The following is a 144,179-nucleotide window of genomic DNA, read 5'->3' as shown; positions in this document are numbered from 1 at the left end:
AGGTAAATGCGATATTAGCAGACAAGCTAAAGGGTCAATTTTGTTTAGGTAAATGCGATATTAGCAGACAAGCTAAAGGGTCAATTTTGTTTAGGTAAATGCGATATTAGCAGACAAGCTAAAGGGTCAATTTTGTTTAGGTAAATGCGATATTAGCAGACAAGCTAAAGGGTCAATTTTGTTTAGGTAAACGCGATATTAGCAGACAAGCTAAAGGGTCAATTTTGTTTAGGTAAATGCGATATTAGCAGACAAGCTAAAGGGTCAATTTTGTTTAGATAAATGCTATATTAGCAGACAAGCTAAAGGGTCAATTTTGTTTAGATAAATGCGATATTAGCAGACAAGCTAAAGGGTCAATTTTGTTTAGGTAAACGCGATATTAGCAGACAAGCTAAAGGGTCAATTTTGTTTCGGTAAATGCGATATTAGCAGACAAGCTAAAGGGTCAATTTGGTTTAGGTAAATGCCATATTAGCAGACAAGCTAAAAGGTGAATTTTGTTTAGGTAAATGCGATATTAGCAGAAAAGCTAAAGGGTCAATTTTGTTTAGGTAAATGCGATATTAGCAGACAAGCTAAAGGGTCAATTTTGTTTAGGTAAATGCGATATTAGCAGACAAGCTAAAGGGTCAATTTTGTTTAGATAAATGCGATATTAGCAGACAAGCTAAAGGGTCAATTTTGTTTAGGTAAACGCGATATTAGCAGACAAGCTAAAGGGTCAATTTTGTTTCGGTAAATGCGATATTAGCAGACAAGCTAAAGGGTCAATTTGGTTTAGGTAAATGCGATATTAGCAGACAAGCTAAAAGGTGAATTTTGTTTAGGTAAATGCGATATTAGCAGACAAGCTAAAGGGTCAATTTTGTTTAGGTAAATGCGATATTAGCAGACAAGCTAAAGGGTAATTTGGTTTAGGTAAATGCGATATTAGCAGACAAGCTAAAGGGTCAGCTTTGTTTTGTTAATCTTATATTCGCTCCCATTCTCAACAATAGGCGGTTTCTTTTCGCTTGTGCCGGGATTTCATTTTTACCCCGATTCTGTGGTGGCGAATAGTTTGAGGCGGAGTAAAAAAGTTTTTCCAAAATGGCTGCCTGTGGTCTTTTTAGCAGATACAATTCTGGCCAGAATATGACCAAATCCGATTAATCCTTTACACCTCCTTTTCAGAAGGAGTAAAAAGGTTAGCCCTAATACTCCGGAACAAGCGAATAGTTTATGGGCCGGAGTAATTAACATCCCCGGAAGAGGCGAATAAAATGCTCTAGAGTAAAAAGAGTACATTTTAGTCCGAGAACAAGTGAAAAGAAACCACCTATTGCGGGTCGTTTTTGTGAGTGCAGCCGACACAATACGGATTTCAATAGTTTCCCGAATTCGTCCTAGAAGGCGCTCAAATCAGGTTCGTCTCCTCCCCCGCTGGCCGGAGATCTTCAACGAGCTTTAGGTTTACCTCAGAGATTTCATCCGCAGACTGGCTACAGTTGAAATTATCCGCTTACGTTTCTCAGCCACCTCTATATACCAGAGGTCCCGCCATTCCGCCTAAAAAATGAGACTCTGACGCGGAAGATCCTCGGCAGGGGGAGCTCTAATCCGCCAAATGGGCTTTGTTTCGCTACCGCCAGAGGGGAAACTGAAATCATTCCTAACCTAAACTCATAGTGCGTACCTAAGAGTTGAAGAGTTATTTTGTTACGGAGGCCAGTCTTTTGTTATTAATTGGGATGGTGAGGTTCATTTCGTGGGGAATGTAATTTGTTTAAAAGCATTTCTTTGTTTGGGTTATGATATATACTCGTTACGTTTGTAAGAACTATATTCTAAACAGTAAATATAAAACGCATTTACGTAACTGAGTAAATTTAAAAAAAATTAACAATATTTGACTAGCAGACGACACTTTGTTAACGAAAAATAATAAGGCTTTTTGGTGCGTCAGTAGTGACGTCACTTCTATCAATCAGATTTTGTGACGAAGCGATTACCCACTTCCTGCACTTCATCGGTTGCTGTAGTGTGCTATCAATAGTTGGTTACCATGGTAACTTCGGAGCCACTTTTTCGGAGTTCCGGTATGAAGTGGGTAAACGCTATTCGCCACCAAAAGTTTCAATAGATTTCGCGATCGTTGCGTAAAAAATAGTGAATGTGTGGGAAACGAAACGGCGGCTGAATTAAAAGAGGCGTTAAATTTTAATGGTTTTTAACGCTGTAAGTTTATTTTTTAAAAAAGACTGGGTGATAAAAAATAAAGATTTCGTTGTGTTTTTCTCATTTCTAAAACAAACGATTACAAAACCATTCCGCATTATGAAAATGCAGGTATTTATCTTTACACTGCTAGAGTGTATAGGTGAATGATTATATTTTATTTAGGCTTAGGTGAAATAAAAAACACTTACACTTATATTTACTATATTGGTATTTATGACGATTAATACTAAATACTTTAACAACAACTAATTTAATTTTCATAGGGAAATAAATACGTTCTTATTTACACCAACAAAAAACTTTCAATCGCAAATTTGAAAATTTGGAAATTGTTATTTTCAACGAAATGTTTTAAATATTTAGTAAAATAAAATAATTTTTACAAATCTCGCCAAAACATTTCTGGATCTTTTTTAATATTATTAGTTTCTTCTTTCTCTGAGTATTAAAAATAGAAAAACATATTAACTATCTTAACTCCTACAAATAGCTCTTATCAAAAAGTCTTGAAATAGTTCTTATCAAAAACTCTTGCAATAATTCTTATTAAAGAGTCTTGCAATAATTATCATCAAAACGTCTGGCCATAATTCTTATCAATAAATCTTGCAATAATTCTTATCAATAAGTCTTGCAATAATTCTTATCAATAAATCTTGCAATAATTCTTATCAATAAATCTTGCAATAATTCTTATCAATAAATCTTGCAATAATTCTTATCAATAAATCTTGCAATAATTCTTATCAATAAATCTTGCAATAATTCTTATCAATAAATCTTGCAATAATTCTTATCAATAAATCTTGCAATAATTCTTATCAATAAATCTTGCAATAATTCTTATCAATAAATCTTGCAATAATTCTTATCAATAAATCTTGCAATAATTCTTATCAATAAATCTTGCAATAATTCTTATCAATAAATCTTGCAATAATTCTTATCAATAAATCTTGCAATAATTCTTATCAATAAATCTTGCAATAATTCTTATCAATAAATCTTGCAATAATTCTTATCAATAAATCTTGCAATAATTCTTATCAATAAATCTTGCAATAATTCTTATCAATAAATCTTGCAATAATTCTTATCAATAAATCTTGCAATAATTCTTATCAATAAATCTTGCAATAATTCTTATCAATAAATCTTGCAATAATTCTTATCAATAAATCTTGCAATAATTCTTATCAATAAATCTTGCAATAATTCTTATCAATAAATCTTGCAATAATTCTTATCAATAAATCTTGCAATAATTCTTATCAATAAATCTTGCAATAATTCTTATCAATAAATCTTGCAATAATTCTTATCAATAAATCTTGCAATAATTCTTATCAATAAATCTTGCAATAATTCTTATCAATAAATCTTGCAATAATTCTTATCAATTAATCTTGCAATAATTCTTATCAATTAATCTTGCAATAATTCTTATCAATAAATCTTGCAATAATTCTTATCAATAAATCTTGCAATAATTCTTATCAATAAATCTTGCAATAATTCTTATCAATAAATCTTGCAATAATTCTTATCAATAAATCTTGCAATAACTCTTATCAATAAATCTTGCAATAATTCTTATCAATAAATCTTGCAATAATTCTTATCAATAAATCTTGCAATAATTCTTATCAATAAATCTTGCAATAATTCTTATCAATAAATCTTGCAATAATTCTTATCAATAAATCTTGCAATAATTCTTATCAATAAATCTTGCAATAATTATTATCGTCAAATCTTGCAATAATTATTAACAAAAGGCTTCCGATAATTCTTATCAATAAATCTTGCAATAGTGCTTATCAATAAATATTGCAATAACTCTTATCAAAACGTTTTACAATAATTCTGATCATCTTGACGTAACCAAGGTTAACAAGGCTTACGATTTGAAAGATAAAATTCTTATCATTAAAGTTTTTTCTGTTAGAAAATAGAATATTCTACGTAAAGTATAGAAATTAAGCCGGTCCAATATTTCAGTTTAATTTAACGCCAGTAATTGTGTTTCATTATATGACAGCAATCGAACCTTAATCCAGGTTAATTGGCAGACATTTCGCATTAACAAACAAAATGTCCAGAAATGAGGTTTCATCTGACCTGGTGTAATCTTTCGAAAAGGTCCCCCTATGGAGGAGAAAATGTCGAAATAAGCGAGTGGCGGGGCTTTCCTGGAAGTGATTATTTTGAATATCGGGAAATCGTTTTTACGTTAAGCGATAATTCGTGTTTGGATTTGGTCGAGTCTCCCACCACACTCAAAGAAAATTTGACCCCTGAGAAGAATGAACATCATCAGTAATCGATGTTATAATAAAGTGCAATACTCTGTCAATTGGAATTTCGACTACCTCCGACGACGTTGTCCATGTCAACGTTTGATCACTTAGGTTTGTTACGGAACAGACAGCATTTTAAACGTTTGACGCGCCTATGTTTTAATAGTAGCACCTTTCTAACGAGCCTACAGGTGAATTGTAACAGCGTTTCGGAGCAGAATCGCAGGTACGCGTGAATTGTAGCAGGGTTTTAACGCAACGACACGTGAATTGTAGCAGGGATTTGACGAAACTACACGTGAATTGTAGCAGGGTTTTAACGCAACTATACGTGAATTGTAGCAGGGTTTTAACGCAACGACACGTGAATTGTAGCAGGGATTTGACGAAACTACACGTGAATTGTAGCAGGGTTTTAACGCAACTATACGTAAATTGTAGCAGGGTTTTAACGCAACTATACGTGAATTGTAGCAGGGTTTTAACGCAACGACACGTGAATTGTAGCAGGGATTTGACGAAACTACACGTGAATTGTAGCAGGGTTTTAACGCAACTATACGTGAATTGTAGCAGGGTTTTAACGCAACTACACGTGAACTGTAGCAGGGTTTTAACGCAACTGCACGTGAATTGTAGCAGCGTTTCGAAGTAGAATCGCAGGTACACGTGAATTGTAGCAGCGTTTCGAAGTAGAATCGCAGGTACACGTGAATTGTAGCAGGGTTTTAGCGCAACTGCACGTGAATTGTAGCAGCATTTCGAAGCAGAATCCCAGGTACACGTGAATTGTAGCAGGGTTTTAACGCAACTACACGTGAATTGTAGCAGGGTTTTAACGCAACTACACGTGAACTGTAGCAGGGTTTTAACGCAACTGCACGTGAATTGTGGCAGCGTTTCGAAGTAGAATCGCAGGTACACGTGAATTGTAGCAGGTTTTTAACGCAACTGCACATGAATTGTAGCAGCGTTGCGAAGCAGAATCGCAGGTACACGTGAATTGTAACGGGCTTTTATCGCATCTAAACCACAATGGTAGTTGCGTTTCAACGCAGAATCGCGAATTGTAGAAGAATTTTAAATTATTCCATTTGTGATTTTTAACAGCACTTTAACGAACCTATGACGCGTGAACTAGTGAAAGTGAAATTCAGTCGAGACAGACTATTAAATTGATGTTAAACCCCTAATTGTAAACCGTGATCGTTAATATTTTGGTCAGAAACGTCGGTCTTTGGGAACTTGTTATTCTTAATTCTTGGGACACTATCAATCGATTTTTAACGTTTACCGGCATTCGGGGGGAGGAGGGAAGGGGAGGGTGAATCGGGCACTGTCCGGGAAGAAACATTTATTCGATCGATTGCCGCCAATTCATCAGCGAGAAAAGCCAGGATGAGGACACAAAGAGATGCCGCCGCCCATTCAGTCGCTACTAGCCCCGTGCCCCAGTAGCCGACACCTCAGTCACCCCCTTTTTTGCTCTATGCACCTCAAAAACCACTTTCACAGGGGCACCCCTACCACCCGTTCAGCGCCTTTATATCGACACCCTTGGCCACCACCTTCTACGAGCTCTCTGTTCAGAAGCGCTAAAGATAGGTTTCTGGTTTCGCCAAGTACAAGTTCTGAAGGTCTGATTACTGGCATAAGTCAATAATTAACGTAAAGCCTTGAGAATCTGACTAGTTTTAGCATAAGTGTATAATATTGTTACATAAGTGTGACACTACCTATTCTTCACGTGCAGAAGTTTTACTGAGCTATTTGCAAGACCGACTGCATTCCGGGCTTCGTCACAGTTTTTCGTCCGGTCGCTCCCGCATACCACGTAGCCTTTGACAGCGCCTCGCTAGGGGCAGATTTTCCTCTTGTGAGGAAGTCACTCCGTAACTAGCTCTCACTAAAATATTCCCCAAAGTGACAAACTTATGGAAGAATATTATAGACTTTTGGTATTAGATATCAGGCTTGGTAATAAAATACACACAATTTTTGTTTGAAGAATGAATCATCGTTTTAAAATGTTTTTAAATTAAACTATTAATACGTTAAATGTTTTCTAAAAAGTTATTCAAATCCATTGAATCAATAAAAATATTGATATAAACACTTAATTAAATCTTATGTAAAAATTCTTACCAACATTAAATTAAATATTTTGGCTTATATCATGTATTAAACATTACATCTGTTAGTTAAAAAACGTGTTTGGGAAAGTGTAGACCTAGCTTCTTTGTGTACAGTCTTTACTCCCACAAGTTCAGAAACCTTAAGAATAATTATAGCCAAGGCTTAAGTTAGATTTTGGTCTAATTTCTGTAAACAAATTGCCAGGAACGAATATTTATGCTAAATGAAAGCTAACAAAATTTTTTAAACGCCCATTGGTCGGCTAATTACGTGTAGGCAATTTATTGGATACGACAATTGGTTACAAAGTAATAGTTTTTTGCAATTTTTAATATCATCTGTTTCAGGTCCAAAATAGCGATTTAACCATTTATTTTTAACTATTGATTTTTTATTATAATAAGATTCAGAAATATTTAGTTCTAATCGGTTTTTACAGGGTTTAAAAAGTTTATAAGATTCAAGAGAAATTACGCGCGCTTCAGCGGCCAACCCAATCGCCTTATTTTCATGAACAAGGATTTTCCCGCTAGGTGAATTTTGTCGCTCCAACCTCACAAATTTTTTAGATTGGCTCCAATGCAAAACGGGTGGTATTAACGCGTCTTATACGCTTAATTTAAAATATCACATATATATCGGCAACTTTTGCAATTAAATGGTAATAACACATGTTAGTTTATTAATATTTACAAGTTTTGTCCAAGATAATTGCGTAAAAATTACCCTAATACAATTTCAAAATGAACAAGTTTGAATTCCCCGCCTTTGGTCCGTTTTAAAAAAACTATCCGAAACAAAATATTCCGCTAGGGGCGCTCAACTCATACAGATATCTTAGGCTCGTATGTTAACATAGAAACTTCAACGAATGGGTTGGTCGCTATAGCGCGAACAGCGCGTGATCAAACTTGGCCGTGCTTTAACTTATCGTACATTTCATTCTCCACCAATTCCGCTATTTATCTGTCCGTTGCTACGCAACGAGTTTTGAAATTTTTAATGTTTAGCTTAACTTCTGGATTCTCTGCGCGGTACTGATGAGCTCCAAATAGAGTACGAGCGATTGACGCGCAGCGCCTCTAGGGGCGAGCTCGCGAGTAACTTGGTTAAAAATAAACAATTCCCGTTGACGCTAATGTAAATGTAGCGATGATTTAAAGTAAATGAACAAGCTGTTTTTAGAAAAAATACTGGATTAACTTTTTCGATAATAAATGAATTTAAAAGAAATCCAAAAAAGCCTTTTCGATATATTTTATCGTTTTATTTTTTAAATAGTCGGGCTCAAAGTTCACGCATATGCCTAGATATATATCTAGGGAGAGAGGGGAGATTCCTGGTGAATTTTAAATACTTCTATCTTGTACAATCTAGAGTAATATTTTATAGAAATTATATGACAATTAAAATTAAATTACTTACATTAATTGTTATATCGTAGACTTTTTTAGTCACCGACGTCTCCCGTATGCATTGCCCTTGATTCAACTACTAAGCTGTCTTCGTTAACTGTTTCCCTAACATTAAGTATACGATTGTCTACCAAAAGAGCTTGACCTTTTCCATACGTAGATTCTCTAAAATATTTTAAAAGTCCATTTAACGACCAAAATCGCACGTATTTCGTTATTTGTTTCGTATTACAATTAGCGTTGCCATCATTTAACGTTAGTATTCGGGTTTTTGCGTTTCAAAATACGCGGTAAATTAAACAGAGGCTTAAGACTGTGCACCGCCTTAAAATGTTTTGTCTACATACATTGGGAACGAACCAATGGATGAAAAGTTATGAAACTAGCTTTTAAATAAACCTTGAAACTTATTTCAAGTCATATTTATAATTCACTGATACAAAATTCGTCAAAAGTATTAATATCGTTTCGAATAGTTGATTTTATAAAATAAAAAGTAGTCTTGCCCAACTTGTTAAAATGTTGCTTTTACGTCACAAGACACAGCTTTATTAGTATATTTTGCGCACGAGCGATTTGCACACGCGCTAAAAAACCTATATTCCTCGCGGCTGTAGCGCGTGCTAGTAGGCTTGTGAAAGTAAGAGACTGTGACGTAAGAGCAACATTTAAACAATAAGGCCACGTTAGTTTATAAAAAGAACTATTACAACCTACTTTCTAAAATCTCATTTTGCTTTCTAATACGCGGGTTGACAACGCAAACTATACCTAGACAGCAGCTGTTTGATTTTCTAAATTAAATTCTACGCGTTAAAAATATTATTTTTGAATGTTATAAAGCGATAAACGATTTTTCAAGACGATATTATATTACATTTAAGTTCATATAAACGGGAAAAATTGTCAGTGGAATATTTCTTTTATCATTTGGTAGGTTAATTACCGTTTAATTATCGTCTACTTTACATTAATTACAATAGGGGTGGGGAAAAACTTTTAACCAAGTTACGCATGATCTCGCCACGACAGGCGCTGCGTGTCCTTTTCTTTTGAAACCGACAAAGCCTATAGGGCTAAAACGGTCTCCTTCTGCGTTGAGTTTGCAAGTTCTCACCCCGCTGATTTAAGGGGTTTTCCCTCGAGCTCTTCGATTTCCCCTTCCATAAAAACTTGTTGAGGTTAACGGTATTAGAAAGTGTAGGGAGCTGTTGGCTTGCAGGGCTTGCCACCACCCTCCTACGCATTGTAACCCGGCCACCTGAATTAAAGTCTTTAAAAATCGCTCGATGACTTAGGCCTAAGGTGGTGCCTAGCTGATTATTATTTTTTTTATTATTACCGCTGGAAATTCTAGCTATCAATTTTAATTTCTTATTGACTCGAAGATCTATCTAAAGTTTTATCACATACTTTAAATTTTTTAGGGTTTAGATTTTTTTTCCCATTTTTATAACGGACTTTTCTACTTTTTCGCGTCATTTAACTGCACTATAATACATATGTGGTTTTTAGTAAATGTATGCCGAATTTTTTAGTCGTACGTCAGCGATATGTTCTTTTAAAAGTCGCTTGATGATTTAGGCCTATGGTGGTGCCTTGGGTATTAGCCTAGCTGATTATTATTTTCTTTTGAACGTTTTTCTAATATTAAATTTTTTTAAATAAAACTATTTGAAAATGTGCAACTAGTGCACACTTTTAGCGTTGAAGTAAACGGATAATTTCCGTCCAGTGTGATTCGGTGTAAAATTGCCTTTCTATACTTTCTACTTATTTTCTAGATCATCTACTCCATACACTACCGTTTCCACTAGTCCTTTCTGTTAGCCCCTGGAAGTAGGCTGCAACAAGCGCAAAATCAAGCAGCAGGGACTTTAAATACTGTTTAAGTTCACTTTTTTACGCTGGTTACCTCGATTTGTTTACAAAGTCCTTTTTTACCTATCACACGAACCCAAACCTAAATGTTCGCGTTTCCAGGGGCGTAGGAACCGGGAGGGGCAGGGGGGGGGGCAATGACCCTTCCTGGAATTTTTCTGGGAGGGGCAACTAATGTTATTGCCCCCTCCAACCTTTGGTCAGTTGAAATCTTCAAAAGACTCAAATTATCATTTTAAAAGCATATACAGTTTATAGAACCTCAACTGTGTTTAAATTTCAGTCTTTTCCCGCCAATTTACATAGTAGTAACAAGTACGCATGCATTCGGAGAAGCTACACTCCATTAAAAATTAAAAACCATTCTCCAGACCCCTTTTCGTTTATCTTTGCCCCCTCCAATTTCTAGAATGTTCCTACGCCCCTGCGCGTTTCCCTGCTGTTTGGTTTGGTGCTTGTTGCAGTCTACTTCCGGGGGCTAGTAGGCCACACTTTAAAGCTCTCTGGCGCTCTTTTAACTCACCCCTACAACTCGTAAATATTTTTGAGTAACTTTTTGAAACACCCTGTATACTGCTCTATTCTCTACAGTCTATCCCGGTCATTTTGTATTCTCTACCGGAGAAAGGTTAGCTGCTAAGTTTTCATACTGCGGGTTTTACTGGGTAAAAGGCCCAGAAATAAAATGAAGGAGAAACTCTTAAAGCTCACGCCCAAATCGAGAGATGGGATTAAATAAATGAGTTTTTAGGAGAAAGCCAATTTTTTTCCCCTTTTATTATAGCCCAATCGCTCTCAATACGGTCCGGGTACTAGTCAAACGCCAGCGCTTTTATTAGGCGCTATACTTGTGAAGTTGCGATAGACTTTAAGCTAAACTGTACAGTTTGTACAGTCTCCAGTTGCAACTTTTTAACTTGAATTTATTTTTCTTGGCGACTTCTGCAAAGGTTTATTTGGCGGATTTATTATAGGGGTTAGGAAAACGTACTGGGTTTTTTCGGTGCATTTAATAAGCCTAACGAATTGTACCATTCTAGGCACTTAGGCTTAAAGCCAGTGTCGGCTTGACTCCAAGTATCTCTGTTTTCAACAGATGTCACTATCGTCGTAATCAAAACAAGGTAGTTAAGTTACATTTTGACCCAAAAGGCGGGCACTTATTGGTACCCCTCGCGTTGATTGGATCGTTTGTAAATTGGCCAATAACATACATTAAAAAAAAATTAACATTTTTTTCACATGTGATATATACTTTAGGTTTAAGTCCACTAAATAGAGTATAAGTTGTTTAAATATAATACCCTACAATGGCTCTCTGACGACGTTATCATTTGGCTATTTTAAATTTTAGCTTCCTTTGCCATAAAAAGATGGCACCACGCTCACCAGAGAAGTCGCTATTTTTCGAAGGATCAGATAGATTCACGGCCATCTCTAATAACAGGGCAATGATAGAGTTGCTTTAAGAAATACGTTCCAAAAGGCTTTTGTACTCTATGATTACTCTAGCCGTATTTTGCGTTCTTATCCTCTTAATGAGCCGTATATTTTAAAAGAATTGATATGCATTTTGTAATTAGATCTTTATTAAATTAAACTTTAACAAGATGAAAGCTGCCCATGTCGGTTAACAGTCGGTTAGAGGTTTGAAAGTCGGCTAACAGTCGTGTCGGTTTTCCCGACTTTACCCGAGAAAAGCGACTCTATGTAAAATACATTAAACATTTGGGCCAATTTAATTATCGTATTCGTTTCATAAATTGTAAAAACTGTGGTCAGTTCCGATAAGTTGTATTTGCCGACTACATTTACTGATTATTATTCATTTTTTTAAGTTGGTAATACCGACCTTAGTTTTTAACATTTATAAAATTTTGAATACATTTTACTAATCTTTACAAATTAATAAATTTGTTCGTTTTAAAGTGTGATGCCATGCCAAAACTAAATTAAGTATGACATCCCGACTCTTTGAAGGATATCTATCAGACTGATGAGCCGACAACAAAACGGCCTGTTGATAAATACTGTGCGCGCATTACACGAATTTGAATTTGAATTTGAATTTTGAACATAGAACAATTCAATAAGAAACAGTTGGGCGTATGTATTTAATGAGGATTGAATTAAAATTTATCGCGTACAAACCTACTACCGACCGCCCCATAATTGCAAAATTCTATTTCTTCAAAAGAGTTCAAGTGTTTAGTCGAAAAATCTTTGGTTTTACAATAAGTTCTCTACTCAAGTAGATCATATTCATATTGTTAAATTAGTTTGGAGGAGCTATTGTTAACAAAGATTTCGACTTCTGTTCTTTGATAGTTCGAGAATAAAATTTATTAGGAATTCAGAATACGTTGATTATTATAAAAAACGGAATTTTTAAATGTAAGCGGTGTCTCGATATAGATCAGGCCCCCATTTACATATTTAGTTGTTTAAAGAGAGACCTTTTTAGCCTTAAGGCTGTCGCACACTATAGAAAAAAATCTTTAAATTGGTACTGGCACCAAAACTTTTGGGGGGGGGGGGGGGGAAATGTTTTCGTTAACGGCGTTGCGTCGGGGAATTTTGCTGTCGATACCGGTGAATTTTTTCGTACAGTCGCACACTATGAGGAAGCACTGTTACAAAATACGCGAGACCGGGAGTGCGCGCGCATCCGTTTGTTTTGGTTTCTAGTATTACAATTTTTATCTTTTCGTATTGTAAATATTACGTTTTAATTTGATTTTCTAGACGTATAACTGTTATATAATTTAGTGAAACATTCTTATTTGATAAAGCTGCGTAGTTAGAATTTACTAAACTAAGAAAAAATACTGAATTATTTGCTATGGAAATACGAATATTACGTCGAATCGGTCACATCCCTACCGTTTTCTAATAAAATGGACATTATATCATTTTCTGCCATGTTTTTACTGACTGAACCAATAAACCCTTTCGAAAGAAAGAAATATCCCAACACACTGGTGTTTCAAAAGTTGCGCAATATTTTCTCGCTCCCAATTGGTTGAAGAGATAAGGAATGCCGTGACGTCAGAGCGGTTCTCCGAGAGGAGCGACAAAAAGTTGAGGCTAGTTGAACTCGGTACGGGCATGGGCCAAATAATGATAAATCCAGGACATGACTCTATGCGAAAAACCCGTCCAACAGCGCTAACACCCGATCACTATTGCCCCCTATTGGGAAAAACGCGCGATCGCGGACCTACGTCATTTTGGGAGCAAATTTTTTAGGGACAGTTTTCAAAAATAATACACGTGGTCGTCGTAGTAAATATCCTGGAATATTTATTCACAGTTATCATATATAGTGTGGTTATTAAAGGAAGTACTTATTTTTATACGTACTAAGTTCATAATTAGTATAATATATATAATTATTTAATATTAAACATATACTTTCCTAGAATCGTTAAAATTTATCAAAAAATGAGGGGCCAAATATGGCAGGATTTTCGAATTACAACCGCCACTTATTTCCGAATTCCGACTCAGTCATCACTAGATGGCGTTCGGAAAACCGGAAACTTGCTTGATTTTGCCCCCAATTTTTTTTATTTTTTCCTCCTTTTCCCCCCTACTAAAATGGCCGCCTGTGTCTTTTAGTGGACGGCCGATTTAGTACGCGTGAAGGTACCAGAGTCATGTCCTGGATTTATCATTATTTGGCCCATGGTACGGGTGACGGATTTGGTCCGAGCGCGTGATCGCCGGTATCAGCCTCATATTTTACTCGCATAGTGTGCGGTATACATCGCCGATAGCAGCGCCGGTTTTGGTACCAGCAACTGTTGCCGGTACGGGAAACTACATAGTGTGCGACAGCCTTTAGAACGTATCGACTATAAAATAAAATCTGCTTCCCAACTTTGATTTGCTTCGGGGGGTATTGGTTGGCTTATAGGCCAGCTATTAGTCGGGCAAAATGCAATTACATTGTTGGCCAGCTGTACGACTACATAGAGCATGACCAACTGCTTTTGGGGTAGGACATTCCGACTGAAAATCGCTGTAGTCGGGCCGACTATTTTGTACATGGTGAATTTAAAGTAATCATAATGTCTGAATTTTTGAAATGTGTTCTTTGGAACACTTGGCATATTTAAAGCCATCTGTATTTTGAGATGGTAATGAATTTCCCCTACTCTTTGAAAAAAAAAAGCGACTTTAGTGGAGAGCGTGGTACAAGGAAGTTAAATTAAAAATAGCCAAATGATAACGTCATCAGAGTCATTGTAGTATTATATTTAGACAGCTTATACTCTATTTAGTGGACTTAACCTAAATTATATATCCCGTGTAAAAAGATTGCTTATAATTGCTGTAATTGATGTTATTGACCAATTTACAATCAACGCGAGGGGTACCTATAATTATCGCTTTTTGGGTCAAAATGTTGCTTAACTATCTTATTTTGATGTCGAAGATGCGACGTCGCATCTGTTGAAAAAAGAGCTACTTTACGTCGAGCCGACACTTGCTTTAAGTGGATGCATAGATCGTTTTATGAGATAAATTGATCTTTAGAAATTATTATAAGTGACCAGCTCAAACGTAACATTCCATGAGACCAAAAGTAAATGAATATGAGTGTTATCCAAATTTTTAAGTATGTTAACATTAATTAACGAGAAAAGTCCATTTGCGAAAATGAAAGTGCACAGCTAAATCCACCACCCGAAATGAAATCCTGCACAAGAATTTGTAACAGGCAAATCATAAATGTTGCCCAGTTTCCAGCCCAAGTTTAAAATTATGCTTTACATAAGTGTGTCTGTATCTTAAATTTAAGTGAACTTTAGAGAACTGCATGGAAATTAATTTTTTACCATTTACCATAGTAACCGTGGAAATACAGCGGGAATCAGATTGATCTCTTATTTTAGGTATGCAAATGGATGTAAATTATAGTTTTGAGTTCGGGAATGGATGTAAAATATAGTTTTGAGTTCGGGAATGGATGTAAAATATAGTTTTGAGTTCGGGAATGGATGTAAAATATAGTTTTGAGTTCGGGAATGGATGTAAAATATAGTTTTGAGTTCGGGAATGGATGTAAAATATAGTTTTGAGTTCGGGAATGGATGGAAATGATAGTTTTGAGGTCGGGAATGGATGGAAATGATAGTTTTTAGTTCGGGAATGGATGGAAATGATAGTTTTGAGTTCGGGAATGGATGGAAATTATAGTTTTGAGTTCGGGAATAGAGGGAAATGGTATTTTTGTGTACGGGAATGGATGTAAATGATAGTTTTAAGTTCGGGAATGGATAGAAATGATAGTTTTGAAATCGGGAATGGATGGAAATGGTACTGTTGTGTTCGGGAATGGATGGGAATTGTACCGTTTCCGCTTCAAACGCATATCTATCGTGGACTTTAGACTAAGTCATTAAGCCTAATAACTAGTTCGTCGTCATAGGAACGTGATAATATATTTTAAGTTGGGCATTTTTCGCGTACTTCTTTTTGGGTTTGACGTCAATTCTACTTTCACTCCGCAATCGCTTACTGACACGTTTATGGATTATAATTATAAAAACTACCGTAGTCAAGCTCTTTGTGGGTGCAAACGCGTAAAATTATTTATCTTCGTTACGGTTTTCCCAGTTTTCTTCCTGTTCTCGAGGGTCCTAATTGACGTATGCATTACCGCTAAAATCGGTGTTGATACGGAAACTTTTTTCCCAAAAAACTGTCCCAAATTTCGTCAAGAAACGGGGTTAATGGGAAAATCTTTGAAATATACTTTCACGTCCATTTCTGGCGAATGGCTCTAAAAAAAGGTTTTATTTTATTTTATAACTTTGATGAATAGTTTTACGCCGAAAAGATTTGGGAATAGTCCTAGGCTCAATTTTGACCATCCATAAACAAAAGTTCTCTCTGACCAAGAGTTAACGACTAGACGGCAAGCGCCATCTACATGTCGCCGAAATATTGGATAGGCTCAAAAGCTATTTGCCAGCGGAGAGACGGTCGTAACTTCCAAAGCGACGTCGAAGCTTGCTCAGTTTTTCCGGAACAAATTTTTAGGATTACCGTAAACAACACCGTCATCGGGACGAACCGTTCTGAGTTTTACTTTCACACGTTGGTTGCCTAGAGTTGTAAATAATGTGTTACCCATAATCAAATCAGTGTAGCATTGGAAAATCGACTAGACACTTATCGTTATTTTAGATTAGGAAAAATACCCCTTTACGTTTAGTTGTAGCATGGGTAAATTGCCTAAACATTTATAATTGTTTAAGCGTTGGAAAAGTACCACTTTACATTTAGGTGTGGCATGGGTAAATTACTTAGACGTTTATAATTGTTTTAGCGTTGGAAAAGTACCCCTTTACATTTAGGTGTGGCATGGGTAAATTACCTAGACGTTTACAATTGATTTAGCGTTGGAAAAGTACCCCTTTTCGTTTAGTTGTAGCATCGGGAAATTGCGAGTTTATTTGAAGTAGCAAAGAAAAATACCCATTTACTTATCATTATAACAATATCTAATTACCCATAGACTGAACTTTATAGGCTTGTAGAATTGGTAAAAAGTAGGTTTACTTATCTGAAATTATACTTGGAAATTACCCATACACTTTTATTTTACCCATAAACGTAGCAAATTGGGTATTGGTAATTCGCACATTGACTTGTCATTGTAAACTATTTCTACGATTATTATTCAGATATTACACATCGTTATCATTCTTTACCAAATCATATTAAAGTAGTAATTACTACATTACTCATAGTTATCATCGTAGTGTTACTAGACGAACAAGAATCGGCTATTCTACCCATAATAGTCATGGAACGACCCATAACGACATTTACTACTGTCGAGATTCTAGTAGCTTTGAGTAGTTTGCAAAGAAGGCGCTAGGGTAAACCTGGTCTGCTTTCCCCCGGTCGGCATCACTCTTATCTTGTTGCTGTATGTTTGGGATACATTTTACAGCCACTAGTCACGCTATAGGAATTCCCTCGAATTGAGCTTCTCTCCTCTGGCATCCATATTTCGCGCAGGCCGGCGCGCGTGGCGCTGTTTTCAAAACTCAAATCTAATTTCAAAAACTATGTTTGTTGCTTCGAAGTTTTGACATATAGCCTCCATTTAATGCTTTCCTTACCGCGGTTTCTCCTTCAAATCAACCATCGAAGACACTCTGTTTTATTAAAAGCATCGCTTCGGAAAATATCGAGTTGACCAAGTTTTTCATCTCATTTTGATTTTGGTATTAGGTTACAAATTTTGTTCTGAAATTTCGAGTCAGTTTGTAAAATTTAAGATGCTCTCAAAAACTAATGCGTAAACTGCTTTGTACAAAAAAATATTTCAATTTATTTCGAGCATAGTTATTCAACTTTTAATCGATACATTTTTCCCAAAATTTTCCTCTTGAAATTTCCGAAATTAATTTGTAAAGTTTTAACGTCAATTTGGTTTTTCTTAATTATTTTCACTGTTTTTTGGTCGAATTATTGTAAACCAAATTAATTCTATTCATATTCACCAAATTAATCCTATTCATTTTCACCATATTATTTCCGTTAATTTTTCGCTAAATTCACTTTGTTGATTTTTCACCAAATTCACTCTGTTGATTTTTCATTGGATTCACCATATGTATTTATATTTAACCATATTTATCAATTCCATTCAAAAGGTTTTCACAAAATTTCTTAATTTCATTTCCATTCAAAAGATTTTCACAAAATTTCTTAATTTCATTTCCATTAAAAAGATTTTCACAAAATTTCTTAATTTCATTTCCATTCAAAAGATTTTCACAAAATTTCTTAATTTCATTTCCATTCAAAAGATTTTCACAAAATTTCTTAATTTCATTTCCATTCAAAAGATTTTCTCAAAATTTCTTAATTTCATTTCCATTCAAAAGATTTTCACAAAATTTCTTAATTTCATTTGCATTCAAAAGATTTTCACAAAACTTCTTAATTTCATTTCCATTCAAAAGATTTTCACAAAATTTCTTAATTTCATTTCCATTCAAAAGATTTTCACAAAATTTCTTAATTTCATTTGCATTCAAAAGATTTTCACAAAATTTCTTAATTACATTTCCATTCAAAAGATTTTCACCAAATTTCTTAATTACATTTCCATTCAAAAGATTTTCACAAAATTTTTTATTTACATTTCCATTCAAAAGATTTTCACAAAATTTTTTATTTACATTTCCATTCAAAAGATTTTCACAAAATTTCTTAATTACATTTCCATTCAAAAGATTTTCACCAAATTTCTTAATTTCATTTCCATTCAAAAGATTTTCACCAAACTTCTTAATTTCATTTCCATTCAAAAGATTTTCACCAAACTTCTTAATTTCATTTCCATTCAAAAGATTTTCACCAAACTTCTTAATTTCATCTCCATTCAAAAGATTTTCACCAAACTTCTAAATTTCATCTCCATTCAAAAGATTTTCACCAAACTTCATAATTTCATTTCCATTCAAAAGATTTTCACCAAACTTCATAATTTCATTTCCATTCAAAAGATTTTCACCAAACTTCTTAATTTCATCTCCATTCAAAAGATTTTCACCAAACTTCTAAATTTCATCTCCATTCAAAAGATTTTCACCAAACTTCATAATTTCATCTCCATTCAAAAGATTTTCACAAAATTTCTTAATTTCATTTCCATTCAAAAGATTTTCACAAAATTTCTTAATTTCATTTCCATTCAAAAGATTTTCACAAAATTTCTTAATTTCATTTCCATTCAAAAGATTTTCACAAAATTTCTTAATTTCATTTGCATTCAAAAGATTTTCACAAAACTTCTTAATTTCATTTCCATTCAAAAGATTTTCACAAAATTTCTTAATTTCATTTCCATTCAAAAGATTTTCACAAAATTTCTTAATTTCATTTGCATTCAAAAGATTTTTCACAAAATTTCTTAATTACATTTCCATTCAAAAGATTTTCACAAAAATTTTTATTTACATTTCCATTCAAAAGATTTTCACAAAATTTCTTAATTACATTTCCATTCAAAAGATTTTCACCAAATTTCTTAATTACATTTCCATTCAAAAGATTTTCACAAAATTTTTTATTTACATTTCCATTCAAAAGATTTTCACAAAATTTCTTAATTACATTTCCATTCAAAAGATTTTCACCAAATTTCTTAATTTCATTTCCATTCAAAAGATTTTCACCAAACTTCTTAATTTCATTTCCATTCAAAAGATTTTCACCAAACTTCTTAATTTCATTTCCATTCAAAAGATTTTCACCAAACTTCTTAATTTCATTTCCATTCAAAAGATTTTCACCAAACTTCTTAATTTCATCTCCATTCAAAAGATTTTCACCAAACTTCTAAATTTCATCTCCATTCAAAAGATTTTCACCAAATCTCTATTTTCACTTAAAAGATTTTCACCAAATCTCTATTTTCACTTAAAAGATTTTCACCAAATTTGTTCATTTTATTTCAATGCAATTGATTTTCACGAAATTTATCAATTTTATTTCCATTCTATAGATTTTCACCAAATTTATAAATTTAATTTCCATTCTATAGATTTTCACCAAATTTATAAATTTTATTTCCATTCTATGGATTTTTTGAAAAATTTATAAATTTTAATTCCATTCTATAGATTTTCACCAAATTTATAAATTTCATTTCCATTCAAAAGATTTTCACAAAATTTCTTAATTTCATTTGCATTCAAAAGATTTTCACAAAACTTCTTAATTTCATTTCCATTCAAAAGATTTTCACCAAATTTCTTAATTTCATTTCCATTCAAAAGATTTTCACAAAATTTCTTAATTTCATTTGCATTCAAAAGATTTTCACAAAATTTCTTAATTACATTTCCATTCAAAAGATTTTCACAAAATTTTTTATTTACATTTCCATTCAAAAGATTTTCACAAAATTTCTTAATTACATTTCCATTCAAAAGATTTTCACCAAATTTCTTAATTACATTTCCATTCAAAAGATTTTCACAAAATTTTTTATTTACATTTCCATTCAAAAGATTTTCACAAAATTTCTTAATTACATTTCCATTCAAAAGATTTTCACAAAATTTCTTAATTTCATTTCCATTCAAAAGATTTTCACCAAACTTCTTAATTTCATTTCCATTCAAAAGATTTTCACCAAACTTCTTAATTTCATTTCCATTCAAAAGATTTTCACCAAACTTCTTAATTTCATCTCCATTCAAAAGATTTTCACCAAACTTCTAAATTTCATCTCCATTCAAAAGATTTTCACCAAACTTCATAATTTCATCTCCATTCAAAAGATTTTCACAAAATTTCTTAATTTCCTTTCCATTCAAAAGATTTTCACAAAATTTCTTAATTTCATTTCCATTCAAAAGATTTTCACAAAATTTCTTAATTTCATTTCCATTCAAAAGATTTTCACAAAATTTCTTAATTTCATTTGCATTCAAAAGATTTTCACAAAATTTCTTAATTTCATTTGCATTCAAAAGATTTTCACAAAATTTCTTAATTTCATTTGCATTCAAAAGATTTTCACAAAATTTCTTAATTACATTTCCATTCAAAAGATTTTCACAAAATTTCTTAATTTCATTTGCATTCAAAAGATTTTCACAAAACTTCTTAATTTCATTTCCATTCAAAAGATTTTCACCAAACTTCTTAATTTCATTTCCATTCAAAAGATTTTCACCAAACTTCTTAATTTCATTTCCATTCAAAAGATTTTCACCAAACTTCTTAATTTCATTTCCATTCAAAAGATTTTCACCAAACTTCTTAATTTCATCTCCATTCAAAAGATTTTCACCAAACTTCTAAATTTCATCTCCATTCAAAAGATTTTCACCAAATCTCTATTTTCACTTAAAAGATTTTCACCAAATCTCTATTTTCACTTAAAAGATTTTCACCAAATTTGTTCATTTTATTTCAATGCAATTGATTTTCACGAAATTTATCAATTTTATTTCCATTCTATAGATTTTCACCAAATTTATAAATTTAATTTCCATTCTATAGATTTTCACCAAATTTATAAATTTTATTTCCATTCTATGGATTTTTTGAAAAATTTATAAATTTTATTTCCATTCTATGGATTTTTTGAAAAATTTATAAATTTTAATTCCATTCTATAGATTTTCACCAAATTTATAAATTTCATTTCCATTCTATGGATTTTCGAAAAATTTATAAATTTTATTTCCATTCTATAGATTTTCACCAAATTTATAAATTTCATTTCCATTCTATGGATTTTCACCAGATTTATAAATTTTATTTCCATTCTATAGATTTTTATGCAAATTTATTTGTTTCATTTTCATTCTCTAGATTTATAAATTTATTTTATTTATCTTCTGAAATATTTGTATTAATGTAAGGTCGTCACGAAATATTCGTTTGTCTTACCGAATTTAAACCATTTTACTTTCTGATTTTCAATAGTCATTTATTGATTTGCATCACAATCGCTTTTCCCTTAGCTAACATATTTTCCTCCACATAGATTAAAAGTATCTAATTTATTCATTTATAAATATCCAATTTATTAATTTATAAATATCTAATTTATTAATTTATAATTATCTAATTTATTAATTTATAAATATCCAATTTATTAATTTATAAATATCTAATTTATTCATTTATAAAACTCTAATTTGTCCATTTATAAATATCTAGTTTATTCATTTATAAATATCTAATTTATTTATTTTAAACTCTAATTGGTCCATTTATAAAACTCTAATTGGTCCATTTATAAAACTCTAATTGGTTCATTTATAAATATCTAATTTATTGATTTATAAATATCTAATTTCTTCATTTATAAATATCTAATTTCTTCATTTATGAATATCTAATTTCTTCATTTATAAATATCTAATTTCTTCATTTATAAATATCTAATTTCTTCATTTATGAATATCTAATTTCTTCATTTATAAATATCTAATTAATTAATTTATAAATATCTAATTTATTCATTTATTAATATCTAATTTCTTCATTTATAAATATCCAATTTCTGCATTTATAAAAATGTAATTTATTAATTGGTGAAGTGGGCCGAATCGAAACATGGCGGGCGTCCGAATGCGGGGAAAAGAGGCGTTGACGGCCAGATTTGCGGGTAAATCGTATGCAAAGAAACCGAGAACCGCGGGGAGGTACCGGCCGAACCAGCCGACATCTCTCCTCTGTCCCGGCGGGGGCGTTCGGACGGAAGGGGACGGAACTATCAATCCGCGATGACGTCACCTATCGTTATCGGTAATCGATTTTACTAAGAAAACTAACATTTGTCTCCAACACGTACTTGCCACAAACGGAAATTTCGTCATCAGCCAGATAACACGAGAAGAGTTGCATGTCGTTTCTACATCGTAAAATGAACTCCCAAATACTGACCTTGGTTGATTAAATAATACTATATATATATATAGCTTCAGTTTTAGAAAACAATTTAGTATATGTTACTGGAGCAACAACAACAAAAACGAATGTTATATATTTAACAGTTTCCGTTAAAAAAACATATTGTAATGTTAAATTCACAAAGAGAGATCTAATTATACTTTATATAAAATACGTCATAGTCGAAGAATATAGAAATTAAACTTCGATATTATTATTTATTAATAAATCATATTCTTTCCAAAATTCCAATTAAATAGTTTTAGTAAGTTACTACTTCAGAAAACGTTTTTGTAAAATCAGCGGGAAAAATTAGCAATAAAGTGAGATGAATAATTTTCAACCAGAAAATATTATATACTCCTGATAATAATAGGTAATATTTAGCGCGACATTTTATCTATTCAGGGCAGCTGAGAGCAGGCCCGCGCCCCAGAAAAACAGTTATTGCGGGCCCCAAGAGAACCATTACTACCGCATAGGACCTGTAGACGACGAAATTCCTAATTTTTTCCACTAACGCAATTTCATAGTGCCAACAAACATGACCTACCTTCAGAATTAAGAATATAAGGTTCCTAGTACAAACTCTAAACCTGATTTAAAATTTATCGATCTTAAAGACATACGTTTTAAGTTATGATTTAACATCGGGAACTCGTCCCAACTCTTCAGATTAGCAATGCTACTTATATTACTTACACTGCCAGTGTAATAGACGGATTAATCTGTTATAATAACAATGCGTAGGTTAAAAATAAAATATTATAATATCGTGACTAGAATAGTTTTACAAAATTTATCAAAAAATTTAATCAGCATAAATAAACGCGTCTGTTTCGGCACAATTTCACAAAAGAGAATAGTGCGCCCTTCTTATATACCCAGTAATATAGCAACATGTCCGATTTGAACGTTCCAAAGAGAAACCCTAGCGGCAGGCGAACGAAATGCGAGAGGAGCTCTCTAACTTTCCAGCTCGTAAAGTTAACGCGGGACGGAGGCGCGACCTGCCGGCCGAAATCGGCAACTAGAGAGGCAGCGTTTGGCTCGTCTCAATCGGACTTTTCTATCGCATCGCGAGAGCGTGTGTCGTACCTCGGGATTTCTACCCTCTCGATAAACCTTCAATTTGGTGGTGTTGTTTTCCTCGGGCCCGTGCGTTTCCCCCGTTTTCGTATGGGCGCGGCTGGCCCTACGGGGGCTACCGCATGTGCCCGTGCCTTATTTGGCCCCGTGGCTGTGCGGCGTCATCACCGCTGGGCTATGGCCCCATCATTAGCTCGGCTCCGTCCCAATCTTCGCGACAACTTCGGAGTTCGCCGTTAAGTGCTTATCAACGTACTATGTCCACACGTCGTGTTTCTGGGTAAGGTTCGAGACCGGTTTTCTAGTATTGCTTGGTCTCGTTTACTCGTTTATGTCCTGTTGCTAGAATAATAGGCTGAATGGAATGTCTGTAGAAAGCGTACGTTGCTAGCGGCACACGCTGTAGTTTATCTCAATAGTGGCGAGATTAATCGTCGTCGCGAGTCCGCTGGTGCAAAGCCGCTTCATAATTGATTCATTGTCACGCGATTTATAACATTGGCAGCGGCGCTTCCACTTTGAGGGATTTTATCCCTTTTTAGGGATTTTCCGACCTAAAAGGGATTTTATTTTGGAAGAGAGGGAAAAAGGGAAAAGTAAGGGATTTTTTTCGAAAATGAAGGGTTTTGGGAACTTTCCTAATTTTCGCTAGAAATATTTTGGTCAAGTACTTTAAATACCGCGCGTCTACCTTTATTCGAATCCACGAATGAAATTATCTCGGATTCGGAAGTGTGTCATAGATTTTGAAATATTTTTAAGAATTTTTTTTTCTTTATATAAGGCCTAAAAATTATAAATCTTATTGTTTTAGTTCAAGAATTGTGAAAGGAATAAAAAGGGATTTATTAGAACCGACAGAGGGAGAAATGAGAGTGTCCAAGTGGAAGCACTGATGAGTATTTATATAGTTGGCGAGATGCGCCTTGGATTTGCAGTTCACTTTTAGTCTGTTATGAAGAGATTAGCTTCTACATTAAAACGCGAATGAAGAGCATAGCCCTTTGGCGCGCAGTCTGCAAGACGTAGGCGTTCAACTTCTTCATACACCTTTTTGTTTGCATGGAGATCGGTAAAGTTTCAACACTTAACGATAAGTTCATTTAAGGTCCCCGTAAGTCAGACTCCAATTTACCATAAAATTAATGTTTATAAAAATGTTGATTGCCGCGATACTAGCTAGATTTAACTGGAAGCTTTGCAGTGTTCTGTGTGAGATTAAAACGAACTAAAGTTATTAGTAACAAAAGAATACTACAACAAAATCTGATCCTTACCGCCAAAGTAAAATTATGTTACAAGAAAAATATCAAAATCTTAGCTGTTCGAAGTAATTGTTAAGCCTTGTCCTTCTTCCTAAAAACTGGCCGGTTATGTTTTATACGACTAAGCTTGATTTCAAATATATAATAGCGTATAAAAGTTAGTCTATTAGTAAGCTAAATATTTTTCATACAAAATTTTTGCCACAAACTTCACCGGTTTTGGTATTAATTGGACTAAATCTCTCCTCCACTTTCAAAATCGTGGTACCAAATGAGCCCGCCAGGAGGAGTAGAATATCCTTGCCATTTTTGTATAGGGCGTCTGCAATCCAACTAAATTGCTTTTGATTCGGAACTTACGGGCCTGGTGATTTTTCATGATTGCATTGACACTTGAAAAAGCAATTTTCTCCTGTTCATCTAACGTTTTAAACAATTTCATTTTACTTTCAATATTTGATTAGTTATTACAAAATAAAGTCAACAATAGTTGATTCTGAAATATAATATCGACAAATACATGTACAAAAGAGTTAATTTTATGGGCGCGCGCTCTTGATATATTAGTAGATTGTGGCTCGCGCGATTGTGCACGCGCGTTGAAAATGAAAAATAATGCGCGTGCTCAAATACTTTAACCATACAACAGAAAGTAACCAAATCATGTGACCACCGATCTTTTTCGGAATCACCTATTGGAACTAAACTATGACAATAGACGTGTCAAGTGCGCTCTAGAAAACGCGTAGGAGTGTAGACGTAGCTTTATTACGCGCAGACTGTTTAAATTTCCATTCTTCCTCAGAATAAATAAATACGTGTATGTTAGCGCAAGTAGCTAGTAATGTTAAAATATAATATGAAACCACAACTACAGCCTTTGTTTTCACAAGTCTGATCGTAAAATGCTTATTTAGCTAATGTCCATTGGTAGTATTTTAATATAATATAACAGGGTTGCCACGTTACCTGGAAAACGTGGAATTCCTGGAAAAGTCGGGGAATTTGAATATGGGTAAAAAACTCAGGGAATTTTACAAATTAGTCTAAGAGTCAGGGAAATGTCAGGGAATTTAATTTCGGTTGCAAATAGGTAACTATTACTAAAATATAGGTTAAACAAAAACAAAATCTTGGCACAATATAAGTCAGGAAAAATCTCAGGAGATGATCAGGGAAAACTGTGGCAACCCTGTGTAATATAATATAAAATATTTTATGGAATTTGCATACTTCAATATGGACTTATACAATTGATGGTGAATCTATCTTTATTCCACTTCATGAATTTGTTAAAAACTTTAAATTTAAAGAGATTTTCAAATTGCTCAATCGTTTTTTGTCGTGACAGAATTTATACAGAGAAGAGATATTAAATCCATACGTTCGAACGCGATAGGAACACGCGTAAAGATAGTTCGTTGATTTATGCATCACAAATAAAATTAGATAAATGAAGCAGGACCCTAATAAAATATTTGCATTTCTTATTTGGAACCTTTACATCGAGGCCTCGTTAATAGACAGGTTAAGCTAACGAAGGAAAACGTGTACGGGAAAACTTGTAGGAGTATGGACGTAGCTTTATCGTCTACACTCCTACACGTTTTCGATGGGTGGCTTAACCTGTCTATTGTTTTGTGGGGAAAATATATCAATTAAGATTTTTAGTTGATGGATATCTCACTAGGTGCCGCTAGTTGGTTTGAATTTTGCGTTTCATCAGGTTTTATCATCAAGGCAAGTTTTATTTTACCTCCGTGGGGTGGCGGAGTGGTTAGCACTTTCGCCTCGCAGCGAAAGGAGCCAGGTTCGATCCCAGCTTGAGGCAAAGGGTGAAAACTCGGAACAACTTCTGCGTTGAGTTTGCAAGTTATCTCCCCCACTGGTTAAAGGGGACTACCCCATAGCTCTTCGGTCTCCCCTTTCATAAAAACTTGTTGAGGTTAACGTTAATAGTTATTGTAGGGAGCTGTTGGCTTGAAGGGCTTGCCACCACCCTCCTACGCATTGTAGCCCGGGCACCTGAAGTAATGGCTTTAAAAGTCTCTTGATGACTTAGGCCTAAGGTGGTTTCCTTGGGTATTAGCCTATCTGATTTTTATTATTATTTAACCTTGATTGTCGTACTTCTGGTGATTATGTCACTTCTGTTTGAGTTTTAAATTGGCGCTTCCTGCTCGAGACAGCTTTTAATCGATGGCTTCTTGAAACGGGGGGGGGAGGCAGGGGGATGGGAGGACAAGGACTCCTTAGAGTTACTAAATATAGCCCTAATACCTTCTGTCTTCGGCAAACCCGCATTTTTAATACCCCGAATTTTTAATGAGCTACTAAAATTGTAGGCGCTGCTCTTAATTAAGTCGCGTATTAGCCGCGTGTTTCTTTTCAATTATGAAATTTGGCCATAATTTGAATTTACACCTTTAAGTAACTTGACCCTCCCCGTAGATGGCGATAGTAGTCGCCCTACCCCGTAAATTAACTTCCCCCTGAACATCGGCGCTAGGCGTGCGGAACACTTCTACAGGCGCCAGTTGGCCAAATTTAGACCGAAGTATCGTAAACCAAGTGTTGTACTACACCTGACAATGTAAAATATACTTTATAAATATATTTTTTCTGATGAAATAGTTTTAAAAATAATGATAATAACAAACTATATTTTCGTTTATCAAAGCTGCAATTGTTAAGGAAGGATTAATTTATTTAATTTAAAATATGACAATATTTCACATTTTCTAATTGCAAATATTAAAATTTCAAATAGGAAATGTGTAACTTAATTTTGTAGTTTCATTTAGTTGATTTTCACATGGATTTTAGGATTTTATTTCGTACTTTTTCGTTAGGTTTCCTTGGTTTACATCCACAAGTATTGCGTTATTTTTTTTGAGGAATTCCTACTTTTTACTCCTTATGCTTTAGTTATTTTGTAAAACTTGGATTTCCCAATTTTTTTCATCACACACAAGGATTTCATAATTTTTTCATCAGATTTTCTTGGATTTCAAGCACAAGGATTTCGTCATTCTTTCACCAGATTTCCTTGGTTCTCCTTCACAAGGATTTCCCATTATTTTTATAAGATTTTCTTGGATTTCATCCACAAGGATTTCGTCATTTTTTCATCAGATTTTCTTGGTTTTCATCCACAAGGATTTCGTCATTATTTCACCAGATTTTCTTGGTTTTCATCCACAAGGATTTCGTGATTCTTTCACCAGATTTTCTTGGATTTCATCCACAAGGATTTCGTCATTCTTTCACCAGATTTTCTTGGTTTTCATCCACAAGGATTTCGTCATTCTTTCACCAGATTTTCTTGGTTTTCATCCAAAAGGATTTCGTGATTCTTTCACCAGATTTTCTTGGATTTCATCCACAAGGATTTCGTCATTCTTTCACCAGATTTTCTTGGTTTTCATCCACAAGGATTTCGTGATTCTTTCATCAGATTTCTTTGGTTCTCATTCACAAGGATTTCCCATTTTTTTCATCAGATTTCCTTGGTTCTCCTTCACAAGGATTTCCCATTATTTTTATAAGATTTTCTTGGATTTCAAGCACAAGGATTTCGTCATTCTTTCACCAGATTTCCTTGGTTCTCCTTCACAAGGATTTCCCATTATTTTTATAAGATTTTCTTGGATTTCAAGCACAAGGATTTCGTCATTCTTTCACCAGATTTCCTTGGTTCTCCTTCACAAGGATTTCCCATTATTTTTATAAGATTTTCTTGGATTTCATCCACAAGGATTTCGTCATTTTTTCATCAGATTTTCTTGGTTTTCATCCACAAGGATTTCGTGATTCTTTCATCAGATTTCTTTGGTTCTCATTCACAAGGATTTCCCATTTTTTTCATCAGATTTCCTTGGTTCTCATTCACAAGAATTTCCCGATTTTTCCCTAAGATTTTCTTGGTTTTCATCCACAAGGATTTCGTGATTCTTTCATCTGACTTCCATGGTTCTCATTCACAAGGATTTCCCATTTTTTCCATAAGATCTTGTTGCTTTTATTCCACAAGGATTTCTTCATTTAATCATCAGATTTTAATGATTTTCATCCACAAGGATTTCCTAATTTTTTTCATCAGATTTCCTTGGTTCTCATTCACAAGGATTTCCCAATTTTTCCACAAGATTTTCTTAATTTTCATCCACAAGGATTTCCCAATTTTTCCACAAGATTTTCTTAATTTTCATCCACAAGGATTTCCTTATTCTTCCATCAGATTTTCTCGATTTCATTCACAAGGATGTCGTTATTTTTTCATCTGAATTTCTTGGCTCACAAGGACTTAATGATTTTTCCATAAGATTTTCTTGGTTTTCTTCCGCAAGAATTTCGCCGGTTTTTTTTCACGAGAAGTATTAGCCTTAGGAAAGAGATATTTAAATGTATTCTAGACTTCAATGTTAATTCTTAGTAAATAAAACATCGTCGAATATAACTGTCCCAACTTGTTTTTACTTTTTTTGTGGGTTTGAACGCTCCGAAATGATTTCTTCGCTTATAAAAATGTTCTTTTGGAGGAAACACTCTGAAAAGGGATAAAGCGAAATGGTTTGCGGCTTTCGAATCTAATGAGTCCTGAATGTAGGACGAATTCTCTCCAAAAAAATCCCACGCTTTAGCAGAGAGGAATATATCTTTCATATAAAATGAGTATAAAAAAGCAACAGCTCGCCATGGGCAAAAAGAACTCCATACGGAAAAGAAGTAACTCCAAAGTGTTTCATTTAGTCCAAGTGGACCAAAAGTAGATTTGTTATTTTGTCTGATAACATATAGATCGTTTTAACCATATAAAAATCAAATTAACCATTTTGTTTTATCATCTGTAGATAATATTTAGATGAATCATAGTAAATTGTATAAAACTACAGAAATTAAACCGTTTTCTATAACTGAATTTTGTATCCGGTTTTTACCCGAGATATTACAGCAGAAGGTAACCACTAACTGAAAGTTACATTTTGGGGAATAATTTATGATTTGAATTAATAAGGTACTGAATTCTGAAGTGTAGAATGTAATTTTAATTCACAATTTCCGCGTTATAGCCTTTTTTTCAGATCAAATTTATGGGGCAAAGTATGGTAATCTTTGAACATATTTTAACGAATAAACTTTTGACGTGGGATAATGTAGAAAATATCCTTATATTTTCTTTACAAATATATGGTTACAATAGAAAGGTCCAGATTAAAATGTATCCAAAGCCGTTTCTAATAGGCGTTTTTTACCGGCTAAATACACCGCATTATGGCTTAAAATTTACCACCGACTAATATAAAATGTAAAAATTAAACTGTTGAGAGATATTACTTATATATATAAACATAAGTCACATAATATCAATAAGTATGAAACTTTCTATTAATTGAACGCTAATTTTGTTGCTGAACCTTTTTTCGACCATCATAATTTAATTCAGCTCTACCCGCAACGGAATTAAGTGAAATTATATATGTATATATTTTGCCCTGAGCATATTGGGACACTAGAGGGTCTGTGCTGGGCTACGCCTTGATTGTGCAATAACTCTGAAACGTTTTGCTGGTTGCCATACTAATTTTTTTATGTTACTTATGATATAAACAATATTAATGGTTTTAGACAACTACATTATTATTAAATAATTTTTATGTTATTATTTTTCTACTACGCAAATTTACCTTTTTAGGCGAAATTTATATAATTATAATTTATTCCACTCATAAGTTAGTTAGTCGTGAGTGACTAAATTTCAAACACAGTTTGATTTCGTGAAAATATCAGTTGCCACATTTCCCCTCTTCGTTGAGGCAGTGGGCAATTTTCCCAAATCTAGGGTAGCCAAGTTCCGCCGCTCCTACTGAAGAGGGTGGGATCTCGAGTTTATCTTTTTGAAGGGCCGAATGGTCATTTTGGAGAGAGCGCTCCGCCCAGCGTCCAAACCTCTCCTGGGAACAGCTTGGTCAGATAAATTCCTGCCACCTAGAGCCATTTCATATTTACGCGGATGTAGTGGATTAGGCAAATACACGGTGCGCTCAAATTGACGTTACTTCCACTTGCCATTCACGTTTCTTAAACCGGAAATGAGAACGAAATTAATGCTCTCAAATTATTGTTTTGGCCAGATTTGTAAAAATGCTTTTTGGGTGGTTTAAAACAACAGTTTTACTCGATTCGAATAGTTCATGAGGAATATTATAATATATATTATAATAAATATTTAATATATTATATTCTTTACACGCATTTTTTTACTATATTGTAAACTAATATAATTTCATAATAACCTTTTGAACTAATATAATTTCATAATAACCTTTTGAACTAATATAATTTCATAATAACCTTTTGAACTAATATAATTTAATAATACACTTTTTAACTAATATAATTTACTTTTTAACTATTAGGCCTATAATTTAATACTCTTTTTAATTAATATAATTTAATAATAACGTTTTGAACTAATATAATTTAATAATACACTTTTTAACTAATATAAATTACTTTTTAACTATTAGGATTATAATTTAATACACTTTTTAACTAATATAATTTAATAATACACTTTTTACCTCTCCGAGGGAACAAAGTCCCCTAGGAGGGGTTATACAACGACCGTGTCTGTCTGTGGGTCTGTGGGTGGGTCTGTGGGTCTGTGGGTCTGTCAGGCCTGCGAACGCGTTCGCATTTTCGGTGCAAAGTGTAATCACTGCGTACGCAGTTTCTCAAAGGGTTGGCAAAACCACCGTGTGACGGTGAGCGTTAACGGATGCATTTGCGGTTTGGTTTGGATGGTGTTTTTTCGCTCACCGTCGTGACGGTTTGGTGTATTACGTTTTTGTAATGTTTATGCGTAGGTTGTGATTGTTGAGTTTGTTGTGTTTTGATGGTTGTGCATGTTGAGTCTGTTGCGTTTATATGGGCGTTTTCTCTCCAACTTCTTCTTAATGACTTTGGGACGGACCGAGTGCTGAGTGTAATGCTACCTCTCAACGTCCAATGGCAGGGTTTCCACCAGTTGTACACGGTATTCGTCTTAGTATCAATTTGCGATCGCATCGGGTGGGATTTGAACACTAGACCTCCTGATTGACAGGCGGACGTTCTACCACAGAACCACCGACACTTGTTACGCCGTATTGAAAATTAGACCTTCAACTTTATCGGAAGCGTATTTAATAGAGTACGAAATTTTGGTTTAATTGAAATAGAATTGAAATTGAAATTATTGCATCGAAGAAATTCTAATTTAGCGTTTCTCTATTGATTAAAAACAAATGCGCCACCCAGGTCGAGCGCTCTACCACAGAACCACCGATAGCTGCTTAGATTCACTGAAATTAAGACAGGCATCGTAAGCATAATAGGTAATAAAGTCTTTTTTTATTAATGAATTTATGAAGGCCTAATCTGGTTTTTTTTAAAGGTTAAATCTTGTTTTAGCGCAGTCAGCCGAGATTAGAGGGTTAAAGGGTAGACCCTGTGGGTGGTCCACTTTGTTAGTTTTTTTGTTATTTATTTACGGGTGTTCTTAACGACCTATATATAGTTGTGTTAATTCAAAGGAGATAATTTAACGTTAATTGCTTTAAGAGCTGGCGGTTAGTCAAGTGGCTCTCTGTGCTTTGTTGATGGTAAGGTTTTTGCTTCTAGTAAATATATTTGGTGTGGATATTTGGATATCTACGATTTCTAACGCAGTCAATGATTTCTTGGGTGTGCGAGTCATTATATGATATTGGAAATTGGACGGCATTGGTCTTTTTCATGCGGTATGTGTCACAACGTCAACTGGAAGTTGAAATAAAATGAGCGTTAAAGATGCGGCAAGTATTTCGTAAGCGAGAAAAATACAAATACCATCTGTAGATGTTTCTTTCATTAAAATTTGCTTAGTATTATATTTAACTGATAAACATGTACTGTAAAAAGGGTTAAATTCAATTGTGCATTGTTTTAGTGAATCTAACTCGCTGTTGTAACTACTTAATTTATAATATTCTGAATAAATTAACTCGATTGTTTCGTCTCAATTATTTAAATTAAAATTAAAATTTTACACCGGGCAGGGTTTGAACCGAGAATACGTTTTTCGTAAATAACTCTGAATTGCGGAGATATCTTTGGGGGTCGTATCGAGAAATTAATACCACTAGGGACCATACTTCCGAGGAGAGGTATATTTGGCTTGCCAACTTGTTAATTTATGTAATCTAATAATACACTTTTTAATTTATGTAATCTAATAATACACTTTTTAATTTATGTAATCTAATAATACACTTTTTAATATATGTAATCTAATAATGCACTTTTTAATTTATGTAATCTAATAATACACTTTTTAACTAATATAATTTAATAAACTTTTAAACTAATGTCATTTAAAAATAAGCTTTTTAACTAATAAAATTTAATTTAATAATACACATTTTAACTAATATAATTTAATTTAATAATACACTTTTTAACTAATATGATTCAATAATACACTTTAACTAATATATTTTAATAAACTTTTAAACTAATACAATTTAATAGCATTTTAGAAAAATAATTTTAGAAATGGTGTAAAAAATGGGTTTCATTTGTTAGAATTTAATGGCATAATCTTTTAATATGTCAGTTTTAAATTTTAACTATTTTTAATTATCTTAGTTAACAATTAAGTCTTAGTTATTATGGCTACTACTTTTTTATTTGTTGGCAGTTGCTTGTGTTTCAAAAACTCTTTACGTTAAAGTCTTGGGTTAGATAAGGTTAGAGCAAGTTTGGTTGGGTTTGGTTGAGTTTCGTGAGGTTAAGTTTAGTTAAATTTGGTTACGTTAAGTTTTAGGATAGTTCATTTGGAGTTGAATTGAGTTTCAACATAAAAACAGTAAATATAACACTTCCTATTGTTTTAATACTAATTTTCTGACCGAACCTTTTTGCGACACTGACACTCTCGCCCAGCTCTTACTTGGACTTGCAACTGAACTTGATTCCGCAATAATCCCGAAAATAACTTCGGCGATAATGCTTGCTTATCGTCATTCTTAATACCCAAGGCACCACCTTAGGCCCAAGTCATCGAGCGACTTTTAAAGTCTTTTTAATTCAGGTGGCCGGGTTAGAATGCGTAGGAGGGTGGTGGCAAGCCCTGCAAGCCACGCGAGCCAACAGCTCCCTACACTAACTATTACCGTTAACCTCAACAAATTTTTATGGAAGGGGAAACTGAAGAGCTCGGGAGGAAACCCCTTAAGCCAGTGGGGAGAGAACTTGCAAACTCAACGCACACCTATTTTTATCACTTCAAAACTATTAATGCTATAGCTGAGCGGCCATCTTGATTGCAATCTACCTCTTCTTTCCTGTTAGAAAAGCGTCTAGTTGGCGAGACTGGAAAAAAGGTTTTCGATAATTCTCGAGCGATCTTAACGCACCCTTCATCAGTATTCTTAGAATCTTCTTAGCCGCTGGGCAGCGTATAGATAGCCAGTACAAGTTATAAAATTCGTAGAGCTTAGCAATTATTATTTAGAACTAGTACCGCAAGGGATTAAAATCTCATAACTTTTCCTGGAAACGGGGTCGATCGGAAATCCCTTTAGATACGCTTGAAGCTGTAATCGGTGCTGACAAATGTTTCGATTCCATTATAAATTATTTAAATGAGTGCATTTTCGTCGTACATGGAAAACGATGAATCGTTGCATTATTTAGTTGTTATAATTTATTCATTTTTGATTCCAAAGGGTGTAGAGTTTCCACTTTGAAGTTTAGCGCGTTTGTTGCTTGGTTTGAAAGGGTCTATGTGTTTTGCTAAGAGCTGATTCCTTCAAAATAAGATTTTAAATTTTCAATAGTTTGCATTGGGCGCTATTGGTTTATTATTATATTTCATACCACTTTCAGCAAGAAAGTTGCTTTATTGCAATCATTAGCATTAATATCCCATTGTTGCTTTTAAAGACATGGGAAGTAGATTATTTTCGAACTGTAGCTCTAGCCTTTATTATCGAACTAAAGTTGTAGCCTTTATTATCAAACTGTAGCTGTAGCCTTTATTATCGAGCTGAAGTTGTAGTCTTTATTATCGTTTTGAAGTTGTAGTTTTATTATCGAGCTGTAACTGTAGCCTTTATTATCGAACTAGAGTTGTAGCCTGTATTATCGAGCTGAAGTTGTATTCTTTATCATCGAGCTGAAGCTGTAGCCTTTATTATCGTTTTGAAGTTGTAGTTTTATTATCGAGCTGTAGCTGTAGCCTTTATTATCGAACTAGAGTTGTAGTCTGTATTATCGAGCTGAAGTTGTATTCTTTATCATCGAGCTGAAGTTGTAGCCTTTATTATCGTTTTGAAGTTGTAGTTTTATTATCGAGCTGAAGTTGTAGTTTTATTTTCAAACTGTAGCTGTAGTAGACAATTATTCAGTATTTATTTACCATGGTTTTTAAATGGTTTAAAACCATAACAATATTATATTATATTCAAGGCATTTTAATACCGTAGCAAAGCAATTTTTCAACCGTAGACTTTCTTGTACCATTACATCTTTAAATTTGAATTTTAAACAATTATAACAGTAGATGCATACGGCAGTAGACTTTGTTTTAGAACTATTTTTACGTGGACAATATTTTAGAGCAATAGACTTCAATTTCTAATCATAATGGAACCGAAAACATTGGAATCATAAAAATAGATTTCATTTTTAAATGTTTTATTTTTCTCCATCCGTAGACTTGTTTCCGAACGACCTTTGAGCTTTGATCCGTTTTCTTTGGAAACTCTGCTAAAAGCAATGAGTAATTTTTTAAATATTTCTAGCATGTATACATCACAAAAATATGAAAACAACAATTTTTCCATTGATATTGAGCTCTCCGGCAGTAGAGGTCCCTTTAAGCCTTGGCGTCATTTTCATTGGTAGCCGATTAATCCTCTTAAATTCTCGCGTGTGTTGGTGGCAATTCTCCAAAGCGTGAGGTCTCGCTTTTAATATTGTATATGTCGCGTGTCTCTGGGTTCGTTCTCCAAATACAAATTAGACAGGCGCTAATTGAAACGCAATTTTCGGCAAATTCACACGTGTAGTTACTTTACGTTATTCACGCGGTCAAAACAAAAAGCTGGAACAGACGACGGCTTATTTTAAAACTACAAAATAACGCGTTAGCTGCTTTTTTCTTAAGCCTTGGCTTTCTGACTTTGGGAATTTAGGTTTGCTATGAATTTAATCGTAATAAGTTAGTTATTTATTTATGCCGTTAAAGGGGTGTTCTGACTATACAACTTTTAAATAGCATCAAGTTTGTCCAACTAATTTATAACGAAATACACATTGTGAACGCAAATGTTAGTACAATTTTTGAAAAAACGAATACTCAATGTTTTTAAAGAGGTGTTAAGCTAAGCTAATAAGCTAATACTCCAAAATGTATCCGTAGTTCTGTGGTAGAACGCTCACCAGTCGTGCAGAAGGGTTCGGGTTCGAATACTAACGCAAATTGAAAAAAATTATACTACACCCAATGACAAAAAGAGGGCCCTTTTGGAAATAGTTTATAGCTAATTCCAAGAAACTGCGAACGCAGTGATTACACTTTCCCCCGAGAAACTGCAAACGTAGTGATTACATTTTGCCCCGAAAATGCGTACGCGTTCGCAGCCCAGACAGACAGACAGACACGGTGATTGTAAAACCCCTTCTAGGGGACATAATCCCCTCGGAGAGGTAAAAATGTAGCATAATCTAGTTTTAAAAAAATCCCCATGTTCCGCTGGCGTAAAAGTCCAAAGTTACTTGCTTCAGTGTCACTTACAAGGAGACATCCCGAAGTGTAACCCACCAATTTGGTTCAAACTCGGGGGATTGGTAGACCTTCATGTAACTTGAAAAATGCTAAAGGGAATTTATTCAATGGGCAACCGTTTTGCCATGGCAACAAAAAATGTTTTTGACAACAACAAATGGAAATTTTCCCATTGAAAATAACATGGCATTCTGACCGATTCCTAGGACCCCCCTGTGAAAATTTTTAACAAATTTCAAAATTTCGAAAAAGCCAAAAATAGAAAAAATAGATAAACATTTACAAAAATAACATCAAAACTGATCAACTTTTGATCAATGTGAGGTCAAAATCCCATGTTATTTTCAACGGGAAAATTTAACGGCAAAACGGTTGCCCATTGAATAAATTCCCTTTAGGATTTTTCAAGTTACATGAAGGTCTACCAATCCCCCGAGTTTGATCCAAATCGGTGGGTTACACTTCGGGATGTCTAATTGTTAGTTTTCCTAACACCACCTTTGAAGCGACAGTTGCCCAAGCTTCTGGTAAAGCTGGTTAGCTTCTGAGAACAGCTTGTTTGGTCAAGATACGTTTAATTTTTATTTTCTTAGCGGTTTAATTGTCCTTAAGCCTAGGTTTAAAAGTAAACCAGATGGTGTAGGAGGTTTATCGTTCGACGTTACGCGGAAGACGCGCGCCTGTTCGTCTGACCTTAAACAACAATCGGCTCTGACTTAATTCGCTCTGTTAAAATGCGCTATCAAATCGAGGCGGGCCTTGGTCTCATTCCTGATGCGGATCATGTGCGTGATTCGTACGCGTTTCCCATTGTTTATCGTTCCATCGTGCGATATCCGAGTCATTAAGAGCACTGGGTTAAAGAGCTCAGTTGTACCTTTCCAACGCCTACAAGCTGGACATGACCTGGTCACGCGTATCAGCTGTCACGAAAGCCCATTCGAATTCGGTACAAGGTTGTGAGAACAAGTTAACCACACGATTTTTAGATGTCAAGGAAACAATGACAATTTGCCTTTATTTGTTTAATTATGTTAATTAATTATTTCATTATTTCGCGAGAAAGTAGCTTACTCTTCGAGCATGACGGAAAATTGTAAGTAACGCTAAAATTCGTCTCAACATAGGTTGACTTGCTTTCAAGACTGACTACATGAGCGCACGAACCACAAAATCTTTAAAAGGACTGACAACTAAGCGGAATGCGTGTTTTACAGAATTTGCCAGTGCAAATGAACTAGAATCTTAGTTTTGCCCTTTATTCGCGAGAGATAAAGCAGTGGAGCCCCTAGATCCTTTGTCCATGGTAAATTAGTGACGTTAATTAATGTTAATCCCATATTTACTAGGAAAAGCACCCTGATTAGACGCTAATCCAGCCCGAGCGCGACCGCCACCGTGGTTGGTTTCTGGTTATTCCTAGTAGGGTTTATACTCGCGTCACTTTTGCGTCGAGTTTTCCGGAGTTCGTGAATTCGCGGGACGCAAAAAAGTGACAACGCTTTTTATCGTCACGGGGTTTTTAAGCAGTGAAAACGAAGCCTTTTCGCGTCGACTTTGATGAATGGTGCGGGGCCGTAACCCCAACTTATCAGGAGAAAAGCGAAGGCCCATTCCTAAACGAGTTGTCTATTGGCATCCATTCTTGGAGAATGTCCGTCGGGAAGCGGTTGGGTGCCTTTGGACGCCGCTCTACTCGTACCCTGAGGGGAACTTGTGACCGACCAAACCCCTGATCGATGCCTTTTTATTTCAATGACTAACTGGACAATTGCTGCGGCTCTGGTCAAAAAAAACCTCACTCTTCTCTAAATGTATGGGCGCTGTTACTCGGACTGATAATTTTTTCCATACTAAAATGGATGTGTAAGATTTAAATTTGGTTTTAAGTTACTTTTTTTAACACTAGGGGCGCCTCTTTTTGGGTATAATATCAATTCTACGTGACTTAACAAATAGCTATTAGAAATTATTTCGACTAATCAGTATAGACTTTTGCTAATTCTGACTTAAATAGGTTCGTTAAAGCTCCAGCTTATCACAAGATAGTTTAACTTTAAAATTGCGTAGGAAAGTAGAAGGTTTTCATCTTAGACTTTTCTTTATTTTATAATAGCGGTTGAAATAGCGATATCGGTAAATATATCGGTTTTCCGTTATCGTCTTAATCGGTTTATAGATTCAGCTCGAATTCTGCCCACTCTGGTTTATATTTCATTATCTTCAAACATTCAATTTCAATTACAGAAAAGCCCTTAATACTGCCATGTATACGAACCATTTCATAGTAGAAAAAATTGACCACACCAATTTCTAGTGTAACGGCAAATCAAACTATTGGCGAAAAGTACTCTCCCAAAATAACTAAAAACGTTGATTTGCAATTAGCCTTTTCAGTTTACATAGAGCCACGTAGTGGCAAATGCAAGAAGCTCATAAACTGCTGGATTTTCGTCTGCTAAGCTGACGTTTTATTGAAAAATCGTCTGCTTAGCAGATGAAAATCCTGCAGTTCATGAGCTACTTGAATTTGGCACTACGTGGCTCTATGTAAACTGAAAAGGCTAATTATAACCCAATTAAGTCTAACTTATAACGGTACCCACCTTATACTGCCTATCTGTTTGTTTTCCGATTATGGTAGTATAAGAAGTTCTATAGAAGTAATACTATAAAACCTAGACTTAATATTTAAGGTAAATGTTCATGATTTATAATTATTAAATATTATTAAATTATTAAATATCATTTAATAAATTGAATAATTTTGGCTACAATACCATTGAAATATCTATAAAATTGAACTATTCCCCAGCCTTGTCTCGAACAGAAGCATTTCGTTTCTGTTTGCACCGTCTTCCTCGTTAACTACCGAAGGTTGAAAGGGTCATTGTAAGGGTCCATTCCTTAATAGAGCTGAAAAAGGGACGCTTTCAGTCGTTTTGAGTTTGGGTAATGACGTTGCTCCGAGGCGCAAGAGCTCCTTAGAAAGAACTAGGTTCGGATTGAGCGCATTTGGACGCCAATCAGCCTCGGGACCTCAACGACCTCTCCGAAACAAGAGACCCCGATCGGTAACGCTCCAACAAGCATTTTTCGCCGTCGTATAGAAACGCGTTTCATGGAGGGCTTGGACGGGAGCGATGGAGCGTAACGTAAGGCGCTCTCACTGTTCCAGAATGCCACCGAGGCTAATTAAATTGAAAGCTTCCACAATGAGCCGAGACCCTTTTCACTAAGAAGCTCTCCGTTCGAGAAACTCGACAACAAGTGTCGTTTAAGACGCGAAATATCAATTAAAGCGACCGTTAAAGCTTCTATCGCTCCTTTGGTAATGAAACCAGGCCAGTTTCCTCGACGCGAGAGTCTCTTAGACGCGTAAATAGCCAAGTAGGCAGCAACGAGTTTACTTTGATTAAGCCAACGCGACGTTTGGGTTTTGAACTTCAATGAAGCTTCACTACTGAAATACTTTTGCCCTCAAAGGAATTTTAAAGCGAAACTAGGCTTGGGAAATAAGAAGCAGTTTATTAACTATTTGAATCAGTTTACTTACTTTACTAAACTGGTAGAGTTTCAGTCTTTGTGTCCAAATAGAGGTTAAAAACGTAAAAATACGTGTAGAAAATACTCAAGAATATCAGATAATTTCGAGCATGGAGAGGCAGTAGAACAATTTCAACGTTCACCGCGATGCCAATGGGTTATATTATGTGGACGTGATGGCGTGAAAACCAACCAAGAGTTGGTGGGTCCCCCTTTTGGAAACGTGATCATCAGCCCAATTCTCCGGCTAACTTCACGGTGGAGCGTTTAACCTATTCCATTACGTGATAGAATATCAGGCCATTTCTAGTCATTTCTTACGCCTAACACGTGTAGACCTAGAAGTCATTATACTCGAAATCACGGTTACCTTCGACCACTATCAAAGGCGGGGGAGGTTCGGCCACCGCCGGAAATGTAGTTCACTATGTGCAATATTATTAGATTAGAGTTAGGTGAAATTTATTGTCGGCCACTAATACGAATTTTGTAAAAAAATAGTATTTTCTCAGAAATATTTTCCCATTTAAAATTGAATTTAAAGTAACCCAACCACCGTTATTCGTATTAGTATCCGCTTCTCTATTTAAAAAAATCATGGCAACCCTGTTTCAAAAGATTTTACAACTAAGGACTAAAGATTGGACAAAAAATGGATAATTTTTCTACGTAAATGAACATGATGATTTTTCCGCGCGAGCTTGAGTGCAAAGCCCGTAAGTTGCGAGATATGGTTTTTTTCCGTGTGCTCTCATTTGAAAATTGCGTTTTTCAATAACGGAAGACGACTAAGGACATCTATTGATCAGATAATGAAGTTACTCGGATGTTTATTAATGTTAAATGCCCACCACTTTAGTTGTCTCGGGTATCATTGATTTCGAGTATAGGCTTAACGAATTTCTGGTAAAAGCCCGAGAGTAATATCGAATTCTTAACATCTTTAATAAATATATTTTCCTAGTGAACGAATTATTTTTTATTTGTTGTTTTTTTTTTGGTAGGGGATGGTGGACCCTGGCGTAAGGGGGGTAGGGATGTTGGGGGTCGTAATTTATAGTCCAGTAGGCGATCCAGAAGTCAACTGCTGCGCACATGCGCCGTTTAATCGATTACGAAATGTCCAGGAAGTTTTCTTCTACATTTTTTATTGTTCTTTGTGCCTCTACATATTGGAGAAAGTAGAGGAGCTCTATATTTAGTATGACCGTCTGAAAACGGTCACTGGCCCCGATCGATCAGTACGCGCTTCACTCTGGTACGTAGCACGTACCTCACCAGCTTACTCTAACAGCGCTGTCAATCTAGCGCGTCTAGACGGACTGACTAGGTTCGGAACGGGGCAGGAGAGGGAATTAGCCAATCACAGATCTTGCCGTCACTATTTCGTCATTTGCTATACGTTTTCTGTTGCAAATCTGTTTGCTTTGATATTTTGATATCGGTAATAGTATGTTTCTATATTTAACATTATAGATTTTAACCAAAGCTGGTCGAATGGCTGTGCATTATAAAATTTAACCTTATAACTCGCACTAACGTACCTTCCGTTATGATATGTATCAATATGCAGATTATTTAAAAACTTTACTAGCTTAGAATTCAATATTTTGGTCCCGATTTGAAATAACATAATTCTGCACTACTGCCATCTCTCGTAAATTTTTCGACCCAAGTTTTAGCAGAGACGGTTTCCAAAGTCCTGAAAGTTTTTAAAAGGTCGCAGCGACATCTGCGTAGCAGTCAAACTAAAACGCAATTTAAACCAATTCTTAAAACTAACAATCTTAACATTTTTAAAGTATAAAATTATCGAACGTTGGCAACCATGAAAATCTAAAAATAGCAATGACAATAACACGCTCGCCAATAATAAAATCGTTCGGTTTCAATTTTTATTTTGAATTATTGACTACGATTTCCCCCAAGGATTTCTTTTTTTAACGCACCAAACATTATACTTATCGGTATAAATATTCTATAATATCCCCAATATTTCGACCACTAGGTGGCGTCTTTAAACTTTAACATTTTCGTAGCCTACGTTATATCACCCCGTCTAACTTTTATTATCGTCATCGCCTCCTTTTTCGCGACGGCCTATCACTCCAAAACCATTCCCCCTCCTGTCACACTTCCCCCAACCCACTCTTCTCTAAGCCTCGGCCATTAATAATGAAAAAAAAAAAAAACAATCTTTGTAGAGCCGGCAGGGCGCGCCAAATGCGGGGGAGGCAGCGACTGGGTTTAATAACAACTGTCCGCCGAGAGACCTCTCGTTTTTGCGTCTCAGGTCGAAGCGGGCAACGATTGATAATGTATTCTGTCTCAGAGATTCAATGAAGCGGCCATGCTTTTTCCCTAACGCTTAACTGTATTGAGCCAACTTCCAGATGTCTTCCACACTGTCTCCACGTCTACCGCGTCGCCGGGTATAATTTAGTCGCGTTATCGCTAAAAGACGGATGCTTTCGCGTGAATACTACGGGAGTTTAAAAGCGATTTTCAAGTGTTTATCGAAGGAAAGGTTGCCATTTAAACTAATTGTCTAAATTAGCGTAGTGTGATAGATACGCACGTAAGCTTGGCATGTTTCCGCATGATTGTGTCTATTCTAGCACTGTTTCGTCTATTTTTGTAAAGCTGGAGATGTGATTTTTATTTGGCGGGTTTGACTAACGAGGAGACTACCCGAGGTGATAATCAACGATTTTCGTGAAACTAGGCGGGTATGTAGACCTTATGGTAACATGAAATTTCACCAAGGGAAAAGTTGCAATGGACATTAGATTCGCCATGGCAACCGAAAATGTTTTTGACAACACGGTACGTATATTTTCTCATTGAAAATAACATGGGAATCTGAGCGCTTCTAAGGGTACCCCCTGTGAAAATTTTCAAAACCAAAAAAATAGATCAAGTTTGACAAATGAAATTAATTTTATGATATTTTGATGAATTTTGGTCAATTTGATAAAATTTGATCAGAATCTGTAAAAATGGAGAAAAGCGAAATATAATATACCAACTAATCGCCAAATCGACGGTAATAAATAATTTTATCAAAATTAATAAAATAGAATTTAGTTGTTTGAATTTGATCAAAATTAATAATTTTAATTAGAATTATTATTATTATTATTTATAAGTGCTCAGATTCCCATGTCATTTTCGATGGGAAAATATACATACTGTGTTGTCAAAAACATTTTCGGTTGCCATGGCAAAACTAATGCCCATTGCAACTTTTCCCTGGGTGAAATTTTTGGTTACCATAAGGTCTACGTACCCACCTAGTTTCAACAAAATCGGTGATTATCACCTCGGGTAGTCTCCTCGTAAGTGGCGTCACGTAAATAGTCACGGACTGGTACTATTTGCGTGACACGCCATTGGCCATATCCGTCTACCTCGCACTGTGATCACGGCAAAGGGTTAGCCTTGACGCCACCACGGCTTAAGTGAGTGTAACCACAATGCATCTTTGCCAACGCTTTGTAATTTTCACGATTGATACACCAACCGCTTCGCTAAGGTATGACGTCACTCTGTGATGGCTCACTTTCGACTAATTTCGCCGCAAGGTGGCGGTTTTTGGCAATATGTTTAGACCATTGTGTTGGGAATTTTAATCTAGAGGTCCAATCAAAACGTCGAATTTCAGTATTTCGCGAAACAAGTTTCTTAAAAATAAGAATACTGCCGTCTGCTCCCAAACGACGAGAAAACTTTATCATTCTACCCGTGACGCCGTCTATCTCTCAATGGTTCGTTCAAATAAGACGCGTTTTCCGGCAAAAATATTTTTTGTCTTCAAAAATAATGGATGGTGCCACGGGTCATATGATAACGTTTTCTCGTCATTTTAGAGGAGACGGCACATTTGTAATTTTAAAAAACTTGTTTCGCGGGGAGCAGATTTGATTGGATCTCTAGATTAATATTCCCAATTCAATGGTTTACACTCGCTTTCAGGTCCGACATCCTCTATGTATAGTCTGCTATGAAGGCGGTGTCTTAATATATTTATTCGAAAAAAAAACAGAAATTTATTGTTTACGATTGGGTGACATTATTTAATCCTGTTTTATCTGAAGTATATAAAATATTTCTTACGTGAGAAGTATCCATCTAAGCCACAAAAACGAAACATGCACCTTCCAATGGGCGCGAATTTCTCGCCTGTATTACTCCACATGAGGGTGTAAAATGTAGAAATTAAACTGCTTAGTGATATGTAATTAATTAATAACCATATTTTCCCCATCTAATAGTCTTAGAATGTATTTCCCTCCCACTATTTTAAATTCCAAAAGGAATTTCGAAAAATCATCATGAGCTCGCGAAGATACATGTTTCAAGCGAATAGCATTAGCCGCTATGGGAAGGTACTACTTCTCACAAAATGAGATATTATAAACTTCTGGCTTTATATACGTTAAGTTTTTGGCAGTATGTTGGAAGCAACCAATGGCCGTATTGCCAAAAATCAGCACTTTTAAAATATTTAAAATCCCCTAAACTACCAGTACAATCATTATCTCCAGCCTGCATTTGTCATGAAATTAAGTTACACGCGTTGAACGTGAAAGTGTAAGCTTCCACGACGCTATTTTATAAGTTCCGCTAACGTCTAGCAAAATATATGTTCACGTTCAACGCTAATCTCTGAATAAATGGTTTCCTCCGCAAGTAGTTTCCAAATAAAGGGCCACACTGGTTGAAAATTACGTAGCTCCTCCTCGTGATAGCAAATCTGGCGAATCATATTAAGGGATTTTCAAGCCCTATTTCCGGATTATCTAAATTGGAAACGACAATGTCACCCTTTAAATGCCACTTAATTGGAAATGCGGAGGAAAACAGCTTACAATTTTGGTCAATGAGTTCAATTGAATTCGAATAGTCTTTAAAATTGTCGGAGTCCGAAATCTATCCCCGTTTCGAGCTAAGTCGAAACTAGCGCGAAATTGCGTCGGTGTCGGTGTGTACAAGGCTGGCGTCTTTGCTTTTATTTTGGCAGCCCACATCGCAAAGCGGGCCGAGTACAGACCCAGAAATCCGAGCCTGCCTTGCCTCACCTCGAAGATGGAGACGCCACGACGGGTGGCCCCCACAACGAACGCAATTGGTACGTCTCATTGTCACCCTACATCATTATCATCGAACCCAACCATCAACCTCTCTCACTAAGGACTTCAAACTAATCAGAAGCACGACCACAAATACTCATCGCAAAGGCCACGAGTGCCGCCTAAAGCCTCATTTTCATGCTCGCTGGTAGCGGGTAAAATCGTCAAAATCCGCTTCAGCTACACACTTTTTCACTTTCCGCGTCGATCTGTTTCAAACAGATATTTTAGCTTTATTTTCACGCTTGCGAGTGGCGGAAGCTAATTTTGACGATTTTTATCCGCTACCAGCGAGCATGAAAATGGGGCTTAAGGCGTAGAAATGCCCTTGTAGAAACCTTACAAAGCCAATAAGTCGAATACGACGCTACTCAGTCTATATATACCCTGTTTAGCGCTCATTTCGGCCCAAAGAAAAATGCACCGAAACTGCACGGTCTTAATATCTTTTGGTTGTACAGTCTCGGACAAAAGTTTCTGGACACTTTTTCTAAAACCGTTTATAGAAGAAAGTCGAATGATGCCTTTTTGGAAAGATAGAATAGGTGTTTCTGTATAATACGTTAGGTCACGTGTAAATGTTTTTTCAACGTCACTAGCTACAGAAGATAGAGAGCACGCGCTGCAGTCGATAAAGCTTTTGGAATTTGAAGTGCCAATAAAGTACTAAAAAGCTTAAGCTCGTGACGCGAAGAAAAACATTTTATTCTTTTAATTTTTATTGTTTTATTTTTCGGAAACACCTATTCCCTTTTCCAAAGATCGAATATTTCAACTAATAATAGCTATATTTTTTAATTTATATAAATTTATTTCAATTGGCAAATTGTAGTATAAGAATTCGAAAATAAACTAATATATATATATATATCTCTCATCCTAAAAATGACCGCCTTAAACTGGACGATCTCGAATAGACGATCCGGACCATCAAAATGGCGATAACTTAAATTTTAAATTTAAACACCCCTAGAGTATGGACGCTAAGAACTTAAATTACATTGGCTAACTAATTTAGGATAGTGTATCCCCTGACGTCACAGCTTCGTCTACTCGGCAGATGTTCGTCTGCTTCAGGCAGTAACGTCATCACCAGAAACCGTCCGTTTCGCAAAAAAAAAAAAAATCGTTAAGATACGCTACATTGTCCGACGAAAAGGAAACTCGAGTTTATTGTTCTCAATTTTTCTTCCATTTTTTTGGCCCCATTTAGGAACGGTTCTTTTTAGCGCACGGTATTTTATCGAATTGACTTTCGACTACTTGGAAGTTATAAAATCATTCGGGGTTTATTATTTTGTTTGGCTTGTAGCGAGATATTGGTGGGCTGGTCAGTACGGACTAGGAACACCATTAGGGAAATCTTTAATAGGCTTAGCGAGCTAAATTTAGTATCAGTCACGTGGGTCTTTTTGTTCGATTTGGGTGAATATAACCTTTACTGGGAAAACGTTTACCTTCGAATTCGCTAACTTGTGGCCTTTAGCCGGAGTAATTCCAAATCGATGATCTTCGGAAGGTGTCTTCGCCGTGGTTCTCTAAAAACCTTCTCTTTCTCCGTCAAAAGTAGGCATTTCATTTTTCGCGTCGCGATTGTTCGAGAGAGGTGGCCCAATTCCAGTGTCCCTTTTTTCTGGCTCAACCCGCCAACCGGCTCCGGTACTGGGTCAAGACTTAGATAAACTGGAGATTTTGTTTTTTTTCCTCCGGGGATTTCGCCCCCCCCCCCTTTTGGTTTCAATCTTTCAGGCGGCGTGATTGGTTCGAAGACGTAAAGTACTGGCTCAACCGGTTTCAATAAACCGTCGATATTTATGTCCTCCGAGTTAAGTCCTGCAGATTATTTTCATTTTCCTTGCGCGAGATATTTTGGCCTTTTGTCCTTATACCGAGTGCCTTCAGTTTTTCTCCTTACTAGAGTACGTTCAGTTTTTGTCCTTATTAGAGCACCTTTTGTTTTTGTCCTTACTAGAGAACATTTTGTTTTTCTCCTTACTAGAGGACGTTAAGTTTTTGTCCTTACTAGAGAACTTTTGTTTTGGTCCTTACTAGAGTACGTCGGGCTTTTTCTCCTTACTAGAGTACCTTCGGCTTTTTCTCCTTACTAGAGTACCTTTGGTTTTTTTTGCACTTACTCAGATTATTTTCTTTGTACTCTCTTGAGCACATTCGGTTATTGTTTTAACTTGGATTATTTTATTTGCCGTCAAATTAGTATTTTTCGTGTTTACTACAGAATAACTAGATTTTCGTATTTATTTTAGACTTAATTTGAGAATTTTAGTATTTATTTTAGACTTTACTTGATTACTTTCCTCTATTTCGACCTACTTGAGAACCTTCTTATGTCTTTTAAATTTTATCCTGAACCTTTTTATTCATTTTCAACCTAATCTTGAACGTTGCTATTTCAGTTTTGCTTGATTGGTAGCGCATCTCATTTTAATTTTGAAAGGCGGGTCATCGTAGGCGATAATTAAATTTCTATCCATCTCCAGGACAAAAACATATTACCAATTTCGTATTTTTTTTTATCATCTAGACTGGCTTCGATAAACTCGGGTTACATTTATCTCTATACCCCGGGGGGTATCCTCCGCCTCCCCTACTGCCACCTTCGATTAGGAACGAGCCCCTCCCCCCCTCGAGCACATTTCACCCCCCCCCCCCCCACTACTTCGATCTTTTTAAGTACTTTTGTATTATTTCCGAGTTTTCCGATATTCGTTTAAGCGCTCGGCTGTTCTTTTTCCGTCCAACAGGGGTTCCTTGGACATGGACTCCAACGCGAACACGAAGGGCAGACGCGCTCACCGTCTGCCCAGTCTGCGCTTAGCCAACGGGCGCATCAGCTACGGGACCCCGTCCGAGGAGGAGATCCGCTCGCCGCGCAGTTTACGTAAGGACGACTCGATCAAAATCAGCATTGAAAACACGAATACTTGCACGGATTCTTTGGTGACAGCCGCGGACGACGACCCCAACCTCGTCAATGACTACATCTCGCCCGAAATGAACTTTAAGGAGAACAGCACCAGCAGGCCGCCCACCGTCACCGGGACGGGTGGCAAGGACGGCGGTGACCGGGACGACGTCAGTCTGTACGGGACGCCCAAGGAAGAGATCGGCCCCAACTTGAGCGAGGGCGTCAAGGCGTCGTTCATGAGGACGCAATTGGAGGCGCTGTTCCAACCCTCCGACAACAAGCTGGCCATGAAACTGTTTGGAAGCAAGAAAGCTTTGATGAAAGAACGCATCCGACAAAAAGCCGCCGGACATTGGGTCATTCATCCGTGCTCCAATTTCAGGTAGGACGCACTCTATTTTTGTCTTCGGGGTCTGGGTCCGCTCGAAAAGAGTATGCCGAAATGAGGGTTCCCCCAATTTGTACGAACCACGACTATTGGTTGTTGGTAGGTAGACAGTTTATTTTCTTTGCAACTAGTTACAGCAGTAAAAATACCATTTAATTGGGAATTTTGGAAATGGCCAGCGAGAAGGTCTATTTCTAAGGTGACCTACGTCAGGAATACATACCTCTACTTGGAATGCTTATCGCGGCAGATACTACGTGAGAGGGGAGCGCGCGCAAAGGGGACTTTTTCTCTCGAAGGCGGTGCTAAAGCCGTCAGAGTGATCTTACCATACGCGAAACGGCAGGATAAGCATTCCAAGTAGAGGTATGGATTCTAAACTACATTAATAGAGTATTTTTCAAAATATAGTAGTATTATAAATGTGAAATTAAAACCAAGTTTGTTTTAAAAATTTCGCCGATGAAATGAGTTAGGTTTCGCACTCATTTAAAATCTTTCCAAGAGGATCCGGGTTCAATCCTAACTTGAAGCACTCGGTGTAAACTCGGAACCCAGCCACTTGATTTAAAGGCATTAAAAGTCGCTAGCTGACTTGGGCCTCAGGTGGTGCCTTGGGTAATAGCCGATAGGAGAACAATAGAAACATAGGAGGCATTTCCTAAATCACCATCATGATTATTAGGACACCCTCAACAGGTTAAACCTACAATCACTGTTAGGTCTATTAATGATACGTTGTAAAGCGTTATTCAGGTACCAAGAATATGGGAGTACAGATATTTTAAAATCTATCATCGCGTACTTTGTAGCGAAAGTTCGTCTGCTTTAGATTTTTCGTGGCACAAACGATCGCTATATATGTTTACGTTTCGTGATCAAAAAGCAGATAAACTTACGCTTCGAAGTGATAACAGAAGCTATGCTTCAATATTAGCAGGTTTCTTTTCGCCTGTTCTCCGACTTAAAGTGTACTCTTTTTCCCTAAAACGTTTTATTCGCCTGTTCCGGGGATGAGAGTTACTCCGCTTCATAAACAATTCGCTGGTTCCGGAGTATTAGGGCTACTCTTTTTACTCCTTCTTAAAATGAGTTGTAAAGAAGTAAATCGGATTTTGTCGTTTGCCAGAATTTATCTGCTAGAAAGGCCACAGGCAGCCATTTTTACACCGATTCGAACTATTTGGCACCACAGAATCAGAGTAAAATGACTTTTCAACTCTACTCCGAAATCCCGGAACAAGCGAAAAGAAACCACCTATTCTTAGGTATCCAAATGTCTTCTTGGTGTTTGTCTAATACAACTGCGATGATGGACTTTCTACTAAGCTTTTACAATAAAATTGGTCTCTTATCAACTTAATTGAGGATATAAAAATAACGAAACACTCTCGTACAAGAATAAAACAAGAACTGTTTATTTACAGTAGCGGCGCTAAGGGTGGGCTGAAGTGGGCTTTAGCCCCCCTGCAATTCTGAGAGGGGCCACATATTTATATTAAAAGGGCCACATATTTGAATGTATGAATTTTCTTTATCTCTAGAAATTGGTTTTATTGCCAAGAAACATTTTCTGGAAAAAAATTTCAAAATCAATTTGTTTACTCAATAAGATAGTAGACCATAAACAGATAGATTCGGGAGGAAGGGAACGGAAATTGGGAGAAAGTTGAATGGACAATAGAAAGAAAAGAAAGGGAATTTAGTGAAATACCCCGGGCATGCACATGTCCCCTCCAGGTCGGATACAAGGTCATAGGGGGTCCAGTAAACGCGACGAGAGCCGCACCAAGAAAACGACCTTGCTCTTCTCGCTTCCTGGAAAATTTATAAGGGGTCACTAAATTTGTAAAATGGAGTGTAGTTACACCCCATGGTTGTAAGGGCCACAAAATTCTTAGGGGCCACAAAATAATTAGCCCACCTGTGAAAAAACCTTAGCGCCGCTACTGTTTATTTACACAAATTACACGCGAGTAGTGGAGATGTATTGTGGAAAGGATGCTTCAAATAAGCGATACATATCAAAAGTGATTATAAAAAACTCTTAAGTTTGGTAAATTTCACGACACGAATGATTTCATTATTTATTTATTTGCTTAACGAAGTTGTTTTGAAGGTCACATCTAATTAAGCAACCAAATTTAGGCACTGTTGACGCGTACTTTCTATATATATATATATAATATCTTTCTATGTGTCAGCTAGGAGCAACAAACACAGCAGCCCACACAAGGAGAACGCAACCCGTCAAAAGTCATGCTTTTTCTCGCGTACATTTTTCATTGGTTAGACGCTTTAGCGCCTGCTGCCTTCGGAAGGGAAAAATTCGAAAATTGTCTTCCCCCCGCCCGTAAAACGTGCAGCGTAAAGGCTCGTTCGATGAAATTTGTACACAACACTACGTTAGCGTGTTTAAAGGCTAGCTGCGTTCTCCTTGCGTTTGTTGCTCCTAGATGGCAGCACCATTCTGTCTCGTGTCGTCATAGCAGAAATGCGGATTAACTGAAATGTGCTAAGTCTGAAATAGCTTTAGCAAAGAAGATTAACAAAATCAATTATGTACATGAAAAAAGTATACTTTGAAATGGGCGTTTTCATTCCGGTTCATTAGTTTACCACCGAAGATAAAATTATAATGCTATTTGACCAGACTTTGTTGACTACTTAGTATTATTCAGAATTTCATTCTGATTTTTTTTGTCTAGTTCGTGATACTTATTAAATAACATGCTCGAGGTACAAAGGGCTGCGTAAAAGACGTGGTCCAATACTACGTAGTCTGCGTTAAAGACGTGGTCCAATACTACGTAGTCTGCGTTAAAGACGTGGTCCAATACTACGTAGTCGGCGTTAAATACGTGGTCCAATACTGCGTAGTCGGCGTTAAAGACGTGGTCCAATACTACGTAGTCGGCCTTAAAGACGTGGTCCAATACTACGTAGTCGGCCTTAAAGACGTGGTCCAATACTACGTAGTCGGCGTTAAAGACGTGGTCCAATACTACGTAGTCTGCGTTAAAGACGTCGTCCAATACTACGTAGTCTGCGTTAAAGACGTGGTCCAATACTACGTAGTCTGCGTTAAAGACGTGGTCCAATACTGCGTAGTCTGCGTTAAAGACGAGGCAGAATACTACGTAGTCTGCGTTAAAGACGAGGCAGAATACTACGTAGTCTGCGTTAAAGACGAGTCAGAATACTACGTAGTCTGCGTTAAAGACGAGGCAGAATACTACGTAGTCTGCGTTAAAGACGAGGCAGAATACTACGTAGTCTGCGTTAAAGACGAGGCAGAATACTACGTAGTCTGCGTTAAAGACGAGGCAGAATACTACGTAGTCTGGGTTAAAGACGAGGCAGAATACTACGTAGTCTGGGTTAAAGACGAGGCAGAATACTACGTAGTCTGGGTTAAAGACGAGGCAGAATACTACGTAGTCTGGGTTAAAGACGAGGCAGAATACTACGTAGTCGGCCTTAAAGACGTGGTCCAATACTACGTAGTCTGCGTTAAAGACGTGGTCCAATACTACGTAGTCTGCGTTAAAGACGTGGTCCAATACTACGTAGTCTGCGTTAAAGACGTGGTCCAATACTACGTAGTCTGCGTTAAAGACGTGGTCCAATACTACGTAGTCTGCGTTAAAGACGTGGTCCAATACTGCGTAGTCTGCGTTAAAGACGAGGCAGAATACTACGTAGTCTGCGTTAAAGACGAGGCAGAATACTACGTAGTCTGCGTTAAAGACGAGTCAGAATACTACGTAGTCTGCGTTAAAGACGAGGCAGAATACTACGTAGTCTGCGTTAAAGACGAGGCAGAATACTACGTAGTCTGCGTTAAAGACGAGGCAGAATACTACGTAGTCTGCGTTAAAGACGAGGCAGAATACTACGTAGTCTGCGTTAAAGACGAGGCAGAATACTACGTAGTCTGCGTTAAAGACGAGGCAGAATACTACGTAGTCGGCCTTAAAGACGTGGTCCAATACTACGTAGTCGGCGTTAAAGACGTGGTCCAATACTACGTAGTCTGCGTTAAAGACGTGGTCCAATACTACGTAGTCTGCGTTAAAGACGTGGTCCAATACTACGTAGTCTGCGTTAAAGACGTGGTCCAATACTACGCAGTCTGGGTTAAAGACGAGGCAGAATACTACGTAGTCTGGGTTAAAGACGAGGCAGAATACTACGTAGTCTGGGTTAAAGACGAGGCAGAATACTACGTAGTCTGGGTTAAAGACGAGGCAGAATACTACGTAGTCTGGGTTAAAGACGAGGCAGAATACTACGTAGTCTGGGTTAAAGACGAGGCAGAATACTACGTAGTCTGGGTTAAAGACGAGGCAGAATACTACGTAGTCTGGGTTAAAGACGAGGCAGAATACTACGTAGTCTGGGTTAAAGACGAGGCAGAATACTACGTAGTCTGCGTTAAAGACGAGGCAGAATACTACGTAGTCTGGGTTAAAGACGAGGCAGAATACTACGTAGTCTGGGTTAAAGACGAGGCAGAATACTACGTAGTCTGGGTTAAAGACGAGGCAGAATACTACGTAGTCTGGAATAAAGACGAGGCAAAATACTACGTAGTCTGCGTTAAAGACGAGGCAGAAGACTACGTAGTCTGGGTTAAAGACGAGGCAGAAGACTACGTAGTCTGGGTTAAAGACGAGGCAGAATACTACGTAGTCTGGGTTAAATACGAGGCAGAATACTACGTAGTCTGGGTTAAAGACGAGGCAGAATACTACGTAGTCTGGGTTAAAGACGAGGCAGAATACTACGTAGTCTGGGTTAAAGACGAGGCAGAATACTACGTAGTCTGGGTTAAAGACGAGGCAGAATACTACGTAGTCTGGGTTAAAGACGAGGCAGAATACTACGTAGTCTGGGTTAAAGACGAGGCAGAATACTACGTAGTCTGGGTTAAAGACGAGGCAGAATACTACGTAGTCTGGGTTAAAGACGAGGCAGAATACTACGTAGTCTGGGTTAAAGACGTGGCAGAATACTACGTAGTCTGGGTTAAAGACGAGGCAGAATAATTGAGTGGCTCCAAAGCAAATTGAACCACAATATTCGAATGCAGATTAGGTCTTTGAAAATGCCGCTAAATAATAAAACTGTACTTTGGATATTTTTCAACGGAGATGCCCAAATTTAGACAATTGAGACACCTTGAATATCGCAATGTTGTCTTAAAAACAAGCTTAATTTCTGGCCAGATAAATATTCTAGTTCATACCAAAATAACTCTCGACAACAATCAACTAAATTTACTATAAAAAGCGAAGCACGGCTATTTTCAAAGCGACTTTATCGTCGGTTAATGCGTTTTCTCAATTAGGACCAGTTTAGTATGTATCTAAAGGATTTCATTCCGAAATATATTTCGAGAACAACTTCGCTTGACTTTGCGACCTTCGTTTCTGATTTCTATTTTTATCATTTCGACCCTTTGGCTGGCGCGTCCCCAAGTTTAGACGTAAATCTAATTACTAAATTAGAGAAAGATTTAGTTTGAGCGGCGACATTTTGACGTTTGATTGGATTACTTCCAAATAATTGGAATTGTCCGTCACAGTTTATCCGCGCGCTTCTCTTCAAATAGACAGATTTCTAGCCTAGCATTTATTTCTATCTCAACAGACATCTACCGCCATGAACGTATTTAAGTTACTGAGAACGTAGGAATGTAGCTAAGGTCTCAAATGGAAACCATAACGCTAGATCCAGTATCGGTACTGAGAAAATATTATCTTTAATTAGTTACCAAAAATTTAAATCTAACTATCAATTTATGAAAATTGAATTTAAGCTGAATTTAACGACTTAATTAATTAACTACTGAGAAGCTTACTAACCAAAACGTTTTTAATTTATCTTTTTTCACTTAAAGGAGCACATTTGAGCTAGTTCCTCTACTTCCGTACCTCGTAAAGTAGATACGTCTAATACGGTTTTTCAACGCCTATTTCAAACTATTTTATGACCCTTCAAGTCGAACTAACAATTTGAGAGCGGACAATATACCCTAATATTTATTTAATAACTACGGAATTACCCAACAGATCTATATATAATTTAATTAATGGTTAAAATCTATTTAGATCATTATAGAATTAGTTAACGACTTAACGCTTTGTAAAAATTATTATCAATGCTTCAATACTAAATTTGACCGATTTCAGTTTTGCTCCAATTTTTGCCGAAATTTTTTACTAAGTTTGACCGAATTCAGTATTGGATTATTGGGACAAATGGAAATTCATTAATGGGAATAAAACATTCGGAAGACCCCAAAAGCTAAAGGTGGAGCTAATATTGAACCTCTTTGAGGGCAGCCGAAATACCAGAGGCCATATTATCTTTAAATAAATACTCTGCTCAACGAAATTAATGCGTTTCTATCAACAACAACTAAATAGCCCAAGATCGTTTGTAATTGTAATAGCATTAGTGACCCACAGATGGGTTTAACGCCCTATCCTTTAAATAAGCTCCACCCACCAAATTTGGAAAGGGGGACATCTCAAAAATTAAATTATACTCCTTTATTTACAATTTTATAAATATTGTAAATAAGATAATTTTAAAAGAATAAAAATGCTATAATTTGGATATTTGGCGAGTTTAGCAGGAAATTTCCTACAGAAAACAAGTTAAATTATCTCGGGGCTGCCACCTAGCGGATTAAATCGGTAGTAATACGAGCAGACTGTCGTGGAAAGGCTGCAAAACCGTGCGAATAAATTGTTTTGGGAAACGATAAAGTTCGCCTGAGTGACGTAACGAAAGGGGAGGAGTTTTCTGAAATTCTGCCCGAATTTTCCAATTCTGTAGACTTTAAAATTCTTGAAACGGCGGTTCCAACTAAGCTTAAGAGCGAAGCTTAGTAAACTTTCACGAATGACGGACTAAAAATGAAATTGCGTAGCTGGGCTATCGAAGAATCGTCGGGAATCCTGGCATTATCGAAGCCTCGGTCTCTTCTCGAAAACGTGCTTTCTCGTTTCTCTTCGGGCGGTGGCGGATGCTAAGCCTCGGTTGATTCCCCGCGCCTCCGAATCTTTCGTTCTTAATTCCTCAAGCCTAATCTTCTCTCGAAGTCCCTTTTAAGATCTCAAAGGTGAATAATTAGGCTGGCCTAAGCAAATTTCCATAAATAGAGTTGGCCAAGGCCTTCGACCCGCCGATTGTGGCGAACGCGAGGCCTAATGGACTTTGAAATATCGCGTCTTCCACTATTAGTCTTTCCCCGCGAGTTTTATCGCCGAACATCATTACGAAAATTGCACGCCACTGAATTTTTTACTCGCGTTTTACGCGAATCACTGTAGTTGGCCATTGACACTTATCTTAAAGGGGTGCCTTAAACCCGATTTATACTTTTGATAGAATATCTACCGGATTTCGATTAACGCCGTTAAAGTACTTGGAGCTGCTGTAGAGTTCCTAGATTAATGAAAAAATACTTAAAAAACATGTACAGACTTCAACCGACCAGGAAAAATTAAAGATAGTAGCAACTAGATGGAGAAATCGTCCGCAAACAAGTGCTCCGACTTTTTTAACTTAACTAGCGCTAAACCTGGTGGGATAAATTTAAATTTCATTGCTCCACCCTAAATATGCAAAGGGTTCATACAGACCCGGAAAACCTGAAAAACCTGGAATAAAAGGGAAATAGATTGTCGACTCAATTGTCCGGGAATTATCAGAAAAATTCATGTTTTTTGTTAAAAATCAGATAAATTTTTTGGGGTCAGAAAGTTTGTCCTAAATAGTACAAATTTACCTCAATATTTTTCCTTACTAAAAATTTGCCTTGCTTAATTATCTTATGTATAGAGCCAGGAAACTATATAGGTATATACTTGGAATGTCTAAGGAAGATTTTTACGGCCGTGATGAAGCTCGTAGAAATGGGTGTGTCTTAAAGCGGGAAAACTCACGAGAAAAACTCGCGCCTCGCTACACTAATTCGATGAAAACTCGTCATTAAGCCTAGTCATGGTTATTATATTATTAGCTTACCTGATTATCTCTTTTGCAACCATACAAATACCTGAAATTAGGTATCACTATACTTCTTTCGCGAAGAACATTATAATTACTTTAAAATATTAAGTACTATAACAAATTGAGGTTTTTAAATCCATTGTTTTATAAGCCTCTTTTTGCGCGGAAAGATCGCCTATTTGTTACCATGACGACGCATTCTTTTCGCGTCAAACCTCGAGCCAATGAATTTGAAATGTCGTGTTACGTCTTACACTTGACGTAGTTAAGCCCCGCCTTTTTCTCGACGCGCTTTCGTATCACCGTCCCAATGGAACCTTAGACATTCCAAGTGTATACCTCTATAGTATCCTGATAATAATAAGGAGCCAATTTAGTTGAAATGTCAGTCGTGAAATTATTAACCCTATCCATCTTCATAAAATGATTGGTTAAGTTAGCAATGACATACAGAGTGGCACTAGGCAAGTGTTGGGACAAAATTCGCGACCAAAACGAGTCTAGGTGGCGTAACGGAGGTAGCGCCTATGATCTAGCGTTTGCTACAGACAAATGAAATAGTCGTAAGAACGTTTTTTCTTAAAACTACTTTCAAAATATAAGCAACCGAAATGATGCGAAAATTACATTAATGTATCATTATTTATAAAGTAAAATTTACGAATAACGATGAGGAAAAACTAATAGCGTCTGCTTTAGCCGCTACCTATCTAGGTTTCATTGGCGAACCAAAGAGGGCGTAGCGATAGTTTTCGGTCTCAAAAAAGATATAACATTTAAACATTGTGTTCTCTTGCACCTGGAATAATCTAAAAATATCAGGGAAATAAAGTTTCCAATAACCCAGAACTATTCGAAAATAAAATGTAGAATTTGAAACGGAAATTTTGCGTCCAATTAATCATCATCTAACTAACCCCTCAGTAACTCTAAAATCAAATCTTCGGTTGTTCTGTGGAGATCAAATGATTATTACGTAAAATGTAAATTTAACTTTAAAACTTTCCACGTGCGGTATTTAAAGTAAATCAGGGTGGTCTTAATGTTGGAGGAGTCAACATTTAAAAAATGACCTATCTATTGAATTCGAATTTCCCTCCAAAATTTTAAAATTACACTAAATATGTACTAATTAATAAATAATTTTCCAGATGCTAGAAAATCTCTAAACGATGAATTTCGCCCCACACTTTGTTTTGTTCTAAAAAGTATTTTGAAAAATCAGCGGGAACCTGCGAAGGTACAGAAAAATACTTACTAGCCTTCTACTACCACGCGAGGGGCAGATCACTTTGTTACAGTTTGTCCTAATAATCATGATTAAAAATTTAATCACGATTTAATCATTTTTAATCTTTGTACAGTCAAAGCTACCGATTTAATTTTAATCTAATCTAATCATGATTTAGACATACGAGGGTGTCCTAATAATCATTAAAGTGAGCTGCCCCTCGCTACCACGTATGATATTGAAAGTAAGGCTCTTTTTCCCGCAGCATAAATTAAAATCGCCAGATGGCAGTCTTAATAAAAAATGGCTTATTAGACGCCATTGATTTACTTGTAGCCTTGATATTCGACGCCATTGATTAAGTCTGTTGTAGTTAGAGACACTCTGATGATTTCGCGATATCAAGGAGCTTTCTTTAATGCAATTTCGATGCAGTTGTCCCACTAATCCAGTACCAAGTCAATTTGGGATAAACCTTGAGATACATCTTCCCGTACGACGTGTCCCGCTTCTGGTCACGACATCGGCTTAGCGACATATCTGATCATCTCAATACCGAAAGTGTATAGACGTAGCGAGAAGAATATGGCTTTTGTAAGAAGCTTAGCTGCTGTCGGGCTTTCCGTGATCTCCGCTGAGCTCAGTCACCCGGGATTTTTGTGGTCGCGACCAGAAGGCCATCTCCGAATGATTTCCCGGCTTTGGCGATATCAATGCTGGATTTAAATCAACGGCCTTAGGTCAACCCTGAAAAGCCTAGTTCAGACTACGCTCCTAACAAACCGCTTTTGAAAATACTGGATTTGTTTCGCACGTATTCAAGGTTGTCACGAGGATAAAAACGCAGTTGATCTTTCTTAATGTAATGTTAAAAGGAACCACCTATGGACTGCAATGCAAAGGATGGGAAAATTAGTGAATAAGTAGATTAGTACATTATAAACATGGATAAAAAAGCTGAACCCTAAACGAATTTGAAGAAAATTAAAAACTTGCAAATTGCTCGTACCGATAGGTCTTCGAGCAAACAAAAAGACGCGAAACTCGGACCAAATAGATCTTAGAGTGAAAAACTAAATTAAATTTAATAAAATAGCCAGAATTTCCAACGATAGACTGGTTTCGTCCTATTTGTAAGTTTTTAATTTTCTTGAAATTTGTTTAGGGTTTAGCTTTTTTATCCCTTTTCATAATGGACTAATCTACTTATTCACAAATTGTTTCATCCTTTGAATTGCAGTCCATTGTTGTATCTTATTAACGTTACATTTCGTATATACTATTCTCCACCACTCCCCCCTTATTCGGATTTCCGTTGCTACGCAACTCGTTTTGGAATTTTTAATGTTTAGGCTTAGTTTCTCTTTTCGGTGTAATAGTCGCAAGCCAGCCTTCCCGCACGGTACTGACAAGTCCCAAATAAAAGAGCGCCAGAGAGCTTCAAAGTGTGACCTACTAGCCCCTGGAAGTAGGCTGCAACAAGCGCAAAACCAAGCAGCAGGGACTTTAAATACTGTTTAAGTTACCTTTATACGCTGGTTACCTCGATTTGTTTACTAAGTCCTTTTTTATCTATCCAACTTGAATGTTCGCATTTCCTTGCTGCTTGGTTTTGCGCTTGTTACAGCCTACTTCCAGGGGCTAGTAGGTCACACTTTGAAGCTCTCTGGCGCTCTTTTAACTCATCGTAGGAAAATGAAAAAAAAAAAAAACAGGCATACTTCTCAACTCACCCCTACAACTCCTTAAAATTTTTGCACGGTGAATTTTTTTTATTTATTATTTAAAAATTTGAAAATTATAATTTATATCATTTTTATAATATAATTATTTTAGCTGTTTATTCTTTTATCCCACAACATTCGAAAAAGAGTGCGACAATATTCTCCAAAACAATTAATTTCTAAAATGCTAACACAATTGGAAAAAATTCCCCGAGTTACTTTGGTCAAGGAACTCGCTAATTGATACGTCAAGTCATTTGCAAATACCATTCATTCCTGTTATCAGTTGCTTAAACGAGTTCTTGATTGAAATCGGTCTGTAAAACCTTTATTATTATCTTAACCATAAACTCTCGATCTCTAAGAATATCCTGGCGAGTCGTTCCGGGAATCTCAAGCTAGACGGGGTCTGCCCTGAGGATATATATATATTTAAGGGTTGAAATTTCTCTATAAATCTCAGGAAGAGGCGCTTAAAACGAAATGACTGGCCCAGTCTCCAGTGGGGACTTGCCTCCCATAAATCTTTCGGAGCAAGTTATTAAAAGGAAGCCAGAGTCCGAAAGTTGAACTCTTTCTATTCTAGAGAATCGCCGCCATTTACTAATGATAAAAATGATAAAACTCTTTATACTGAAAAAAAGGAGGTTTGAGGTTTCTCGAAGAGTATCCTATCAAGATGGTTCCAATTTCTAACTCCTTAATTAATATCTTATATCTGCTATTCATATTATTGTTTTATACGGATAACATTGCTGATATAATTTCGATCATTCCACTTAAGTAGAAATCCATACCTCTACTTGGAATGCTTATCGCGGCAGATTTTCATCTCGATGTGGTTTTATTGACGTCACTATGTTAACTTAACAAACAACAACGTGAGAGGGGAGCGCGCGCAGAGGGGATATTTTCTCTCGTAGGTGGGGCCAAAGCCGTCAGAGTGATCTTACCATACGCGATACGCCAGGATAAGCATTCCAAGTAGAGGTATGGATTCCTGACTTAAGTGGTTAGTACTGCTTGTTAAAGGGGTTTTTCCTCCAGCAATTCAACACGACCACAAGTCACTAGTTTAATTATGTTTTATTCAGATTACCATGTGTACCAGCTAACTACATATGGTTTAAAAATTTATTAATCTTATTTTTAAATAGGGTAAAACCAAATAAAAGAACTAGTGGGGAACTTCAGGATACACATTTCTTAGAAAACAAATATCCTTGTAATTATGAAATTTGTTCCGTAATTACAATAATTCTTTGATTACAATTATTTATCTGGGTTATTTTGTAAAGAAAGCCTTAGTTTTGATCTTAAATTTTAGTAAGGGTAGACGGTGCTAAAGGATTTCCCAAAGCCACACATTTTGAGTTAGCGCATTTTGGCACTGTCGTATCGTTTTGTTGACACGCGTTTTCAAGAAGTATTTAACCGGCCCATTAGCCGTCGATTTTCGAAAAGCTAACGCGTATATCAGCCAGAATATAGGCATTTTCTATTCTAAATAAGATACAAATTGGTAGCGCGTCATTTAGCACTCGAGATATACATTTGTTCCGTCGCTACTGAAAGGGCCTAGTCACACTGGCACGTGACAACCTTGCACACCAACTTGGTTGCCAAACACAGACGTAAAAGAGAGTTAAGTGTTGCTCCGTGGGGTGGCGAAGTGGTTAGCACTTTCGCTAGGTTCGGTTCCAGCTTGTGGCACCTTGGATTAATAATATGTAACATATTATTAATCCAAGGTAGCACTGGGTGAAAACTCCGAACCACTCCTTCCGCGTTGAGTTTTATCCACACTGGTCAAGGGGATTTTACCTCGATTTCTAAGATTTATTTTTTCCATAAAAATATTTCGAGGTTAACGGTAATAGCAAAAGTAGCATCTTATGCTACTTTTGGTAATAGTGAAATGTATGGAACTGTTGACTTGCCGCAACCTTCGTACGCAAAATGACTACCTAGTTGCATTGGGTTATTATTATTATTATTATTATTATTATTATTAATGTGGAGAGATAAGTTGTACAACTTGTTGGGTGCACTAACTCTGTTACTTTAGGAAACTCTAAACGGTTACTTTAAGCCATGGCAAAATTTTCATCCGATTCTCTACGATAATCGATTGGCCCAAAGTGTAAATGCCAATATCAATATTACAATAGATAGCATAAATTGCAAGGTATTCTGGGTAAAATTTCTTTCGGGAAACATTTAAGCGCCATCAAACGGTAGAAACCTTTAAAAATAGTCACGTGGTTTTAAAAATGTTTTTAAGTTAATCGTTGAACAGCGACTTCCAACGACTTGTTTTTAATATTTATACATTTTTAATAGAAAAAAAGATTTATTTGTTAAACTTAATTTAACGACGACTCGGACGTTAGTATTATTATTGTGATAGTGATGTCAGTGGCAAACAATATTAGACTAATCATGGAATGAAAACTTTTTTTATTTTTTTCGACTTACAACACTACATTTTTTTCTAATCGCGGAAAAACCCGTCAAGCAGTTCAAAAATACCTTAAAAAGGGTTCAAAAGTGGAAACAATGATATCCAAAAAAGTGAGCATTTTTGAAATACTGCAAAAAGGCACTACCTACTTGAGAAGTTGAGAGCATTCTCTGTACTTTGCCAATTTTAAGAGTTTCGCGAAAGCTAAAAGCTAAAGCGAACCGAAGAACGTACGGCGTATATAAATAACGAGTGACAGCCGAAAACACATCGAGCCCCGCACACAGTGGTACAGGGAAAATTTCGGTTAGGCCTTTTTTCATTTTTCGCGTAAAATTGTTCTTGGAGCAATATTTTTTTGTCAACGTAGTGAGAAACGTTTGACAGTTAGCCGTCAGCCCACGTAGACGTACTCGTACCGATGTTTTGGATGAAAGGGCAAAGACCAAGTGAAAGAAATGACATAAAAAAGGACACCCTAATATTAGTGGATCTTTTTGGCTTCGTACATCAACCGTTATTTTGGGGCCTTCTTGATAGCTGGCTTCGTCTGCCTCCTTTATCAAATTATTGTTTATTCTTGTACGAGCGAAACAAGTAATTTAAAACTAGGTGTTGTTCGAATTGCTAGCCGGAAATTCCACCATATTGGATTGTTCACTTCCGGTTCGTTGTTGGCCTTGCTACTTAGGGATATATTTTATCATATTTTTAATTTCTGGAGAGTTTGATCCTAGAGTCGATTCGAATTTCCTTTCTTACGTTTTGTTTATTACCCGGAAATTCCGCCATATTGGATTAATAATATCCGGTTCATTTCTGCCTCTAGATTTGTTTGTTAAAAAGAAACTTCGTCATACTGTTCAATTCTCTTCGGTTATATTGATAGTACTACTGAACCTAAGTTATTATTAATATTGAATTTATTTTTATTTGTATAAAAATTGGTTGATTTAAATAGAACAGTGCCGTAGCTTCTAATTGAGTTCTTTCACGTGTCTTGTTTGTACCTGGAAGATTATAAAAGTACTTAATTATCTTAATACCATGTACTTTATTTTTTAATATTTTTACTTTAGTTCCTTTAGAAGTAATATTATTCAAAGGCTTATTTATGTTTTATTTATGTATTTAAATGTAGTATGTATTTAAGCTTAGGGTTACTCTCAATTCCCCTCACGCTCGTCATACTCGATAGTTCACTTCGGTCATACTCGATAGTTCACTTCGGTAGTACTCGATAGTTCACTTCGGCCGTACTCGATAGTTCACTTTGGTCATACTCGATAGTTTACTTCGGTCATACTCGATAGTTTACTTCGGTCGTACTCGATAGTTCACTTCGGTCATTCTCGATAGTTCACTTCGGTCGTACTCGATAGTTCACTTCGGTCGTACTCGATAGTTCACTTCGGTCGTACTCGATAGTTCACTTCGGTCGTACTCGATAGTTCACTTCGGTCATTCTCGATAGTTCACTTCGGTCATTCTCGATAGTTCACTTCGGTCATTCTCGATAATTCACTTCGGTCGTACTCGATAGTTCACTTCGGTCATTCTCGATAGTTCACTTCGGTCATACTCGATAGTTCACTTCGGTCATTCTCGATAGTTCACTTCGGTCATTCTCGATAGTTCACTTCGGTCATACTCGATAGTTCACTTCCGCCATTTTCTGTAGCTCACTTCCGGTTCAAAAAACGCGTAAATAGTGGTTACTGCTTTGGATAAATACTTAATTACCTCAAAATGTAACAAAATATTCACAGCTGATTTCCTCGCGTTTAATTAAAAACGAATAAAGTTAATCAATTCGGGGTAGATTCAATCCATTTAACATTTAATAAATTGGCCACCCTATTAATTTTAGGAGCGATCGTATCAATGAAAATCAATTGTGACAAGTTTTAAAAGCGGCTGCTGGTATTTCCCGCCAAACCTTATTAAGGTAATTTATAAGTTTGCGGAAGTTTATTGATCGACCTGACTCCTAGCGGCCCCCAAGGAAAGGAATATCGCCGTCGGAATCCTAGCTTTTGCGACAGTCGACTGTAAAAGTATCGTAACTCCTATTTTTGGGAAATTATTGAATGAACATTTTAAACTTAAATAAATGTCGTTACGAATTTATTGTGACTATTTAGTCACTTTTTAGCTTTGAAATTGGTGTTTTATGACCAAATTTTACCTCTAAATATTTAAATCTATGAATTTATATATTATTTGATTCGATTGAGGTACAATAAATGCAACTGTTAGTATAATTATCATTAATAGCCAGGCTAAGCCAGCACTCAAAAACGTGAACGGCGGAACTTGTAGGATAATATATTGTATTTATTAAAGCTACGACCTCACACTCACAAGTTCCCCTATACGTTTTCGAGGGTAATTTAATCTCTATTTTTAATTTCAGACGCTTTAGTATGTTGTAGAAATTAATTTCACATTTGTAAAGATGTTGGTCAAGTGTTGGCTGGTGTTGACCTGTAGATTCTATCTTCGCCAACCATTACGATTATTTTATATTTCTGCATAGAAAAATAATAATTGCTTAATAGACGTGTTAAAATCACTCAATTTTAAACTATATAGGCTACGCTCGATAGTTTTTCAAAGCAATAAAAATCTTGTCAAAACTTCCAAATTCGAGTTACAACATTTTCGTTCCTGAGCGTGGCCACATCTTTGGCGCCGGCGAACTGACACACTTACTATTTTTAGCTTTCGCGTCTCCATCTCTGGCAGCCCCCACGGCGCGGGTTTGGGGGTTCGGGGTACCGGGAGGGCTCCTACCCCCTTGTATCTGAAAGGGGAGAGATCATATTCTTTTTCGCAGTCTGGCAGATGAAGTCGCTGAAAATTCTCATTTCGCTCTTTCTCTTCGCTTCATGCGCGGATTGTTTGCGTCGGCCTCCAGACTACGTCGTGTACAGCCGCTTTCATTTGCACACGTTGACGAAACGTTGTTCGCTATGGCACGCCATAGTTCGCTAAGGGACCGTTTCGCTATTTTAAGCGCTCAGTCCCTCAGTCTTTGAAAAACTTCATTATTCAGGTTTTAGGAACGAAAAGCTGGTTTCCACTAGCGCTTGTCAAGCTTGGTTTCAACTAGCGCTTGTCAAGCTTGGTTTCAACTAGCGCTTGTCAAGCTTGGTTTCCACTAGCGCGTGTCAAGCTTGGTTTCCACTAGCGCGTGTCAAGCTTGGTTTCCACTAGCGCGTGTCAAGCTTGGTTTCCACTAGCGCTTGTCAAGCTTGGTTTCCACTAGCGCTTGTCAAGCTTGGTTTCCACTAGCGCTTGTCAAGCTTGGTTTCCACTAGCGCTTGTCAAGCTTGGTTTCCACTAGCGCTTGTCAAGCTTGGTTTCCACTAGCGCTTGTCAAGCTTGGTTTCCACTAGCGCTTGTCAAGCTTGGTTTCCACTAGCGCGTGTCAAGCTTGGTTTCCACTAGCGCGTGTCAAGCTTGGTTTCCACTAGCGCGTGTCAAGCTTGGTTTCCACTAGCGCGTGTCAAGCTTGGTTTCCACTAGCGCGTGTCGAGCTTGGTTTCCACTAGCGCTTGTCGAGCTTGGTTTCCACTAGCGCTTGTCAAGCTTGGTTTCCACTAGCGCGTGTCAAGCTTGGTTTCCACTAGCGCGTGTTAAGCTTGGTTTCCACTAGCGATTCGGAGGCATCATAGTCGAAATTGCCCCCGGTACGAGTAGGGATTAGGAAACACATCAATGGTGTGACTAAAGTGGACGCACTTACATTGTTAGTAAATGAAATCAGTTCAGTTGCTTTGTGTTGCTGGCTAATAAATGCCCTAACCCTTGCCTCCATTAGAATTTCACTTATCGGAATTTAGTAAGTAGCTCAATGTCCCACAATTTGATTGAAAGGGCACCTTTGGATCTCGCGAGTCCCAAAGCGAAATAAATAGATGATAGCCTAACACCTCTCATGCCCAATGAACCAGCTCCTTCGCCCTAAAACCAATCAAATCAGTCCGGTTCCAAAACTGACGTTTCCAACTACCAACTGATCAGGCTAATCAGGTCGAAATTTTCAGATATCTGAAAATAATAAAAAAATCGGATCACTTTCATCTGTTACCTTCCTCTCGCTCACCAATCTGATTCTTAATTATCCCAACTAACTAATCTGCCTTAAATAATCTCATCACATTCAGTTAGCTAAACAATTATCTGACTTATACGTTTAGTATATATATATATATATATATATATATATATATATATATATATATATATATATATATATATATATATATATATATATATATATATATACATATATATACATATATATATACAATCTTATGGGAAGGAAATCAAAATAAACAGTCATTAAAATTTCGAAAGAAATGTATAATAATAATAATAATAATAATCAGCTAGGGTAATAGCCAAGGCACCACCTTAGGCCTAAGTCATCAAGCGACTTTTAAATCCATTAATTCAGGTGGTCGGGTTACAATTCGTAGGAGGATGGTGGCAAGCCCTTCATACCACGCGAGCCAACAGCTCCCTACACTAACTATTACCATTAACTTCAACAAATCTGCTCACAATCCGTCTGTCAGATTAGTTTCAAGTTTAAACTGATCTGATTTGCATTTTAAGCCATATCAACTGATGTGATAATATCCGATAGTCAATGCGGATAATCAAATTTATCACAATTGTTTAATCGGTTCGGTTAACGCAATTGTTATCTGGGAATAAACGCTACTTCCAACAGACCTTTTTCCATGTTTATGTTGGATCAATTAATTTTGAAATTTCACCCATCAGATTTTTGTAGAAGCTAGGGATGATAAGTGCTGGTTAAAAACCAACCAGACGAGTTTTGGATGTGGTTCAAACTTTCTTTAACGATATGTAATAATTAGGCTTAGAAAACGGGAGGAGTCTCTTTTTTTCCGGCCAACGACTCTAGTGAATAAGGTGTATAGATTCGGAGAATTTCGTAGTGAAATCCGTCGCTTCATTTATCCGGGGGGAATCTGTCAAGCATCAAGCCAAGCGCGTTTCATTTCCATTGTCTAGCCCTTCCAGCGAACACAAGTTGCGTCTCGCCTTCTTCGGAAATTCCAAGAAGTCGGGCGCCTGCTTCCAAAGGATCGATTCGCTTCCAGCCTCGCCACCATCTTAGAGATTCAGCACCCGAGAATCAAACGCCTACGATCAACGCGTAGATGAGCCTTGTCTTTTGTAGGAAAACTTTCAAAACCAAAAAAAATAGATCAAAATTGACAAATTAAATTAATTTTATGATATTTTGTTGAATTTTGGTCAATTTGATAAAAATATGTAAAAATTTATCAGAATCGGTAAAAATGGAGAAAAGCGAAATGTGAAGATAAAAAAGTTGTATTTGCCAACTAATCGCCGAATCGACGATAATAATTGAATTTTATCGAAATTAATAAAATGGAATGAAGTTGTTTAAATTTTATCAATATTAACAATTTTAATAATTAGACTTATTATTATTATTTTTTTACAGGGGGACCCTTAGAAGTGCTCAGATTCCCATGTTATTTTCAATGGGAAAATATACATACTGTGTTGTCAAAAACATTTTCGGTTGCCATAGCAAAACTAACGCCCATTGCAACTTTTCCCTTGGTGAAATTTCATATTACAATAAGTTCTACATACCCACTTATTTTCAACAAAATTGGTGATTATCACCTCGGGTAGTCTCCTCGTGAGTGTTATCGCGACTAATATAAGTATGACACTATTGTTTAAACGCTAATTTTCTTACTGAATCTTTTTCAGACAGTCTCGTTCAGTTACGCAACTGAGTTAATATATTGGACGGGTTAAGCCACGCTTCACAAACGTGAACGGGGGAGTGTAGATTCTACAGAATAAAGCTACGTCTGCGCAACACGTTTTCTGGCATCCTCGGTTGTAGTATATTGAGCATTGGGCACATTTAGACACTAGGGGGCTCTGTGCTGAACTCAAACATTTGCCCCCGAGCTCTTCGGTTTCCCCTTACCATAAAAACTTGATGTTAACCGTAATAGTTAGTGTAGGCATGGATTAACAATAACTCACAGGGATAGTTCTCTTACATTGAACTATCATTGCCAGCCGAGGGCTAACCACTTTTAGAAAGTCTGTACACCGGATTAGGCTTAGATTAGCACTGCCAAAGGCAGGGACTTCAAAGATTACGCGTAATCCCATTAGTACAGTCAAAGGTACGGCTCTGTACACCGATTACGCGGAGTGATCAGCCCCTCGTTGCCAGCCAAAAATACGTTTGCTACAAACTCTTCCCCTCTTTCAGTCCTACACTCCCCACTTTCCGCCCCAAAAACGATTCAAATCCGGAAATAGTAACGCCATTTCGTGTCTGAAATCGACACTATGGTTTTTTAATATGGTTTTTATAAATGGCGATTGTCAGTAAAATTAGTCCGAAGATTATTTTATTCGGAATTTAATAGGATTTGTCGTTGTTTAAGCCGTAATTTTTTTATATCGCATAGGTAAATAGTAATTAGCCTTACATTAATAAAAATTCAACAGTTATTGGATTCTATTATTATTATTATTATAAAAAAATTTACCTGATGAAAACATTTTAAGTACCAAAAAATTCATTAGATTTCGCGGCGCCAAAAAAACTGCCCGTCTGCTCGCCGAATTAAAGGCATTAAAAGATAGGGTTGGAACTTTCTGGATTTTTTTATTAAAAATCAAATCAATAGTTTTTTTTAAATCGGATTTGTTTGATTTTATTGATTTTTATACAATTTATGGCGCTTTCGTTAACGGATATTTTACTTTTATCAGTTAACTAATCTTTAATGAAAATAAATTTTAATTAAATTTAATTACTATTTAATATTTTAGTTTGCTCAGATTTTCTATGTATTTTAACTTTTTAAGAACTTATTTTTTGCCAATTTTTATTCCCCGATTGAAATTCATTTGGTGTGATTTAAATCAACGATTTTTAAAAAAAAATCACTTGGCTTAAATCTTGATTTTAATCATATATTGTTTCCTCTAGGGCTTAGATTCGTTTATGGGTTATTTCTTTTTATACGTTGAATTTCTTTGCCTTGAATACAGTTTGTTATTTTTAGCGTTTTAGATTGGTATTGACTTAAAGAAAATGGCTAAATTAAAAAAGTGATTGTTTTAGGAGCTTCCATCTGGAATTATTTTTTGTTGTTCACTATTTCAAAAACATCCTTATGAATTGTTGATTATTTATGATATTTTAGCCTGGTATTGACTTGGTAAAATAGTAATTGCGCATATTTTAACTATAAAAATAAAACTCCAATTTCAATGGTGTTGTTTGTAAAGGCGTCCTTCTTGACTTAACTTTTGTTAAATTATTTCGAATCCATTCTGGCAAATCTTGAAAGTTTAAATTTAAACCATATCGTTAGAATAGGGGCTTCAATAAAATACTATCTTTTTACTTGGTGAAAAGAGGATAACTGAATGAAATATTTCCGGTTGGTCGACTAACTGTTTCGCCTGGCTAGCTAAAGAAGCCAACTACAATCCATACTCAAACCAAGTACGACATTCACTTTATAAAAGCAATTTTCTTTCTTATTGCTAGTTTTTTTTTACGAAAATAATTCACGATGGCAAACCTTGAAGTAAAAAACCTCAGATAGGCCTTAAATATCTTTTTTCGCATCGACGCCAAAAATCTTGATTAAGCCTAAAATAACTTTTTCGCGTCGACGCCAAAAATCTCAGTTAGGCTTAAGATAACTCCATTGAGTTGAGAATATTAATCTAGAGGTCCAATCAAAACGTCGGATTTCAGTATTTCGCGAAACAAGTTTTTAAAAATAAGAATACTGTCGTCTGCTCCCATCGGCGTCCCAAATGACGAGAAAACGTTATCATTCTACCCGTGGCGCCGTCTATCTCTCAATGGTTCGTTCAAATAAGACGCGTTTTCAAGCAAAAAGATTTTTTCTTCAAAATAATGGATGGCGCCACGGGTCATATGATAACGTTTGCTCATCATTTTAGAGCAGACGGCACATTCGTATTTTTCAAAAACTTGTTTCGCTGGGAGCAGATTTGATTGGATCTCCAGATTAATATTCCCAACTCGATGGATAACTCTTTCGTGTCGACGCAAAAATCTCAGTTAGGCCTAACACACGTGTTTTTTACCATATATAGAGTAGCTTTCACGTCCGGGTTCTGTCAAAGTGAATCACTGAATGAGTTTATTGAAGCGTCTATTTCAGTAATTACCTGTGCTAGACTTGAGAAAATGACTGGTTGGATCTGCCACTTAAAATTCGGGTACAATTTTTCAATGTGGAAAATGAATAGAATTGGGGAAGCAGACGATATTTTAACAGGGTTTTCACGCATTTTTTGCTCTAATTTATTTAACACCAAAAGATTTACGGCAACCATGTTTTCCTGTCATTGAAGAACAGCTTTGCCAAACCTCTTTTGACGTAAAAGAACGATAAATGCATGGGAACCCTATTAAAATATGATATGTTTCCCCATTTAAGTCTTTGATAGACCACTAAATTTTACGTACTAAATAAAGTATATTCCCATAATACATCAACTACTTAGTACAAACAATTTTAAATCCACCAAAATCCGTTGAAATGAGTTTAAATTTTTTTAGTTTTAAATTTTAGAAAATATATTAATAATTATGTCCCAGAAATTTTATAGTTATTGTAAAAGTATTTAAAAAGTTTCGCTACTTTTTCCGCAACCGACATCAAACGGCATAACTGGGATGTTTTAAAGGAGAACTGTCACCAAAACCAAAATTTACGAGGTTTGTTTACAGAAAGATAGAAAATATATTAATAATTATGTCCCTGAAATTTTATAGTTATTGGAAAAGTATTTAAAAAGTTACGCTTCTTTTTCCGCAACCGACATCAAACGGCTTCAAAAATTTCAGAAATCGCGGTTGAACCTACGTGCAGCGCCAAAAGAATGAAGCGGCAAAAATTTGAGAAAGGGCGGTGTGTAAGGCATATTAAAAACATGATTAACTACAATATACCAATATAACTAGGTTAAAAGCCAAGGAGAATGTCGTAGCAGACGGGCAGTTCCGACCGAAAAACGATTAAACCGGAGAAATAATATTTCGTTCAACCAATCGGTTCTGAGATTCTCGAGTCGGGGGGGGGGGGGGGGGATAAAACACCAAATTTGGTTGCTTATAATAAATCAAAAACTGTAAATATTAACATGAAATTTTTTGTATAACCATTTTCGGACGTGCTCTATCCATTTAAATAGTTTTTAACCAATTTTAGGGTGGTGACAGTTCTCCTTTAAGAAAAGCCCCGCCATTTTGAATTTTGGTTTCTTTAAACTGCCCTTACAAATGTAGCTTAAACATCCAGACCATTTGTTCCGGTTTTTAAAGCAGACGGTGGATTTATTTTAGGGCCTAGGTGGGGGTCGAAGTTTTTGGTAAAAGCTTAACCAATTAGGATGTTTGATCGGCTATACGTGTTGGGAGTCACTGATGACGCGGCAGAGGGTGACCGACGCCACTGATCGTGACATCTGTTCCTTTCATTTCATTTTTGCGAGTTTATTCTTTTCACTCTCATTAATTTCGGGACCTTTCGTTTTCTGCGGCTTTACTTTCTTTAGTGACGTTTTCCTGTTCTTGATCGCGACCTCTCGTGGTCGTTTCTATCCACCGCGAGTGACGTAAGAAATGTAATCACTGTGTTTATTATTTTAACCATAAGCCTATCATAAGGTCCCCATAAGTAAAGGTCTATCATAGAGCTCCATGTTTACGGCATTGTTAAAAATTAAAATTAATAGAGACACTTGTACATAAAATAAATTATAAACAACAACCTCCACTTCTTGTACAATAAAAGTTAAACTTTTATTGTACTAGAAGTGGAGGTGGTAGTTTTTAATTTACGGCATTGTCCATGCGAGTAGAAAATGAACGTACGACGATAAGGCAGTAGCGACATCTTCTTTTCAAAAATTTTACATCTAAAATATTATCTTACTTGATAGAGCAGCCACGCTCGGGTTGATAAATTCCACACAAAACGCGTCTAAATCTCAAATTTGAAAAATAAATACCTTCAGAAACACAACTTTTATTTCTAATAGCCAGATCTAGGTTCTGATGAATCATTTTGCAACGATAAGTGTTAATTTTAAGTTTTGAAGCGATAAAATTGTGAATAAGCCTTGGCTACGGTGCTTAGGGCTGGCCATATAGAAATAATTATTTATCTGTTCTCCCGCGTGGTTCTAAGTTTAAAAACGTACGCATTCATATTGCATTTCGAGAAATTTATTTCAGAAATGCATAGTTGAGGACCTAGCCGCTACGAGGTGCAGATTTGGAATACATACCTCTTAATAACGGGAATGTGATCGTCAAAAATTTGGCCTAGACCTTTGCTTATGGGGACCTTATGATAGGCTTATGACTTAACTAGCCGATTCAAGCCTGGCAAGAGAGGGGGGGGGGGGGAATTGTCACTAGTGAGCACTTTTTTGTTCATAGGGGGCACCATTTTGCAAACTTTGAACCGGGCGTAAATAAACCCTCTGTCATCTGTTACGACTTTCCAAAGTGAGAGTTAAATTAAACGGAAATTAAAAATATTTTAAATAAAAAATAAATTAAATACAAAATAAATTAAATAAAAAATAAATTAAATAAAAATAAATTAAATAAAAAATAAATTAAATAAAAAATAAATTAAATAAAAAATAAATTAAATAAAAAATAAATTAAATAAAAAATAAATTAAATATAAATTAAATTACTATTCTATTACCATTCCCAAGAGTCAAAATCGTCTTTAAAATTTGAAAACCAATAAAAGTTTTAATTTTAAAAATCACATAAGTCTCAGATTTAAAAAAATAGTTTATTCCGAATAATAACAATAATAATAATTTATTAGATAAATAATTTTTTACAAAGACAGAGACAGGGCTAAGTCTTGTCAAACTTTTAAGCCCAAGTTGCACAGGCATACCCATATTGATTATATAGTAGTATAAAAGCTTAAATTGAGGAGGAAAGGTGAAACATTAATAATTGAGATTAAACATTATACAAAATTACAAACATATTTTCTCGTCAATTTTTTAAGGGCTGCGCAGGTTCTTGCGTGCTCTATACGCAAGTTATTAAAAATGTTCATACCCTCATGGAATACAAAGTTTAGTCTACGGCTAGATATCGTTACTAGGAGCACATTTTTATGACGAAATTCGTGAGCGGTATTAATGTTCAACTTAAATTCGTTATGAATTTCGTTATTAATTAATTTATATATAAATACTATAGGGCTGTAATTTATAATCTGCGCTATAGTTCATTTGTTTCTTAAAAAAAAATTCGATTGCGTGAGATAGCGTAAATATTTCTAGAAACATTTTTAGCGATGTGGTCTATGTTTTGACCATGATAAATATTCGTCGAACCACTACCCCAAGTATTTATAATGAGTAATTTTTTCTAATTCTTTTTTTTCTCTATATTTGGGGGAACAACCATTTTTCTATAAGATATGAACATTTAATACAAGGCAAGGATCGAACAAGGGTCGAAAAACTGCCTCGGGCCGAGGCCGAGGCCGAGGGTTCAAAAATGCTCGGCCTCGGCACCGAGGCCTAGGCAGTGTGTCAGAATTTATAGCCCGGTGTACCTAGTAACAGAGACCATACCACCGAAGGCCTATCATCATAGTGCCCTACGCCAGCGTCCCCCTAGCCCGGACAGGTGACAAATCCAGCATGGGTAGCAGAACCCTACTACTGATGGTCTCACCTTTGACGCAAGCCACTCAACCCAGCAGAAGGTGCAGCAATGGGTGGACCAATCCCCACTTCGCACACAACAGTGGGATTTAGAATGGATGCTATAGCAACTCCAGCCGACACCCTACCTATGAAGGTAAGGAGCCAAACCCATTGGAGAGAGCTCCTAAAGGGGAACGACGAGCACACAGCAGCCCGCATAACCCGGCACAGCTGGCACCGGAGATCCCGGTGAGAGTCCAAAAGGCCGGGAGATGGGTCCGCCGTGCCCTCATACGGAGGATCGCCGCCCCACAGCAGGCTACCCAATCCGCCGAGGCGACCAGTTTGCCTGGACCCTCTCCGTTAGCCTGAACCGAAGTTCAGTATCCAGCCCAAACCTGACCGAAGTCGGAGGTGGAGATAGGACCATTTGATCAGAGCTAACATCTCCCAGTGCGCCACCGCCCTTATGGGTTTCAAGAGCCGGACCCCGACTCCCTGGTAAAGCCACCAGTTATTGCACACTCTAACCCATCAGAGGCCGAGGCAACGGTTAAATGATCAAATTGATAAATAAAGCTTCCAAATAAAAGTTTTAATATCAAATATTGTAGATTTTTCGTCCCTCCAAGCAGCCGCACCCCCTAAAACCAAAGTTACAAAACTAAAACTAAAACTTTCGAGTATTGACTCCTCCTCCGCGCGAGACAGGGGAAAAAGCGTTCAAGGTGCCGGTAGCCGGACGATCGTCTCCACATATTCATTCTCCTTAGATATAAATTTGACGGTAGAAAATGGGCCAAAATTTCAGTTATCCATGTTTTTAATAAGAGCGAAAAATCCTCGGTTCCTCGGCTATTTTTAGACGACCCTCGGACCGAGGCCGAGGCTCGGTTCGATCCTTGATACAAGGTCGTTATTCTTAAGCCATTTGTTATTACTTTCCAGTTGTTTATTAGTTTTTTTAACTGTTTGGTAAGTATAATCTTCCCTGACCAGTAGAAGCGAGTCATCAGCGTCTAAAGTTAATGAGTCGTCGTTAAGAAACATTAGGAGATCATTTATGAACCACTTGAAAAGTATTCGGCGCAGTATTGACTATGGAAATGTTTGAACATGAAATTACATTACGACCAATCTTGATAGCTCTAAAACGCAAACCTCATTAAGTAGTTTTAGAACTTTTCCATTAATTGATACGTTTAATATATTGTATGAAATACGTTAACTTTTAAGGGTACTTTTTATTTACTTTTGTCATAAAATTAGATATTAAAATCGCTTTAATGTGAAACGCAGCGAAGCGATGATTTTGTGACTTAGACTTTTACGTTTGAAATGATGGAACGCGTCGCTTATCAAATTTGTGTTTGTTTTAACGCGTTTTCGAGATAAATTAAACCCGGATGTTCCCTCGCCTGAGTGTCAAAATATGTTAACTCGGAATTGCTACTTTTAAGGAAATTTCCTTTCAGGGTTTCGTTTTAGTAATCTGCAATTTCTACGAAAATTTTAGGACAATTTTCTGGGTTGAGTGTGCTTGGAGAAAGACTACCACCGCATTTCGGGAACCATGAAGACTTTTTTGAGTAACCCTGTAATGATAATAATCAGCTAGGCCCAAGTCAGCTAGCAACTTTATACGCTATTATTACCCTATATTATCACTATTACCTTAAATCTGAACAGGTTCTTAAGAAAAGGTAAACCAAAGAACGTTGAGGAAAACCCATTTAACCAGTGTTATTGTGACCGCCTTTTTATGGCCAAATTTGGAAATATATTAATAGGTCAATTCGGGTCTTGTGAAGACTCACTTCCCTTACGTCATTACGTCGTCTGTTCCCACTCTCCCGAGCTTCGAGAGCTAGAATTTCTTGTAGACGACGCAACAGAGGAGGTTATGACGTAGAGGAAGTGAGTCTTCAGAAGACCCGAATTGACCTATTAATTTCTTACCCATTGATTTTAATTAATTTTAACTGACATATTTTTAATATACTAATTAGTCGGAGGTTTTCTACTAAACCGTAGATAATTTTCTTATTTAAAATTCTGCTATTTAATATAACGTATTTTTATTTTTCTTAATTTAAAATTAATTCAGTTGAATTAGAGTTTTAAGCGCATTTCGTATCTAAAAATCGGTGTTCTCTGTAAATTTTGGAAATATTTGATTTAGTATATTTTGGCTCGGAGCTAATATTTGTTAGTCATTCGGGAATTTTAAGTAGTTGCAACCCAGTTCTCACTTCAATTAGGAGAATGTAAAGGTCTTTAATTATTCCACTTTGCCCTAATTGCTCAAATAGCGCTAAGGACCTGCATTCTGAAATTTCAAACTTGGATTTATTTTGATTGGAGATCAATTTTACCGATTTCAATTAAACCATAACATTTTTGCTTGAGTGAAAAGACAATGGTCTTACTACTAAAGTTACAATATTGATCAAGCAACTCGATTATAAGGGTTATGGCCTAATAACTGACCAAATTGTATTAATTAATGAAAATGTATAAATTATTAATTATTATTATTATTATTATTATTATTTATTAATTTCAAATAATTAACTGTGTAACGTATAAATGTTCCTATATTGGATTAATATTAAAAAAATATATAATAATTTTTAAATTAACTAAACCAACTAGCTTTTAAGATTGAAAGCGATATTTCCTAAATCTTTGGAAGAAATTGACGCATTCACATATTGCCTACAGATAAATATGCAAAAAGGGGCGAAACCCACCCGAGGTACCTTCCTATTTAATAATGTTTGAGGTAGATGGCGACACTATAAAGTTTATGAAAAATAAACTTTTTTTAAAAAGTTATTTATTAATTACTAAATTATAGTACTTTAAATTCTTATTAAAAATATATAACTTTTGTAATTTAAATTAACAATTAATTTTAACAGTAGTTAACACTCTCTGCCATAGATGGCACTATAATACAATTTTAAACTATCCAATCAGGGAAGATAATTTTGTATTTTAAATCCCGCCCAAAACCGTTCTCCACTAAAAACTGAAAACTTTCAACTAATCGTTGAAAATCAAAATTATGACGTCATGTTGCAATCAGAGCGCCATCTACTAACAAATAACGCCATCACCATGTTACCTCGGATTAATTTTACCCCTTTAAAGTGGTTTCTGCCCTTTAAAAATTGTAAATCGATCTATAGCGCGGTTATTTATCCGTTTGCTACTGTTTGAAAAATATTTACCTCATGCTCGAAGATTAAGCTCCTTTTATTGTTAAAATGGCCAAAAACAAATAATTATTTGAAGCTTTTGAATTTGGAAAACATTCTTAGAAATGTCGCCCGAACAGCGAGTTCATTCAATCTGCTTTCTATAAATTAAGATACGCTTGCTGAACTGGTTTTTATGTAGCTCATTCGTCACGAAATACGTAGAAGTTCAGTTCCTTTTATGCTTAAAAACCGGGTGCCTCGTTGAATTTAATCTTACGTCCGGGGCTTTTCGTAATAAAACGTCATCGATACGTCACCCGTGGCGCAGCAGCAACATCAAAATAAGAAGACCAATGTTACTTTATAGAAAGGCCTGTTCTCGTGAGATTTCGAAGTGAGCGATTTACGGGTTAGCTATCTGTGTCTGTCATCGGTGATGAACTAAACATTTAAAACATTTTATACCAATCCTATTTCACGCCACTTCTTGTTTGACCTTTTTTTTTCCTAAGCGATGACGACATTATACTGGGAAGGGGGGGATATCGCTCTCTTTCCCCCGCTGGTACCGCTGCCGTATGGCGCACGTTGAGCTCATAAGTGTATAAAATTAATAAATAAGTGTGACACTTACTATCCTTCATATGAAAAAGTTTTACCGAGAGCAATTCATAAGACAGACTGTCGCCGTTTTGCGTCCGCTTGCTCCCGCGTCACACGTAGCCTTTGACAGCGCTTCGCTAGGGGGAGATTTTCTTCTTGTAATGACGTCACACCTGTACTAGCTCTCAGTAAAATATTCCCCAAAGTGACAAACTTATGGAACAATATTACAGACTTATGCTGAGCTCTAATAGGAACCCTTGGTTGGGAGTCAAATATCGTAGAAAGCCATTGTGTTCCTAGCAGAAATCGATCAATTTGGACATGATCGATCAAAATTTCAGTCATATAAAAGAGGGAGGTACTACTTTGGGAGGGGCATACCCCCGGATATAGCGGGACGTCTTCCTTTAATGGTTTTGGCTATGGTTTCATCAACTTCGCGTTTTCGAACCCGTATGGTTTATAAAATTTTAAGTTTTTCTGGATGGATATGGGACAATTTTGCTACTTTGTAACCAGGGGAAGATTTCTTCTTGCGATGACGTCACTACGTTACTAGATCTCAGTAAAATATTCCCCAAAGTGACAAACGCATGAAACAATATTATAGTCTTATGGTTATACAATATACCGTTGTGGTGGCGGAGTAGTTATAATTTTCGCCCCGCAGCAAGAGGAGCCGGGTTCGATCTCAGCTTGTGGCAATGGGTGAAAACTCAGAACCACTACTTCTGCGTTTGCAAGTTATCTCCCCGCTGGTTAAAGGGGTTTTCCCTCAAGCTCTTCGGTTTCCCCTTTCCATAAAAACTTGTTGAGGTTAACGGTAATAGTTGGTGTAGGGAGCTGTTGGCTCGCGTGGCATGAAGGGCTTGCCACCACCCTCCTACGCGTTATAAGTCGCTAGATGACTTGGGCCTAATAGGGTGCCTTGGGTATTAGCCTAGCTCAGCAGTTCCCAAAGGTGTTCCGAGGAACCCTAGGGTTCCGAGAATTCGTAGCGCGGCCATCTTTGTTTGTGTGTTTCTTCCCGATTTTTTTTGCCATGCTATTTCACGCAGATAAAGTTTAAACTTGAGTTGTGAAAAACATTTTTGGTTGCCATGGGAAAACGAATGGCCATTGAAACTTTTCCCTTTAGGAGCTTTCAAGGTACATGAAGGTCTACGCCACCCCTGATTTTGAAATCGTGGAGAACATGGGCGCCCGGGGGGGGGGGGTAAACCGGGCAATGCCCCCCTTTTATAAGCTATAAATGCACTAATAAAGGTATGAAGTTCCTTCCCCCTTTTGACTAAGTATGAATATTGTGCCCCTGGTGGTGAGACACCTCGGGATGTCTCCTTGTAAGATGGTACACAATAGTCCATGGTCACTCAAGAAAACTAGTCCAAAAAAGGTCTAGTAACCTCGAACAAAGTAGCCAAAAATATTGCACGTTTTCACGGTATTTCTAAAAGTTTCGGTCTAGTTTTATCTTCATTAATATTGAAATGCATTATCAAAAACTAGTTTTTTTAATCCATGGGTCCCCAACATATCGCTTTTGTGTTGTTCCATGTTGATTTTAGAGCGCCATCTCTTGAAAGGAATACGTATCATTATTCATAAGTATTATAATATTAATTATTAGATTAGAAATAATTTTATAAATAAGTTATATTGTGTAATATTAATATAAAGCATTTTAATTACATTTCAATAACATTAATTTGTTTTCATTTTATATATATAATGTCATTTTATTAATAGTTAGTAGTATAAAAGGGTACTCTATTTAAATTAAGATTTATCGTTACATTATTTTATAAAACTATGTTTAGAGGTAGTTAGAAATTGGGAAAATGTGTTATTTGTTAAATTTGTCAATTTCTCTTAATAGAGGACGCCATCTTAGCGTTACAAATATTAATTTAAAAAATGCTAGAACTACACAGATCCAAGTTCTCCCATGCGTATATCTGTGCTTTGCCATGAAACTAATCCAAGCTATAGTGTGTTTATACGCTTCTGGTAATACAGACTGTCAATAATATGTAAATTAATAAACTCAAGTTTTGGGCTTTTCTGTATGGTATCCAGAAGATAATGGTCACTGAATATTTGTTTCTAAACTCCAAAGTTTTGGGCTAGAAAAACAAAGAAAAATCCTACTGTAAATTTTTAACAATGGATGTCAATGAATATTCAGTTTCGTATTATTAAAACAATACAGAGATTTACGATGTATTTTCGACTTCCAATCGCGAATTCGTATTTCCATTTCGCTTCGCTTATAAATTCAAATTTATTGAAATATCGGCGTCATTTTAGCCTTGGAATTTGCTTTGAACCGATTCTTTAAAACTAATACAAACATTTCGCTACGACTCTTTTCCAATAACAGAGTGGAATACGAAAATATTTATTGAAATAACTTTTTGCGACTCTGTAGATAAAAGATAAAGGATCGACCTACATGCAGTTTGCGTTTGAGTATTGTATCCGCATTTTATGCATTGCTTAACAATAAGGTCGCGAAAACCTATCTTCCAAAATGTTTGATCGTAAAATATGTATCTGCCAAACGCCACTGATAGTCTTGTTTAAAATTGAAATAATTATAATATTCATGATCCGAACGTTTAGTAATTAATCGGTTCTTATTAGGGTGCCGCTATTTCGGTATTTTTGGAATTACCATTTTATAAAATCAAATGTATTAATAATTTATTCATCACTGACAGATTTGGGTCAATAGGTAGAATCTGAAAGTTTGAGAGCTAAAATTGACTTCCTCCAATCTTATGAAGGTGGTTCTTCTCTCCCACACTAAAGGCTGGTTTTCACTAGGGCAAGAACGCTACGACGGCGAGCGTCGACGCACAGAAAATAGGATTAAAGGCCGACTACATAAATCTTCGGTTTACTCTGTCTTTCACTGGAAGTAGGCTGACTGCATGGCACACGTGTATTGCAGTAAGCCTACTTCCAGTGAAAGATAGAGTAAACCGAAGATTTATGTAGTCGGCCTTTAACGCATACTTTGCACTAGCGCGCTTAAAAGCACGTCACTTAACTTTGGAACTTACAATATTTTTAACGCGCGTAAAGAAAAATACATTATGACCCGCCCTAGTGGAAACCAAGCTTAATATGATATTTTTGCGTCGACGCCCAACGTCGTGGCGTAATTTCCGCAGTGAAAACCACTCCTTAAAGGAAAACGACGCAACAGACGACTTTATGACGTAGAGGAAGTGAGTCTTCACAAGATAGGGAGAAAGGGGAACTCCACCCACCACCCCTTAAGAAAAAAGGACGCCACAGACGACGTTATGACGTAGAGGAAGTGAGTCTTCACAAGATAGGGAGAAAGGGGAACTCCACCCACCACCCCTTAAGAAAAAAGGACGACACAGACGACTTTATGACGTAGAGGAAGTGAGTCTTCACAAGATAGGGAGAAAGGGGAACTCCACCCACCACCCCTTAAGAAAAAAGGACGACACAGACGACGTTATGACGTAGAGGAAGTGAGTCTTCACAAGATAAGGGGATAGGGATTTCCACCCACCAGCTGTCGTAATCGATTGTTATTTTTCTTTTAATTCGTTCTTGAACGATAAGCCGTAGGCTGGGTTTTTGGGGGATGGGGTTCTCTATCGGGAGGAAGAGCCCCTTTATCCGCGCCGGGGATCGATCCCCAGGTCCCCTTCCCCGCGGACGGCTCGGGGGATGCTCGGGGAAGATGAGTCGGTGGGCGGGACTGCTGACTGACTCTGACCTTGGCGTCCCATTCGACATACCCCGTCTCAACGGCGTCGAAGATATTCCGAAGAGGTCAGCTGAGGACGCGCCGTTAGCTGGTTCTCGACGCCTCAACCCCAACCCCATCTCTCTCTCTCTCTCTACCAACCTCGAATCGAGAAATAAAAATCCAATTTTCAGTCGACTCTTTGAAAAAAGATTCTTAACAAGATGGCCATGTTGATATAATACTTTACTCTTTCTAGCGGTTGGAATGATTGTTTACCCTGTAAAATTCGATTATCGGGTAAAGCTTTAAGATTCTTATATCGCTTCTACATGTAGCCATTTTTACTATACAGGGTGTTTCAAAAGGTTAAACAAAAATTTGAAGGAGTTGTAGGGGGTCAGTTGAGAAGTATGCCGGTTTTTCCCCCATTTTCCTACGATGTGTAAAAAGAGCGCCAGAGAGCTTCAAAGTATAGCCTACTAGCTCCCGAAAGTAGGGGCTTTAAAACAGTGGCAGCGTAAGGGGGGGGGGGTTGGGGGGCGGTCCGCCCCGGGTACCAGGGTAGTCAGAGGTGCCATAGGAGAAACTCGAGGGGGGTGGGTGTAAAACGAAGGACCCGTGAAAACTTCTGCATGGTCCTGGGGGGTATCGCAAAACATTGCCGCCCCGGGGACCCAGCCTTCTTAAGCTTTAAATATTGTTTAAGTTTACTTTTTTACAAAGTTCTTTTTACCTATCACACGAAACCAAACCTTAATGTTCGCATTTCCCTGTTGCTTGGTTTTGCGCTTGTTGCAGCGTACTCCCATAAACACCCTGTATATGTTTGGAGTTTAAAAGATAATCAGTTAATATTTAGTCCCAAAAAAGACTGAAAAAATTTAAATAAAGAAACACATTTGTCAAAGGGAGAAGATCCGTTCACAGGGGAAACGCTATTAGAGGCCGATTTTTAAATATCCGAAGACTTACCAGATGGCGCCAATAGTCTGAACCGTAGAAATTGTTTAGTAGCTAAAATCGGCGAATCAAATATAAAATCAGTAATTCCCACCGAAACATTTAAATTGGCGCCATCTAGTTTAAATAACAGCATTAAAATAGAACCTCTAATGCTTCGCTCTAAATGTTTGTTTCCCTTGAAAATAAATCGGTTTATTATGGTAGCTTACATAGGTGCGGCAAGTAAATAAGAATTCTTTCAAGAATTGCGAGATCAGGATTTAATCCGTTGACTGTTACTGAACGGAGCCATGATCTCATGGTTCTTGTAACATGATTTTGAGTTGGTCACTCCCCTAAATTATTCGCGTTGAGAATAATTACATCTTAAAGGCTGGAGATCGTAAACGTTTAAGGATTAAATTTAAATAATTTTAAATATTTATTGGCTAATGTTTTATCGGTTCGTACTTATTATTAAAATTAGTTTTAAGTCGCTTAGAATATGAATGCTTGATATGCTTGCTAACTTGATATTATTTCAATGGTTGACATTTATTATTAATTCCGCGAAGCTTCACTAACTTCTCAGTAGATGACGAAAGTCGTCTGCCATTGTTTTGGTGACAAAATTTCCTACTTCGAAACAACGATCTCACAACTTACGGACTTTGCACTTAAGCTTCCGAAGAAAAATTAATGTTTTCTGTCCAATCGTTGGTCTTTGGTTACACCTTCTTTTAGGATGGGGTTTTCATGTTCGTTTGGGAAACGAAAGCAGGCGCTCCTTTATTTCCCGTCTCATTTATGAAACGAAAGCAGCGGCTCCTTTATTTCCCGTCTCATTTGAGAAACGAAAGCAGCGGCTCCTTTATTTCCCGTCTCATTTGAGAAACGAAAGCAGCGGCTCCTTTATTTCCCGTCTCATTTGAGAAACGAAAGCAGCGGCTCCTTTATTTCCCGTCTCATTTGAGAAACGAAAGCAGCGGCTCCTTTATTTCCCGTCTTATTTGAGAAACAAAAGCAGGCGATCCTTTATTTATCGCCTCGTTTGAGGAACTAAATTAGGCACACCTTTATTTATCGCCTCGTTTGAGGAACTAAATTAGGCACACCTTTATGTATCGCCTCATTTGAGGATCTAAATTAGGCGCACCTTTATTTATCGCCTCATTTGAGAATCTAAATTAGGCGCACCTTTATTTATCGCCTCATTTGAGGATCTAAATTAGGCGCACCTTTATTTATCGCCTCATTTGAGTATCTAAATTAGGCGCACCTTTATTTATCGCCTCATTTGGGAAACGAAAGAGGCGCTCCTCTCCTCTCCTTTCCCTTTCATTTGAGAAACGAAAACTGTGCTTCCCTCTATTCCCTTTCATTTGAGAAACGAAAATGGTTATCTCTTTTCCCACCATACTCACAGATATATGTTAACGTCTAATTATTCTATATAAGGATTGAATATTGGAGAAACTCGGATCACCGCGACCACAAAAAACAACATTACTCAGAAAAGCAATAGCAACGCTCGGATATTTTGCAGAGCGAGGCGAAACACTTGCTAGTCCCCATCTCTGGGCTTTTCTTTGTTTGGTGCTCCGAGTAGGGAGAGAAAAATTATCGTTTTCTAGCTGATCTTTGCCGATTTCCTATCTGGGGGCTCTATCGCTTGTCGTATCTCTCCAAAGAGGCTGCTTAAATGTGTTCTCTCTCCAGATCCCCGACCACAGAGAGAATGGCTATTAAACGCCAGTGACTCTTTACGGAGACGTCTGGCCTCCGAGATTACGTCTACATCTCTATTCATTTATTGATTTATGTTATTGTACGTGAGAAGCTCGCATTGGATACTTTAATTTAATGGAAGCGACGAACGGCTTGTAGCTTCCTCGTAACGAACGTCCCCAACTATTTCAATGAAATTTTCCACGTAAAAACCGACAAATTAATAGAGATCACTCTCGTATCTGCAGATAGCTAAAAAGAGTAGAAAGAAAGTGTACCACAAATTAATATAGATTCAGATAGTACAAACACACTAGTAGGGAGAAAGTGTATCACTTTCAGCCCCTGAGCTATAATGCTAAGTCTACATTTTACACATTCCAACAAAAGTAATTAATAGATATTAAGCTAGTACAAACACCATAGTACGGAAAAAGTGTACTAATTTCAGCCTCTGTTCTATAATGCTACTACTACTCGTGCACGTCCCTTAGACCAATTAATAAAGATTAAGGTCGTACAAAAAACTAGTAGGGAGAAAGTGTACTACTTTCAGCCTTTGTTCTATAATGCTACGACTACTCGTAGGCATCCCCCAGACCAATTAATAGATCCTTTTAGAGTCTGAACTGTAATGCTACGACTGCTTGGTCAATGGTAAATTGAGAATGTACGTCCTCGACTTAGAACAATACAAGAGAGGCCTCTTAGCATTGTCTAAGCACATATTTTGTGTTCGAATTTTGTTTACGAATTATCTAAGTTTTTATGATTTCTCTTGTGCAGGTTTTACTGGGATTTGTGCATGTTGCTTCTCCTGGTTGCGAACCTCATAGTTCTTCCAGTAGCCATCTCCTTTTTCAACGATGACCTCTCAACCCGCTGGATTGCCTTCAACTGCCTCTCAGACACCATCTTCCTTCTCGACATCATCGTTAATTTTCGGACAGGTCAGTCATGTTTCTGCAAATCAGCATTTCTCAAGCCGATCGTTTTTACAAACTGTCACGCCACAGATAAAACCTTTTCAGACGGGGCTTACATTGTGTTTAGTAAACCAAATTTAAAAGGAGTGTAAAGGTCGAAATTTATGGCGGACCAACTAATTTAGTGTATGGAGCTGTTGGTTCGCGTGGCATGAAGGGCTAGCCAGTGGCGTAGCTGATGGTCCGCAGGGCCCGCGGGGGCCTCGAGCTTCGGGGGGCCCCACTAGCCATAAAAAAATTAAAAAGGGGGCCTCATAGAGATTATTGCGGGGGGGGGGCCTCTGACACACCGATTTTGTTCAAAATCGGGGGATTGGTAGACCGTCATGTAACTTGAAAAATCCTAAAGGGATTTTATTCAATGGGCAACGTTTTTGCCATGGCAACGAAAAATGTTTTTGACAACTTAAAATGTAAATTTTCCCATTGAAAAAAACATGGGATTTTGACCGATTTCCATTTTACAAAATTGAAAAAAAAAAAATACCAAAATTATAAAAAAATTGATAAAAATTGACGAAAAAAATCAAAATTGGTCACATTTTTATCAATTTTTAAAAAATTTTCACAGGAAAATCGGTCAAAATCCCATGTTATTTTATGTTGTCAAAAACATTTTTCGTTGCCATGGCAAACCCGTTGCCCATTGAGTAAAATCCCTTTAGGATTTTTCAAGTTACATGAAGGTCTACCAATCCCCCGAGTTTGAACAAAATCGGTGTGTAACACCTCGGGTAGTCTTCTTGTGAGTTCAGCCACTGGGGCTTGCCACCACCCTCCTACGTATTGTAACCCGGCCACCTGTAGTACTAATAATAATAATCAGCTAGCCTTATACCCAAGGCACCACCTAAGTGGTCCAGCAACTTTTAAAGCCAGTAATTCAGGTGGCCGCAATATCCACCCTTCTAAAAGCATTAAAAATCGCTAGATGACTTGGGCTTATTAAATAACACGAACCGTTGTATCGAAACACCTTGCATAGATTACACACTAGTAACTTTAGTTAGATAGTGAATGACGCCATATTTGATATCTTTAGAAATTAAGAACCGATTATAAGAAAGTTAAAATGTACAAATGTACATGTTTAATTTACGAAATATATTTTAAAATAATTAAATTAAAAATATGTGGCCGTTGAAAATCCCCTTCTAACCATTAGTTCCTTTTAACAATTTAAACAAGTTACTTGGAATAATATTAAATTGAGTTTGCAAAATATGGTGTACCTTTTTATGAATCCGACCAATATTTATTAACTTTTGAGCTAATGAAAAACTATTTTAGTTTCGGTACAAAGCGTTTTTGATATATAATGGCAAAAGCTTATCACGGGTAACTTTTGACCATTGTGCCAATGGGGGTAGCCACAACTTTAAAAATTTCGCGTCGATTTTGTTTGAAAATCTAAATAGTTATTTTTATCATCAGGGTTCATACAAACCTGGAAAACCTGGAAATATCAGTGAAACAGATTATTTCCAAAAAAATCAGGGAGATATCAGGGAAATTTTAAATATTTTACCAAAACCTGGATATATCAGGGAAATTCGTTTGAGTCTGGAAGCGACTCAATAATTATATATAATTTTTTTCGATTAAACGAAAACATACGGTGTTTTACCACCTGGAAATATCAGGGAAATTTCCAGGAGAAAACCTGGAAATATCAGGGAAATTAATTTTCCAAATGTTGTATGAACCATAATATGGTTGATAGATGGCGGTACGGTTACGGTCCTTTCGTCTCCATCATATAAACTGTAAATTTTCATCGCGTCAGATCTTAACAAAAAAATTCAGACATTTTAAATACTTTAAATTCCCATAAACTTAACATTATGAACTTTGACCTTAAATATCTCAGATCACAGTTCGAAAATCAAAATTTGGCGTGCGTTACGACACGAAAACTGGTTAGTTCGGCCCGTACTTAAAGTATGTGGCGGCTTTATCAAAAAAAAAGTAAAAACATTTTTATAATAATGCTTCTAAAAGGGCTTAAAGCGAATGGAGAGTTGTTTTCCGTCTATATTGGCTTCCCGAAACCACATGTTTAATAAGTTAATAGTCACGTGATTCCGAAAAGCCAATCAACGCGAGAAGCTCCCAATTTGTCACACCTTTTAGGCTAGATTTTTATGCTTACTCAACTTGTTTTGATTATTACGCTAACGACATCTAGTGCGAGCGAATGCAACTATACAGGAGCCGCGACTGGCTTTCTTTACATTTGGTGATATAGTTTTTGAGAAAAAACGTTACACAGAACCCCTTGAATCGATTTTTAAATGAACGACACCCAAGCTTTCATGTTACCGGAATTATGAAACCCCAACTAGCCCCGCGACGAAGTTGCTATTCCTTATCTATATTTCCTTCTACAGAATCCTCCTAAGTTTTCGCGTGGAGATAAGCCTAACACCCGGGAAACCAGGTAAAGAACAATTTGGTTTTTTAAAGGTTTTTCTCCCCATCTATTTGCACTTTATTTCCCCCTCTTTTATTTTACCGATAGGGGACGTGCCGTGAGTTACTTCCCCCCCCCCCCCTCTACAGATTTTCGCGGCCTTCATTTCCGCGCGCCCTGACATCCGTCTACTTCACTTCATCTTGTCGGAAAATGACGATGTTTTTCAGCTACCACCCCTAGTTTTTACTATTATCGTTTCGGGCCTTGGTTCCCTCTCTGCTGCAATGGTTTTTCGTTTTTATCTCCCCTCCCGTTCGCTTGGTTTAGGCTTGGTTTAGGAACGCGAAAGCAAAGAGTCGGAGGTACTAACTAAGTAGTTGCTGCAAAGGCCCAGCCGCTACCTGAATACCTTAATGCTAAAAGCTCGTATCTAGGGAAAACATACATAACGAAAGTTTATGCTTTTTTTCGCCTTGCGTCTTTTAGAAAGTCAACCAATTTTTAGTCTTGTTTTCCATATAAAAACGGCGAAAATTTTACTATCTTGTCTTGATTAATCGTAATAAATAACTTAGTTCCAAACGTTGGGGTTGCCATATTTTCTCTAACTTCGGCGATAATTTCGATAAAACACTGTACATAGTAGGGGAAATCCCACGGTTAATTATTTTCTACCATTATTTGGAAGCCTTCAAACAAATTCAGTACTCAAAATTGAAATATGAAATTCAGAAATAAAAATTGAAATATGAAATTCAGAAATAAAAATTGAAATATGAAATTCAGAAATAAAAATTGAAATATGAAATTCAGAAATAAAAATTGAAATATGAAATTCAGAAATAAAAATTGAAATACGAAATTCCGAAATGAAAATTGAAATATGAAATTCAGAAATAAAAATTGAAATATGAAATTCAGAAATAAAAATTGAAATATGAAATTCAGAAATAAAAATTGAAATATGAAATTCAGAAATAAAAATTGAAATATGAAATTCAGAAATAAAAATTGAAATATGAAATTCAGAAATAAAAATTGAAATATGAAATTCAGAAATAAAAATTGAAATATGAAATTCAGAAATAAAAATTGAAATATGAAATTCAGAAATAAAAATTGAAGTATGAAATTAAGAAATAAAAATTGAAATATGAATTTAAGAAATAAAAATTGTTTCTCGTCAAGATGCCTCCATCACCATTTGCTTCCAGACTTGAAAATGTATCAATACTGGGGCTTTGTTCTCTGGGGGAGAAAGTCCAAGTACTAAACTCTTGATCAAAACCCCATTCCTCGAGCCATTCCTAGTCTTTAAAATGAAAGAAAATCAAACCAAATGTTGGATTACATATGAAAAGTAACCCTTAAGCCCCATTTAAAGCAAAGATTTCGACTGAATTTCAATATTGTCGAAATCACTGTAATTAACTCGTCCAAAACAACCGAAACCTAACTGAGCTGGAATATGTTTCGAATAACCGTATAATTATCCCATATAATTACAAAGTTCCTATTTCGTGATAGGAAGAATATACTACACCTACTACAGGCGACATGTCAGCCGCCATTGAAACTAACCAATCGTATCAAGTTGGCCAACTTGCAAAAATTGCAACTCCTCCCACTTTAAGTGCTGTCATCTAGCGGCTCAATCGAACTATTGATATATATTGACATCCGAGGTGAGCACGTGTTAAAGAAGCCAATCCGCTTATTGTAATGGTAAATCTAAGCTAAACTTATGAAATGTTAATTCAGATTTTTAATGTGTTGAAATTAGTTTTGAAGCAAATATTAACGTAATAAAAATATCACCAAGGCTTCCGTTAGGGTTACCCGAGTGACGTGTATGCAGAAAGTGCGGCCACGTCGTGAAAAAGTATTCTTGTTTGGCAAAGGCTTAGGGGCATTCGCTACACTTCCAGAGTCGACCTGTTTTCAATGTAAATCAAGGGATCCTCCGACTAATCTTACCAGCGGAAAAACTACTCATTGAATCTCTTATTCCGCCTGCAATTCAGTTTGAAGGATTAACATTGCGTGTGTTACATTTCCCGTATCAAAGACGATTGGCTTTTCCCTCAGAGCATCTCTAAACGACGTACTTCGTCCATACGATCTACCTGCCCGAACAGTAGCACTACACATTCCTCATATTTAACTTCCACTCCGAAGAATACTAATAAACTATAGCGGCGTTTCCGCATTACTTACTCGCCAATGCCTGCTTCGCCAAAATCATCTACTGACTTAACTGCCACCATTAAGAATAATGTCGGCAGACTTACTCAACAGCATCATTCTTTCGGAAAACACGTTAAAACTATCGAAAAAGCACTGGACGATAAAAACACCACTATCAAATCTCTTGGTGATACGCGGTGAATGTCTTCTCTGTAACCCTAGGTGCACATACAGCTGATATACAACAATATCAACTAGACGTTGAAGATGAACGGCAAATGGTGAACGGGATCACGGACCCCGTCTACTGGAAGAAAATAAGGATACTCAACGGTGCGAAATAGTTTATCTTAAAAAAAGTTGTAAACGGCAATAAATAATGCTCTGGTTATCAAGAGTCTCGCTGAGATAGATTCTGGTTGCTTAAAAGTGTCCGCAACCATGCTTTCTTATCAACGCACGGTGTCTGACCAACTGCGCGATATGGAAAATACCATGGCTGCCTTTCATAAACAGATCTCTACACATGTTCCGGATATTGACGCTCGCATAGCCAAACAGAACGGCAGAAAATTTAATGCCACGATTTACAATATTCCGGAGGCTATTGATAAAATCACTGATGATAAAGAAGTCGTTAATCTTCCTTAATCCATCAATATTGAACCGGAACCTATTCTTGCTATTCACTTTCACCAGGATAAGTTTTTCCGAAGTTCAAAAATCCCATCAAAATCACCTTTGCTCACATGGGAATTGCAAAAATTTGTTTGAAGGGAGTCAAATCCCTCCGTGAAGCTGATAGTAGCTTTAATTCATCTCTCGCGCATAAAATTGTTTTCAATGAACTCATGCACCGCCTTGGTAATGGCGAAGAGGAGTCAGAGGACCTCTGTATACGCAACGGAAAAGCGACTACACGGACATCCTCACAGTCCAAAACCGCTTCCTCCCTTACTACTACTAAAAAAACTAACTTGGTCCCAGGATATGATGTTTCTCCTGCAGCTGGGCACCTTGTAAATAATGTAAACATTGTCTCTCGACCCCTTGCATCTCCCTGCCTGCACAAGGTACATGATGATCCTTCCATTACTCGCTTGTTGCCAACCGCTGACCCCTTTGTACCGTCCTCATTCTCCACCTACTCTGCCTCTCTCTCTGATTTGGCAACTGGTTTGGACACTCCGGGTCGTAACATCAACGTTTTGTTCACAAATATTTCCACTATCGTCAGTGGCATTTTATAGTTAGAACTATTAACAAATGGAACTCACTACCCTCTGATATCTTTTATTGTGAAACTCGGTGGGCTTTCTTCGACGAACACTTCCTAATGTGCACTAACCATTTACCTAATTATTATTTCGTTTCATTTTTGGTTAATTCGCGCTTGTTTTCCCATGTTGATTTCATTGTACATGATTTGACCAAGTCGTACTATCGTATTACTTATTGATTCAAATTTAAACTTTGCTATTTATTGTGTCCTGACGGTTATATATAAGTCTATTTAGGCTTCGTAATCTATGTAGGGTAAATAAATAAAAAAATGTTCATTGAGCTAAGCCCAATCACGGTTTAATGGTTATTGTTTTGATTTTGTGATATCGCGTGAGATAGTGTCTTCTTGAATTGAGATTACGCAGCGAGGCTGGAAAGGGGATAGAAAACGTAAGTTTCCGAAAATAGCCCGCAATCGATAATAGCTCCGTTTTGCCGAGAAAAAATGATCGGTTGAACCAATAAAAAAAGCCTGTATCGGGAAGGGGGGGTGGAAGTACCGACTCTCATTCGGTCACCTCTGACCTGTCATCAATGATTGTTAAGTTGCTTCTGCTTCTGATGCGATGCAGGGTTGCCGATTTCTCTCTTTTTTCATCTAATTTGTTCTTATCCTAGTTTTTCGGATCAATTAAGTAGGGGCGCTTCGACTCTGCGACCTTTGCTGCAGATAAGATACATTAGCGAACCCTTAACATTTAACTCTTCAACAACTCTATTTTTTTTCTTGACGTAAACTTTCTCAAAGGTTTATTTGTGGCGTCTTCTTTCTCTATAAGCTTTTGGCGTCGCGTCGACTTGCTCTAGGCTTTGGGTGACGTGTCGAGTTGCTTTATGCTTTTGGTCATCACGTACTTTAGGAGTTGCGTTGACTTGCTTTAGACTTTTTGTCATCGCGTCGACTTGCTCCAGGCCCTTTTGGTTGTCGCGTCGACTTTCTCTGTGCTTAAGGAGTTGGGTTGACTTGCTTTAGACTTTTGGTCATCGCGTCGACTTGCTCCAGGCCCTTTTGGTTGTCGCGTTGACTTTCTCTGTGCTTAAGGAGTTGCGTTGACTTGCTTTAGACTTTTGGTCATCGCGTCGACTTTATCTGTGCTTTAGGAGTTTCGTTGACTCGCTTCAAGCTTTTGGTCATCGCGTCGACTTGCTCTGGGCCCTTTTAGTCGTCTCTTCGACTTTTTCTTTGCTTTTGGCATCGCTTCGACTTTCTCTGGACTCTTGACGGTGAGCATCTGGGCAAAGAAAATGTTAATAGGGCAAATGCTTGGTTTCCAATAGTGACGCGCCGTTTAGCGCGCTAGTGGTAACCAAGGCCAACGCTTACTTTGGACTGATGCGCGGTAAAGCGCGTCAGTTAAATTTGACAAGTACCAACGTTTTGACGTGCGTAAAGAAAATGCATTATGACTCGCACTAGTGGAAACCAAGTATTTTCCCTATTACCAATTTTTTGGCGTCGACGCTCACCGTCGCCAAAAGCCCAGAGAAAATCGCAGCGACGACCAAAAGCCTAAAGCAAGTCCAAAAAATAATGTAACGACTTTTTCACGTTGCATTTCGTATACGTCGCTGATGGTAAAGTCGAAAATATAGCTCTAGATGGAAACTCTATATTTTATTCGTACTCGTGGGTACTCTAGTAATGGTTTGCTGGCTTTGCTCTCCCTTACCCCGTCATCCAGAACAAACACTTGAATCTCGAAATCTAACCAACAGGAATGTATGGGTTCGTCATACTAGGAAATAGAAGGGAAAAAGGCTGCTTTCTGTGTCTATCGCCCAGACCGTAGGGAGATCAAAGATTCAGGAACCGAGATATGTGAAATTTTGAACTTATAGAAAACCTTGTAGGTGTGATATGCCAACAAGGTTTGTGGTTGCTGGGCCAGCTAGGAATTTCAGTTAGCTCATCAGGAAAGGTTCATCTGTGTGCTACGATATCATTAGGTTACCAAATGTAATCATTCTCAATTGACGTTCCTTCGGACCAAGAATCTGTTTATTTGTACTTTGATACGAATTTTGGCGTTGCTTCCCCTTAAAATATCAAATCAGCTTGGTTCCCCCAAAACGAACGCGATTGAAGGGCACCCCGGTGCATATTTTCCTTCCCCCTCTCGTGCAGGGTGGAAATTCGACCATGATCGTCTCGACATGGTGGATGAATTAATTATGTTAAACACTAGTCGTAACATACAACATTCATAGTGATACAGGATATAAATAAGCAGAGATCTTTAATCTCTCAATTTTTAAACTCGTAAAAAGAGGGCTATAAGTCGCATGATGACTTAATGCCAATGTCAATAAAAATATTTGATTTGATTTGAGAACCCCCTTTTTCTTGCATAACGTCGTCTAGTTCGTGCACGTTTGGAGAGGTGACTATTCTGCGGTCATTTAGTTTTTGTATCGTCCACTTTTGAATTTATCGTTCGAGTCTCGGCCGATGGCGCGCAATTGAACATTTGTTTCATATTTCGTCCGCGTTTCGGCAGATGGCGGTAGTAGTGGAGTTACGGGGATTTCACGCGTCATGGCAGACCGGTTTTTTCGATTTCAACTAGTATTCCCCGAAACTGTTGTTTAATCTCCCAGATTTCAAACAAATTCCGAATAGAAAGTCTCCCGTGGTGCGTTTTATCTTTGATAAGAAGTTGAATCTCTAAAGGTTTGTTTCCGGGCCTTTGGTCTGACTGTCGCCAATATTTGGACGAGGGCAAAGCTATTGTTTTCATTGATTTTCCTTCTCCCATTCAATCTTACTATATAAAGCGAAGCGAGGACCAGAAAAAAAGCATCGGGACTCAATGGAACCTGCAGGTATCGATTTCGCGCAAAGCTTCGATTTTCTACCGATATTTTTTTCTCTTTTACCCGCTCTTCGAATCAAATTTTGTTTTTCGCCGAAATAGCTTTTGCGTTTTCCACTCTTAAGCCTTGCCTATTTCTTTTACCATATTTATGGGGATGTACAGGGTGCTCGCGACAACGACTTCGCATTGAAATAAATCGTAAAAGGAGGTTTTGAACTAGAACGCTGTGTTCGTCAGTTAACAATTAGCAGTCAACGTGTTAAATTCATTGCTACGCGGACAAACATCAAGCGTTGACCGCTACGTCCCTCTATGTAAACTGAAAATGATAATTGACCTTTCCAAATAAAAATGGATCTGCAAACGTTACAACTTGTTTAATCAACTATTTCCGGTATAATATTGGTAGGCAGAAGAAAATAAATGAGTTGTATAATACCAGAAGTCTATAATAAGAGAATCCTCTAACTAAATCGTGAAATGTCTCGTTTTCGAACTAGAGGTATTCGGAGGGATACAGATTTATGTGGCCAGAAAATATAGTCCTCTCAATATATTCATACCAAGGGAATCAGCAGTGAAATCACTTGAAATCACGTAATTTTAGTAGCTTTAATAACTTTAATCAATTAAATATTGAAATCACTTGAAATCTGAAATCAGATGTACAAAATTTCTAACATTGGAATGATTGGAAAGCTGATAAAACTACTTTTTCGCTACAAAGACTAAATATAGCGCTCACTACATTCGCTAGTCCTAGGCCGCGTTAATATCTTCTTTGTTCCGTGTCGAAAACAAGACGTTTCAAAAATTTTACGTTGGCGGTATAGGGAGTTAGAGAATTCTCTTATTATAGGTTTCTGATAACATCTATTACTTTTACCACCCTCCAATGTTAATTTTTCTGCAATAAGTAGTTTGAAAGATTTTTGGTTCAAAATGGCATCTAGTTTATTTAATAAATCGCTAGATGGCGTTTCACACGTGAAAGCCAACAGCGGAGACATACATCCGACGGTGAAAAGTTGGGAAAATGAACCAACAGTTCTTTTTATAAAGTATCGGGGCCTTCTTTAATAAGGCTCTTACATGTACGTCACTGTCTCTTAGTTTTACCAGGGCCAACTTTGATCTCACGCGCTACAGCGGCCAACCCATTCGTTGGAAGTTTCTATGTTAACCTACGAGCAAAAGATATCTGTATGGTTTGAGCGCCCCTATCGGAATATTATTTTTAGAATAGTTTTTGCATTGATCCCAATATAAAAACGGGCGTGGCGCTGAACTCCTAGAGGTTATAGTACAGTTTATAGGGGAAAAATCCTTGCTCACGGAATTTCGACGAATGGGTTGTCTGCTGTAGCGCGTGATCAAAGTTGACCGTGATTTTACCAAGGTTTTACAAGAAGTGAAGAGAAGCACATTGTGAAAAACTAAATGAAAAGAGACTTAAAACGGTTTTAAAATTCACAATATATTTATTTAAAAATCCAACGTTTCGGAGGAACTGTTCCTCCTTCTTCGGGGATTTTTACAAGTCTGACAGTATAATGGTAAAATTCGTTGGATTTTTAAATAAATATATTGTGAATTTTAAAACCGTTTTAAGTCTCTTTTCATTTAAGGTTTTACAAGTTTACGAACGCGCGCTACAGTCGCGAGGAATGTAGACATTTCTAGCGCGCGTGCAAAATGTGAAGTTAGAGCAACATTTTAACAACTAGGAGCAACAAACACAAGGAGAACGCAGCTAGCCTTTAAACACGCTAACGAAGGGTTGTGTACGAATTTCATTGGACGAGCGTCACGAGCCTTTACGCTGAACGTTTTACGGGCGGGGGAGAAGACAATTTCCGAATTTTCCCCTTCGGACAGCAGCAGGCACTAAAGCGTCTAGCCAATGAAAAACGTACGCAAGAAAATCCACGACTTTTGACGGGTTGCGTTCTCCTTTTGTGGGGTGTTGTGTTTGTTGCTCCTAGTTAACAAGGAGGATAGGAAGGGAGGCGAAGTAGGAGGGATGGACGCGCCAGCATCCTTGTAAGAACTTGAGCGCGAACTTGGCGGAAAAATTTCGGAAAAATGGCGCAATTTTGCCGCCATTTTTCCGAAATTTTCCCGCCGAGCGTGCGCTAACCTTCTTACAAGGATGCTTCGCATCCCTTCCTATCCTCCTTGATTTTAACCAGTTGGGCAAAACCATTTTTAATTTATAAAATCAACTTACATAAAGCCACGTAGCGGTCAACGTGTGAATTTCATAATCTGCTCGATTTTCTACGGATTAGTTTTTAATAGGAAATCATTGCTTAGCAGACGAAAGTCAACCGCTATCCCTTTCCCCGTTTTTTCTCTTTTCCTTACTTTATCAAAGAGGCGGAGTTTAGCTAGGAAATGTTAACTTCTACGTCATTCGAGCGTGAGTTACAGCCCCGTGACGTCTCGGGTAACGTGGCGGAGAGAAGCAAGGGGGGGTTGTTTCCGGGTCCAGACCCCCCTCTTGCGCCTACCTTTGACTGTACTAAATTCCCACCCCCTTCTCGACCCCCATCTTAACATTCACATACTTCGATTCCCCCCCCCCCTTGACGAATTTCTGGCTACGCTACTGCTAATCAGGCTGGTTAATTTTTAATAAATATATTAAAACCTTCGGGATAAAATGGGAAAGAATAAGCCCTAAGCCGTGCCTAATTTATTCAAAATTTATTTCATATAATTGATGAGTGTCAAAGATCGACAGAATCGTTTGAAAATTTCGGGTCGAATTACAGGTAGCTCCTCCCTTCCATCACGTTACTCCGATATACCTTCCCGCTTCCCGAAGCACGTGATTCTGTAGCCCACCTTCAAAATTAAAACCATTCTGTGGTTTTTAATCAAGCTGAGAAGTATTTTGTCAACTGGTACGTGATTCTCTAGACCATCAGCAAAATTCAAATAATTCTGTGGTCTTTAATCAAGCTTAAAAATTCGTTCTTATTTTATCAACTGGTCCACATGAACTAGTAAACGTTTTGAGCTGGTTCTAGGGATCAGGGACCTCCAGTTTAATATGATACTGGTCCAAGCAAATAACGGAGTGTTTTTTTTTGGATCAGCAAACTAGTGAAACTACCGTTATTTCAAGGCTAACCATGAGCCCTTTTAGGCCTATTTACACGAGCTAACATTTCAGGGAAACATTGTTGGACACACTAACGCCAATATTTTTCAGAATTGACGGATTTTGAAATGACTTTTTAGCGCGCGACACTACAGGTACATGTCTTGGGCACACAGCCTTCTTTGCGTGCTTTTTTGACCATAACATGTAGAGGTATTAATTTTAAAAGCCGTCAATAGCCGGCTTTTACGACCGAGGCTTAGATCCAAATATAAAATCTTTTAAATCTCATTTTGATTAAACAAACTAAATAAAACTAAATAAATTTATTAATATAAATTTATAAATTGCGTATAAAAATAGTTACTTTTTTACGAATTAAGAGTAATTTTCTTCCGGGAGCGTCGAATGAAAACCAAACTGTGCGCACCAACAAAATGGGCAAAAATGTTTTAACATACATGGTATTGTTGTCAGTTCCGAATTATCTTTTTAACTAATAAATATCCGTTGTGTCGTTGCAGGTATCATGAACGCCGACAACTGCGAGCAAGTTATCTTGGAGCCGAACCTAATAGCTCGCCATTACTTGCGTACCTGGTTCTTCCTGGACTTAGTCAGTTCCATCCCGTTGGATTATATATTCCTCATAGTCAACCAGGACTACCCGGAGAACTTCCAATTCCTGCACGCCGGCCGGGCCTTGCGCATCCTGCGCCTGGCCAAAATGCTCAGTCTGCTCAGGCTTCTCCGCCTCTCCCGCCTCGTGCGCTACGTCAGCCAATGGGAGGAAGTCTACGTAAGTTCCTACGGAAGACGCGCTTCCCCCGCCCCCACCCCCTCGACGCTATTTCCGCTTCCGGCGCGTGAAACCGCTTTCACTTTTTGTTCTCGTTTTTAAAAGAAAATACTTTCACTTCGTCGCTTATCTTCTTTCGAAATTAGTCTTTCTCCACTAAGCCTTGGCTTCTTTTTTTCATTACGCGCTTAACGTTTTCGCTGTTGATTTTAGAATTAGCGAACGATTTGTTGAGCGTAAGGGCCACCGCTTCCAATTTCCGTTAAGGCTTAAACACCTACGACTAAATGCACGATGCTTTTTTAAATATTTGTTTAATGTGTAAAGAAAATTAGAACTTTTTACGCTTTATTTTCGACAACATTGAATCATGAAATAAGAAATCCTTCGATATAGAATTATGAAATGGTCTTTTGTAAAGGTTTAACAAAAACAGCGCCATCTAACGGTTTGTTTATTACTTATTATATTTTTTTACCTAATTCAAGAAATGTGTTCATCTGGAAACACTGCGTGTGTACTTTTGGGACGAATTAGAATTTCGTCCTCTGGCGACACTGCATTCTCTAGAAACTGAACTACGTAGCAACTACCACGATCCCGCTTTTAACAATTTTAGTTCAACTTCTAGTAACGCCTACCAATTTGATTTTACTTCAGCTACTAATGAGGTATACCTAAAAAAATACGTTTACCGCAAATTGTTCAAACTAGTTTATCGAAATGTTCGTATTCGCCGTTGGATGGCGCTATTACACCGAGAAAAAAAATTTCGAAAAGTAATTCCCTTAAAAAACGAAAACCACGACCGGAGAAAAGTACATGGTAACGTAAAATAAGCCTTTGCATCATTTGATTCGGTATTGGCGGGTTCGGGTTTGTTGACGATAAGACAAAGCGGCGAAGCGTATTTATCGTTCTAGCAATTTTCCGCTTCCTTCTTCTTACGTTAGGGGGCGCAAAATGAACCGAGGAAGTTACGTCACAATCAGCTGAAGCCGAGAGAAGAAAATTAAGGAAGCGTGGTTCGATTATTTCCGCTCAAATCGGTGCTTTATCAGTTCGAGTCGGCGTTGCGAGGGCGTTTGGGCCGCTTCGTGTCTGCCGGTGTCCGCTAATCCAATCGCTGCTCCAAAGCGTTAGGCCTCGGCTCGCGTCGATTTCCCAAATTTGTTGGAGAGGCGAGGCAAACATATTTACTCACTTTCGAGTCTCCGGAATAAGGCTCCTTCTCCACTTGCGGAGACGTAAGCCGCTCGAGATTAGAATTGGTAAATTCTAGATGACACTGTTGTCTCCGAAAGGCAGATTTGTGTGTACTAAGGCCACTCCCACTATTTTTCATATGACTGCTTTACTAAGCCTACAGGCTACACGTATCGGATTGGGTTTTGTATAAAGTAAAATACCCAGTAACGCCCTTTTAAAGTAAATCAATGCTTTTTTGAAGTAGTAGGTCTCAAAAATTCGGCGCTTTTAAAGAAGAACTCAAAGATTAAAACAACACTAATAGGAACATATTATTGCAAAATTGTTTAAAGATTTAGTTAATTTGAATAGTTCAATGATTTCATAGAATTATCTCTCCAAAGGTGTAACAATATGGCCCTCATAAAATTTTATTATCATTGAAAAAGAAACGCCCCTCTTAATAAGTTGAAAAAGAAAGAAACGACCCTCTTAATAAGTTGAAAAAGAAAGAAACGACCCTCTTTTTAAGTTGAAAAAGAAAGAAACGACCCTCTTAATAAGTTGAAAAATAAAGAAACGACCCTCTTTTTAAGTTGAAAAAGAAAGAAACGACCCTCTTTTTAAGTTGAAAAAGAAAGAAACGACCCTCTTTTTAAGTTGAAAAAGAAAGAAACGACCCTCTTTTTAAGTTGAAAAAGAAAGAAACGACCCTCTTTTTAAGTTGAAAAATAAAGAAACGACCCTCTTTTTAAGTTGAAAAAGAAAGAAACGACCCTCTTTTTAAGTTGAAAAAGAAAGAAACGACCCTCTTAATAAGTTGAAAAAGAAAGAAACGACCCTCTTTTTAAGTTGAAAAAGAAAGAAACGACCCTCTTTTTAAGTTGAAAAAGAAAGAAACGACCCTCTTTTTAAGTTGAAAAAGAAAGAAACGACCCTCTTAATAAGTTGAAAAAGAAACGACCCTCTTAATAAGTTGAAAAAGAAACGCCCCTCTTAATAAGTTGAAAAAGAAACGCCCCTCTTAATAAGTTGAAAAAGAAACGCCCCTCTTAATAAGTTGAAAAAGAAACGCCCCTCTTAATAAGTTGAAAAAGAAACGCCCCTCTTAATAAGTTGAAAAAGAAAGAAACGACCCTCTTAATAAGTTGAAAAAGAAAGAAACGCCCCTCTTAATAAGTTGAAAAAGAAAGAAACGCCCCTCTTAATAAGTTGAAAAAGAAAGAAACGACCCTCTTAATAAGTTGAAAAAGAAAGAAACGCCCCTCTTAATAAGTTGAAAAAGAAAGAAACGCCCCTCTTAATAAGTTGAAAAAGAAACGCCCCTCTTAATAAGTTGAAAAAGAAAGAAACGACCCTCTTAATAAGTTGAAAAAGAAAGAAACGCCCCTCTTAATAAGTTGAAAAAGAAACGACCCTCTTTATAAGTTGAAAAAGAAATAAACGACCCTCTTTTTAAGTTGAAAAAGAAAGAAACGACCCTCTTTTTAAGTTGAAAAAGAAAGAAACGACCCTCTTTTTAAGTTGAAAAAGAAATAAACGACCCTCTTTTTAAGTTGAAAAATAAAGAAACGACCCTCTTTTTAAGTTGAAAAAGAAAGAAACGACCCTCTTTTTAAGTTGAAAAAGAAAGAAACGACCCTCTTTTTAAGTTGAAAAAGAAAGAAACGACCCTCTTTTTAAGTTGAAAAAGAAATAAACGACCCTCTTTTTAAGTTGAAAAATAAAGAAACGACCCTCTTTTTAAGTTGAAAAAGAAAGAAACGACCCTCTTTTTAAGTTGAAAAAGAAAGAAACGACCCTCTTAATAAGTTGAAAAAGAAAGAAACGACCCTCTTTTTAAGTTGAAAAAGAAAGAAACGACCCTCTTTTTAAGTTGAAAAAGAAAGAAACGACCCTCTTAATAAGTTGAAAAAGAAACGACCCTCTTAATAAGTTGAAAAAGAAACGCCCCTCTTAATAAGTTGAAAAAGAAACGACCCTCTTAATAAGTTGAAAAAGAAACGACCCTCTTAATAAGTTGAAAAAGAAACGCCCCTCTTAATAAGTTGAAAAAGAAACGCCCCTCTTAATAAGTTGAAAAATAAAGAAACGCCCCTCTTAATAAGTTGAAAAAGAAACGCCCCTCTTTATAAGTTGAAAAAGAAATAAACGACCCTCTTTATAAGTTGAAAAAGAAATAAACGACCCTCTTAATATATTAAAACAAGAAGAAACGCCCCTCTTATTATATTCTAAAGCATAAGCTAAAAAAGCCTATAGTTAAGTCAAATCATTTGTAAACAAGCAACACTGGCCTTATAAAGCAAACTCTGCAAGGTACATTTAAGGATCGGTACTCAACCATGAGTTCTGCGCCATCAGGGTTATTTTAGTGGCCTACAATTGTTTTCCCAATACAGGTGTCTGAAGCGCGCTTCTTCGATTCTAGGTAAGGTTGTGGAAGGACTAATTGCCGAAAGAAGGTGGTGCCATAATTATTGTTTTTTTTGTACAAAACTGATGACAATATTAGTGTCGTATTGAAATGATGAGACATTAGTGCACGTTTTGCCTGTTTTAGCTGTGGCTTGTGTTCCCCCACGCCTGCATCCCCCCGCATGTCATTTAACTCGAAATATTTTATTCAAAAAGTGGAGCAGATCACAATGAGCCCCTCCCCGATTGCTCAGCCATATGATAAAAGATACGCCCATTTTTACGAGCAAACTCTCTCTTTCTATCTCTCTATCTCTCTCTCTCCTCCCTTTTTGAGATTGTCACTTATTCTCTTCGTCCTTTTTGAGATGGTCCTAATTCTCACCGCCCTTTTTGAGATTATCACTTATTCTCTCCGCCCTTTTTGAGATTATCACTTATTCTCTCCGCCCTTTTTGAGATTATCACTTATTCTCTTCGCCCTTTTTGAGATTGTCACTTATTCTCTCCGCCCTTTGAGATTGTTCACTGTACCATTACTCTCGCTAGGTGGCAACAGCTTTCTTCCCAATTTGAATTATTTAGCACTATCAATCGAAAAAAGCAGAGAAAATTTAAACCGTACATTTCAAAAATATATAAAATTTCTCGAAATTTTTAGATGTTTAAAAATAATACCATTTTTTAGGAAAATATATACAAACATTTAATATAGCCTAAAAACTAAAATTTCTCGTAGCTCCGAAAATCTGAGTCATAATTTAAACCAACAATTTAACGTAGCTCGAAAATCTATTAATCGTTTTATAATATCTTGTAGAACCGGTCTAAATCTATGAGTCTGAATAAAATAGGTTTGGTATGGTCGAAAATATATGAATCGTTTTAAAATAATCGACAATCTACCAATGGCTTTAAAATACATTTTGAAGTAGTTGAAAATCTACGAATATTTTTAAATACCTTTTGAAATAGTCAAAAATCTACGAATGGTTTTAAAATATGTTTTGAAATAATGGAAAATCTATGCACCGTTTTAAAATACGTTTTGGAGTAGGCGAAAACCTATGAATCGTTTTTCAATACGTTTGGAAGCAGTCGAAAATCAAAGAATCGTTTTAAAATAGGTTTTGATGTGGTCGAATTTATACGAATCGTTTTAAAATAGCTGTCGTCGTGGTTGAAACCTACAAATCGTTTTAAAATAGGTTTTGACCTGGTCGAAAATCTACGAATCGTATTAAATAGGTTTCAACGTGGTCGAAAATCTACGAATAGTTTTTGAATACGTTTTGAAGTTGTCGAAAACCTACGAATCGTTTCAAAATAGGTTTTAATGTGATAGAAAATCTACGAATAGTGAAAAATATTAATATTTATAGTGATCCAGAAATATTAGAATCTTCACAAACAAACTAAAATTTTCTAAAATGTATAAGCTTCGTTAGCGACACTGCTGCCACGTAGTGATTATTCGGTGCATTAAACAATCTCTTCCATTTTTAAGTAAAGCGTTTTTGCACATACAACAGACACAAACACGTTTTTGAATCCACTTTGTTAGTAGCGATTTCCAATGGTTTTTTCGAAATCCAGATGTTTTTGGCAAATTTTCAACACCAATTTTTTGGACGGTTTGTTTTTGAAAACCCAAACCCGAAAATCTTTGATTGGGCCCATCCATCCCCCAAACTTTCGTTGTTTTGGTGTAACAATTAATTGTTGTTTTGTTCTAAATCGATGGATCCAGCTAAGTGTCCTTTAAACCCCCCGCCAACGAATCAAATTTTTTCTAACAAATAAACCTTCTTTTTCGAAATCCTCACATTTCTATTTATATCACATTAACTAGGCCTTAGCAGCACTTTTAATTATTTTCGTAGATTTTGAAAGTTTTGGGCTACTTAGATTTGTTTGCTAATTATTTAATTTAGATTTCAGAAATTTTATTTTTGCGTTGAATTTTTTTGAAACTGATTTTTATGATTTTCGCTAGAAAATATCCTTGAATTTTATTTTTATTCCCTTAAAAACAAAAAAAAAAACATAAACATCGCGAAGGAGAGGGGGAACGATCGATCGAAAGATTATTACGAAAATTATCGAATTAAATATAAATTGGCTGAATGATTCCCCTATAAACTAATCTAAAAATTACGATTTGAAAGAATTCTCCATTCTAACGTAAATTTATTAATAAATTCTTGCTTGCGATTAGTTAACAATTGGTCCATTAGATGGCACCACGTATTCGTGATCGATATATCTTGGATCTAAAATTATCCAAAAATGTTCAAGAAATCATATTAATGCGGCGTATTGGAACACAGTCTTAACAGAGTAGTGTAGATAGGATTTAAATTAAAATCCCCATTAACAACTTTAAAATTGAAAATATTTTTGATCGAAAAGCTAAGAATTGCAAAAGCTACTGTGTTTACAGATGCACAGCCTTGCGTCGTTGACTCAGGCTACGGGACCTTTTCATCTACTGTTTGAACACTGTGGGGAGCCCTGTGCAATCAAGGTGGGTCAGGGCTCGAAACCTACCATCAAATTAAAAACAATTAACTATTACATTAATCAAACTGAAATACCCTCCTCTCCTTAAAGTAATACCCGTTCAACCGATCAACCAACTAGAAACTTCCAATTAGAATTAAACCAAAGTTTGCGTAAATGTTGCCAAGACGTACGAGTAAGCTTCGGTTAATCTACTATATTTAGGATGATTCTTCAGCGTTAGTAGAAAACTTCTAAGCTACTCCGTAGCGTTTTATTAAGTGAAAATAAAAGCGATTTCATTTGCGATTCTATGAGAAAGAAGCTCTGTCGCAAGATGTGTCGTCTGCTAGATTCTTTTAACACGTTCCTGCCCTTTCAAAGACATATTTTCATCCTGGTTCTGGCAAATAATAGATCTACTCCAGTCGCCTCGACTCCAGTTGAACTTTTAGTCGTCTGCTATTACGATATACTAGTGCCATCTAGATCAAGCTAGTTGCAAAAATGTGAAATTAGTTGATCCATCAAAAATATAGAACTTAATAATGCATTTAGATTAGTTTTAATTAAATTATAAAGCCAGATGGCACCACTGAGACGGGCTTTCTTGCCAGATTTTACCGTATTAAAATTAAACTTTATCTCTGAATATAGCAAAGCTTACACGTACAACTAATGCAATATTTACACTAACGTACTCTTTACAAATTCCTAATTCCAATTTTATATAAAATTTCAATTAATTTGCTAGCCAATTTCACGCAATTTTTCTTATTTTTTTATTTATTTTCACGCAATTTATTTATTATTTTACGTAAGACTTAGTTAAATGGGAGTATTTAAATAAGTAGCCTAGGATGGTTATTCATAGATGGCGGATAACGCGTATTTTCCAAAAAAGGGTCGATGAGTCTGATATAGTCTGCGAGAGAATGAGAGAGATGGAGAGAAAGGGGGGAGGCTCAGACTCTTTCTGCCCCCCCCCCTCTCGTCACGCTGGTACTAACGACTTTTTTGCCTTTTTATTTGTCTCCCTTCCTTCGACCCTTCCCCCTTTTGACGTCTTTTTGCTGTATTTTACCGCCACCTGTCGATGACCACCGCAGTTTTTAAATATGGCCAGCGTCTTCATGAAAATATTTAATTTGCTATTTATGATGCTATTAATTGGACATTGGAGCGGATGTCTGCAATTTCTGGTTCCCATGCTGCAAGGGTTCCCTTCCAATTCTTGGGTGGCTATCAACGAGTTACAGGTAATTACCATCTTTTCTGTTCAACACTGCTACGAACGCCGCTAAATATTTGCGCCGAAATTGGGAGAAACGTGTATCTGTGTTTTAGGGTAAGGCTGAAAATCAATTTTATCTCAACCCCGCCGTATCGCACTGACAGTGATTGATATGCTAGTTCTTAAGGATCTTTAACCAAGTACTGATCCCCTTTCTTGCAGCCCTCAGCCAATCCGGTGTTGAAAGATAAAATGCTGTCCCCAAAGAATCCTTATTTTCATATCCTATTAGCTAAAATCACGCCCTCCAAACCGATAGTTTAAAATCAACCTAACGAACCCAGAAATGGGATAACCATCGTTTAAAAGGACTTTTGGAAAGTTTAAATCAACTTTTATCTTTCCCAGTTTCAGATCAAGCTCTATGTAGTAACGTTTTTCGGATAAATGTGTTTTACTTGAAACTAGTTTTCTGATAAAATTCTCGTTTTAAAGCAGTTTTTAGATTAAACGGCCGAGGTTATCCGGTTTTTATGTGAAACGACTGTAAAAATCCAGCTTTCAGTCTGAAACCGATAGTGGTAAACGGATTTTCAGATCAAAGTGGTAAACTAGGGCTTTGAGATAAACCTTTCCTTCGTTAACCGGTTTTCAATCAAACACCAATTTGATAAACCGGTTGTCAGATCAAACCTCCGTGGCAAACAGGCTTTTAGATAGAAACCCTGTTATAAACTAAGTTTTCAGAGCAAACCGCGGTGGTAAGTCATGCTTCAGACCAAACCGCGGTGGTAAGTCATGCTTCAGACCAAACCGCGGTGGTAAGTCATGCTTCAGACCAAACCGTGGTGGTAAGTCATGCTCCAGACCAAACCGCGGTTGTAAGTCATGCTCCAGACCAAACCGCGGTTGTAAGTCATGCTCCAGACCAAACCGCGGTTGTAAGTCATGCTTCAGACCAAACCGCGGTAGTAAATCATGCTTCAGACCAAACCGCGGTGGTAAGTCATGCTTCAGACCAAATCGCGGTGGTAAGTCATGCTTCAGACCAAACCGCGGTGGTAAGTCATGCTTCAAACCAAACCGCGGTAGTAAGTCATGCTTCAGACCAAACCTCTGTAACGCAGATGTTTGGATATTCAATTGAGTTTTTCACCCAAACACCTCCAATTCCTAAAAACATTCTTAAGTTAATTTTCTTAACCCATCCTTAAGATTTAAAAAAATAATTTAGGTCTTTCTCCCTAAGTACCAATGTGATAAACCGGTTGTCAGATCAAACCTCCGTGGCAAACAGGCTTTTAGATAGAAACCCTGTTATAAACTAAGTTTTCAGAGCAAACCGCGGTGGTAAGTCATGCTTCAGACCAAACCGCGGTGGTAAGTCATGCTTCAGACCAAACCGCGGTGGTAAGTCATGCTTCAGACCAAACCGCGGTGGTAAGTCATGCTTCAGACCAAACCGCGGTGGTAAGTCATGCTTCAGACCAAACCGCGGTTGTAAGTCATGCTTCAGACCAAACCGCGGTGGTAAGTCGTGCTTCAGACCAAACCGCGGTGGTAAGTCGTGCTTCAGACCAAACCGCGGTGGTAAGTCGTGCTTCAGACCAAACCGCGGTGGTAAGTCGTGCTTCAGACCAAACCGTGGTAGTAAGTCGTGCTTCAGACCAAACCGCGGTAGTAAGTCGTGCTTCAGACCAAACCGCGGTAGTAAGTTGTGCTTCAGACCAAACAGCGGTGGTAAGTCGTGCTTCAGACCAAACAGCGGTGGTAAGTCGTGCTTCAGACCAAACAGCGGTGGTAAGTCGTGCTTCAGACCAAACCGCGGTAGTAAGTCGTGCTTCAGACCAAACCGCGGTAGTAAGTCGTGCTTCAGACCAAACCGCGGTAGTAAGTCGTGCTTCAGACTAAACCGCGGTAGTAAGTCGTGCTTCAGACCAAACCGCGGTAGTAAGTCGTGCTTCAGACTAAACCGCGGTAGTAAGTCGTGCTTCAGACCAAACCGCGGTAGTAAGTCGTGCTTCAGACTAAACCGCGGTAGTAAGTCGTGCTTCAGACCAAACCGCGGTAGTAAGTCGTGCTTCAGACCAAACCGCGGTAGTAAGTCGTGCTTCAGACCAAACCGCGGTAGTAAGTCGTGCTTCAGACCAAACCGCGGTGGTAAGTCAGGCTTCAGACCAAACCTCTGTAACGCAGATGTTTCAATTGAGTTTTCACCCAAACACCTCCAATTCCTAAAACATTCTTAAGTTAATTTTCTTAACCCATCCTTAAGATTTAAAAAATTTAGGTCTTTCTCCCTAAGTACCAATAAATGCATTCTTGGTGGTATTGAGTCAATAATGTATGTAAGGCAGTTTTATATTTTCTCTGTTGTTATCTTATTTTTGAAACTAAATCAAGACTAATAAAACGTATCCAGGTACTATAAATAAGCCTTTCTCCTAAAGAGGAGCTTCTGAACGTTTTTTTACGACGATGAGAGCCATAAAAAGGCTACTGGTTGACAGGGAAATAAAGTGCCTCTTGCTCATCCTCGACGCTCAAAGGAAGCGATCGGTGGCTATCCCATTTTGTTGGCTTCTTTTATAGAGGCTCCTCGCTGAATTCAAAGTAGTTGGTTTCCAGAACTTCCGGTAACTGTTCAGCAGTGTCGTTAATGTTTATCTCGGTCAAGTATACGACGCTCAGATTATAGACAATCGAGATATGTTTATGAATTGAGGTCCCTTGTGAGTTTTTATGATTAGCGTAGCCAATAATGGTTTATTTTCTATTAAAGGGGAATAGTCACCAAAACCAAAATTTTCGAGGTTTTTTTACAGAATGATAGAAAATATATTAATGATTATGTCCCTGAAATTTTATAGTTATTGGAAGAGTATTTAAAAAGTTACGCTACTTTTTCCGCAACCTACATCAAACGGCTACAAAAATTTCAGAAATCGCGGTTAAACCTACGTGCAGCGCCAAAAGAATGAAGCGGCAAAAATTTTAAAAAAGGGTGGCGTGTAAGGCATTTTAAAAACACGACAAACTACAATCTAGGAATATAACTCGGTTATAGCCAAGGAGAATGTCGTAGCAGACGACAGTTCCGACCGAAAAACGATAAAACCGGGGAAATTAATATTTCGTTCACGAGATGGCGCTGCAGGTAGGTTCTGAGATTCTCGAGTCGGGGCGGATAAAACACGAAATTTGGTTGCTAATAATAAATCAAATACTGGAAATATTATCATGAAATTTTTTGTATAACCATTTTCGGACGTCCTGTATCCATTTCCCTTTAAGAGATAATGAATATGTGGATTTTTAGCGTGGCTCCCAACCCCGCCAAGGGCCTTATGCCGGAAGAGTAAGCTCCTTCCCCAACCAAAAAACCAAATCGATGGTTCCCTAAGACTTACTATACCGCCTTCCGAAGCGATTGAAGCGCAAGCCGGTGACGTTTTTCCTTCCCCTTCTCATGACTAGACCTTAATGGCTGAGGATCGTCTCAACATAACCAATCTCCCGAAGAATAAACAGTGACGGATTAACTACCAACCGGGCTCCTAGGTTTGGTTTGAGTTTTATTAGGGCCGCTCTGACCTTTAACCTCGTCTGGGACCTTCCTACTTTTTGAAAAGCTCCAGGACCCCTAGGTTTAAGCGTATTCAGCCTACTGCATAATCCGTCACTGACAAGGAGAATACCCGAGGTGTAAAAACACGATTTGGTTCAAATTCGGGGGTTTGGTACACCTTCGTGTAACTTGAAAAACCCTTAAGGGAAATGTCTCCATAGGCAACCGTTTTGCCATGGCAACCAAAAATGTTTTTGACAACACAAAATGGAAATTTTCCCATTGAATATAACATGGGAATCTGACCAATTTTAAGAGCCCCTGTAAAAAAAATTTAAATTTTTTAAAATGCTAAAAATAGAAAATATAAATAAAAAAATAATGAAAAAGTTCGAAATTGATTAAAATTTTTACAGAGAGAGAGTACCCTTACAATTGGTCAGATTCCAATGTTATATTCAATGGGAAAATTTCCTATTGGTTTTGTCAAAAACATTTTTGGTTGCCATGACAAAACGGTTGCCTATGGAGACATTTCCCTTTAGCCTTTTTCAAGTAACATGGTCTACCAAACCCCCGAGTTTGAACAAAATCGGTGTGTTACACCTCGGGTCGTCTCCTTGTGAGTATAAATGTATACATTCTTGATTTAGGTTAAACGAAAATATTTATTATAATTTGATACAGTTGTGTGTGTGACCCCTTAGAACAGTATGTTGGATCTTAACCCGAGTATAGCGAGATAATTTCGTTTCGAGTTATCACTACGCATCGTAGAGAAAATTTGATTTCTGACATTTCAAATTGTTTTCCAATATAATCAAGTTTTTCCCTTTAATTTTAAATACCACTAAAACATCCTTCAATATAATCAAGTTCTCCGTTCAATTTTAATTAATACATTATTAAATTAAGCGAGATCATATAATTTCTACGAGAGCCCCTAAAACTCTCCTGATAGCCGGAACTAGAGTTGGGGCGAGACAGCGAGGGGTAGCAGCGGCAGCCATGGATAAAAAGATGGATAATATCTACGTTCGCTTCTGCAGCAGAGCATGAAAATCTCTTCTCCAGATGAGAGATAACCTGCCATTGAGTCCATAGAGCAGTGGTTCTCAAATCTTGGAACCCCATTTCAGTTTCAAATATATCGTGGAACCTTGGAGCAACAAACACAGCACTCCACACAAGGAGAACGCAACCCGTCAAAATCGTGTATTTTCTCGTGTACATTTTTCATTGGTTAGACGCTTTAGCGTCTGCTGCCGTCGGAAAGGGGAAAATTTAGAAATTGTCTTCCCCCTTTCTGTAAATCGTTCAGTGTTAAGGTTCGTCCAATGTTTAAAGGCTAGCTGAGTTCTCCTTGTGTGGGGCGCTGTGTGTTTGTTGCTCCTTGGTGGAACCCACGCTTGAAAAAAAGTTCGGTATTTTAATTTTTTCGGCCGAGCATAATTCTATGCCCTGGGGTTCTATGGAGCCCCATTTTAGAATCACTGCCATAGAGCATGCATTAAGTACTGAACTAGTTTCGCTATGACCGACAGGGATTTGATTTGGGACTGGAAGAACTGCTACGTGGGGCTTTCTAGGTGATATGGATGGAAAAAGCGATACCAGAAACTATTGGGAACTATCTTAGACGTATTCTGAGATTATTATAACACGAACGTTAACGGACCTAGTACCACATTGGGTCAGTTTTTATATACCGCTGCGTCTGGGATATCATTCATTCTATATTACCTGTAGTCAAGGATCGAATTCGAATTCACAGCCTCGCGCTTGCTCAATAGCGTTTACCCACTGCCCGCCGGAACTCCTAAAAATTAAGATCCATAGTTACCATGGTAACCAACTATATAAAGCGCCCTACAGCAACCGATGGAGGTTAATTCTTCGAAGGTCAAGTGTCGGAAGTGGGTAATCGCTTCGTTACAAAATAGTCAATCAGAAAGGTCTCTGAATTCGAATCTAGGATACGGAGTTCTATACTGTATTATCTTTGAGAACTCAATTAAGACTAAAGATGGCGTTTTTGATCGTCTCTTTTCGTAGCAATCATATTGGTTGGAGCAATATTCTTGGGCCTTATTCAAGGCCATGTCGCACATGCTATGCATCGGATACGGGCGATTTCCGCCACATAGTTTGACGGATATGTGGCTGACTTTGCTCAGTATGATCAGCGGGGCGACCTGCTACGCTCTCTTTCTCGGACACACCACCAACTTGATACAATCGCTAGATTCGTCCAGACGACAATACAGGGAAAAGGTAACTATGAGGCTTAACGTTGAGCGAGCTCGCCTCTTCTACATAACGATTTTCCCTTTGCAGTTAAAACAAGTCGAAGAGTACATGGCCTATCGAAAGCTGCCTCGCATTTTGAGGCACAGAATCACGGACTATTTCGAGCATCGATACCAGGGTAAATTCTTCAACGAAGACAGCATTCTGGACGAGCTTTCTGAGAGGCTAAGAGAGGTAACGCTCCTTACACGTTTGTTTATTTGTTTGCGTAAAAGTAAACAAATATTATATTTTTATAAATAATGTTTAATAATCGTATCTTTACGTAAATCTGAACATTATAGTTATTATTTTTCTATCAGTAAGAATGTATTGAGTTTAAAACAGAATACGAAGCCGCAGTTTGGCATCTGTTTTCATGATACCCAGATGATAATCTCCGCCTACACACAGACAAAGCCTGCGATTGTACAGCAGTCTTTGGCCCGTCCGGTTCAAAGGGTGAAATATTACACGAGGAAAAGCGGAGGGGCGTGGTTTTTATTGCGGGAATCACGAAGCCAATTGGCTGCTGCTAGCATACCCTCTGTTCACTTGAATACATTTTTGATATTGAATTTATACGTTTGTTGTTATATTTAAACAGATATCACGAGTTTATTGATGTCTAATCGGATATCACGAGTTTATTGATGTTTAATCGGATATCACGAGTTTATTGATGTCTAATCGGATATCACGAGTTTATTGATGTCTAATCGGATATCACGAGTTTATTGATGTCTAATCGGATATCACGAGTTTATTGATGTCTAATCGGATATCAAGAGTTTATTGATGTCTAATCGGATATCAAGAGTTTATTTATGTCTAATCGGATATCAAGAGTTTATTGATATAATAATAATTTCATAATTTAAGGTGAAACTGACGTACGTTAAGTAGTAGACCCTGACAATAGATGGGGTAAGAACTCCCTTAGGCTCAAGGTGTACTGACTAGTTAGGATAAAATAAGCATCTTTACATGAAAACCATTGACTTTTATTTTGTTGTTATACGTGTTTAGATAAGTTATATCCCATATAATCAAATTCCCATTCGACCGAATCAATATATAGCCCATATATTTATAAAAATAGTACGAAAGTTGGCGGGGTCCCATTCAACCGAATTAAGTAATATCTGATATGGTAGGTTGGATTAATATCGGATTGGACAATACTAGGTGCGTTTGGCTAGGTACTGTCCTCTAGGTTGCGTTATAGACGGCCCATCGTGATAGCAAGAATGAGGTTGGGGTGGCGCCACATGCTCCCAGCGCTCGAGCGAAGACAGTGCGCGGCGCCGTTAGGCGCCATTACTTAGATTACATTGCACGTTTTATAAGTCAAACCGACACTAAAGACATAGTATAGGGTATATTATAGGCTATACTATACGCTATAGTTCTGTTTAAGCTTAGGTAAGGTTAGGTTAGGATAGGTTAAAATACGTCAAAATCGTATGATTCTGCCGAATGGGAATTCAGTCGTATGGAAATTCGCTTGTATGAATTTTCCCATACGACCGAATTCCCATTTGACCGAATGTATAGTATTTGTATGTATTGTATCTTTTATATATGTATATCAAAATGTATCACTAACATTATTGAATGAAAACCGCGCAAAACGTGGTTTTCGGTCGATTGGAATTTGGTTCAATTGTACATTCGGACGAATGGGATTCGGTCCAATGGTATTCAATCGTTTAGATATATCGAAATTATAATCGATTGTATAACATTTTCCTAAAAACTATGTAATATAGAGTTCTGAAATTTGGAGAGTATATTTATTGTCAAGGGAAATTTTTAATACATAAATTTAAGAAAAATCGTAAGCGATTTCGTAGTTTAAAAAATATTTTATAAGCATCAGACAATGATAAAGTTTTAGAGAGTACACTCGGACCTACAAATCAAATTAATTTCATCGGAAAAGGTCAATTTTTATTTAGATATTACGTCATGAACAAAAACTAGTTTGTACTACCTAATTTAGCTTTGGTGGAGTCATTTCTAAATTAAGTTATAAGCATAACACTGTTCAGTGTACCAACGAATAAGATTTTTATTAAATCAAAAAAAATTGATGTTTCTATCAAATACAATTAATAAAAAGGATAAAATTGAATATGTTGCTCTTACGTCACAAAACACCGCTTTTTTAGTATATTCTTCGCACGCGCGATTTGCACGCGAGCTGGCTGGAAAAACCTATATTCCTCTGGTAACCATAGACTTGTAAGAGACTGCGACGTAAAAGGCTACATATTCTATTTTTTACTTATTATTCATTTTATTTTATAGAAACATCTATTGGCCATTAAAGACATACTAGATAAGACAAAATGTTTTTTTTGCGAATTTTAGTGCTTTGTCAAAAGGTTTTCTTTTTCATTTATTATTTAAAGCCACGTCTGTATTTAAAGTAATTCTGACAAGTTATTCATTTAAGTAAAGTATGGAACAGAGCGTGTCTATGCTAGAGTTATTTTTCGGTGAAGGCAATCTTAATGCTAGTAGCCCTAGACAATTGTTCAGAAAGAGCTATCCTAATATATAAAGGACCTAATCACCACACTGTCCTCCAAGTTGTTCGTGACTTTGAAATATATGTTAATGTCAATCCGAAGTTCTAAGAACCGGGTTACCATACGACCAACATGGAAGATATTATTCTGGCCTATTTGATGCTTACCCTCGACCGCTAGCAACGACTTGGGATTGTCAATTGGTTACATCTGTAAAGTTCTTGACCACCACCACCACTACATGGGATATGGCACGAAGATTTGACTTTTTCAACTACTGGTAGTATCTGATGAATGCTCTTACTCAAGAAATGACCCATTCACCACCAGAACCAACACATGTGGAGTGATGTCAATCTTCACAGGATATTTCCTCATCTCATAAAGAACAATTTAGGTTAAATATTTGGGCAGGTCTGGCCGGAAATCGTCTTATTGGACCGTTTTTTCTTCCACCTCGTCGTAATGAGCAGAACGTATTGGCCTTTTTACAAAACGAAGTTGCGAACGAGTTGGAAAAACTTTCATTGGCCTATGTTCGACGACTTTCATTTCGGCAGGACGGTGCTCCAGCACATCAACAGCGTGATGTTGTGGATTGGCTTAAATGGTCCCGTTCCTTGACCTGTAATAAAGCACAATATCACTATGCTTTATTCATGGAAAAATAGCACGTCCTGATGTATCTCGTAGGTCTTGCATGTCTAATTGTAGAATAAAAAAACTTATTTGTGTGGTACACTAAATCGTATTATGCTTATAACTTAATTTATGGAGTAACAACGGACTTTTGTTCATGACGTAATATCAAAGTGAAAATTTACCTTATCCGATGGAACAAATTTATTGTTGTAGGTTCGAGAGTACGCTCTTCAACTTTTTCATTAAATCGTTTGTCTTAAGTCTATCGGTGGAAAAAATAATTTTCCGATTTTTGACATTGACCAATTAAAAAGTTATTTTTCCCATAAATATACCCCGAAAATTTAGAACTCTAGATTAAATTGTTTTTGAGAAAATATATATGACGTAATTGCCAAATATTATAGCTAAAGGGGACTTGAAATCCATATTTTAAATAATTTTTAAAAAAATAATAAAATTTTATATGGAATACACTTAAGTGCAGATCCTAAATTACCTTTTAAGTTGGTTAAGTTTATAAAAAATTAGACTCGGTTTCAGGTTTTTTCTTTAATTACGGACTTCGTTTTCTTTGGCGCTATCAATATTGGTAAATTCGCATCCTGAATCGGTTATCGATAAAACCGATACGATAACAGTTATCATCCCAGACACTGAGCTCGGCGGTGCATTTGACTAATTCTGGATAATTTTTCATCTGGTAGGATGTAATAAACTACAATTGCCGTTCGCTGGTAGCATCGGTGCCTTTCTTCTCCAATGCGGATCATAATTTCGTCAATGACGTGGTGACGAAACTTAAGTACGAAGTCTTCCAACCGGGCGACGTCATCATCAAGGAAGGGACGCTCGGCACCAAAATGTACTTCATTCAGGAAGGAATTGTCGACATTGTAATGAGCAATGGGGAAGTGGCCACCAGCTTATCCGACGGCTCCTACTTCGGAGGTAACCCATCTCACCTTTTTTTTCTACCCTCCACAATATATATTCTGAATTGTGCCCCAGCTAGTTGAGTTGATCGTATGCGAGGTGATTATCTCTCCCCAAGATTTTTCACAGGCCCTTCTTTGCTGTCCTTTGTATTCCCCCTTACAAAACACGAGAGGGGTGCTCCCCCCAATCTCTATCTCTATCTCTCTCTCTCTCCCTCCGATCTCTTGGTCCAGGCCCTTCTTTGCAGTCCTTTGTATTCCCCCTTACAAAACACGAGAGGGGTGCTCCCCCAATCTCTATCTCTGCCTCCGGTCTCTTGGTCCAGGCCCTTCTTTGCAGTCCTTTGTATTCCCCCTTACAAAACACGAGAGGGGTGCTCCCCCCAATCTCTATCTCTATCTCTCTCTCTCTCCGGTCTCTTGGTCCAGGCCCTTCTTTGCAGTCCTTTGTATTCCCCCTTACAAAACACGAGAGGGGTGCTCCCCCAATCTCTATCTCTGCCTCCGGTCTCTTGGTCCAGGCCCTTCTTTGCAGTCCTTTGTATTCCCCCTTACAAAACACGAGAGGGGTGCTCCCCCCAATCTCTATCTCTATCTCTCTCTCTCTCCGGTCTCTTGGTCCAGGCCCTTCTTTGCAGTCCTTTGTATTCCCCCTTACAAAACACGAGAGGGGTGCTCCCCCCAATCTCTATCTCTCTCTCTCCGGTCTCTTGGTCCAGGCCCTTCTTTGCAGTCCTTTGTATTCCCCCTTACAAAACACGAGAGGGGTGCTCCCCCCAATCTCTATCTCTCTCTCTCCGGTCTCTTGGTCCAGGCCCTTCTTTGCAGTCCTTTGTATTCCCCCTTACAAAACACGAGAGGGGTGCTCCCCCCAATCTCTATCTCTATCTCTCTCTCTCTCCCTCCGATCTCTTGGTCCAGGCCCTTCTTTGCAGTCCTTTGTATTCCCCCTTACAAAACACGAGAGGGGTGCTCCCCCAATCTCTATCTCTGCCTCCGGTCTCTTGGTCCAGGCCCTTCTTTGCAGTCCTTTGTATTCCCCCTTACAAAACACGAGAGGGGTGCTCCCCCCAATCTCTATCTCTCTCTCTCCGGTCTCTTGGTCCAGGCCCTTCTTTGCAGTCCTTTGTATTCCCTCTTACAAAACACGAGAGGGGTGCTCCCCCCAATCTCTATCTCTATCTCTCTCTCTCTCCGATCTCTTGGTCCAGGCCCTTCTTTGCAGTCCTTTGTATTCCCCCTTACAAAACACGAGAGGGGTGCTCCCCCCAATCTCTATCTCTATATCTCTCTCTCTCCGGTCTCTTGGTCCAGGCCCTTCTTTGCAGTCCTTTGTATTCCCCCTGATAGTTAAGATTTATTTTTGTTTTTACTATTATCAGCTTATGACACGAAGTACAAACGGGCACAAATTAAATTGGTATAAACGTTGCGTTCCTAACCATTTCAGAGATTTGCTTGCTGACCAACGCGCGTCGAGTAGCCAGTGTCCGAGCCGAGACCTACTGCAACCTGTTTTCCCTATCGGTGGAACATTTCAACGCCGTCTTGGACATGTACCCGGTCATGAGGCGCACGATGGAATCCATCGCCGCCGAACGCCTGAACAAGATCGGCAAAAACCCGAGCATCGTCAGCCAACGAGAAGACCTGCAGAGCGACCTCAACGCCGTGACGGCGCTGCTGCAGACGACCACGCAGCTACAGAGCCAGAGCCCCGGATCCAGCGATGACTCTGCCGAGAAGAACACCCTGTCCGTCGGCCGGGCCTTGAAACACTTGCCCCGCCCCAAATCCGAAAGCTGCTTCCCCCGAATGGACTTGGGACCCCCCTCGAACGAAAACACCATTCACAGATCGGAAACTTTCTACCAGTCGCTGTCGAGTACGCCGGCCGAGACGATATTTCACGTCACGCGCGTCCCGTCGAACGAGGGCGTGGCTTCCGAGTTATAACGCGACGACCAAAAATTACCCATTCGTAACGAAGGCGACGTACAATTTCGATAAACCGTGCGGGTACGTTTTGTACCATTTATTGAATATAATAATAATTCCGGGTGATACCAAGCAATAAACTAACCCGTTAAAACTCGTCGTCAGCGAGACTCGTGAAAAAAAACCCATTTATAAAAGTACATTGAACATAGATGGCTTTGTATATCTAAATATGCTTGGGCATATCGTCAAGTGTTAACACGATAGAAGTTTGGAACGCTTCGGACAATAGAGAATCAAATATAAAATATATATTTAAAGCAACACTCGAACTTCACGTAAAACGAGGGTTTTTATTATTTCGTTGGTGTGTGGATAGATTTATCGAAGTAGGTTATAAACAAATTGACTGTTAAATGAACCCCCTCCCGTGATGGGTGAGGGCGAGCTTAGCTATTGTTAAAGCGACGTTGACGTAACTTAAGTACCAATCCAGGTTTAGACCCGATTTCTCGATTATTGAATTTTTTGTACGTTACTAAAGTTGGGACGTGGTCGTTTTATTAAAAAAGAAGCGTTGTTTATGCACACAGCCAGATGAGTCATGGAAAACTCTTATTGCGTGGTAAAAAAATCACAGAGGTTACATCTCGGATTACTTATAAATTAGAGTGAGTCATCGGTAACTAGGAATCGTTACGATTGAAATAAGCCAGTGTAAGTCATGAACTCGTAAAAACAAGCCATATATCACGAGGGAACCACAACTATGGTATATTAAAAATTTATTTAAACAACCACAAAACCCCTAATTTGTTAATTTTAAAGAGGTTTGGTTATACCGGAAATAAGAAGAACAAAATGGCGGACAAAAGTCATAAGCAACATTTCTTGGCTATCCCATAAAACTTGCATTTAACTCTTAACTACCAGTACAGTATATTAAGTCTATAATATCACGAGTGCATGAACTGAAGTTCTAATAACCGTCTCTCTAGTTCTTAAATATTCAGTGAATGTAGTTGCCCTGAATTCCTTAGCAATATTTCTGACCTTGCGAACTTCATTTCAAGCGCTTCCGGTAATGTGGACTCATTGCTGTCCAAGCAACGGCACCCAACCCAATCTCTCATCGAACTTTGTACCAACTATCATTTCATTAGTTTTCGTCCCTATTGAAAGAATAGCGTTCAACAATAAAACAGCGCGAATAGTAAATTACAATTTGGTATTTTACATGGTGTAATACTTCTTAATACCGTTAGCAAAATTGTAATTTTAATATTGTGAAGTCTATAAAAGTCGAACTAACAATAGCGCAATGCGATGCTAGATTGGGTTGGAAACGAATCTCGTTGCTATGGAAACCCTGACGTCAATCCTAAACTATAATTTAAGGGGTATACCCCAAAAAAAACGACACCCTCCAACGAAAAAGAGAATGAATTGTCAACGGAGTGAAAATAGTTGTTTTCACGTTAGCTGTCAACTACCTAATCCTATCGCCATCTAGTGACCGAAAATATTTTTAAGAATTTTTAACAAGTATTTTATTTTACTAGAAAGTAAAGGAAACAAAGTTTCGCTCGTTTCATTTGAATAAATAAACCGGAAGTAATGAAAACCAGATGGCGTAGTTTGTTCTCATCCACTCCGTTCGTGATTGTTTCTCAATACCCAAAATATTCAAAATTCGAGTACGAATAGGAGCGTCTAAAACTCTAAACCTAGGTTTCTAAGCATCCCTAATTGGATGCTAGAAACGATCGGTACTATAAATTTTATTGGGAATATAGGAGAAAAGGTAATACAACGGTTATTTTTGTAGGGTATCAAATTTTATTAGCAATAACGAAAATCATCTCCTTTTTGGGTAAATGTAAAAAAACGGCCATCAGGGACTAGTATGGCGAAGTAAATTAGAAATTTAATATTGAAAAATACACAATATTGAAGTTTAAGCTATGCACTCGCTAAGACTACGTGTTGTTGAAATGACAAAGATTCGCGTTTGAGTTTCCCGTTAGCGTCGAAATCAATGTGTAAACATATACGTTATAAATAACGAAACCGAAATCATGCGTTTTTTTGTAAAAATCGTGGTTTATTTTTTACACTGCACAGTCAGCATACGCCACGGTTTGAACGTGAACTTAAATGAAATTTAACGAGAAAACGAAATTATAATATACCTAATTATTTTTAATGAATGTGGGAATCAATAATGACGAAAAATGCTGCGCCTTTCATGTTTCAATTCCGAAAGTTATCTGTGGCCTTGATAATAAAAGCAAATCATTTCTGTTTAAAAAAAACGAATAATTTACCAGCGACATATTGAAATGTTTCGAAAACAATGGACACTGTTATAAAAAAATATATATGGAAAAAATGACTTACAAACTTTATTAGGTAAAAAAAATATATAGTTGTTTGTAGATATAAAAAAAATACTAAAAGCAAAACTATTAGAAAATGCAAATTTTAGAATAACAAAGTGAGCTTGATAAAAATATATTAATAATAATGAAAAAATATATATTGAACGATGAAACAAAATAGGGTTTATGAAAAAGGTTTTCGTTAGAAAAAAAATTGTAGTCTTTAAAAAAATATATATTACGAAAAAATAAGACTAGGGTAGTCCACAAAAAAGACCTAGAAAAATACTCTAGACAATTGTAGCCGTGCTGTGTTCAGGTGCTGCTACATAAAATATTTAGAATATTAACAAAGGAATATAAAACAAAAACTTGTGCACAAACTGTTCTAAACAACCGTAAGAATTTATTTGGCGTGTTTACTTAATTTTCAAGGTCACTTTCGTTCAACTGACATCAGAGCCATCTGACGCTCCAAATTGCAAGCTATTTTTCTGGTGCGTTTTCGTAGTCGCGCGTGTGGCAGACTAAAACCCGCCAAGGAAAATAGCTTACAAATAAGGCCGAGAGATGGGCCCGATGGTGCCTACTGAAGTGATTTTGAAATGCTGCTGCCATCTGGTGTTCGTTACAAATGACGAACAACTGAAGGTATGGTTTAATTTTTTCTTATTTATATAAAATTTCGCACTTTAGATAAATTTTATTAATAACTTTAACTGTTATACGTCGTTATAGAATAATTTTTTTTATACGTTACTGTTTTAATGGTTAATATTTTAACAAAAGTAAATATTTTTTAACGATACAAGAGCGCTAGGAAGTTTACGAAATTAAAGTGTAACAAAAAATAATTGTTTTTGTTATTAACTTTCGTTTTTGTATAAACCAAAGAATACAGTGTTTAATTTAATTTATAATTTATATTTATTATTATGTATTATGACTATGTGAGTAGTAATTTTGTTCTTAACAAACGGGTTAATGTTAAATTAAAAATCACTAGATTTAAATGTTTATTTTTAATTTTTGAAGTTAAAATAGTCCGTGAATATATTAAGTTATTTTAAAAGTATACTCGTGAAAGTTGTATTTTAGTTTTCGTACAATGACATTGGCGCGAAGAAAAGCGATTTCGAAAAATAGTGAATGTTTTATTTTTGCATTTATAAAAAGCACTATTTCCTGTAAGATAATTCTAAAATTATCAGGATTAAATGAAAATACAAATGATTTTATTTATAGTGACTTATTCAATTGTTGACGTAATTTATTAACTTACTATGAATAGTATCGTAGCAAAAATTTTGATCACAAATATCGTCACCTAGTGCCTGAGTTTTAAATTGAATACGTGAAAGCTTTCTGCTCGTTCAAAACCAAGAAAATTTTAAATCCAAAAGTCGTCTGCTATTTCCTCCTCACTTAGTCTCCGGGGTATTAAGGTAGTTGGCACTTTTTTTCCTAAATAGGATACAGTTGATTAAATTTGAATTATAATAGGGAACTAACACTCCGTAGCTTTGGCTTTGGCCGCCATGTTGGGTAGAATTTTTTTCCATAGGAAAAAGCATGGGTGACGTCGTGAGACGTAGAACTGTTAGCTCCCTATTGATTTAAACTAAATAAGTAACTCCAATTTTAAAAGAGATACATTTATTGGTCCTGCTTCATATATTAAGCATTGAATATCTTCAAATTGTCAATTTTAAAACGTCCAAAAACTTGGAGGGCTCAATAGGCGATAACATAAATTGCAAGGTATACTGCGTAAAATTTATTTCGGGGAAACATTTGAGTGCCATCAAACGGTAGAAACCTTTAAAAATAGTCACGTGGTTATAAAATTGCTTTAAAGTTTACCCTAGAACAGCGACTTCCAGCTTCATTAAATAAATCTTTAAAAGTTTAACTTTTAAAGAAAGTCATACTTAAAATTTTGGTGTAAGTTATGTTTTTAATATTTATACATTTTTAATAGAAAAAAGACGACTCGGACGTTAGTATTATTATTGTGATAGTGATGTGAAATCTCTGACTAGAAAATTGTAAAGAAATGAAAGACTTAGACTAGAACACGTTTTTAACCTAGGCTTAGTGACACAGGTCCTAGGTTTAAAGGTTTATTCAGTGCCGTACATAGGTACATCCTTTTGGAACAGGGCGACTCCCAATGGAGAGCAGCATAATAATATACAAATATTATTACAAATATACATAACGCCTAAAATATAAACCATAAATCAGAATTTTCAGCTTACAAGCTATCACAGACATAGTACAATAATATTTTAACAGATCACAGTTCATATATGACTAGTAGGGCCGACCTACGCTAATATATTTTTTAAACGTAGAGCCCTGGTACGACTATGCCAAACCTCTAATATTAGACGAACAATATCAAATGCCCATTTTTTTTTATTTATTTCAAAGAAAAATGCTCAACAAGCCTCCAGAGGTGGGCTTCTTTAAGAGCTTCGTACAAATGAGAGATATAGTCTGTATACAATAGTAATAACAAATAGCAGACAATAAAGAACAAATGGAATGCAATAATAAACGAAGGGGATGAGACTAAGTGGAATAGGTACTGTTACGGATCATGCGTTTGGGAGCGCAGAGGAGTTAATGGTAAAGAAATCATTGAGGTTTATTGTCAAGTTATTGTAAAAGAAATCATGGAGTAAACGTAGATGATTAAGACGATGACGGAGGTGAACCGGGTCAATGTGTAATATACGTAGGCGGGAGGGGGCTGGCAGGTTTTGGAGAATGCATTTTGCGCTTTTTGGAGAGCGAGGACATCAGTTTTGAGATAGGGTTTCCAAATGTGGAGGAGTATAAGTTATATAATGTTGAATGAGCGGAAAAGAGGTTACGGTGAAATGGGTGAATAATTCCCGTGGTGGAGCGAATTTATTTTATTACACTGTTAACATGAGTGGAAAACTTTAATTCAGGATCAACCCCAACACCCAAATCACGTTCAGGCAGTGTGTATTTGAGTGGAATGTTATCCAAGGTGTACACATGATTTGGGTTTCGCTTGCCGAAATGTAGGACCGCACACTTGTCAGGGTTAAAGGATAGCCCTTTGGAGATAGCCCACGCTACAACAGCATCGAGGTCAGACTGTAATAATACACAGTCGGAAAGGGTTTTAACACATTTGAACAATTCAGTATCATCAGCAAATAGAGCAAGGAATGCAGAGCAAACAGCGTTGGGTAATGAATTAATTAAAACATTAAACAATAATGGGTCAAGTACTGAGCCCTGGGGGAAACCAGATTTAACGTCGAACCAATCAGAGGACTCGCCATGAATTACAACGCGTTGCTAACGACTACCGAGATAGTGAGATAACCAAGCTAAGGCATCACCACCAACAGCCGCATCGCGAAGGGCATCGATAATAGCGTCATGGGGTAAGGAGTCAAAAGCTTTAGCAAAGTCGAGAAAAATGACGTCAACGCTAAATCCTTGATCCAGCCATTTAGACCAGAGGTTGGGGGTAGAGATGAGATTCGAAAGACATGATCGCTTTGGAAGAAAACCGTGTTGATCTGTAGTGAAGAAGTGGGTAGAGTGGAGAAAAGCACTCAGTTGATCAAAAACGAGATACTCGGATAGCTTGGGAACTTGATTTGGGAGAGTAATGGGTCGGAACTTTTCCACACGAGCACGGGAGCCTTTTTTATGAATTGGGGTGATATTGCCTATTTTCCAGGATTGGGGCAAAAAACAATTAGAGAACGAGGAAGAAATCAAAAAATATATGGGGAAAATGAGAAATTGTGCAAAATTACGTAAAAGAACTTGATGAATACTATCCGAACCAGGAGGCTTGTTAGTTTTGAGTTTATGTAATAGCAAGAATGTATTTATTTATACTCAGGGAGAATGAATATGTCGAAATTATTTTTAGCGTTTCTCCAATTCCACCCGTTGGGGCCCCCGGTATGCTCCTCCGCTTTAATAAAATCAAATAATACTGCAATCTCATTGGTTATTAAAAATTACGTTTTTCGACGTGATTAACGCCGCTGAGAGGACGTAAAAAAATAAGACCGCATCGTTTTCTCCTCCTCCTCCCCCCCCTCCCCTTAGCGTGACGGCAATATTGACGTGTTCGCAATTAAATTTAGTGAGTGTAGTAGCAGGACGTAAAACTGGGGGCAGGGCCGTGTTTGGGGGACGATCCGGGCGGTCGCCCAGGGCCTCTAAAATTTTACCATAGGTATGTATATACCGGAGGGCCGCTACACTCAGTTTCGCCCATGCATTTCGCCCGGGGCCGCGAGACCTCTAAGCACGGCCCTGACTTGGGGGGAGGGAATATATACTTGAGGAGTAACTGCAGTGGAAAAATAATGATTAAAAATGTTAGCTGCTTCTTTAGGGCCAGAGGTGAAAGAACCATCAGGTGTTTGTATCTCAAACAGCTTATAACGAGTTTTACGAAATTTGTTTATATGGGAATAGAAGGACTTGGGGTTGGAGGAAATAAGAGTATTAAGCTCAGCCTTGCGTTTGCCTTTTAAATTGCGCATATGGATAGAGTGGCCATTCCGAACCTTGCGGTAAGCGTCATGATGGTTATTTAATAATAATTGGGTTAAGATGACGCTTTTTAGACTGGGTAAGGGGGATATAAAGTGAGATGCCAGTGTACAGGATTTATAAAAAGGCGTCCCAGGAGTCGGGCAGTGAATTGGTAGACAAAACAAGGGACCAGTCAATCGTTGACAGAAAATGATTATGTGATGCATAATCACCTAAAAAAAATTTGGCTTAGGATGAAAAATTGGGGAGTCACAGCTTAACGCAATGTTAAATTTAACGACCGAATGGTCACTTTTACCAAGGGGGGAACAAATATCAATGTCGGTAATTAAGTCCGGGTCGGACGAGATCAAGTAGTGTGTCACGACAGTCACGATTAAACTGACCACCAGATCTAGTGGGGTGGGTTACAAATTGAACGAGGGAGTGATCGGTAACAGTATCTAAAAAGCTTCTCGTTTGAGGGCAGGCCAGGATTTGATTTCAGGGGGGGGCACGCAATGGAAACAAATAAAAAAAAAAAATGTACATACAACCATACGGTTCAGGGTGGGCACGGCCCGACCACCCCCCCCCCTGGTTACGGCCCTGGGGCAGGCTCTGGTTGCAGACGTGTAGTCAGACCAATTAATATTTGGATAATTAAAATCACCAACAAGGAGGAGAGTTAGGTGTTTCGATTCACAATGAGTAGAGAGGGCAGTTAACAACAAAGTTATAAAAGAATGATTATTGTCAACTGGGTTATTAGAACGATATAAGACACAAATGAAAATTGGCTGAATCTTGGGGTGCAAAATTATAACAGTAACTAATTCAATACCATAGAGATCAGAAATCTCTAGAGAAATAATGTTAAAGAGAGTTAGATCAAATGGTCGAACACAAAACGTTTCAAGTACATAAAGAGCAGAGCCGCCATGGGGATGAGATTCACTACCATTAGGATCACGTCTTCGATCGTGACGGAACAAGTGGTAGCCTGGCAGACTAACTTCAGAGTCATTCATATCGTGATTCCACCAGGTTTCCGTTATGACCCGAAATCAAATGTGAGAGTTCACCTAGTTTGTAGACAGACAGACCACCTGCATTTGTTAACACAGCAGTGGAGAGTGAAGCGTGAGAGGAAAACGACATGGGTTGAGCGAGGGGAGAAAAATTAAAATTAAAATTAAAATGGTTCATAGGTTGATTGGTGTTGGTGACACAGCTGATATATGTAGAACAAGATGGGCGAAACGGAATAGAATGGGCGCTGAGTGATGAGGAATCACCGAAAGGGCGGCGGGGCATGAGGGGGGGGGAACCTTGGACATAGTGTGGTAATTAGAAGGATGAAATGGGGAGGGAGAGGGAGTATGCTCCCTGTGGGGAGGGGAGATCATTTAGGAGGGGTGACATTGAAGGCGAGGAGGAAAATTAGGAACTTTTGGGAAGGCACCACCGGTTGTAATACTGGGGTGGGGTGGATGAAGAGTGTAGGAACTCTGAGGGCGGTGGGTAGAATGATGATAATCAGTGTGTTGTTGGACCTTGACAACACGGTAGTTACGAATAACCCAACCAGTTTCGCTACCAAAGCCAAGGAATTCCTCCAGCGGCTCACCAAATCTCTCCATTCTCCAGTCCTCGGATTGGGGGTTGACTGCAGTTCCTGGGCATTCCATGACGACATGATATATGTCTTCCTCAACCTGGCCACATAAATTACAGGTTGCGGTACAGAAATCGGTACCTAGCAACTGGGTTTGACGTTTTCGAGTAAGGAGGGAACCGATCCGTGCCTGAAAAATCAAGCCACTTCCCCACGAGCCGTCGTAGCAGTTCTCCTTTCTTGGTTTCTGTTTAAATTTATAGGCTGCATAAATTTCAGTCTACCTAGATATTGTATTTTGCTTCTAGCTTCACGTGTAGTCATCGTATTCCAGCCCATTTCACCATCCACTGCAGCATTTGCTGCATAAGGGCCGGTGTTAAGCAGGACTCGTCCAACTGTCCTTTGTACACGTTCGAGACTCTCATAGGTAGATTTTGAGAAACAGACCACCTCGTTACCATATGTTAGAGCGGGCACAGCCACACTCTTCCATAATGTACGACCAACTGAATATCTATTATAAGAGTGATCTGCCAAGTTGCGCACTGCCCAAAATAATTTATTGCTTTTAGTATTTATCAGCTTCTCCATATAGCCCAGTAACTTTAGGATTTCACTTCGGAAAAAATGGCCCCGGGCTGAATTTTTGCATACATCTTTATTTAGTGTCTAGAAACATTGTATCAAAAGTCCCCATCATTGGGGTGTATGGAACGTTTTTTTGGGCGGGAAAATGACCGGCAAAAATGGTTTTTCACCAATATCTTCGTTATTATTACTTTTACAGCTAAAATGTGCGACAGTTTTTTAATGGTATTATTAATAAAAGGGGATAAGATATTTAATGCGTTGTCTAGGGAATATTTGATTAATTAGCCTTTTAGCTTAGGTTAATGAAAGTGTCGACATTAAGAAATAATAAAAGGTTTATTTACACAAACACATTAAAACATACTAAAACTTAAAACTAATCTAACACCAACAGTAAGCTAACTTACATCTAATCTTAAAACTAAAACAATAATTTTTAGCGTTTATCGTTCGGTGGTTTGACGACGAACTCTTAGAGATGATCTCTCGATCCGTAGCTTAGAGGTCCAGTAAATAATGGCGGCTCGTTGGCGTAGAGGTTCAATTGCAGTCGGTTCCGAGGTTATTCTTTTGCGGAATACCACGTATCACTCATTTTCTTTTTCGCGCATAAATTTAACCACGAGGTCGCGAGAACCTAGCTCGACTTTTCAGTACTCCATCCTAGGTATCCCGTTGCTCGTTTTCGCTGGGTGCCTCGGGTTCACTATTGGAACCATAGTCTCCATAGAGCCGGCGCAAGCGTGTAGCACGCGCCACAACGTCAGTTTTTCTGATTTTTAGCCTCTTCCTCTTGTATAGACTATAGAGGAAAGAGGCTGTTATTTTCGCTGCTGATGTATGCGGTGGTGGTGATGATGGTGAAGGTGAATAATACAGTGGAGGCTATAGGTCTGTATAGTCTATAGCTCCGTATAGGTCCCCGTGAATCGACAAATTATTTTCAACGGCACATAAATTTACTTCAGGCGTCATTCGATTGGTATTAGTTAACTTTATCTACTTATGCCAGCGCTGATCCACGGTTTTTAATCAAAGGGGTAAAATCAAATGAAGAGGATGAAGAGGCTATTATTGTGGCTGTGCCACATTGTTTCTTCTATTTATGGCGGTTACAGCTGAGTTGAGATCTCAGTCAGGATCCATTTCCTTTGTTCAGATGGCTGAATTGTAATGAATAAGTATTACTCTGATTCTTTTAGTCGTTATTTGTGGCTAAAACATACCTTGGTAATTTGTAAGTAATTTTTCTTTTCTTTGTTTAATTATTTCGTGATTTAGTTTTCAACTTTAGTAGGGGACTGACAAAAATTCAATACAGGGACTAATTTAGTAATTTTATTAATTTCATCATAGTTGGGGCACCACCGTGGTTGTGGCTATAGCAGAAGTCATATATAAGGTTTGTTTTGTTTAGACAATATTAAAGTGATGGATTTGGAACTAGAAGTCTGTTATAACGAATTTCTGCGCGTTTACGGTTTTCTAAAGTTCCGAGTGTTATCTAGTCATTTCCAAAATTAAAATATAATTTCACTGTTTATAATTGTTTTCATTATTCCATAGGGGCCCAGGGGGCATCAACATGTTGAAAGTGCTTAGGGCATAACGAAATTACGAAAAAGTAATTGAAAATGAAATATTTCAATACCGTGGTCGAGGGTTATCAAATCAAGTTATAAATGATGTGCCTTCAGGAACTAGGAATTGGTTTAACGATACGCTTTGTGTATTTTGCCAAATACATATACCAGATACGAAATTCTCCCTAGTGACATCAGATGATATGGGTGAAAAGTTTCTTAAAATAAAAACTTCTAGTAAATCCGCAGAAGTTCAAGCTCGGTTTGCCTTTCTACATAATGCAAAAGACGCCTTCGCGCAGGATATGAAATATCATATCAATTGTTTAAGAACAGAGACCGCACTCGACCAAAACTATCAGAAGACGGGTATATTTTCGAGAAAACTGTATGCGATCTTGAAATGTGTGCTATTGTGAGCTCAATTATCTTTCCTCGGGATGGCTCAAATGGAAGAATTATGGACATGAAAGAAATTGAGGATATATCGAATGTTATTATCCGGAAAAAATGTTCCGTTTGATTCATCTTACCGCTTTAGACCACATATTAAAGCTATATTACAAAATAAGCTGGATCAAATTATCTTCAGTAAGCAATTGGGACCGAAACCTGAGGTAGTGTCAAATAAAACAACCACCAACAAAATTGTAATAGAACACTACGATTTAATTTTAAACGTGGCCAATATAATTAGAAGAGAAATGGCAGCAATGAATAAATGGCGCGTTAATGGTTCTTTCGAAGATTTCAAAACCCCGAAAAAACTTCAGAAGCTCATTAAATGGATTTTAGTTGGTGTACGCTTTAGACTTCAAATTACACGCGAAAACGAAATTGAAGTATTAAGTAGAAATATAGCTCAATATGGCAGCTTTAGAACAGATAGACACATGGCACTGACAACACTGGTGGCTTTGCTACCAAAGGTATGAAACAACATTTCAACGCATTTATGGAAGCCCCTAACACCGTATTGGAAGCGTTTGCTACATTTGGAACTAGTAATGACATTTCCAATGATGTATTAAGTCAAATGGAAAATTACATTTGCTTACTCTATGGCAAATCAAACTTGCTAAATGTCCATAATCTTACTGAATTATGTTGGACCATTTTTGCTCGAAATGGGAAAGAAGGTCGGCAGTTACCATGCACCAACAAAAGGGACATTAATTCCGCATACGCATAGAGCCAGGAATGTCTAAGGAAGATTTTTACGGCCATGATGAAGCTCTCGAGTAGAAACGGGTGTGTCTTTAAGCGGGAAAACTCACGAGAAAAACTCTCGCGTCTCGCTACCCTAATTCGACGAAAACTCGTCATTAAGCCTAGTCATGGTTATTATAATAGTAGCTTACCTGATTATCTCTTTTATAACCATACAAATACCTGAAATTAGGTATCACTACACTTCTTTCGCGAAGAACATTATAATTACTTCAAAATATTAAGTACGATAACAAATTGAGGTTTTTAAATCCATTGTTTTATAAGCTTTTTTTTCGCGGAAATATCGCTTATTTGTTACCATGACGACGCATTCTTTTCGAGTCAAACCTTGAAATGTCGTGTTACGTCTTACATTTGACGTAGTTAAGCCCCGCCTTTTTCTCGACGCGCTTTCGTATCACCGTCCCAATGGAACCTTAGACATTCCAAGTGTATACCTCTATAGTTTCCTGATAGAGCTTATTACATGTCTCTAGTGTGGAAATTATCAAGTACACCAAGACCATCCATTCCATTAGCAAATAATTAATATTGGACCTCAACAGATAACGGTTTAAAGCCCGCCTACTGTTGCAATGCACCGACTCCTCAAGCACTTCTTGAATTACGAACGTGTGGATGCAATCCATTAATTAAGCGTTGTTCCAAAATGTCGTGCTCTTGTTTAAAAAATTGATGGAAATGTTCTGACATGTGTTCGTGTGAAGGTGAATATGAAAACCGAGAACAAGACATAATATGTGAAAGTGATATAGAAATATAAATGTATATCCTGACTGTTCAAACCAATATATAATTATATCTAGATTTAAAAAAAAATTATTTTTTATAAGTTAAGTCATTTTAAAAATTAAAACCACGATTTTAGGATTTACGTCGCTAGGTGGCGCCGCGTTAGTGCAACGCAATATTTCTAATTATTATATATCATTCAATAAGAAATTAAAATAGTGTATCTCTTTCCGTTATGCCAAAAATAGAGAAAAATATAAAATCTTATAATGGCCTTCGTAGGCCCAATTTCACCTGTAGATGGCGCCGCGAGTACTTTACCTAGCGTTAGACGACAATTAGTGTACCACTTGCGGTTTCTCTAATAAACAGAAAAAATAGTCAAAAAAACAAGATGGCGGCCAGAGTGACAACAAACAAATTTGGATTCGTCGTTCAAAAGTACCCTTAAATCAGTTCAAAAACTAGAGTTGGCATAATTTGGACCATTTTTTGCCATATAAAACTTAATTTTAGGTTTTTAATAATCAGCTAGGCTAATACCCAAGGCACCACCTTAGGCCTAAGTCATCAAGCGACTTTTGAAGCCGTTAATTCATGTGGCCGGGTTACAATGCGTAGGAGGGTGGTGGCAAGCCCTGCATGCCACGCGTTCGAGCCAACAGCTCCCTACACTCCAAATTGTTACGGTCATGGTGAAAAGGAAGTTAAATCAGTAAAGATGGCACAAATGGTAATCGTGGAATAAGGCACAAATTACCATGTGCACTTGAAAGAACTTTTTCGTACGTAAATTTGGTTTTCGCGTACCTAGGGTCAGTTGTGTCAGTTTATAAAAAGAGACGGTTAAAATCGAAATTTTAGTAAGTAACCTATCCTAAGCTACGTTCTTATGGCTCAAACACGCATACGGTTCGCAAGTGATTTCGCCTGCGAATTTTTGCGCACGCGCTCATGCGCCATGACTTTCATTCTATTTAAGTCACGCGATGCGACGCGATTTGCCAGCGAAATTTCGCGCGCGAAGGCTATGTGTGCATCCGCCTTAACGACCTCCTTAAACGTTTCAGTACAGTATTCAAAACCAGTTATTGAAAAAGCTTTCAATGTAAAGTAGTTTTCAAGAGCTATACAAACAATTTGTACTTTACACCAAGGATCCTATATGTTAGAAGAAAATAGGTAGCCCTCCGGCCAGCCCGTGTTTTCAAAACGCCGGCAGCGCCGTCGATATTAAGAGAGCCTCTAAACGTGGGACGTCTTGTTTCTATTCCCTCAAGGACAAATTTTGGCGGTGCTTCCTCCATGTTTTGTCCTTGACGGAATCTATATACGGATTCTCTATCCCGCATGATCCACTGACGGCGCTGCCATTTTTCGTCCCTCGCCTCATATCCTTCTAACATATAGGATCCTTGTTTACACGATGTCCTGTTGCGAGTTGTAACCCGGCCACCTGATTATAAGGCATTAAAAGTCGCTAGCTAACTTGGGCCTAAGGTAGTGCCATTTCTTAGTCTATGGTAGTGCCTTGGGTATTAGTCTAGATGCCTGATTATAATTAGAACGTGTCTTTAAAGCACGACGAAATAGTTACCGTATAATGCAGTCTTCTAACCGTTTTATAATCTAGATGTTTTCCTTTTTGTTTTAATAAGTAACGGATGTGGTTCAATGTGTATAGTTTTATAAATTTGAAGTCATTATTTTTTAAGAACTTTGTTCACAGTCGCGCCATTACGACCCAAAACATAAAGTTAAATTTCTTAAACCAAAATTCTTTGTTGTCATAAAATTGAATTTGGGTTAGGTCGTGTTAAATCGACGAATGTGGTCGCCACTACCTCCCCTAATTTTAAAGAAGGCCACCCTAGTTTTAATTCCCTTGTTCAAGTTTTTCAGTTATGTGTTAATTTCGCTGGAGTGCGTGACTTTCCTACCAGCTTCGGAAGATTACTAAACAGCTTTAAAAATAATAATAATCCGCTAACCCTAAGCCATAGAGCGAATTTTATAGCCATTAAATCAGGTGGCCGGGTTACAATGTGTAGGAGGGTGGTGGCCAGGCCTTTATGGCACGCTAGCCAACAGCTGTAGCAGTTTTCCTAGTTACCCTAGTAGAATAAAGGAAGGATCTCGATTAACAAGATGATTCTGATATTTAATATAGCATTTAAATGTGATTACAGTAATTCTAATTTTGGATGTAAGCCTAAACGACAACAACTCGTAACATCATGGCCTATAACTACAGTAATATAAAAGAATAACCTATGATTGCTCAACCTTAAACTTTCCATGACCGTCTGGTCGAGAACTGGTGGCGAGATACTGCGCTGACCGGCGTCCTCATTCACGGCATGACTCGCGAATTTTATTATTAGATGGACAGCCGCACTGATCGCATTGTCGAGAGAACGTCAAGTCTTATCCCGGGCGTAAGTCGAACTCATCTGCCCATATTTTCGGCTGCCTCGTTCATCCGAACCTCGTTGGTCACTCATTTTCAACTCAAATGGTTATTAGTACACTTGTTTGCGTACTTCACAGGTTTTTTAATTTGCCGAAATATACGCGTCATATCACATAAAATGATCGTGGACGTTTTTATGGAAAATACTCTACCAGAAATATCCACCTTAACAATATCCTAACGCTCGAGATCGAGGAGTCGGACATTTGTACAAAATCCTGTACACTTCTCAAGAAATCTCCGACGAAATCGCGAAATCCCTGACGAAATCTTAAAATCTTATGAAATCCCGAAATCTTTGACGAAATCACGAAATCTCTGACCAAATCCCGAAATCTCTGACCAAATCACGAAATCTCTGACCAAATCACGATATCTCTGACCAAATCGCGAAAGCTCTGACGAAATCTTTGACGAAATCGCGAAATCTCTAACGAAGTCGCGAAATCTTATGAAACCGCGAAATCTTATGAAATCGCGAAATCTTATGAAATTGCGAAATCTTATGAAATCGCGAAATCTTTGTCGAAATCGCGAAATCTTTGACGAAATCGCGAAATCACAGAGATTTCGAAATCCCGTACGCTATGTTTTTGGGAATGTCCGACCCCTCTGTTGTAGGTGGAAATTTCGTACTCTGCTGGGTTCAATGTAGCAAACCATACTCAAAACATATACTTTTAGATTTGCCGAAACGTTTATACCCAATTCCTGGGTTACTTGGTACTAAGGATTTGCAATTGCTGGATCCCTCATCCAGCAATCCAGCTAGTTGTCAGTAATACAATACAGTCTGGTTTATTTGTAATTGTCTGCCTTGTGTAGATAGATACCCCCAACCCACGTGCGTTACAAATTATACAAACGTGATCGATTTAATCCTTTAAAATACTTCAAGACTAGTATTATATAACTCCTCCTTCTAACAAGACTTTACCATAAGAGAGTTCCCTAGGAGGGATTTTACAATTTTTTGGAGTGTCTGTTAACAAAATGTATTCACCGCGTTGGCAGTTTCATGAACTTTGGAAAAGGTTCATCAGGGCAAAACCAATCTTTTACAGCTGAGCCAATGACTTCCACGTCTACTAATTCCAAATAAATAATATCGTAGACATACCATGGAGGAATAACAGGAGAAGTTTAAATTTGTCACGCTATTTAGTACAGTACGACCGCCAGGTGACGCTAGTATCGCCTTTCAAAAAAACTCCTGTTAGTTATCCATGGAAAACTTCCGAGAAGAGGTATATTTTGGCGTGCATTTTTTATAAAATTCTTTGGTTTTTTGAAAAATATATAAATTGCTGGATCCGCGTTGGATCCAGCTGGATTGATGTCGGTCCAGCAAAAATCCAGCTGGATTGAAAACCCTGCTGGATTGCAATCCCTACGTACCTCGCATACTTTGCATGTAAGCAAACAAACTAGCTTCTAGTATTACCATCCATTTGATTCACAGAAAAATTAACAGGAATAGACTTGCTGATTTACTCGCAGTCATACGTAACAGAACATTTATGCTATTCAACAAATCTTTGATTTCACTATCACAAAGAAGACGAAAAAGGTATTGTTCGTGTTTAGAAAACCTTCTATCCGAGTATTTTCCGAAATCACCAGTGGGGTATAGATCAAGGTTATTCTCCGGGGAAATATTTAATAAATCCAAAATCTTTTACATATTAACACTGAATTTAAATTTAAGTAATAAAGTAAGTAAATTAAGGCTCAATTATAACATTTATAAATTGTTAAATTTTGAAAAAGCTGCTACTTCATGACTTAGAAAAAAACTTTATTTTATTCGGAGCTTTCGGACCGTGGTCCTTCTTCAGCGAGTGACTGTTACTTAAACAATTTATAACAAACCATGGCTAAAAGTTTTAATATTTATAGTTAAAACATTTATGTTATCGAAATGAAACCCATCCGAACTAGATTCGAACCCACCTCGTTAGGACATAATGGCTATAGACGCCTAAAACCACTACACCACGCTTCACCACGCTGACACATATTATTATTCGACACATTTATTTTCTAGAATACCAAGGCTTAAGAAACTCGAGCTAACGCATCGCATGGACGCCGTTTTATTTCATTTTTCATGGACCAAAGTCATTTCAAAAGAGGCTAGCGCAACAACGTCAATTTTTTCTGGGCCTAGATGCTATCGCTACCTGGTGTAAATTGAAATCAGCAAAATTCTTGAAAAATTATTTATAACCTTTCTTTTCAAATTTAATAGAAATAATATGGCTAGGAAATTAATTTAAACTATAAACGAAAATCCCTTTAAAAAGTTTCATCACAAACCAAGCCGTTTTACCTGTACAGGTGTCTAAAAGTTACTTAAACTTATGGGTACCTCAGTACCAAAATATCTACTTTTTAAGTTAACTTTCCCATAGCGTGAAGGCATCGAGTTTTATCGATTTTAATGTTAAAACGCTCGTTACCTATATATACCTTGGGGACGAGCCGTAGCAGGGTTTTCAATCCAGTTGGATTTTTGCTGGACCGACATCAATCCAGCTGGATCCAACGCGGATCCAGCAATTTATATATTTTTCAAAAAAACAAAGAATTTTATAAAAAAATGCACGCCAAAATATACCTCTCCTCGGAAGTTTTCCATAGATAACTAACAGGAGTTTTTTTGAAAGGCGATACTAGCGTCACCTGGCGGTCGTACTGTACTAAATAGCGTGACAAATTTAAACTTCTCCTGTTATTCCTCCATGGTATGTCTACGATATTATTTATTTGCAATTAGTAGACGTGGCAGTCATTGGCTCAGCTGTAAAAGATCGGTTTTGCCCTGATGAACCTTTTCCAAAGTTCATGAAACTGCCAACGCGGTGAATACATTTTGTTAACAGACACTCCAAAAAATTGTAAAATCCCTCGTAGGGAACTCTCTTATGGTAAAGTCTTGTTAGAAGGAGGAGTTATATAATACTAGTCTTGAAGTATTTTAAAGGATTAAATCGATCACGTTTGTATAATTTGTAACGCACGTGGGTTGGGGGTATCTATCTGCACAAGGCAGACAATTACAAATAAACCAGACTGTATTGTAAATACTGACAACTAGCTAAATTTTATTAAATATTAAACCACATACATTAATATAAGAGCCTTTTTTACTTTTCTGGAAGTACAATCTTAAGAAACAAATGGTATTGATGGTCTTGTCTCACGCAGGGCCGTAGCGCACATAGCAAAGCGGCAACGTTAATTACTTGCGAATCCGCATCGCTGGATCCAGCACGTGGTACTGGATCCTGCAGACCGAAAAATGCGCTGGATCCAGCTGGATTACTGGATGAGGGATCCAGCAATTGCAAATCCTTAGTACCAAGTAACCCAGGAATTGGGTATAAACGTTTTGGCAAATCTAAAAGTATATGTTTTGAGTATGGTTTGCTACGTTGAACCCAGCAGAGTACGACTGGTTGGAACTTCATGATCATTTGCGATCTTTTTACCCGTTGAAAGAAAAATCTTTCGAAATTCCAGTTGGTGAATTACGCAATGGTTGCTGTAACACGAATCGTGTTACACCACATTACCATAACCAAGAACGTATATATGTATAAGAACGTTAAACAAAAGGCATCGCTTGGGCCATGATTTAATCGGTTTCAAAATTACTCCACCCTAAAATACGTGTGCAGCGCGCGCTTGAACTAGAAATGGTTTTAACCGCGCTCCGCGCATGGTTTTTTGGGCGGGGCTATTCTGTAACCAATTAAATCATGGCACAAGGTGCCAATTTGATCGTTCAACCTAGGATCCTATATGTTAGATATATGATCCTTGGTTCAACGTTCTTATTATAACCGGGCGACGGTAGGTACCTCGACTTTTATATAACCGGGCGACGGTAGGTACCTCGACTTTTATATAACCAGGCAACGGTAGTGTGTGTACAGTACATTAACTTGGGAATAGTTCAACCTCGGTGTTTCCTAAATGGCTTACAAGTAGACCTTGTGCCTGATGAAATTAGCGAAATAAATTTTATTGATAAAATTCTAATTCACAAAGTTAAAGTATTCCAAAGTAATAAGAATATAAGAGGCCCTTGCAAAAACATTATCTTGGTCGGAAGAGTGGCGTACTTCTTTGATATCAAGTGGCTGGAGACCAGTTTATTTCAAGTCGGTCAGTTCTCGATAATTCACTGTCCAAATACGGCCAAATATTCTTCTTCTATACACCAGTTGGATATGCAAAAGAAAAAAGGTGTATAGAATTGAGCGATTGCAGAAATTAGAATTCCTTTGAGCTTACAAAACTGGTACACTATTTCCTGTGAGAAAAACCTTTCTAGAAAAATTTGTGATAATTCCTTATTACAACTGTTTGTTTTGTCAAGAATGTATTTATTTATACCTAGGGAGAATGTCTATGTCGAGACGGTTTTTAGCCTTTCTCTCAATGCACCCGTTGGTCCCCCCCAGTACGCTCATCCGCTTAAAATAAAACGATTAGTCCCGGTATTTCATTGGCTGCTTAAAATTTACGTCACCTAACGTGATGGAAATCAAACTCCGGTGACGTTTTGTCTTTCCCCCCGCACGAGACGTGGGAAAGGGGTGCAACGTGCCCGGCGATTGTCGCAACATAATCATTCTTCCTAAATATAAATAAATTATAACAAAAACAGTTCTTCGAACTGAAAAAACAGTTTAGAGCTAGTTAAATGTGCAGCCTTAAAGGGACATATATTATTTTTATTGTTGATTAATATGTCAAATTCATTTAAAGTATTAAAAAATATTCCTGTGAACAACAGAATGACGTCATTCCGCCTTTCAAATCACCGTCCACTGCTCCTCCAATTTTTAACACAAAATCTTTGATCCAATTTTGCCCACAAAGGTATCCATATTTATATTTATTTTCTTCCCTACACATTTAACATAAAAATTTTAAAATATATTATTATTTATTATTTATTTATTGCAATTATCTGCAACCAAAATAAAATAATAATAAGAATACATTTTAAAATTTTTATTGTTAAATGTGTAGGGAAGAAAATACATTCTAGAATATGAAAATTAACATTTCACGCGGGCAGCCGGGCACGCGGCATTAAAACCGCCGTCAAAACGAAGCCTTGTCGGCAAGTTGGCAACTTTTTTCAGACTTCCACCCGTTCCCGTTGCGCATGCGCGCCAATCTGAAACCTAAAAGGGAAAATGGATGCCTTGAAACCGTAATTTCCTGGCTTCAAAAACTTATAATTTCTCGGCGTTATTGACTAAATTATAAATCGTGAAAAGACGGGCCTATGAAGTGAAACACGCTGATTTTAAATCCGTTTACAGAATTAAAATACGACCAGTGGTTGAGGTTAGAGCGCGACCCAAAAAAGGCATAAAAGTCACTCAAGCTGAGTTGACGTCTTCCACGACCAAACTGGTAAATTGCCAATATACGCGCAGCAGAGGTGGAAATGGGGAAAAAAGATGAGCTCTAAATATACTCCGCGGCCGCGGAGTATAATACATTCTTGGTTTTGTCTTTTGACTGTCTGAACCGATCTTCCCGAGGAGAAGGAGATGAAGCCAACTAAGTTGGTGATTAAAAGGTGGCTCAATGAGGTGACGACTCAAAGGTGGCAGGAGTCGTGGGATGAGAGTGAGAAGGGAAAGGTAACTAAGAGGTACTTTCCTAAGGTCAATGGTAGTTTCAACACGAATTACTATTTGACGCAAATCCTAAGTGGACACGGTAAGTTCCCACTCTACCTGTTCAACTTGGGTCATATTGCATCGCCCAAATGCATATGTGGTGCTCTGGAAGCAGACTCAGAGCACTATGTTCGTAATTGTCCTAGAACGAACCATTTATTAAGGAGACCAATCCGCGAGAATGGACTCCACAAACTGGATAACGAAACGATCAACGATCTTGAACGCGTAATGCGTTATATCGTTGTGAATTTTGACGAACTCACGAGTGAGTCGTGAGTAGGAGATGCAGGTATACGGGTGTATACCGTTGTGTGTATGTGATTTAGGAAGCATTTCCTATCTTTGTATACAGGTCGACGGCTCGGCCGGGACAGATGATGAGTAACCCCTGTAATGCTTTGGCGGTGCACGGGGTATATAAATACAACAATCTGATGTCTGAATTTTTAATTCCCACCATCAGGGAAGCAAACTAAAGAAATTTATCAATTACACCGCAACATGAAAAGCGTTGTCTTTTATTTTACAGACTCTCGCATTGGAGTTTAACAGAGGCTTTTATTGGGACATATGTGCGATTTCAACAATCAAAATATATGTATTTTAGTGTTCGTTTAAAATGTTACACGCCTTCCTTTGCTTATATTAATAATTCCAAGGTGCCTTTCGTTTCATTTCTAAAAATTGTTCTAATGAAATAATCCAGTTCAAGACAATACTAAAGTAATAAAAATAAAATTAAAGCTTAGCTAATGCTTTATGTCAACTAGCGAATTATAAAGCCAAGTGCCTGGCCTTAGTGTATAAATGCAGGATTTTCTTTTAATTCTGGCTGAAAGTCAGTGGGTTTGTTGAATAATGAGGTGGCACCAAAATATTTATAAAATATGGTACAATGTTATAATTAAGTTTAAAATCATTTTGATTTATAGATAGAATAGAATTAAATAAAATGGAGAAATAAGTTACTATATGCAAGTAGCTAAATAACTTCATAATTTCACCCAAAATGTATTTATGGTTTGATATGAAAAGTGCCATTGTACTAAGTTTGAAAACTTATTTTATTTTTGGAATGACAAAATTTATCAAAAAAATATATATATTTCAATATTGAATCAGGAACTGTTTTGATTTATAAGTATAAACATGAAAAAAGTTCTCTGAAAGAGATCATTTTTAATGTTTTATATTTCATAGTTCGAGGATTTTTACTTAATAGAACTTTTGTCATCTGTTTATGTTATAATTATATAAACAATGACATTATTATCTTAATGTACGTATTTATTACAGTTTATATAACAGTACATGAGCTATTTGATGTTACTTGGATACCAAATAAATAACTCTTAAAAAATATCTCCTCATAAAAGGTTATATTTTGTTATCTTAAAATGAAAACCATGTTCATTATTGTTTACATTATAATCTAGTACAATGGTCCTGAAACTTTTCTTTTTATTTCTCAGTTTAGAAGAAGGGACAGATATTATAGGAAAAAGCTCAGCTATACGCTGAGGAAAAAGGAGATATATAGGTAACCCTGGGCATATTACTGCGGCTAAGAAGGGACGATTCTACTTAGGACAATGTCCCTTGGTACGATGCCACTTAATTAGATGTCGTTAGGTGGGATGCCAGTTAGGGCGTTTTCAATTGATACTATCTTCTCTAACACCTGTCCCGTCTCAGCCGCAGTAATATGCCCAGGGTTCTATAGTAACATAATGTATAAAGTTATTATTATTAAGCCCAAGTCACAAACCCGTTACAGCAATAAACCTTTTTAAAAATAACATTTGCCTTGTCTTACTATGTTGCCGTTACTTCACGGGTGACGTATTGATGACGTTTCACTACGAAAAGCCCTGAACATAAGAGTAAAATCGACGAGGCACCCTGTTTATAAGCATATACTTAACTAAACATCTAAGTATTTCGTAACGAATGAGCTACATAAAAACAATTTCAGCAAGCGTAGCTTATTTTATAGAGAGTCCTATTGTTCGGTGTTAGATCTATGTTTACTGGTAGCTTCACAAACGACACTGGATTTGGGAAAATATTTAAAATTGCCATTTAATAAATGAAATGAATAAAATATTTGAAATTAAAACACTTAAATTTTAATTTTTTTTTAAAAGAATCAATTAAAGAAAAGTCACACTCTGAAAGGCTTCCTTTTCGGCTTCTCTCGAGTGCAAGCATCCTGGACCGAAAGACGCCTTTCCTGAAGAAACAAACATTTTAACCAAATTCAAATAGCGAAGTTGGCATTTCACCTATTTAAACCACGTGGTATTCTCGTACAAAAAACATTAATTTGTTTTTACCGAAGTGTAATTTCTTGCCTCTTTCAAATTTATAAAAGGCGTCTTTTAGATAAAAGTATACCGACGAGAAACGTCATTGATTAAACAACAATACCACAAGATGGCCCAGGCCATAATATTAGCCTAATGCCCATCTCTTTTACCAGGGGAAATTTTTTTAAATGATTAAGTTCCACGTCGCGGGGTTGGTAAAATATAACAAAATCATTATAGACTGAAATGTAATCTTCATTCAAATAAGATATTTCTTTTAGTTTCAAATGGCGGTTTATCACACCGGACATGTCTCATATTTCAAGTGATAACCAAGTATTCCTAAAAAACCCTTAAGCCTCGGCACTGTAAATGTACAATGACATATCTCAAAGGAGAAGCACAAATACTGCACATTTTTTACGCAGCCTTATAAGTGTATTTTCAGCCTTGGGACTAAACAACCCTCTTCGATTATTAAAAGCGCTACGAAACTGACATGGCCAGGATAGAGGGAGTTAATAGTGATGGAAAGACACCCCAATTAAATCTCTATCAAGTGCCGTTGAACAAAATTAATGTTAATCTGGGTAGCAAGGGAGCTAGCACGGCACTGATTCACAGTCTCTTCGCCCTCTGTAACTAGAGAAGAGAGGCTTAAAACGGAAGGATACATTTCTATGGTTTCGTTTCTGGTAAATAATAGACACGTTAAGCCAGCGCGCTAAAACGTGTAGAGGGAACTTATAGGATTGTTGGCGTACTTTGCGTGTACAGTCTGCACCTTCTTCAAGTTGTTTCGCCAATTTTTGGCGCTGGCTTAACCGGTACAGTACCGCCTAGAACAAAGTTCACTATGCGAGCGCTCGCTTAAAGCGGCGATTATGTGGGGGAAACATGAGCTAGAGCTGCTGCCAGACCCCCGCTTCTAGGCGGTACTGTATATTGAAATGCGAAAATGTATTCAACTTTTAATGGCCTGATTTGATATGACTTTACTGACGCTAGACACGATTTACAAACATGCAAGTTTATAAAGGATTTCAAACTCGCAATAGCGACCGATTTTTTTATTTCAATCATTTCGATTAGTGGGTAAGATTCAATAGCCATAAAATAAGTAATTCTACTGTTTTTAAACAGAATGCCTAACCTTCAAATTGAAATATAACTACTTCCATTTGGTTATTTTTTAAAGCATCTAATTATGAACCAAAATAACTTGCTTTAAATTTATTTCAGCAGTTTTCTTCGTCTGGTTGGTTTCGTTGTACTTGGGAATGTACTTAGCTGTTAAAATGGGTTTCCAAATCTGACGCAAGGTGGTGCGAAAACGTCCCACCTTCTTGGCCTTGAGGATAGTCCTCTCGCTTTTGCTCTGCTCGATTGTGGTGTCATTTCTGAGACCAGTGTTAAATTTTGTTGGTTTAAACGAAAAGATGTTGTCACTTTCAGCGAATTTTTTTATATTTGCTTGTTTTCCAAAGCCGTCTTTACACGTTGTACGCTTTGCTTCAAATCTGAAATTACCATAAAATATATTTATTGAATAATGACCGTTAAATTAACGACAAAGCCGAAAGAAATATTTTTTAGAAAGATTTCTCAAAATTGCTTCGCCACAAACATATTTAATTTGTTTAGATAAACACCTGGTTTATTTATTTGCCTAGTGATAGCGCCCGCCCTGTAAAACCTATACTTACTTGAAAGGCCGACCTTCTAGACTCTTCGTCAAAAAGCTAAATGACTTTGGAACTTTTAAAATAATTTTCGCCGCTTCCGGCCCAAAAGCTGAATGGACGGGATTTTCAGACGGTTTAGTGACAAAGATGGTCGGAACGGCTGCGGTTTCAATTTTTTTGAAACGTTGATTCTGAGCCCTTTGAACACTAGAGTAGAGAAAAAAACCTATAAGAATCAATACCTAGTTTCTACAACGCGAGAGAGTAACTTCTTTACATTAATCCGTACACCGATTACGTATTCCGAATGATGTGATTAGAAAAAGATGATTTGTGAGCAAGTACATAGTCATTACAGAATTATTAAATAACGCAACGACAGAACCATTAGTGTAAATATTTAGATCACAGTGTAGAACCATCAAAACAACTAGTTGTACCCTGGGCACTATATTCTGAAAGTATTTTACAACCCTTTAAATATCCATTTTGCACTTATTGCTCATTTTCAACAGAAGAACAGAAATCGGTGCTGAGTCGCAGGTCTGTTATCTTTAAAAATAAAGCTTTTAATATCTTTGACTGTTTCAAATATAATTTTTTTATTATTTTTTTTTTTTAAATAGATTCTGTATAGAATGTATTAAATTTTGCCTTTACTTGAAATAACCACACCATTTTGACCCATTAGTTAATTCAAATAAAACCATTTTATATCAATTGCCCACTTTCATTAGTGTTATAAAACAATGCGTTCGGTGAAAAACTTAAGGGACACCATATGAAATTTCAAATCTGCTCAGATAGATAATTTGATTTATCTTTTTTTGGCAAAAAAAATTAACAAGGCAAAGCAACTTTTTATGAGAATGGCTTATTATAAATGGATTTGTTTTGTTTTATTAAACAGGTGTTATTTTAAAATATGTTCAGGGTTTCCTTTCCCATTTATAGCCCTAATCTATAACTATAAATCTTATAGTTTTCCTTTTATTTATTTCACCTCTTTGCTTCCCTTATCTATTTCTACGGCTGGTAGAACGGGAGTTATTGTGGGAAGGAAAGGACTTCGTAGAAGAAGATATTTAGTTGCATTTACTTGTATGTCATGTTCCTAAAAACGCGACAACTACTAGCTCTAGAGCTTTGAAATTTTAGCTCAATGTTCGGGGCCTAATTTCCAACTAAACGCGCCTAATTCCAAATACCTGACATGTTTATTAATCTAATTCTATTTTAATTTTCTCGACTTTGGACTTCCACCCCTTTGCTTTTCTATCTCCTCTCCGAGTTCCTTGCGCTCGTCCTGACTTTAAGCATTTTTAACGGGTTAGTGTGAAATTAGGAGTTTAGGTTTAGTTGGGATTTTATTAGTCCAGGACTTTGTGCTGCACGTGTTACTTTTTTGCTACAGCGTTTACCTTTCTTACGTACAAATCAGATCTAATTCATTAAAACTAAGACCCCGGGCGAAGCCGGGTATTAAAGCTAGTTATTTTTTTATAAAATAATTTATATCGCGGTTTTAAATCACATTGTTTCCGATGTTAATTTCGCCAACTAATTATTTTCATACACCCCCTTCAAGCTTTGAGGTTTTTTTTAACTAAAAATAATCAAATTTACACCCTTTGCGGTGGAGATATAAAATAATTAAAATTTGTTTATTGCTACAACTCGGCATATTATTTACCTACTATTGAAAAATAATCAGATAGTTAAAATAAATTTTATTCTAGCTAGAGACGCTATCGCGATCAAGCAGATTTTACTTAACTAAATATTCCTAGGGTTTCCCCTTAAATAAAACTAATTTTAGAATTAGAATAAAAACCATATATTAGAAAGTAAAATAAAATTTTCTTATTCTTCTGATATTATTCGCCGAAAACATTTAGCATGGCACACACCCTATCCGTTTCCCCAGTGGCATACGTTAATATAAAGTAGTGCGAGCAAAGAACATCAATTAGGTGACTTACATCATCTTGGAATATCGGATTGGTCTTTCCCAGGCAGACATTTTCTTATAATCCTTATTGTTAACTGCCATTGCACGGCCAAATATTTAACGATAATATTTCCTTAACAAGGAATTTTTAAATTTATTAGTTTAAGTTTTAATAATTTTACTTTATACCAGAGGAAGATTACCAACAATATAACGCCTAAATAGAAACTCCGCGATTTTATTACACTCAAACTGGATTGACCATGAGGTGAAAGCACACGACTGTTCAGGGCTCGATGCTGTCTCGAACTACTTCCCCTCACGCAGAGATAAGAATATTAGTTCCTTTGTATCAGGGTATTTTTAAACCGCGTGTCGAACGATCTAACCTCTTGACGTTTTCGATACAGATTTGCAGTGATAACTAGGGCGTCTCAAAACCCGAAACGGACGTTTTCGACAAAAAAATTGAGCGGAGCGCGCGTA

The 144,179-nt window shown here is 37.1% G+C and overlaps 2 protein-coding genes across 4 annotated transcripts; one reads left to right on the top strand and one right to left on the bottom strand.

Annotated features, from left to right (window-relative positions):
- Positions 1–23,504: 23,504 nt before the first annotated feature.
- Positions 23,505–117,348, top strand: Ih (hyperpolarization activated cyclic nucleotide gated potassium channel Ih). 3 transcript variants are annotated; one of them, XM_090162509.1, is made up of 11 exons: positions 23,505–23,771; positions 45,141–45,248; positions 48,012–48,557; positions 84,808–84,971; positions 97,344–97,618; positions 103,668–103,751; positions 104,836–104,985; positions 110,584–110,802; positions 110,866–111,012; positions 114,704–114,947; positions 116,385–117,348. In XM_090162509.1, the coding sequence occupies exons 1-11, from the start codon at positions 23,614–23,616 to the stop codon at positions 116,888–116,890; spliced, it is 2,601 nt and encodes an 866-aa protein (XP_090018635.1). In that variant the 5' UTR covers positions 23,505–23,613; the 3' UTR covers positions 116,891–117,348. The 3 variants fall into 3 exon arrangements, with proteins under 3 accessions (XP_090018635.1, XP_090018637.1, XP_090018636.1); XM_090162511.1 differs by lacking the exon at positions 45,141–45,248 and having other exon boundaries at positions 23,506–23,771; XM_090162510.1 differs by lacking the exon at positions 103,668–103,751 and having other exon boundaries at positions 23,506–23,771.
- A 23,910-nt stretch (positions 117,349–141,258) lies between these two features.
- On the bottom strand, positions 141,259–143,880 carry LOC149921954 (uncharacterized). Its single transcript, XM_090162195.1, has 3 exons — positions 143,725–143,880; positions 141,764–141,949; positions 141,259–141,577 (listed from the first exon to the last, which is right to left on the bottom strand). Exons 1-3 carry the CDS (start codon positions 143,793–143,795, stop codon positions 141,259–141,261), a joined length of 576 nt encoding a protein of 191 aa, XP_090018321.1. The 5' UTR covers positions 143,796–143,880.
- Between the last annotated feature and the right edge of the window lie 299 nt (positions 143,881–144,179).

Source organism: Leiobunum rupestre, chromosome 11, assembly GCF_980474605.1.
Source record: "Leiobunum rupestre chromosome 11, qqLeiRupe1.1.hap1, whole genome shotgun sequence".
In the NCBI taxonomy this organism is placed as follows: domain Eukaryota; kingdom Metazoa; phylum Arthropoda; class Arachnida; order Opiliones; family Sclerosomatidae; genus Leiobunum; species Leiobunum rupestre.
The sequence above is the reverse complement of the archived record's forward strand: the minus strand, read 5'-3'. Positions and strand labels throughout refer to the sequence as shown.

Coding starts and splice junctions, on each gene's coding strand:
- Ih (XM_090162509.1), top strand. CDS start 23,614: ATGTGCCCGTGCCTTATTTGGCCCCGTGGCTGTGCGGCGTCATCACCG. Junction 23,772..45,140: donor TCCACACGTCGTGTTTCTGG/GTAAGGTTCGAG, acceptor TTATTTTGGCAG/CCCACATCGCAAAGCGGGCC. Junction 84,972..97,343: donor CATCGTTAATTTTCGGACAG/GTCAGTCATGTT, acceptor GTGTCGTTGCAG/GTATCATGAACGCCGACAAC.
- LOC149921954 (XM_090162195.1), bottom strand. CDS start 143,795: ATGGCAGTTAACAATAAGGATTATAAGAAAATGTCTGCCTGGGAAAGA. Junction 141,950..143,724: donor ATCCGATATTCCAAGATGAT/GTAAGTCACCTA, acceptor TCTCTACTCTAG/TGTTCAAAGGGCTCAGAATC. Junction 141,578..141,763: donor CTAGAAGGTCGGCCTTTCAA/GTAAGTATAGGT, acceptor TGGTAATTTCAG/ATTTGAAGCAAAGCGTACAA.